General features: G+C 50.1%; 1 protein-coding gene across 2 annotated transcripts; it reads right to left on the bottom strand.

Annotated features, from left to right (window-relative positions):
- Nucleotides 1-1,189: 1,189 nt before the first annotated feature.
- Nucleotides 1,190-57,351, bottom strand: USP7 (ubiquitin specific peptidase 7). Of its 2 annotated transcripts, none has more exons than XM_081296891.1 (31): nt 56,969-57,351; nt 31,042-31,146; nt 25,615-25,813; nt 23,340-23,478; nt 22,589-22,677; nt 21,232-21,340; nt 20,224-20,354; nt 19,788-19,842; nt 18,766-18,846; nt 18,589-18,679; nt 16,073-16,155; nt 14,058-14,167; nt 12,653-12,809; nt 11,466-11,610; nt 10,822-10,952; nt 10,280-10,414; nt 9,723-9,824; nt 9,482-9,587; nt 8,594-8,686; nt 8,445-8,512; nt 7,719-7,819; nt 6,920-7,073; nt 6,103-6,170; nt 5,523-5,631; nt 5,352-5,429; nt 4,657-4,757; nt 3,748-3,847; nt 2,670-2,789; nt 2,462-2,533; nt 2,228-2,318; nt 1,190-1,796 (listed from the first exon to the last, which is right to left on the bottom strand). In XM_081296891.1, exons 1-31 carry the CDS (start codon nt 57,060-57,062, stop codon nt 1,690-1,692), a joined length of 3,324 nt encoding a protein of 1,107 aa, XP_081153017.1. In that variant the 5' UTR covers nt 57,063-57,351; the 3' UTR covers nt 1,190-1,689. The 2 variants fall into 2 exon arrangements, with proteins under 2 accessions (XP_081153017.1, XP_081153018.1); XM_081296892.1 differs by lacking the exon at nt 56,969-57,351 and adding an exon at nt 30,175-30,349.
- Between the last annotated feature and the right edge of the window lie 64,545 nt (nt 57,352-121,896).

Raw genomic sequence — 121,896 nt, 5'->3', positions numbered from 1 at the left:
ACAGTACCTCTGCGGGTTGGTTTCAGTTAGACTCCCAGCCAACACCCAAAGGCAAAACCTGGGGGTCCTAGGACAAGGACAGGCCCGAGAGGAAGCCAGGGAAGGACCAGGCTCTCCTGATGGGCCCCCAGGCCCGGATGGCGAGGCAGCCTGACTGAGCAGGAGGGCAGCGCTCACAGCAGAAACCAAGGAGAGATCCTCCAAGGCAACTGCCAAGAGACCAGGCACCGATGCCACGGACACAGGACGAAGGCCAGAGGCCAGCCCTGCCAGCCCTGCACCCGGCGGACGCCACCTCTCTCAGAGCCATTTCATTAAGTCTTTTATTTCTCAAACTTACTGTGACCAGTCAGAGGCAAGTCTCCCCTCCCCACCCCAGCCCTGGAACCAGGAGGAAACGCATCCCCATGGAACCTGTGCACAGCGAAAGGGCGTCCCAGGCAGCAGCGGGGAGGGCAGCAACCTTCCTCCACTTCCACGTCACTCACTGAATTTTTATAGAAAATTTTATTCAACATACAACATTTTCCAGCAAAAAGGCAATATACAGGAAGAGTTGGCGAACACTGCTGCTACAGAAACAAAGGTACTGGAAAAGGAGGGAAAGTAAGCGTGATCTGCCGATTCTATTTACTGCACTCGAAACTAGACACGCAGCTGGCATCAGCTCCATATGAAAAGGAAACGAGGCGGGGGCCGAAATGAACCACACAGTGAGTATGACACCAGGGACATCCACTTGTAGACTCACCCAACAAAAAGTGACCTCTCCCAGTGGCAAATTGTACATGTCCACTCATTAAATACACAATTTCATTTTTCCTTTGTTATTTTACCCTTTGTACACAGCCAGCAGCTTCCTAACCACCAGCAAGCGCGCCCTCTTGCTAAAGGCTCTCCTGTGGCTCTGGCCACCCGTTTCCACGGATGCTACTTGTGATCCTTTCACCTGCTCGTCCTGAGGAGCTGCGAGCTCACTAAGCTTGCTGAGGCAGCAGAGTGAACCTTCATTGTATTTAACGTGTCCAATTTAATAAAAAGACCCAAAACATCTGTCAGGATTGTATTCAGTGCACCCACCTGGCAAGTGGGCTGCAGAGCAGTGGCTGGCGGAGGTGAGATGAGCTTATTTAGAAGACCCCAGGCATCCGGAGGGGAGGAACCCGAGGAAGGGCCGACAATGCACACATGAAGGAAAGAGTGCTATTTATTAGGTTGTGAGTTTCTGTTTTGCCTTTACAGATGCACAAAAGGTCACTGAAAGTATAACTGAAGGAGTTAAGTCAGACGAGCCTGCAGACTGCCTGGCTGCAGGCTGTGGACAGGCCCCAGGCGGGCAGCCAGGCAGCCTGTGCCACCCAAACACAGCCTAGAGACCTTTTGCCAGTGACACGCGTCCTAGGAACCTCTTCTCCCCGTCACGCTGACAGTTCCTTGCATTCTGGTTACCATAAAATAACTCTCATTGGCATCCAAGCTTTATAAAAACACCTTCATTTTGCTCAAAAAGGGCAGTCAATAGATACAGAGAAGCCAAACTGAACAGCCTCAACAAAATAAAATTAACATCAGCAGCAAATCCTCTTGCTGGAGACTTCGGCTAGAGTACACGTGTACCAAAGTTCTACGGCTGTTAAAAAGGGGCACACACCCACGCGCTGTCCCGCCTTGAACACACTGGTAAAGAAGTCAGTTATGGATTTTAATGGCCTTTTCAAGGTAAGTGTAGCGACTCCTCTTTGGGGCTTTGTTGAAGTGGTCGAGCCCTAGCCAAGGCCGAGGGTGAGACATGTTACCTGGTGGGGAGAGAGAACACGTGAGACCCCAGAGCCCCTGGCTGTCCAACGTGGACCTCCTACCCACACGAGCCATCACTCCCACAGCTGCATGTGGGTGTCTCAGCGAAGCCGGGACCTTGAGCTGTGCTTGCCTGCCTGGAGCAAGGGCGCTCCACTTAGGGGCCGTGAGGGCTTCACTTCCGCAAGGCAGCCCTGGGAACTGCGGGTCAGGGCAACCAGCACCTGTCCCTCAGTCCTCAGCCAGCACTCAGCCGACGGGAAGGGCTGTGATCCTTAAGAGAGTCCAGGGGCCACCGGTTGTCACTCCCTGTTTCCCAAGGGGCCCCGACGTGGAGAGCGAAGAGCCGGCTGTCCACCTCCCCATCCGTGCCCACTGCCTCTCAGGAGTGCTCCCCTATGATGAACCCCTCCAGGGAGAGGGCTCTTACCAGGCTGTGGCTCAAAGTCTTTCAAATTCACTTCATACTCGTCTTCGTTAATGTACTGGTGTCGGCCCATCATCACAATTGCAAATTTAAACTAGAAGACAAAAACCAAGACTCCTCCATTATCTCTGCACACTGGCAAAGTTCCTATCTCTGGCATTACTGACTAAGCAGCGCCACTGGTCGCGGGGCTGGAGTGGGCGGCCCCTGCGCTCTCGCCAGGGCCCCAGAGCGCACCTTTTCAAACTCCTTTTCCTGGACGTCCAGCAGGCTCTGGATCCGCTTCATGACTTCTCGGAAGCGCTCGCCCTGGGAAGGCAAAGGACGGAGTGCTTCATGCTCACTCCCACCATCTCGGTGCCGCGCTGCGCTCACTGAGGCAGGAGCGCAGGTGAACGACACCTGTTCAGAAGCTTCCAGTTCTGACCTTCCCTCAAACTCTTACCTGGTGTATCCTCAGCAAAAACGGAATTCCAAATGTCCCAAACACCTCTTTGTGGAAGTGGGCCACTGTAATCAGCATCTCGTTTTCCTTATCTATGTCTACCTGGTCCAAAGGTATCTCCTGGGGACACATTCCAAACACAAAGAGTGTCCTAAGTGCAGTCGCTGCCGGCACGTGTTGCACTTAAATTCTAATGTGGCACTCCACCGGGCAGGCTAGAGCGCACTCCAGAGGGCCCCAAGGCCAGCGTATCAGAGGCTTGGCACTCCCCGGAGGTGACAGGACCTCTCAGTGTAGGGCCCACCTGGGAGGGCTCGTGTGTGCCTGTGGAGGGGACTGCAGAACCCTGGTCTCTTCTCTTCATTCCTCCACCTTGAGCTCCCTGCCAGACCCCAAAGCAACAGGGACCAGTTCATGAGGGGTGGAAGCCTCCAAGACTGTGAGCCACAATATACTTTTAAGATGAGCATTCCAGGTATTTTGTTAAAATGATGGAAAACTAAGTAGCGGAACCACATTTTTGCCAAAATACCACGATAAACCTTGCTAGAATGAGAGTGCCGAGTATTGTAGTTACCACAGGAAAACATTCAGCTTTCAATTCATGGCAACCCAACACTTTCTGCCTACATGCACTTGGGGTCCATATTAAACTTGGATTCTAAGCATAAATTCTGTAGGCTTCCACCAGAGTCCACACACAGAGGGAGGCAGCATGGTGGACCCAAGGGAGAACACAAGGGCCAGTGTTTAATGGGGACAGCGGTTCTGCTGGGGAAGATGGAAAAGTTCTGGAGCTAGACGGTGATGAAGGCTTCACGACAAAGTAAATATACTCGACTACACACTTAAAAATGATGGAAATGGCGAACTCTGTGTTGTATTTTCTCATAATGAATCTCTTCTGTAGTCTGGAAGAACCAAATTATCTCAGAAAGCACTTCAACAATTGGTACATGAACCAAACTAAGGTCCCCTGTATGACTCGCAGTGAGTGTCACAAGGGCAGTAGACACCCGCCCTGCCACACACTGTCCCAGGATCCAAATGCACTCTGCTGCCAAAAGGGGACAGTTACCTCTATTCGAAATGTTCGACTCGTTGCAGGAGATAAACATTCTAATAATTCATCTTCTTGATGCACACCAATAATTTTGTAGCTTACAATTTCTAGCAGCCTAAATGAAGAAAAAAAATGGGGCAAATAAATATATATGCACACATATGTATTCATGTCCTCAAACAAACAAAAACAAATCTGGCTGCTACCACAAACTGAATCCATGAAGCTACTGGAACACGCCTATCTTCTTCCTCTAGATTTACTTACTTATTTATAAAATAAAGGAACTGTACACATCAGAAGCAGGGCCTGCGAAGGGTTGAGGAGGTGGTCCCGAGTCCAGTCAATAAGCCTCTGGAGCTAGCCCATGGCCACACTTGGGCCCAGAGACAGGCTCATCAAGCCAACCTTCCCCACAACGAGGTCTGGGCAGGGAGGACCAGATACTTTCTCACTCTTCAGAAAGAAATAGTCTCTTCATTTATTAAAAACTTACAAAAGAAGGCATTGTGGAACTAAATAGCTCTAAAGGTCAGCTGTCCTTCAAGCTGACCAGAGGCAAAGTGGTAGGAGCAGGGCCCAACTCTCAGAAAACACTGATCGCCAAACTCAGCATCAGCCGACAATTCTAACACAAATATGAGGTTGTGTCTCAAATACAATCAGGAGTCACCTTTTCCAGGGTCAGTTGATCATTCAACTCAAACCAGACCTTTCCTGTGGTGGCTTTTCCACCTGAGCTCACCTTTGATTACAGTCATTAACATCAGAAAACAAAGAGCGGGAAATGGTTTAATAAAGTTATTCCAAACCTCCACTCAGCACCAGCTTCAGGAGGACGTGGCAGTGGGCTTTAAGGGGTTCAACCTGCACTGTTTGGGCTGGGAGCAGCCCTGCCCGGCTCCAACCTGGGGAAACACTCACCTAAGCCTCCCTGATGCTTTCTCACCCAGCTCCACGGCCTTCTTACATTCTTCTAACAGGTCCCGGACACAGCCATGCTTGTCTGGATATAGTGTTATTTCCTACGCGACCACAAGATGACACGGTCGCATTAGAGAAAACAGACTTTTGCTGCAGCAAATAAGAGGAACCCTGGCCGACTGGCTCAAGCACTCCGTGGGCCACCACTGTTCCCCTTAAACCCAGGGCCCCTGCTTGTGAAACCACGCACTGTGGGACCATCTGCCCATACCTGGGACCAAGCCAGTACTGACAGGAGGTTAGGAAATGCCACCTTGATGCAGAAAGCTTGCCATTTCCAGCACCACGGGAAGTGACCCTGGGAAGGGCCCCGGGAGAGTGGGACATGGTTCAGAGGGAAAAGCCAGGCCCACACCGTGGCTCTGGCCACATCAGTTCTCCAAGGGCCAGCAATGGGGTCTCCCTCCCCAACCCTGGGGGAGCTGAAGAAAGGAGGCGGCAGAGACAAAGTGTCCAGAAAAGGCCCCGAGTGCGGCAGGCTCAGGGCTGAGAGACCTGCGTGGGCAGCATGCAGGCTGCCTGAGTGGGGAGGACTGCGACGCACCGAGGGCCTCTCACACAGGCTAGCACTGAGGGAGGGTGTTCCTTTTGGGACCAACAGACAATAGGCAAATGCCAATAAAACAAAAACTCACCTCTTCCCTAAACTGGCTGTTTAACCATATACACTTAAAACTTCGTCTGTTCTCAAAGTCTGTGATTTTCATCTTAAGCTATGAAGAAAGAGACATGCATTTTAGATAGGCTTCCACAAAAGCCCACACCTTCCCCTCATCACCCAGAGGGACATTAATTTGGACTCATACCTGCTGATAGTAAAGTTTCTTAGGTTGTCTAGGCTTGAAGAATTGTAGAAGATCTCTTAAAGTACCTTCATAATTATGTCTAAGAGGATTACCTGGGCCATCCCTATAACTACACAAGAAAACAGCATATAAATAAATGAAGTGTTTATTGGCCTAAAACACAAGTCCTGAGTGAACACAGAAGCAAGCCCCTGGCCCCACACCTAGACATGAGGTCTGGGCCTGGCTCAGGGTTCAACTCAACACTCCCGTTTCCTAGACCTAAGTCCCTCTAGCTGTCACACTCAAATGTTGTCCTCAAAGGTGACAGCAATCAAAGCCTGACCACACGACCCCTGATGCAGCTGGACCAGTAGTGTACATGAAACACTCTGGCTTTCAATGAAGCCGTCAACTGCTTTGACATCTCCAAGTAACGTGGATGTAACATGAGTTGTGACAAGTGCAGACCTCAAGGGAGGTGAGAAATGGCATGTCAGGCAGAGTGGCCAACTACTAGCATGTCAGCTCCAAGATGCTTCGATGAGCTTTGGAAAGCACTTAGTAAAGAGAAATCCCCGCGTCGACGGGCACGGCTTACCCTTGAGACTTGAAAAACTGAAGCAGCATGGGGTCCGTGTTGAGCCTCTGTGCGACCGTCTTTGCTACCTGGAGACGGAGAGAGGCAGGCTTGTGTATGGGGCACAGCTCCTGGGCCTCGTATCTTGTGGGGTTAACTAAAGCCATGTGTTGTGAGCAGGCAAGGGGTCATGGCTGTGGAGTCCGCACTCCATGGCATAGGATGTGACAATTCGAGGCACACACACAATGGCCTGGATGGAATCAGCACAAGGGGCCGCTCCATCTCAGGTGCTGGTCATGTCTCTGTCACTGGATCCTGCGACTCCCATCTCATGGTTCTTTTTTTTTGGGGGGGGTGGGTATCAGGGATGGAACTCAGCCCCCCCACCCCCGTTTTTAAGAGACAGGGTTTTCTCACTGAGTTGCTTGGTGCCTCGCTTTTGCTGAGGCTGGCTTTGAACTTGAGATACTCCTGCCTCAGCCTCCAAAGCCACTGAGATTACAAAGTGTGCACCACCGTGCCTGGCTCACAGTTCTTACTTTTAATGATAAAGCTCATGTTTATTTTCTCACGATTAAACACTTGCCATGTTATATTAAGGCAAAGGGGCTACTGCAACTTCTCTCTCAAAACAAAATTATGCCAGAGAAGCTTTCCTGGGATAGACACGCAGACACGGTGGAGGACAGGGAAGCACAGGCCCAGCTCCCAAGAGCATCGGCCTAGGTCTAACATCACCCTTCCCAAACCACAGCCAGACAGCCTCCTCAACAGACTTGTGGAAAACAAACAGGTCTTTCTGGGTAGCATGTGGTGAGGAGCAGCTTTCTGACACCTGAAAATAGTTCATCCTGTTGGACAAGGTGACCACGAAGCCGGGGTCGTTGGGGATCGTCTTGTCGCAGAAGATGACGTCGACACGGTGGTAGAGGTCTCTGAAGTATTCTTTTGCAGTGGGCAATTCACTGTTATCATTTTCAGGGTCATCCCTGGGGAAAAGAAATGTTCAGAATGAATGGAGGCCCATGCAGTGCCCCTGTTGAGGGACCTCATTTGCTGGGCAGCAGTGATGCCCACAGACCCTCTCTGTGCAGGGTACTAGGAGTGCACCCGACTATATGTCACCAGTGCCACAGAAAAGGTGGCAGCCCCAGCAGGGCGCGGCTCAGGTTGCTCTGCACTCTTTAGGTTCACAGCAGAACCACACCCACAGCGCTGTTGGAGAGCAGAGCCCCACCCGACCAGAACTCGGCGGGGAGGCTTCTGTCTGCTGGGAAGCTGTTCCTGACTCAAGTACTGCAAACCAGACTGTGAGTCTGCTGCAGATAGGTCTGAATGAGTTACCTGAGCAGATACGGCCAAGGAATTCTGACTTCCAGTGCTGAGGGAAGAACAACTCTTCCCACCTGCTAACAGCTATCGACATTTTTAGGAAACAAAAGAGCTTTAAATGATGGCAATGTTCACTGCCCCTAACTCCAAAACCCAGAGGTGGCTAGCTACTGCCAACACTCAGATACTTGCAACAACTTATTGGCTCAGGTCCAAGTGCAAATGTGCCCTGGTTCTGGGACAAACCAGATTGCAGCTCCTGATGCTGGTGCAAAGGGATGGAACCATCAGGTGGTACGTACTTCTGAAACACTATGATATCACCATCCATTAGTTCATCAAGGGCTTTATCAAGAGACACGTCATAGTCCTGAATTCTCTCTGTTAAATTCGGTTTAACTTCCTATAGTAAAAGATATAAAAGTTTTATTACAAAATTTGTCTGCACATAATGTAAGTATTTTCTCTACACCCAATTCTGTTCACCATTTTTTTTTTAAAGACATGGATTCTCCTCATGTTGCCCAGGCTGGCCACAAACTTTTGGGTTTAGGTCATCCTCCTGCCTGTCTCCCAAGGAGCCAGAATGACTGTAGGCATGCACCACCACACCCAGCGCACCCACACTAAGTTGAAATGTCAATGGAAGCTGGGCATGGGTGGTGCCTGCCTGTAATCCCAGAAACTCTGGAATCATCCTGCCTCAGCCTCCCATTTTGACCAACCTAAGCAATCCAGCAAGACCCTGTCTCATGGGGATGTGGTTCAGTGACTCGGGGATCCTGGGGGTCAATTCCCAGAACAACAACAAAAAATGTTAATGGGAAAAACAAACCTACAGGTACCTAATAATCACTGATCCTGTAAGTTAAAACTAACAAATCTAAAAATGTGTAATTTCTGAATTCAAACTACCAGAGGCCTGGATTTAAAGGACCTTAAACAACAAACCAGGGGCTGGCAAAACACCACCCTCCCACCTCCAATGACGACTGTTACACTGACTATGAAAAACAAGTCATCCAAACCTCATAGAGGATAAGGCTAGTATCTTGGACAAATCCTGCTCTGTCACACATAACTGGAAGCAAGTCACCTAGGATAGAGGAAAAGCTTTAATTCACAGTTGAGATACACTGAGCAAATCCATGCAGAGGGCAGGTGCAGCAGGACTTACGTATTTTACAGGATATGGGTGTGTAGATATGCCCACAGTAATTCAAGCTCCGTGTTTTAGGATCATACATCTTCAAAAATAACATTACGTCATCTATAAGTTGATGAACGGGTTTGTTAGAATCTTAACACTCATTACAATGTTAACAACAAAAAAACAAAACAGCTGAGCTTAGGAGGTCGGTGACTGAAATGATAGCTTAATGTCCCCCTAAAAGTCAGTGTCAAGAGGCTGCTGATCCTATGGCAGCAGAGGTAGGCTCCAGATTTCACACCCTGAACTACTACTACCCCAGGCAGTAAAGATGGTTCTAAGGATGGCAAACTTGAAATCCCAAGTTGGACAGATGGGGATGCAGCTCAGAGGCAGACCACGTGCCTCACACGTGACAGGCCCCAAGTTCAATCCCCAGCAACAACAAAAACAAAAAAGAAATCCTGGCACTAACTTGCTGGGAGTATGTTAGCTGGGTCCCTGCCAGAAGTGGATCCGCACAGCAATAAAAACCTGGGACTTTACTGTGAGGGTCAGCATGCTCTTAGACGGGGGTGTGTTCCGTTCAGCTCTAGGTGCACACTCTGTGGTTGTTTCTACATGAAAACAGGCCAGGTGGCCCAGAGAATGAAATGTTGACTACCCGGCCCTGACAGACACCTGTGACCCCTGCCCAATGTGATCAGAGATGCACACGACTCAGGGACCCGGAGCAGGCACGGGGCAGGCCACTTCAGCATGGCTGCTCAAAGCCTTGAACACGGACTCAGTGAGCACCTGGGGCACTGACCAGCAGGTCTCTCTGCAAGGGGAGGCTCAGCCTCCGTGTTCAGCACGACCCAGGACCCCAACTCTCCTGTGCTATGTGCAGCCGGGCACTGCATGGGCACTTACGATCTTTATCAAACTTGGGCAAGGTTGCTCCACTGGCAGCCAACTCAGGATCCACTGTTTCCAGGAATATTGTCCAAGGGTTTTCGTTATCACTCAGTTCAATCATCTATTTCCAAAAGAGATGCTGGTTTTAGAAGATGTTAATGGCTTAGATGACAGAGTGAAAACTACACGGTGCGCACCGCCTGCAGAGGGGATGCCTCCTGCAGTGCCACAGACACCCAGCACCAACGATATTTACTGTTTTGTTGCCGTCTGCTTCATTATCTAACATTGCTGGTCGTTTTGTTCCATTACTCCTTGCTTGCATGGGCCACAATCGAATTTGATCTTGTGGAAATCCCTAGGGGAGAAAAATAAAAATAGATCAAAAGAACAACCATCACACACTTTTCAATTCTATACCAATTTAAAGCTTCTGTGTTTGGGGAGGGCTAATTATAACCCTTCCCCCATCTGAGCTGGACAGCTACACCTCCTTCCTCGGGCTCTCTAGCACTCCAGGGCAGAGGGCCCGTGGTTCCAAAATGCTGCTGCAGCTGGGGAGGAATGCCCACCCGCTCTGCCCATCGGCCAGTCCACTGCAAGACCCGTTCAGGGTAGAAACATGCTCCGAAATGCTGTGGAATTCCCTGCACTGGAGTCAAGAGCTCAGCATCTCCTTCCCTGGCTCCAACAGAAGCAGTGCCCAGGATGCTCTCCTCACTTCCACAGGCAGCCAATCTGTGCTAAGGGGCGGAGAAGGAGCATGCGCAGAGCAGGAAGTGCCAATGGAGGCGAGGGAAGGGGGTCACGCACCATGGTTTGGGAGAGGCTCTGAACAAACTCTGCCAGGGAGGAGTTCTTCAGAACCTTGAACACAGTGTACTTCACTTTTTCTTCATCGTACATGTCGTTTCCTTGGTGGCCACAGAACTGGTCCTCTGCAACTATCTGAAAACACACACACAGAACAGAGTTTACAGCTGACAGATAGCAGAGGAGTCCGGCGAGGCACATTCACACCACATGGGCTGAAAGCTAGGCTCATCCTCTGAAGGGACTTCTTCAGGAGACCAGAGGGAGGAGCACAACAGAACAGCAGAGCCTCTAGTTCATGGGTTGCTGTGGTGCTCTCCCTGAGCACCTGCAGTGGGCCCTGCAGCCCTGCCTCCTCCCCGGGAGGTCCTGTCTGACACACACACACACTGGCACTGCTGTATGTGGCCTCCATCCGGCTCACACCTAAGCCCTTACTGCTACGCTGGGTGGACATCCAATCCCTCAGTGCTGACCACCACCTGTGTCCAAGTCCCCCAAGGCCAGCTGTCTGTGGCAGGGCTCAGGGGGCAGAGGCTGACCTGCACTTGCATGTAGAGATGGGCCTCCTGCCGCTCCTTCCGCTTCTGAGCCTCGATCCTTTTCTCTTCCTGTAATCGTTCCACCAACTGCTGAGGAATGTCATGGTCTGTGACGGCTTGTAAAACTTCACCTGCAGGACAGATGCATCCTCTTTCACCTTGGTGCCACGGCCACTAGTAAAATGACCTATTACAGTGATATTACTGCTGGGCACGGTGGTCCACAACCGTAATACCAGCAACTCGGGAGTCTAGGGCAAGAGAGTTGCAAGTTCAATACCAGCCTCATCAACTTAGGCCCTAAGCAACTTTGCAAGATTCTGTCTTAAAATAAAAAGGGGCCTGGGGATGTGGCTCAGAGGTTAAGCACCCCTGGCTTCAATCCCTGGCATCAACATAAATAAATTTTTAAAAAGTAAAACTGTTTGGCACCACAGTCCACTTTACAATCTGCAGGCCCCATCCACTTGCTTTTGGATGGACTGAGGAAGGCAGAGTAAGTAGAAACAGGTTTGGATGGGCAACACAGCTTGGTCCACTGTATGTTGTTAACTTTTAATTGCATTCTGTTGGTGTAAAATACCAAGGCACGACTGTGTGGGTTCATCGTGGCTAAGAGCAGGACAAAGCCCAGCTGCACTCACTCAGCTTCGACTCTCTGATGTAGACCAGCATGTACGCGTTCGTGCAGTGTCGGACAGAGAGGTCATCATCGTGACCTCCGTAGTTGTGCTCGATGGCTTCCTCTTTAGTACACCTCGACACCACGTCGTCATCAAATTTACACCACTGGAAGGAAAGCAGCCAGACATCAGCAGAGACAAGGCGCCAGGACCGCCCTCACACGAGAGGCCCCGCTGGGTCAGAGCAGGCGTGGCCTGCCACACAGAGCAGCAGCGCTGCCATCTGCCTCTTTAATACTCCGTGGGAAATGCTGCCATTTCACCAGCTCCACTTCCTACTCGGGTTCAGTGACAGGTGCTAACAAATCTGGAGAATTAAACATACCTAATTCAGCTAGTTGACACTTGGTGCTATGATTGTACAGTTCAATGGGATATTTTACATTATCCCACGACACACTGCAACAAATTGATGACTTAAAAATAAGAAAAAAGCCAGGTGTGAGGGTGCACACCTGTTATCCCAGAGGCTACAGAGGCTGAGGCACAAGGACTGAGAATTCAAAGCCAGTCTCAGCAACTTAGCAAGGCTCTGAACAACTTAGCAAGACTATCTCTAAGTAAAATACAAAAAAGGGCCGGGGGTGTGACTCAGTGGTTGAGTGCCCCGAGGTTCAATCCCAGGTACAAAAGAAAAGAAAAAAGCCAGCACAGCTGTATGATAGTCATCTTCCCATCTCATGCCTCCAATAGAGCCACTTCAAAGTCAAAGGGACAGGAAAGGCACTCCACCCCTGATCCCTTGCTTGCTGGCCCTGTGGTCTTGGAGCTCTGATTCTGAAACCCTCATTTGCCAAATGCTAACAGACCTTCTGCCCTCCTGAGTGTTATGAAGAGGATGAGATGGAGGACAAGGGGCCCCCAATACACTAGCAACCTGTGAGCAGAACTAAGTAAGTGCCTCTCGGCTGTAAAGCACTCTGTAAAGCCCAGTGTCTGTTACTATCAGAGGAGCACCATCTCTGACCTACCACTCTACCTTTAAAGTACTGGCAAATGAAGGGACAGGAACATGGCACTGCACAGCAAGAAAACTGGACATCAAAGGCAGGGCAGGGATCCTTGACGGACGCGGTCAAGGAGCAGAGCAGAAGGGAGCACAGCATAGCTGAGTTTGCAGGGTCCTATCGCCTGGGCCCCACACTTACTTTGCCATCCCCTTTGGGGTTCAGATAAACCACATAATGTCCACCATGATTATCTCCACTGTGAACCAGGACAGCATGAAGAATATAATTTGCAGGATCTTTAGGATCATTTTTTTGCAAAAACTCATCAAGTGGTAATTGTTCCGGAAACTCAAATCTATTAAGAAAAATTTTTTAAAGAAATTAAACATTCGTTTATACATCTGAAGGGAAGGCGCTTTTGAAGTACTTCTGAGATAGCTTCCACTAATTAGAAAAATCTGTTCATTGTTATGTCAATATAAAGTTGTGGCTAGATTTGAGAAAAATGCCTAAAAAGCACTAGAATTTGAACTAGTTCAAATCCAAGGGCTCAACATAACATTCAGTGTTGGGATAGTCTACAGAGAACTTTCTAGGGTGTGGACAACCCTTCGGCATCAATCAGCAAGGCCAAGTTGCAGACCGCAGAGTTACTGCCACCTGAGAGATGGGCCAAGGCTGTGGCTGGGAGCGAAGATGGGAACAGACTCCTCTCGGCTGCCTTCTGCAGAAGCCCTGGCTCTTGCTGGCTTCACAGCATTAGATTCAGGTGGTCAAATCTTGTCACCAGTGGTGACAAAGTGCAGAAGAGCTGCAGGGAACCCAGGGGCTCCAACCCTTGGCTCTCACGCCCTCCGCCGGGGAGTGGCAGCCCTATGTTGCCAAGTGCCGAGTTCCTAATGATGCCGAAAATCTGGACATTTGTGTGAAATACCATAATTTTTAAAACACTAGACACAATTCTAATAAAAGTAAGGTGAGGATGGATTAAACCCCAATGTCTAGAGCCCACCAGGCAGCCCTCATCATAAGGCCATAGCAGGGTGAGCAAGTCGGGGGCAAAGCCTGGCAGAGCAAAGGGTCTACTTGTGGTGCCCTCAAGCCTGAAACGTGACTGACCATCCGCCAGCCTGTACACAGGTTGGTGCTCAGACCAACCAGGGTAAGAACATAGTATCCTAAAGCAAACCCAGGGGTGTGCATGAGCACTCTTGCATCTGATCTTAATCTGAAAACCCCCAACTTTAGCATTCTTGAAAATTCTAGTACATTCTAGAAGTTAACCGCTGAGATCACAAAATACTGCAAAACATACGAATCTGAGGTAACATTTATATTATGGGAAAAACCCAATTTATTAGAAAAGCTGGTGAAGTCAAACTCTAACAAACCGAAATAATTCCTAGACTGTCCTCATAGACTTCAACCTGCCCCAACAGGGGACTGGAGTTAGGGGAGGTGTCCATTGGGAACCAGCTTCTCCTACTGAGGTCATCCTGACCCTTACAGCTCTCCGGGGACCTGAGGGTGGAGAGGAGCAGAAGAGCCCTAGATGAGCTGCACACAGACCACAGCACCTCCACGCTCCGCCCGGGGGGATTACCTGTCATTGATCTTGATGTTTTGGTCCGTCTGAGGGTCATACATGAATCTCATCAGCTGTAGATGTAACACTGGTGGCAATGTTAGGAATTTCACACCTTTTTCTGCTTCCTGAACATTGAGAAGAAACACAAACTTAGTTCATCTCTTTTTTTCTTTTCAGTACTGGGACACTCAACCACTGAGCCACACCTCCTGGTCCTTGATTTTATTTTGATAGAGGTTCTCTCTCACTAAGTTTCTGAGGCTGGCCTTAAGCTTGTGATCCTCCTGCCTGAGCCTCCCAAGTCGCCAAGATTATAGGTGTGTGCCACCGCACCTGGCTCACCTCTAGTATTTCTTGAAGCAGTGAAAGTTAATACAATTTCAGCACAACTGAATGTGTCTAGGGACTCTGGATGGGCAAAGGCAGGAAAGTTACAGTGTCTCTGCCATTTAAATCACACCACACCAGCATTTGTGTGGGAGATTAAGTACTAAGTTGACGCCTAGCAAAGGGGAGGGGTTAAGTCAATTACATATGCAGCCATATTTAACTGGCATTAAACACGTCGGGAAAATTAAAGAAAAAACACTCCTTGGCAAATTAGAAAGTTGGTGATTACAGTTGTGTCCGACTGGGCATGTAGTGGAAGCTGAGACGAGAACAAGCACAGATGAGCATGGCTGCCACCACCAGCAAACAGCCTGTGTGCCCTGGATTCCCTCACCAGGTCCTGTCAGAACTCAGTCAGAGCCTACTGCTCAGTCCCACTAACCAGTACCCCTCTCCCCGGTGCCAGCCTCTGTGCTACTGGACACTCACATGCACCTCCATATTCTAGGTAGGGTCTCCTCTAGAGGGACATGTGACCTCTAGGCTCCTCTGGGCCTCCATCAGCCAGCTATCTATCCCTCATCAAAATAAGGCCTTGAGAACCTCAGCCATCGTGAGCACTTTTAAGTGCCTGATTCATGGGTGTACTTCCAATAAAGGCCAGAGACTTGGAGGAATTGGGGGAGCTCCACAAAACATACCTATTTGGCAACTTTCTTTAGTATGCCTGAGAATGCTTAGGAAGACATGGTACCTCTGCAAAGAAAAACCCAAATACCCAGGAACCGGGGCCTTACTACAGGACGACACTGAAGACAAAAACATCCTCTCCACCACTAGACAGGCCAAGCCTAGGACACACTGCTCACCTAGACCCCAAACCCCCAAGATCCCAGAGAGCAATTCTTGTGAGTGAACAGAAATGTTTCCTAGCACACTTGGATGAGAAAGCTCCAATTAAGAGCTGTAAAGAGACCTGATCTAACCCATGCCCTGGTTCCTCTAACCTAGCAGAATAGTGGGCACATTGCCCACTATAGAACAGGTACACTGGCACCATGAGCCATGCATTGACAGCTTGGTCAGCACAGGCCAATCTGCAAAGCTGAAATAAGAAATTGCTCGAGTCAATGAGTCCAGGTTAGGAGGCTGCAAAATCAGAACCTGGGCCACTGGGTTGCTGGATCGAGTAGACCAGCAACCACTGCCCAGGTCACCCCGTTAGACCATAGAATGGTCACTTGTTCAAGAGGCTCAGTGCTCCACCAGATGCCCAGAGTGTCCCCCGCTAGGGAATGCACCCCTGACCCTAGAAGCTGTAGCCCTCAACACTAACTACACTTAAAAAAAAAAAGTGTGACTAACTAAAAGGAATCAAGTAACCAACTAAGGAAACTTTATGCATGACCACAAAAAACTGAAGAAAAGCTCTAACAACGAACACAATAGACAAGAGAAAACTTCTTCCAACCCCATAGCAATTCTCCAACCTGCAGGGCAGCTGAGCTCGGCTTGGACACTGCTGTGCTTGAGATCCCTGCTACTGCCCACCCCGACCCTGACCCCTTGAACTCTGTCTGGAACTTCCTTGGCCTCTAAGCCCAGCACCGCACAGCAAGGCACAGGCAGGCTCTTCACTGGTGACTAAGCAGAGGACACAAGAAAGGCTGCAACAGGACACAAGTAGACACCCACGTTACCTGCAGGCCGTGCTCCCCGGCATCGTATTTATTGTCACCGTCTAGTTGTTCTACTGCCACATAATCCACAAATGACTCAAATACTTTAAAGAGAGAGAGAAATAGGTCAACCCATGTGATCACTGAGACTATCTGTAACAGAACCAACCCAGCGCAGATTATAAACATCAGTGCAACTAGAACATTCTGGAAACCAACTGTAGTAACGAGCACCCTCTGCTACATCTGTGCTGAGTTTGCCACACTGTCAGCTTCGCTGGCTCAAAGGACACTGAGGGACTCCTCAAGAGTGGCTCAAGTGGCAGCATTGCAGGGTCAAGGCCTATTAAAGGTACAGTTGAGGTTGCACACGGTGGAGGGGAGGGACAAAAATTGGGCAAGAGGCAGCGCGTCTAAAGGTGGTCAGTGGCATGGAGACGCAGAAACCTGGGGCTCAGCTGGACCTGCACAAGGTGGGGTCAGCCCGCTGGCCCAACACTCACCTGTTACAGGGGCTCACAGACAGAAAAAGCAACAGGACCAGGCAAGAGGACATCAAGAAAAGTGACGACAGACACAATGGGTGTCACTAAAACCAAGAAGTTTTGTTGAACAAATGGCAATAAGAGTGACAGGCCAGCAGCACGCTAGGGAAGGGCTTCTGCTCTGGTCTGAGGGCCACAGAGCTGGACCACGGTGGCACCAGCGGTTCACAGCTGGGGATGTCAGGCAGTGCTTCCCTCGGAAGAGGGACAGAAATCAGGCCCCAGGACAGCCAGCTCACTGTGGACGTCCCCCAGACTGCTGAGCAGGGAAGAGGAGGGAAGCTAGACAGAGGTCTGCATCCACTGGGCCCTGAGGACAGGCACGAGAACAGGAGGCGCGAAGCCAGTGGAATCCGAGGCAGAGCACTGCAGAGATGGGCTGGGAGAACCATCGGCGAATCGGGTGAGGACCTTATCAGAGGCCCCCAGGAAGACAAAGGTCAAGGGAGGACAGGCCTCTGAACTCATGATGAAGAAGTGCTCCCACCAGCCACAGTGGGGAACCTCCTGACTGTGGGAGACTCCCAGATCAACCCTCAACAGCACTTGCAATGCTCCCACCTAATAAGGCTTGAAAAAGGGGCTGGAGAGAAGGAGACCATTTACAAGCGACCTCATCGTCCTCAGCATGCCTGTCACCCAGGAAACGAAGCCCAAGTTTGCAGAGGCTGCAGCCGTAGTCCAGCTGAGAGCCAAAACCATCCTAGAGGAGGACAGCCAGAAACCAGGCGACCGACAACAGCAAGCGGGGACATCAGGACAGTCACAAACTGCAGCCCCTACCTTAAGGAAAGCAGAGGCAAGCACAGGTGGTGTGATCCAAATAAAACCTCTTGGATATGAAAATAATAACAGGATGAGATCAACAGCAGACAGGAAGACTGGGGAGGTGGAGGACAAGGCACTGTAGCTGACCCATGGAGTGAGCTGGGCAGCAGGAGGGGTGGGGAGCACAGAGCCTGTGCCAGCAGCCAAGATGCTTTCCAAATCCGATCCAAGACATTTAGTGAACACCAAGCTGCAGAACATGGAGAAACTTCACCAGAGCTCAGTGTGATTCATACCCAGGCAGCTTAAAACCTACGATAAAGGGAAAACCAAAAGCACTGGGCTTTTTTGAGAGACACTTTGACAGAGGGACGAAGGGTGACATAAGACCTCCTCGAAATGATGCACACAAGAGGACAGCAGAACACTGGAAGAAGGATGGCCGCCCAGCAGTCTGTGCCAGGGAGAGGAGGGCCTCGGGACACCTGGAGGAGGGACACCTGACAGGGAGCCAGAGAGCCCCACCCGAAGGGAAAGCCTCCGAACCTGTGAATGAAGACCTACGCAAAAGGACAGGACTCAAAACAGAAATAAGAACTGGGCAGCACATGAAAATAGATAAAGGACTCAATCAAGTCTCTTACCACGCCCTCAAAAGTAAGTCTCCCCCCTAAATCATTAAAAAGCATTTGAAAAAGAGACCATTACAGACCTTCAAGGAAACACGAACCACATATGACCCCACAGACCCAAGAAGAAATCCCATACCTGCTGAGAAGGCAGGCAGGGGAAGTGTCTGTCCTGCACCTAGCACCTCAACCGGAGAAACAGACTCCGGAAAAGAGTTTGTGGTACAACCCTAAAATGTAACACTATAAACAATGAAAATGATCAAGCGATCACTATTTACAACATGACTATCTCATAAATATAATGTTGGACCAAAGAAACCAGAAAAGGTGACATTGTGCTACATGATTCCCTTTAAATAATCATCTAGAACATGCAAAGTTATCCTGAGCTATTAGAAGCCCAGATGTTGGGGTGCTGGAGAGGGGAGCTGGGGACTGGGCTGGTCTGGGGCAGAGTTCAGGGTGTGTGTGTGGGGGGGGGGCTGTCCACCCATCGCACTGCACACTTTAAAAAAAACAAGGTGTGTAAACGAGACATTAAACCAAAATAGAAATAATCAAAAGCACATGCCTTTCTGCACATGACACTTACTGTTTTTCTTTCCTTTTATACTTAGCTGGATATCATAATAATCTTCTCTTCTGTCAGACCGATAGTCCACCTCTTTGCACTGGATATACGACTGCAGTAAGCAAAAGGGCGCCTCATTATCAGCCAAATCTGCACTGAAATTTTTAAAAACCATTCTTTAAGCTAAAGATCACATACCACCATTTTGCCTCGGAATAATTTTGGAATGGTGCCTTCCACACATGTGCCTTTCATCTTATTCTCCACATTATCAAGCAACTGAAAGAGAAGAGGTGAGTTTTCAAAATGATGTTCTCACTTCAGTAAGATACAGTAATTTAATACTCGGAAATGTCAATGGTCAAAGAAATTCTAGACTATTACGACCTTTGGCATGCAATTATCAAAAACATACAAAATCTTCCTTCTTGGTTGGATTTTTACAAAAATATCTACATGCAACAGTTGAGGTTAACCTTTTATACAGCCTTTGGAATGAATTAGTAATCTGTAGTGCCTTTAAAAGCATTTTTAATATTCATTTTACCTCTGTGGAAAAGCATGTAAATTGATCACTAAACTTAACTCGCAATGGTCCACACCAAGAGATTAATGAGTTGAGCCTGTCAACAGGATTGACTGGTTTGTCCATGGATATTTAATGAACTGGATTCAATCCAGCTAGTGCTGCAAAAAAGAAAACACACCTTGCCCAGCCAATCACCTTGAACATCCATGTTGTGTGTGTGTGTGTGTGTGTGTGTCTTATCACAACTGGAAGGATAAGGAGTCGCTAGTGCCTAATGAGGTTGGGGAGAAGTGACAGTGGGTGGAGATCTGCACCACTGAGAACGGGGTGCTCCAGGGTCTGGATGCCAGAGCAGCACCCAAGACACCAAGCGGCCGTGGTTGAGGACCACTACCACCACCCCAGCGTTCGGTCTGGCTCTCTGCTCATGTGTGTACACCAGTCTACCAAGTCAAAAGCCTGCGACTGTTTATACTCTAACTTCCCCTAACACCCTACCTCCAGAGAGCTAATCAAACAGCTCTCTCCAGCATTTAAAACGAGACAGATGCTTCCTTCTCATTCTAGCCTGGGTTTGTCCTGAACAAAGATGGGTGTTGTCTGAATGAGGTCTGAGGTTGTACTGGGTTAACTGCTCCTGACAGTGCTTCACAGTTAATGTAGGACTGTACAATTAGTGCTGGACACTTACCACTCGACAGAGCTCTTGAACATCGTGTTGCATGAAGCTATCTAAAGTTTCCCACCTTTCAAAGACAAAACAGACATCTATATTTGAAGTGAGCAAATTAAACAGCAACTTAGATTTTAAAACAACTGAATAATCAGCTGTTATTCTCCAGTTAATTTTTTTATGAAGATTATCTTGGAGGTTCTATAATTCAAAGACAGGAACATTTACACGTGTTTCAGCTTGGGTTGGGAAGCTGTGCTGCCAGGGAAGGTAGGGTTACAAGCAAGTGTACAGAAATTTGAAAGCTATAGATGTTGAAGATGAGACAAAATACAAAGATTAAAAGCACCAGCCTCCCTGGCGTAGGCCCACCCTGCGAGCTCTGCCCCCGGCTCAGACCCGCTCACCCGCCCCTCACCCAGCAAGGAGACCCGGGGCAGTCTCTGGTACATACCCAAATGACTTTGTTAGCTTTTTTGTTCCTACGGGCTTATCACTGTGCTGTAATTCATAGAATACTCTTTGTAAAGCTAAAGGGACGCTTTTAGAGGAATCGTCGCCCTCCGTTGGCATCATGTACACAGCCTGAAAGAATTGGTTCAGAATCAGAATTCTATTTCATAAAAGTATCAATTCTAATATCACAATGGGTGACTGCCAGGGTTTTTATCTATCCCCAAACAGGTGAGAGAGTCTGTGAAGTCATGAATGTCTTTAAGAGACAATCTAGGAAAACACAAGGTTAAAAAAAACAAGTTTTTTGTTTTGTTTTTGTTAATTACTTATGGCAGACCACACAATAAGACCCACATTCACTCCATATTTCTTAAAGTGATGTTTTAAATTTACCATTACTCATGAACAAAAGATTTGAAAAACTCTGGAATTACCCCACTTAGCTCTCTCCCAACAGAACCCCCCTGCCCCTGCCCAGCAGCATGTGGACAGGGGTGTGCAGACGAGGAGGAGGCTCATCAAACAGTCAACAACAGTGTCCGCCCGCAGCCGGACGGCTTCCGAGTTCCCAAGTCCTCAAAATTCACAGGAGTCCTCAAAATTCACCTACCATGCATTAGATCCCGAGTGTGGATTCTTACAATGTTTACAAAAACAAGATGCATCCCTAAAAAGTGAATATCAGACTAGAGCCAATAATCAACTCTATTTTGAAACAAAAACTTCAATTGTTGCCACTAATGGCTTTCCTGTTTAATTTTTATATTTGTTATTTCCAGCACAATTAAAGTTATAAAATTATGCTGTCAACCACCCAAGTTAGCTTAAGACAGCCGGTGTCTAGGCACAAGGGAATGACAAGCCCCAGCCCAGCCAGGGCTCCCTGTGGAGAGTGCAGAGGCCTGCAGCACACAGTGAGGGACAGGAACGTCTGCTGGGGACTCTGACCCTTGACACACCTGACAGAGTGGGTGAAAGGTGGGAGAGAGAAATACTATTAATTTACCTTTCGTAGTTGATTTGTGAAAAATAAAGTCTGCAGAAGGCTGTTCATGTAACAAGTCGCTCCCTGATTCTTTAAACCGACATAGCCCGTGTGCTTCTTTGAGTCCCACCTGAAAGACCAGGCAAGCTTGAGGGTGGCTGCGTGGAGGTGGCTGCGCTCTGCGACGCACGTGCGGCGGCTGGCTGGGTGTTGGTGACAGGCCCTGTCTGGGTGCCATGGCCTTTTCTCTACCACCTGGCGGAACAGGGTCCACACCTCTCCTCACCAGGCCCAGGGCACGAAGGACACTCAGCCTCAGTCCTTACACAGCTCCCCTTCAAAGGCCACCAGTTCATTTCTGTGACTGTGTCAATTCGATCCCAGAGTTCACATAGCATTGGTCACATCTGCTGACAGTTCATACACTGCTGTGTGTGTGCACCTGTGTCACTGGGGACTGTACCCAGGACACATGCTAGGCAGGTACACTGCCACTAAGCCATCCTCTGGCCCTTTAGAAATTTCCAGACAGGGTCTTGCTAAGTTGCCAAGGATGGCCTCAAACTCCAGAGCCTCTGAGCCCAAGGCAAGGCTGTTATTGGTCAAGATCAGTACTCAAAGACACTGAGAACACCCACATACTCCTTCCAATGTGCCTGCCTCGCAGAGTGTTTTATCCTGCACACCTTATACATGTCACATATATACTCGGCAAGATGGGAACGGCCCCAGCCCACCTTTCCCATAATGGGTCATGGATGAAGGAAACAGGCAGGAACTTACACAGAGCTGCTCCCCTCATTTTATTATTTTGGTGGCTGGCTAGGAAAGGTAGATTCTGAGGTATCTCACTCCACCCCGATGTCTGACAGGGAGCCAGAGAATGCCACCTGGGAGAGAGCAAGCCTCTCCCCTCCACCCCAATTCTCTCTGCACACACAGAAATTGCCCGGGAGCAGGATGGCTGTGGGACAGCAACGGTCCCAGCTGGAGCTTCCCACTCCCCATCACTTGAACTGTCAGCAGGGCCTGCTTCTCTCTGCCTTGCTCAAGGACCTCATGGCCAGGTTATCATGTCCCTGCCACCCTCGAAATAAAAGGCACAGCTCCTCTACAGTGGGTGTTTACATGCAGCCTTGGACTCCTCTACTAGACCCGTCTGCAAAGGTCTTCCAGATCTGAAGACATGGCTGTCTTGCTGACCACCATTACATTCCTAGTGCCCAGCAGTGAAGGGAAGGAACTGCCCAGTGAATCTGCAGGTGGTAAACGAGGCGTCTCTGTCGTGTGCTGAGGTGCAGAGGGGAGAACAACACATGCTATTGCTTCCTTCAGTTCAGCACAAAGGTATTTTTAACAGTACCCATTCAAAACTTACGCAACTCCATGGGGAGCATCCGCCTGCACAAAGACTTCAAAAGTGACTTTGTCATCATCTATAAATCCTTTCTCAGGATCAGTCACTTCCTATAAAAGATAAATAAGAATATCCAACTTTCATAAGAACACACAAATCGTCACTTCATTCCAAAAGGACAATATTCCTTGTGTCCTGTACTTAACAGATTAAAATACTACTTTTTTAACACCCCAATTTTGCTTCCAGTTTAAAAGTGCTTTGATTTGTTTTAAACAGTGGTCTGTGAACAAAACCTCAACAGCTTGGCTCTTCAGGAGCCATCCCAGAGGTACTAGGGCTCAGTGGCACAGCATGGATGAAGCCACAGCGTCCACCCGCTACAGCAGGACTTCAGAGGTTCTGGACTCAGGCTAGACAGTAACATTCAGCAGTAATGAGTTACTTAGAAGCAAGAACATTCCAAAAAACATTACACTGGTCACCACCTCTACTGAGCCAAAATGAACTAACTTGGAAAATCTAACAACTCCATACTAGCTCGACCGAGACAGGCCCACAGAGCAACATGTCTGGTGAAGGGACTTCCGCCCATCAGAAGGAGCCTCCAGGTGTGCTCAGGAGTGGAGACCTGAATGCAGACGGTGTGCAGCAGCTAAGGCCAGAAATCAAATAGATTCGAGCAAAAATTTCACTCGAAGATGCTACAGGAAGAAGTAAGAATTAATTAAAGCACTAGTGGAGAATTCAGACTAAATACTCTGTTACTTACACTCCAGGCCATAAAATTGGAAAATCCCCAATCGTTTTCCTTGTGGAAGAACAAATGGCTAATGCGGCGACTGAAGGACTTTTCGTCATCTCTGTAATTGATGATCTTCAGCACTGCCTGGGCGTGGCAAGACCATGACCTGTTCAGAGAGACAACCTGCGCCTCAGCTGAAGCTCAGCTGAGGCCTGCCATGCTTAGACACTAACCCAGCACAGGGAATGCCTTCTCTCGTTTGGGTGGGGAAAGGCTCGTTTACCTCTTAAAAGTGGGGAGGGCTTAAGGGTGTCCTTGTGGAGCCTGAAATGACTTAACTCATTTGTTTTTTAGTTCCTAAAATACTTGAAGCCAGTATTTTTAAACTGCTTCTACAAAATACAAGTTTCTGAACTTTACACAGTGGTCTTGGATTTTGTTAAAGCCTGTGACTGGTCTGGGGCACAGCTCAGCAGTAGAGCACTGCTGCATGCCAGGCCCTGGGTTCCTTCAGCTGACAAGATTAAAGAAACAAACAACAACAAAAAAAAAGATAATGACCTCTTAGTAGAGAATGATTATTTACAAAGAATAAAAATACACTGCACTGGAGTGGCTCAGTGGGGCTCAGTTCATGAGTTCATGGGTTCAGTTCCCAGCAATGAAAAATTGGGGGAAAAGAAAAGAGCATATGCCCACGTGTACATGTGGACCCATCAACAGGAGGCATCCCCAGCACCACTCCTGCGTGCTGCCTCCCCGTCCGCTCTCCGGCACACCTTCCCAGGTGCCAGGAAGGGCTGGTGCTCTGGCTGCCTGCTGGGCTGCACAGGGAGCTGCGCCAGCTCCCAGTTGTACAGGCCTGCCCAGGCAGCCAGGAACTCCGCGAGCAGGGACGGGGTCACAGTGATGGCCCACACATGGACTGAGGCGTGGAGCAGACCACAAAGGGGCTCAGGATCCAACGTTTAGAAAACAAAACGGTTCACCACCTTACAGCCACTAAAGAAAGGGCTCACCACTGAGTGGGGCTTTCTCTGTGAAAACTGCCGCTGATCTCTGAAATATGGACTTTTTAAAAATTTTATACTGGGGATTGAACCCAGGGGTACTTACCCACTGAGCCACATTCCCAATTCTTTAATTAAGAATAGGTATCACTACTAAGTTACCTAGGGTCTTGCTGAGCTGCTTAGGTCCTTGCTAAGTTGCTGAGGCTGGCTTTGAACTTGCAAGCCTCCTGCCTCAGCCTCCCCAGATACTGGGATTACAGGCGTGCGCCACTGCACCCAGCTATGATATGCTTTTTAAAGCAAATTGAAGGACAGTGCTGTTCAGATGGGAATTTCTGCTGCCTCAGGTTGCTTACAAGATATGAAGAGCTTAGTTCTTGAAACTACCATATAGGCCAAAAACTACAGACAAGAACAAGTCCAGCCCAAATCTCATTGGATCATATCATAATGCCAAAGAGAAGAAAAGCTTTAACCTATACACAGGCTCTGGCGCCTGCCAGGTAACACTCTATCACGAGCAGGCCCAGCCCAGCTGGGAAGGGAGAAAAGAGCTGTGCTCCCGGGGACATGCGAGTACAGCACAGGGAGTCAGTGCTCCCTGGGCCCAGGTCTGGGGGTGGAGCAAGACTGGGCCGATGAGGGCCGAGGAAGCAGCTTCCAGAGGACAAACCCGCACTCCCTTCAACAGACTGTCAGCAGCCTTTTGCTAAAAGTTTAACAGTTGACAGTTATTGATACCAAGGGGAGATTCGAAAAATTCTGAGATCAAATTAATGGGTAGGCAGTTTAGAATACTCATAAAAATGTGAAGCCTCTTATCTTCGTTTTCATGTAAACAGGACCACCAAGATTCCTCTCAGCCTAAGGCATTTTAGAACATAACTACTTAAGGTTTTAATGTATACTTTCTGAATAATCCACAGGATTAGCCTATCTATCTCTCAACGAAGGGGAGGCGTGGTCCTGAATGCAAGCTGCTCTCAGGCAGCTGCAGCAAGCACAGGGCAAAGCTCAGTGTCAGCTAGTCTGGATGGCCCAGATTCCACGGGCTGCAGATTTTAAACACACAAACTTCAGTTTTTATTTGCAAGTAAAAGATATACTTTTCTAGTTTGGAAAATACGTACCAGTGACTTTTAAAGAGAGAAGTGTTTAATTTAAAAGCAAAGGGCTGTGTGGAAGCAGCAAGGAAATTGGAAATGAAATCGAGGAAGGTTGATTGAATTTGGCTTCCAATAATGTAATAACTATTTGTGGATTTGTAGTTGCATCATTTAAACTCTTACGTGGAATCAGATTCAGCATTGCACTGGAGAAAGAATCCTACGCTTTTTTGGTGTGGTCTGTCTGGATAAAAGCGTGGCATCACCATAATCTTCCATGGCAGATTTCGCACAAAACACGGAGGGCTAAGGACCGACTCACTCAGTCTGCTGAAGCGCTCGACAGTGAACTGAAAGGTTGCCTCGGAGCGCCAACTGGTGTCTGCAAGAAAACACGCCATCAATCACGGAGCCCATGCATTAACTGCAAGCACTAGCACGCACTTGGCACGGACTGCTCTATGCAATCTCCATCTATCGACTAAACCCGAGAGCAAGGTTTCCATTTATCAGACAGCTAGGACTGAAAGGCGACCGCCTCTGTTGAGTGAATCCTTGCTACCTCAGAGGGCTAACCACACTCGCCTTCCCTCTTACTCAACAGTTCAGTGTGGCACATCGTGGTCTCCTACATCTTCATTCCCAAGCATCCCGGTCACTGAACGGGTGTGGAAAGACCTCGGAGGGAAGGGGCAAGATGACTACATAACTGACCAAGGACGGGGCTTATGGAGAGGCGTGGGCCTTAGGTGGAGTGTGGGACGTGGCTGGACACTGGCAAGTAAGGACCCGGGAGGGGTCGCCAGCGCCCTGCTGCGCAGCCCTGCTCCAGGGTCCAGTCGGCCTGACACTGCTTGGTTACCTCAGTGTCTGTGAAATGCTACCCTAGATCCCTATGGGATTAACTGTTAGGGTAAGAAAGTGGTGCTCTCCCTTCAACATGAACGGAGGCCATCATTAAATGTTAACAAGACTGACGACTCATTTAAGGACTTAAAATTCTGTTGAATATTCCACCTTTTACTGATCATCTGCATGCCACTGCAGGCCATAGGCCCATTCGCTGAGAAGAGTCTGGCAGTGTCTCACTGTTGGCTTCTCACACTACTCTGCGACTCTCATCCCATGGCCACTGCCAAGTCTGTTACTGACCAACACTCAGGAATAGAGTAACTGCTGCAAAAGGCCGAATGGCTACAGATGGCTCTGAATGCTTTCAGTTTCTGTGACTCTCGTTGTGGAGAGCAAACAGGTGGCTAATTGACAAGAACTGAGGGCGCACGCACCAAACAGGCCAGGCCGGAAGGCTCTTCCTGGCTCAGAACCAAATGCAACACCCCTGACCCCCAGGGGCACAAGGCACAAATAAGACTGTGGGCTTGGTGGGAAAGCATGTTACTAAGGCCCCACTGTCACCTGATCACCTCAGACCTCTGAAGGCCATCGTAATGGGACCCCGTGACCCATCAATCTTCAAACTGTACTCACGCAACTGAGTTCTCAGGATCAGCCACATCTCTGTTCACAGAAATTGCTGAAAGTTTGCAACTAACTGCATTTGTTCTTAAGAAAACATGTCCATCAGCCCTCACGAGAGCGTATTCTTTACCAAAGAAATAAAAGCCCAAAGTTTTGGTGACAGTTAGTACTTTTACCTTCTTCCCAGGTTCTGTGGCGCTGCTCTGCGTGTCCCTGCTCCAGGGCTTAGAGCAGGGGTACACTTCAGAAGAGCAGATCAAAGAGGGGGTTTCATCTAAGAGATGAATGACTGATTCCAGCCTGCACAAGTGGGGTGCTCCCCCGCCTCCTTTAGGAATAAGTCAGCGAAAAGGAAGAAGCTGGCTGGAGACGCTGATATCTTAAGTTGCAGAAGCCAATAAAATCAGACTGTCAGCAGGCCTGCTCTACAGACCCCTGGACCAACTGCCCCGAGAATCTGGAAACCACCACAGGACTTCTGGCCTCTCTGCTGGAAGGCTGTGCTGCTCTTCTAACTCATCTATTTTGTATAATTCAGCCTTGTAGTATTATATTCAATGTACACAAAATTCACACATGGTATAAATGCTTTTAAAAATTCTCCCACCCACACATTGAACTCCTGAATCATTTTATAATACTAAATAAACAGGTGAAACTCAGCATGATGCCAAGTCTACTAGATGCCGGGTGCTCCTCTGTGTCCCTCAGCCCAGCACTGCCAGGCAAAGGTGCTGAGACCACTTTATTATGTGACACGCTAGGTTTAACCCTCACACTAAAGGCACACTTCTAGAATAAATGTACGTTCACAAAACAGGCCAATGAGGAAGTTTAGCATGAAACCATGTGAATAAAAATGTTCAGAGCTGGGGATACATTTTAGTGGCAGAGCACTTGCTTAGCTTAGGAGTGGTCCTGGGTTCAACCTCTAGTGCTAAAAAGAAAGAAATGAAAAAGAAAAAAATCACCTCCCCAGCTCTAAACTCTGTGCTAACAGAATTAAAATTTATATTACATGCCAAACAAAAGAACAATGAAAATGAGACCCAGTCTTAAAACTCATCTGTACTGAAACAGCCAGCCAATCATTCCAGGAAGAATTGTGCGATGACTGACAGACACCTCTGCCTACCACAACGCTCCCTACATGGCATGGGAGCCACATGCTCCTTTTGCAACGTCATGTGAGTTTAAAAGGTAAACACACTGTGGACCACGAAGGACACCCCATACTCTGGGACTTAGTACTTCACTGGAACGAGACTGTCATATGCAGGACACCAATGACAGGTGCCCCCACCCTGTGCCCCTTTTCCTGTTGACAGAATGACAGAAACCTGCTAACAGCTGTCATCGCACAAGCCTGGCCAGACTCCTGAAGGACCCACTCCCCTCAGCCCTGCTGCCACCAGACAGTCCAAAGGCCCCACACTGCTCTTATCTTCTCCCAGCAGAGGCTGCGGGCCCAGCCTGGGCTCCACTGTGGGAAGCAGCGCACAGAAGACGGACACTGCAGAGATGCCCGAGCCAGACAGCTTCCCCCAAGTGGGCTCCCACAGTAATTGGGTCCAACCTCAATTCTTCACTTTAATACACGTCTTTATAAGTCTAGTTGAGCACCAAAAAATTACTTTTGTTTGTGAACCAAGGATTAATGTAGATTCCTCTAGTCCTAGCAGGCTGCATTGGCTCTCAAACATCTCCTGGTCATCTGAGGAAAACTGCTGCAAGGGGTGCTAAGGAGTGGAGCAGATGTGACTAGAAGTCAATTCTGATCATTGCTAGGTGCTCTGTGAACAGGATTTAAGTGACCTTTTTCTTCCTCAACTCTACTTGTCCCCCAGCTACCTGGGCCATCAGAAATCTCCCCAACCCCATACTGAGGACTGGACGCAGGGCTGTTTGCCCCTGACCTGCATCCCCAGCCCCAGCCATCCATCCATCCATCCTCCACTCTCCCTCTCGGGGTGGGGTAGTACTAGGGATTGAGCTCAGGGTTCCATGCACACCGGGCAAGCACTTCTACCACAGAGAAACACCCCCAGCCCTTTAAAAAAATATATTATTGTGAGACAGGTCTTGCTAGGTCAGCCTTGTGATCCTCCTGCCTGGCTGAGATAACAGGTGTGTAAAACTACACCTGGCTAGCTACTGAACTTCTTATATAAAAAATGCCCCTTAACAAGAGGGATCCTCTGCACTTCAGGTGGCTGCAAAAAAAAAAAAAAAAAAAAAATTCCTCTAGGGGCTGGGGATGTAGCTCAGCAGTAGGGCATTTGCCTAGTAAGCACAAGGCCCGTCTTAATCCCAAGCACCACAGAAGACAATAACCAAAACCCCTCTGGTCCAGTGTTTCCTAGAGTGTGGTTCCTAGTTTCACGTTTAAAGGAGTTTTGGGGAGAGAGTTTCTGAAGTCTAGTCTAGGGGATCATTAACAGGGCAGCAGTAGGGCACGGACACCTGAGTCGAGCTGCTGCAGAGACCCAAGTTCCTCTCCCAGGTTCTGAACACTCTCCACATCACACCTATACCCTGCAGAAGAGTGTTTCACAACACACATCGTGGCTAGAAAAATGTCGCCTCAACCAAGAGCTCTGCCGCCTAGGGCCAGAGCCCTCTCCCTCCCACACGGTGGCCTTTGGTGGACAGATCTTTCACCCCTGGGCCTTGAGAAAGCAACTGGAGTTCCAAACCAAGAAGATGTCACTGAAGACCACTCTACTTGCCCCCAACAGGAGCTTTTCCCCTTTCAGGTCCTATAATTTACATTATTTACTATTACAAATTCAGCAAAATCTGCCTCGAAAGTCAGGAGATTGTGCTACTCTAAGCACCAATCGCAGTGATCCTCCACGGGGCGCGCTAGGCCTAGAGATGTCCGGCAATGCCTAGACACTGTTGGTCATGGTGGCTGGAGGCAGGGAGATAGTGGCACCCTGCAGTGCACAGGATGCCCTTCTACCTGTGGCCTCCCAAACCCTCCCCCTAAAGGGGGAAGTGCTGTCACAAACTGTCCTGATGGGGCGGGGCCAGTTATGGCTCCACAAGTGACCCAGACTGCTCCCAAATGCACACCTGGCACCTCTGACCTGGCCACCTTCCCAAACACGCTCTCTGAATCACTCCTGGCATCTCTGGTGTCTGAGGTAAAACCACCAAAAGCCCAACAACCGAAGAGACCACACCCACACCGGCGCCCCTGTCTAGGTGGAAAGCGCACTCCACGGAACAAAGCAGCGGGTTCAGACCACGCCTCTTTACCTTCCTCAGATATTGCCTCAGCCAGCTGCCAGGGGGAAACCGCACTGTGAGAGAACTCTCAACTGCGGCTGCAGTTTCACATGGAGGCTGAACTTTTGGCAGGAGGTCTGAACGGCAGTCCTTCTGGTGGTGCAGCCCGTGCCTGATGGTTTCTTTCAACTGCCCCGTTACTCCCCTGGGAAGGACACAACCCTCATGAGGATTGATGGACACGCTTGTACAGAACATGGTTTCATATTACACTGCACGACTCCAGGGGCTGCATAAAGCACTGACTGGCTGCTTTCCTTCTCAGGATTTTGACCTCGCACATGTATAGGTCACACAATCTGATAAATTATAAGGATGAAACAGTCCCGAAAGAAAAAGTGACTCCCTAGACAACTGTCCATGCATGGACACATGCATATGCCTTTCTGCGCAGGGCAGCAGGCGGCCCAGTGCCTGGCTCTGACCTCACACCTCACAGGAGTGGGGAGGGCCCTGCCACAAACCCTAACAGTCACACTGCAGTGAGGATGCAGGAGGCCAATCCCAGTGGCTGGAAATGCCCTGCTACAGATGAAAAGGAGAGGAGAGGAGAGCGACTCGCCCTGAACACGGAGCGCTGGAGAACTGCAGGCACGGAGGCGCCCCCGCACACGCCTCCGCAGCTGGGCCTCCTGCCTGGGCTGGGGAGACCCGACTCACCTTGAGGTTTCGTAGGCAATCTTGAAATTCAAAACAAATACAGGATTCTACATTTCCCTCAGAACTAACCTCCTGAAAACTAGCTCCTCTTAAGAAACTCACAAGTGCTCAAGGAAAAAACATGGAGTCTGTTTGACAGTGTCCACCGCTGCAAGTAAGCAAGGCACGTGCACTTACCATCCTCCATGTCCTCCTCGGCATTGCTGTGCCCGTCACTCAGGGCCACATTCCCATTGATGACAGGGTTTTGAGTAATTCTTGGCGGGTCATCCGTATCTCCAGCTTTAACAAAAACAAAAAGTCCATGGGTTTTACCTTCACAGATTACATTAAGTATATTTATACTTTTGGTAACACCTAATAACTAAGTCTTAATGTACCATAATTAAAATCCATTCAGATTTAAATGACAATTATAAGTAACATGAATTTTGTTTTCAGATGCTAAGTAAAATTTGAACATGACACCCTGCAAAATAACCTGCTCCATTTACAATTATATTTATGCAATGACTTCATATGCACAAAATGTCAGTGTAAATTTATTTAACTCTTATTCTATAACGGCTAATAGGGTTCGATTTAAGAATCTGCGTGTAAGGTGGGAAGTCATGTGCAACAGGTTTCACACTAATAAAACTTCATCCTGCACACAGAAGCAGTGTGCAGCTCCGACTCTGAACCTGTGGACACGTGCTAGTCCTGCGTCGCCACACTGTCAGCCTCAAAGGGCCACTGGACAATCTCTGTATAATTATGTAGAGTCTGGAAAGTACTCAGATGCTGACAAAGTGTATTTGTTACTCTAAATTCTGGCTAAAACCTGACTTTAAAAACAAATGAAATTTTAGTAATGATTGGCAGACACGGTGAGCACACTCCACAGTTAAGGCACTCACTGTTAAACACTGGTCTCTCACTGACACAGGTCTGTGACTTAAAGCCAGAACAAACCACAGCAAAGTTCAGGCCTTTAGGAAACTAGACTTCCTATTTTAATTCACGGGTTGTTCCAGAACAGCTCTCTGGAACGAATGCTGACCCCATGCTGCCCACGGTACACTTTCCCCAACAGGAGGGACAGTCAACACCAGCAGGAAGTGGACTCCCACACCAGCCAGGCTAGGCTATGCCTTCGCCCGGGAACAGCAGGCAGGCGCTCCGCTTCAGCACCTCGGACAGTGCCCTTCCAGAGCCCCTCCAGCTCCCCTCAGGTTCTCAAATACTCCACTCTCAGAATACCAGGAAACAGGCTTTTGTACCCACATTTACACAGATGTTTAACTATTTCCACCCCTGCCCATGTTGAAAGTTTTGTTAAATACTGTGCATAAATTTGAATGTGTTAAAAGCTATTTCTAAAAACAACACACACTTTTAAACTGGTCCTTGACCTCTATGCCTTGACAGAAATGCTGGGGGTGGGGGGGGGTGACATTCCAGCTGATGGGGGGGTGGGCCTTTAGGGAAAAAAGGCAGTCAGGCGGGCCAAAAGACAGTTTTAGAGATCATCTTTGCTGTCTGAACTCTCCAGACAGAACACACTGGCCAAAAGGGGGGGGGAGGGGGAGTAAGGTTTTAGGTCAATGGCGGTGCTCCTCTAGAATATGCAGAATCACACACACAAAACCACGTACGCCAGATGTCTACTACCCCTATCTGTCCTCAAACTACACTGAATTACATAAAAATATTCATGGGGGAAATCCCTATGAGTGGCCAATTAAATCAGATACAACACATTCCACCAATGGCATGTTTTACAGCAAATTTGGTGGGGTTGTGTGTGTCTGTCTGTGTGTGATCGACTTTAATTTATTTTGAGACAGTCTCACTAAATTGCCTGGGATGGCTTTGAACTTGTGATCCTCCTGAGGCTCCATGATTTCAGGCATGTGCCACCATGCCCTGTGCAGCATTTTTTAAAAGATTTTTCATGTATCTATGTGGCAAATTCTCTTAAGTTTGGTTTAAAAAAATTAATATCCCAAGCAGTCTGTATCACATGCAACCTTTGTTATAAAGGAGAGAGCTGTGTTGGAACAGAAAAATCTCCCTTTACAAAATTCAAAACTGCTAATGGCCAAGTGCCTATGATCCCAATGACTTGGGAGGCTGAGGCAGATCGCAAGTTTGAGGCCAGTCATGGCAACATCGTGAGACTGTTTCAAAATAAAATAATAAGTGCTGGGGATGTAGCTCAGTCGTAGAGCATCCTGAGTTGAATTCCTAGTGTTGCAAAGGGGGGAAAAGTGTGTAAGGAGCTATAAACAAGAATCTCTTAACCAGAGACTCTTAGGAGGGTCTAGGGCAGCACAGCCCTCTCCACTGCACACTCGCTGTAGTGGACACACCATGACTCTCAAAGAGCTTCACCTGAAGTACACCTGGAATATACACTTTCTCAGTTCAACCAAAAGCAACTACTTTAAGACATGGTTCACTGCACACATGAAGAAACAGACAGATCATCAATCACCAAAACAGAAGAAGTAGAAAATGTGTAAGTGTCAGTGGTCTAAACTGAGGAAGATATGGAATTCTACATCAGCAATCCCCACCCCTCCAGGCACAGTGTGTGTAGAGGCTGGTGGCTGCACAACAGACAAAGGCCACTGGTTGGTCCACCAGGTTCCTGAGAAACAGGACCTGGCCCAGGAAGCTCCCAACCAACTGCCAAAACAACTCAAGTCTGTCACCAGGGGACAGAGTATCCAGTATTTTTTTAAAAGTTCTGCGGGAGGATTAAAACTGTAATTAAGCACAGTGAATCCCTGAGCCAGGAATAAATAATGAAAGCACCTGACAGTTGCCAAAAAACAAATAAATACATGAAAATTGTGCCAGGGGCTTCTAGAAATAGCCTCCACGACAAGGCTGTCCTCATTAACTGTCAAATACTAGGCGAAGAAGTGGCTTGTACATATACTTATCCCTACACGAAAGTGACTGCACTCCTGCGTTCCACATCCCACTTAGCTGGGATTCTGGAAGACGTTAATACTGATCTGGCCAAACATGAACCAAAGCACTCAATTTTTTTTTTTCTTTTTGGTACTGGGGATCAAACTCAGGGGTACTCAACCACCGAGCCACATTCCACATCCCCTGCCCATTTTTCTATTTTATTTAGAGACAGGGTCTCACTGAGTTGCTTGGCACCTTGCTTTTGCTGAGGCTTGCCTCAAACTTGCAATCCTCCTGCCTCAGCCTCCCAAGCTGCTGGGATTACAGGCATGTGACATGCCCAGCTGCAACACTCATTTCTTGACTTAATTATCATAAGTAGTTAAAAAAATGAGACATTTGGCAAAGAGTAATGATATGTAAAAATATCTGTTGGACAGTAAAACAATTACCATTCCAAAATACGCATCATACTCAGAAATATAACAGAGGGCAATTTTCACCACTCTAAGTATCAGAGGCACAACTTTATGTGTTTATTAAAAGGCACAAATACCTATTTTTAGAAACATGGCAGGCTGCTTTGGCTATTGTGCAGTCAGTCAGCGGCTCCTCCTCTTCCTGAGGATGCCCGCGCTTAAATTCCGCCTTCACCCGGGGCTTCCATTTGTGATGTCATAACAGAACTACCGTCCAGCAAGGAACTCTTGCCAATTGCTATGGAAATTGGGTGGCATTAATTTAGCATCTGAATCTCACCCCCCTGGACTGGATCAACAAGTCAGAGTCTGACTCGTTGGCCTGGACACTTTCTGTCACTTCCCCCAAATTCATAAAGCTCCTATAAAAGGCCCATCAAGCACCACCTGGAACCCCCGGCCTGTGAGAGTCCACAGATCAGCCAGGGGTGCCCTGCCTAGAGAGCCAGGGCTACCCCAGATCCACAGAGGGCTCCACTCAGACCCCAGGTTCTTCCCACAAGCAGTGACAACACCTGCAGAGACCAGAGCAAGTGGCGATTCACACTCCCCAGACTGGACAGGTCAATGGAGCCTTGAAAGTATCCCCTGCCCCTTGCCCTCAGTTCATCTCCAGGACAAAACCCCTCTGGGCTTCCTTCTGTCTGGCTCCCCTCTTCCCAGCTCCCAGCCCCCACTGAACTCGTTGAAGAACATTATCTAATACAGGCTACCAAAACTGCTGAGAAAACCAGTATCTTCCTGCCTGTAAAGTTCAAATCAATTCTACTTCCTGACTAGCAACCCCAAATACATTTCAAAAGAATAACTGAAAGATGCCAACGTGGGTTCTGGAAACCTGCAATCACCTTCTGGCCCAAGCCTGTGGTTCCCAGCCATGTCTCATGGCTCTGAGTGGAGCCTGTGGGCGGGGGAGGGGAGGTTCCTTCCACAGAGTGACTGCATAGAATCCCACCAGCCTGCCCGGCGTTCTGTTTCCTTCCCTTTCCTCTTCTTTTGAAGCATCCTACAAAAGTCTTGTCTTTAGATCCAGAAGCATCCCTACAACTCTGTCCATTCAGACAAGGCAGTACAGTCCAGGGACAGAAAGGAGACGCTGGGGGAGAGCTGCGAGATCCTAAAGACGCGCTGGATTTGCAATGAACAACCCGGGTGCTGTAACCTGTTAACAGTGGGGAAGACGAGGCTCAAGACAGGGAACTCTATACCAACTCTGCGACTTTTCCACAAATCTAAAAGTACTCCAAAATCAAGAGCTCATTTTAAAAGCAACCTGGAGGGCTGGGGATGTGGCTCAAGCGGTAGCGCGCTCGCCTGGCATGCGTGCGGCCCGGGTTTGATCCTCAGCACCACATACCAAAGATGTTGTGTCCGCAGAGAACTAAAAAATAAATATTAAAAAATTTTCTCTCTCTCTCTCTCCTCTCTCTTTAAAAAAAAAATTTAAAGAAAAATTTAAAAAAATAAAAGCAACCTGGAAGTCCTCAAGCCTGAGAAGCAAGGAAAATAAAAGATAAAACAAAATTTCGGCATCACACACCCCCAGAGCATGCCTTTTGAAAAGAATCAAAGGCATAAAAGAGTCTGGGAGCTGGAACACAAAGTCTCCCACACAGACACGGATGCCAGTGTCTAGAAGAGAACAGGACCTGCTGTGGAGAGGGTGCGTCGTCCACCCTGGGTGCGGCGGACAAGGTATACCGCAAAGGGTGAGGCAAACTTTCTTCCCTCCCTGGTAGGTTCGAGGGGCCACGATGACACACCACAATACACAACACGAATGCCTCAACTAGCCTAGTGCAGTGGCACACTGAATCCCAGCAACTCAGGAGGCTGTGGCAGGAGGATTGCCAACTTCAAGGGACGGAGGCTCAGCAACTGAAGCAGACCTTGTCCCAAAATAAAAATTTAAAGGCTGGGGTTGTAGCTGAGCAATAGAGCTCCCTTGGTCTCAATCCTCAGAACCAAAAGAACAATAACAACTACTACTGCTTCTCCTCACCGCGTGGAGCTCAGTGGAAGAGTGCTGGCTGGGCTCCATGCTCAGCACCGCAGAGAAACAAAAGAGAACCGCCTCTCAGGTAGAGCCCTTTGCACACATGCTCAAGGTAAACAAGTGGGGCACTTCTGACTGGTTCTAGCCTACAGCCCCAGGCTTGTAGTCCTGCTCCCCTCCCTTGGGGCTGCACCAGGTGCTTCTCCACTGAGCAGACATCCCCAGCCCTTTTCAAATCTTACCTTGAGACAGAGTCTGGCCTTGAACTTGCAACTTTCCTTCCTCAGCCTCAAGTGCCTGGGATTACAGACTATAACACCACGCCAGGTCATGTATATGCTTATTAAAAATGTTTATTGCCCAAACAGACTGTATACCTGAACATTATACTGAATGATATTAAACTCAAATAATTACTTAATATTATTCATTTTCACAAGTGGTTCTTTTTTTTTTTTTTAAAGAGAGTGAGAGAGAGGGGGGGACAGAGAGAGAGAGAGAGAGAGAGAGAGAGAGAGAGAGAGAGAGAATTTTAACATTTATTTATTTTTTCTTAGTTCTCGGTGGACACAACATCTTCGTTTGTATGTGGTGCTGAGGATCGAACCTGGGCCGCACGCAGGCTAGGCTACCGCTTGAGCCACATCCCCAGCCCCACAAGTGGTTTTCATAAAATTGAGAAATTGTGTTTCCTTTTCCTAGTTTCTCCTATAATACCATCTCGAAAAATCTATAGTACAAAAATCATAACCAGGACGGCGATGTTGCTGAGATACACCAAAAGCTATTCAGAATCCCCCATATGTACTTGTACTCATGTGTGCTTAGCTCTGTGCAATGTCAGTGCAGGTGTAGGTGTGTGGGTCAGCTGCCAGTCAAGACACCAAACAGGTCCAACACAAGGACACTAGGGATGCTCCTTTACCCACACCCCCATCTCTAGCAACCAACCTCTCTTGAATTGTGCCATTTCAAAAGTGTCATAAGTGACCTGCAGCCTGCAACAATGTGCTCCCCTTCATGGCTAAGCAGGAGTCCACGGCAGGGGTGTGCCCCTGTTTGACCACTGAGCTGCTGGCACCTGGGCTATTTCCAGTCTGGGGATATTGCAAACAGACCTCCTGTGAACCTTTCTGTGCAGGACCTGTATTCATAGTGATTTTTGCTATTTGATTTTAAAAGGGTGAGGTCCTCCCTGTCCTAACATCAAGGAAGGAACCACTCCCATATGCATGCACGGTGAGCGTGCTCTGCTCAGGGAGGAAAAAGCACTTCACTACTCATGCTGCACTCCTCAGCACCGCCCCGGCCAGGACAGCCACACACTGCACAGATATGCGTCATTTTTTTTTTAGTTGTTGATAGACCTTTATTGTATTTATTTATATGTGGTGCTGAGAATCAAACCCAGTGCCTCACACATGCCAGGCAAGTGCACTGCCGCTGAGCCACAGCGCCAGCCCCAGATATGCATGATTTTTAACAGCTCCAAAACACTGCCACAATTCCTTGACCCACCCCCCTGCCAGAAGACTACTTCTGACTTTTCATAACCCCACCTTTCCTGCCACTCCAATGCCACAACGGTGCCCCATGGATCTGTCCTACAGCTAGCTCCCTGAGCTTCCTACACCTTTATCACCAGGCCCCCTTTGGGCCCCAAGAGCCAGCCATGCTCTGTCCAATGGCAACATCAACAGCTGATATCCAAGAAGCAGAACAATCCCAAACAGCTGGGAACGTTGGGCTGCAGACCACCTTCCTGGCCAAGCTCACATGCCCTTTAAGAAAACTCTCAGTTCTTTTAGCTCCACCACATTCTGGTGGCCCAGTTCACACACACACAAAATATCCAAGACCTAAAACTCTTGAGCTCATGGGAAGAGCAAAGACCAGCTGGAAACCAAGCACGGGGCAGGAGGAGAACCGAGGACAGCTGAGGGGCTGGGTGCTACCACCAGGCTGTGTCTCGGGGAGGAACAACAGCAGGGGGTTCGCTGTGGGACCAGGTAATACAGGATGGGAGAAGTGGGAGAAGAGAGATCAATAAGTTCAAGGGCATTCACAGAAGCAGGGGCAGGGCCAACCACAAGGAGGCTGAGGTGCCACACTCCCAGAGACTCCTGAGAACTGCTTTCTAGCCACTGTCAGGGAGTGGGGAGAAGAGGGCTCTGGGTCCACTGCAGTCCCTGTGGGGTTCCCTGTGCAGAGACCGACACAACCTAGAGGGGATGAGCAGGTAAAGCTCTTAAAGGGACACGAGAAAGCCAGGCGCCCTGTACACTCCTGGGATTTCAGCCATGCAGGAGGATTTCAAATTAGAGCCCAGCCCAGGTAGCTTAATGAGATCCTGTCACAAAATAAATTTTAATTTATTTGTGAGTAAAATTTAGCGAGCGTGGCTAAAGGCCCTGTGTTCAATTAAAAAAAAAATGTGATAAGGTCAGGAATCACAGCTTAGAATTATCTCTTCTCCCGCCTCAAATGTAAAAATGCAACCTTCATTCCAAACTCAGCGGCTTGACACTCACCTCCCAACAACAGTGGGTGTAACACAAGAGCTGGTCAGGCAGCACTGCGCCTCCGGATGATCATGCTGCCCGTGGGCCAGGAGACCCACACATGGCCCTTCCGTTCCTGACTACATCTGTGAAGTCCCTTAGAAGCAGCCAACTCAGGAATACGGTTCTAAGTGGAAATTTTCACCTATGCTTCAAAAATCTTCATTGAAGATCATAACACATTATCATTACATGACCAAAGAGGTCACGCACTCAACCCCAACAGGTGCCCATGCTCTGTTTGCCTGCAATTATAGGAACAGGGACACTCCTCGGCCTAGTCCATTTCTTTTCCAGGCAGCAGAAGCACGAGAAGCAAAGACAAGCATTTCCAGCCACAGGTGGACCAGGCTCTAGGGTCCAGCAGGACTGAGAAAGACAAGTCCTCGTCTGACGGTGCTTACCACAAAGTGGGTGCCTATTTCACGGGGTGTACCTGCAATGGAGGGGAAAGTGTTCAGTGTCAGGACCACAGGGTTCAGGGCCACAGTGGGCAGACGTGTACCTTGGTCACGGGGAGGAGACATCTGGATGAAGCCCACAGGATGAATAGCGGCCAGGCAGGGGGCAGAGACTCTGGAGCAAAGCACAGGAAGGGCAGGAAAGCCGGCAGTGGGAAAAAGGGGACCTGGAAGGCAGGGCCACCGAGCCTCCGCAGAAGCCCATGACTGCCACCCCACCCCGCCTGCCCACACTGCCCTGGGCAGGCAGCAGGGTCTCCTACAAAGCTCCTCTGCTCTTCTGCCAGGGCCCTGGAGACCAGTGACTACCCTGCTCGTTCCCAGCCCACCACTTGTCATCTCTGTGTTGTTTAGAAATGGGCAACTCCGCACCCTATGAATTCTTCAGGCCACCTTATTAACAGTCAAAATGGCTTAATCGGCTCAACAATCCAAAGCATTACTAACAACTGTGAACCCGGTTATTTGGTTTCCATGATTCTCACGAAGCTGGTAAGAAACCAGCCTCTATGTGACAGTCCCATACTGCTGAACTACACTTCCTTTGAGGGCCCCTGCAGGCCAAGGCCAGTGCCCACCCAGCTTCAAAGGTGAAAAGCCTGAACACTGGAAGGAGACCCATTTGATTGAACCTTGACAGCTGCTCTATGTTCTGGAATAGTGCCGATTTAAATTAGGCACAGGAAAATAAAGCCCACAGAAGGCCACATATAATCTGTGTTCCTTAAATAAATAAAACGTTTGGGGTTTTCGGTTTGGCTTTATTAAGTAAAAGATCATCTGCTCCCCAGAGATCCTCCTCACCACCAGCCATGCCCAGCCAAGCTCTGTGGTTCTGAGGTGTGACGGGCACGAGGAGGACAAACCTGTGATCTCTGCACTTGCTCACACACTGTCTCTGCCACAGAAGAGACACAACGTGGGGCCTGGGCAAAAGAAGCACCAGCTTGTATGGCAGAGACGGCCTCAGAGAAGCAGCAGGACAACAGGTGTGCGCCAACTGTACGAGAAATACCCACAACACCAACTGGCCCCCAGAGTGACCTCTGGAACCGCACCCTTGCATGGACTGGGATGACATCTGCAGTGCCAGCGCTCCTCCACCACCGTGAGGTCTCCATGTTGTCTGGATGTTCTCAGTAAGTACCTGTCACCCTTATAAAAGCAAAAGCACACATACACACAGACCGAGTCAGGCCAGGAAAGCATACCCAGACCCCAGCAGGGGCGTGGCAGCCCATGGAAGTTGTACAAAGAGAGTAAAAGGGAGAGGACACACAGCTGAACTGGCCGTGGCCTGGAAGATGTGTTTACACCATGGCAAATGGCAGCATCTTCTCTCCCGTGCCTGCTTCCCTTAAGAAATATTCAAAAACATGGGCTAGTCTGGGGTTGGGGGCGAGCTCAGAGCCAGATAGGCTGTGATCATTAAAACTTTCAAAACCTGGGTGGCACACACCTGTAATCCTAATGGCCTGGGAGACTGAGGCAGGAGGATCACAAGTTTGAGGCCAGCCTCAGCAACTTGGTAAGGTCCTAAGAAACATAGCAAGATACCATGTTTCAAAATAAAAAAGAGCTGGGGATGTGGTTCAGTAGTTGAGTGCCCCTGGATTCAGTCCCTCCCTGGTACCAAAAAAAAAAAAAAAAAAAAACCACAACCAATTCCAAATAGGTTCTTTCATTTGAATAAAACCAAACAGGAACCTAAAACAGATTCTTTTTTTATACTAGCCCTACCCTTACCCACCTGAGACACAGACCAACCACGAAGCATGACTTACGCATACTCCCTGGAATCAACGACTGAAAAATAGTTTTCCAGGGAATAGCAAAGAAAATCTAGCTTTATCATTTAAAGAAAAAAAAAAAAGCACAGCATGTTGGGGGGTGCAGTTCCATCCATGAACCAGTGAAGGCCTCAACATGGGTGCGTGCTAGCCACACAGCACAGTACACAGCCACCCCAGAGAAGAGCCCTGCAGAAGACGACTGCTCAGGAAGGCAGGAAGGCTTGCCCTGGCAGGCACGCTCCCAGTGAGTCCACACACAGTCCATCCACTCCAGAGCTACACATGCAAACACAAATCTAGCCTAAAATCTGGGGCTTGGGGTGGTAGCACACACTTTTATGATCCCAACCACTGAGGTGGCCGGGGCAGAAGGAGCAGAGTGAAACCAGCCTCGGCAACTCACATCAGGACTGGAGAGGCAGCTCAGTGGCAAAGCAGCCCGAGGTGCAATCCCCAGCAATCCCTGGGTCAATCGCGGTATTGCAGAACAACAACGAAAAGCTCGCATTTCTAACCTCACTTTCACGGACGTTGAAAGAAACAGTAGGTGAAGGCAGCTGGAAAAAAGGAGCACAAATTGAGGTGTTCCATTCCCTGAGCTTGCGATTCACCATGAAGCATGAGGATCGAGATAGCCCTGGCTGGCAGGAGGGAACACCATGGCTCCAGGAAACCAAGTCCAGAACAGCCCCCAACAAATGGTTTGATTTTGACAACATGCAAATGCAATTCAATAGGAAAGGAACAGTCTCCTTAACCAATGGATAACCCTAGACAGGGACAACACACGAGCCTTGCCTTTGCAGCAATCAACTCATTATGAAATGTCAACTGTCAGACTTTTAGAAGGAAAGTTTCTGTGGAGGGGGCCAGGCATTCTTAGATATGATACCAAATACAAGAACACAAAAAGAAAACTTTGATAAAGTTTACTTCATTAAAACTAAGGTTGGGGCTGGGGATGTGGCTCAAGCTGTAGCGCGCTCGCCTGGCATGCGTGCGGCCCGGGTTCGATCCTCAGCACCACATACAAAAATGTTGTGTCCGCTGAAAACTAAAAATAAATAAATAAATATTTAAAAAAAATAAGGCTTTTACCACTCAAATTTTTAATGTGACAATTAGAATATAAATATTACTTTTTACCATCTTAAAAAAAAAAAAAAAAGCCCTAAGACTTTTGCTCCACAAAGACACTGTTAAGAGAATAAACAGATATGCAATAGGCTGGTAGAAAATATTTGCAAATCACACACCAGACAAACAACTTCATCTCAAATATTACATAAAAAAATCAAAATTCAATTGCAGGAAACCCATCTCAGAAGAACCAGTACAGCCTTGCATCATCGCTTACCAAGAACACAGTGATGGCAAGCATGCAGAGGGGTACTCACCTTCAGTGCACCCCAAACCCCACAGACCCTGCCACTGACTGCCATCCAGCCACTGGCCACTGTGCCCGCCGGCCAGCAACAGGCCCTCCTGAGCCTGCACTGTGCTGCCCAAGCCAACTGGATGCCAGCCCCTCCCTATGACACTAAGTGGTGACAAACTGTCAGGATGGGGTGCAGTCCCACCCATCTTCTTTTTTAGAATGCGTGTCCCATGGTGTCATCTCTGCACCAAACACAGACGCTGACTACATAACCAGCTCCCGTGGCTGTGCATAGAAAAATCCAGCCTATGAGAGCCTCCGGCCCCCTCAAGGGTTCTGCTGCTCCAGGAAACCCTCAGCTGACAGGAACACCCATCCACTAGGTACCACCCAGTCATTTTTGCAGCTTACTATCAAAGTATGGCCCAACTACAAGAAAGTTCAGATCCTTCTTAAAAACACTAAATGAAATCTATTACAGAAGATGCAATCATGAGAACGTCCACATCTTTCTGACCCACTATAAATCACTGTGAGGTTCGGCATAACATGAATCCAGGAACCACCACCACCGACACCCGGTGCCCGGGGGTGCTAGGGGCTGCACTAGAAGCCAGACGCCTAAGGCCTCATGCGTCAGGGCTCCATCCATGTGAAATGCCCAGCACAGGCAAAGCCAGACTCACAGGTCAGGGGCTGCCGAGGACTAGGAGAGATGGTGAGTGTCTGCTGGTGAGCTCAGGGCGTTTTTGCAATGATGAAAATGTCCTAAAATTGTGTTGACAGCTACACAATTGCCAAAATAATATAACCCACCAAGAGATGGGCACAATGGCACATGCCTATACTTCCAGCAGCAACTAAGGAGGGTAAGGCAGGAGGATTGCTAGCCTCAGCAACTTAGTGAGACCCAGTTCCAAAATAAAAAGGGATAGGGATGTAGCTCAGTGGTTATATGTCCCTGGGTTCAATCCCCAGTGCCTCCCTCCCCAAATACATAAAGCCTAAAACCTACCAATGGGTAGATTCTGAAGTGAATCACAGTACAATTTAGTTATTTTAAAAATAATGGTGATTGCTACTGTGTTTTACGAAAAAAGCACAGCACGTGTGAGGCCCGCCCTGAGTTTGATCTCCAGCACAGACAGAAAAGAACAGATCCAAATTGAACTCTTTATAACTGTTACCAGAGTGGGCGAAATTAAGATTAACAATGTTTAATTTAACAAAAGGAATCTAATTTATGACTGAAGCTGAAATATAAAAGTGTGGTGTGTCCAAGAGGAAGAACTACTCTTCAAGGCAAAGAAAGTGACCTGGGCCAGTCCCTGCACCCCTGGCATCAAGCCTACAGGGAAGCAATGGGAAGAATGAGAGTGCTGTGAGACGTGCCCAGGCTCATCTACAGAGCCCACTGTCCGCACCCTCGGCAGGCCTTCCTGCTCCCCACGCAGCCTCACCTTCCGACTTCCAGAACCCGTCTGTGTGCTCCTCTGGTGCTCCCCAGGCTCTGCTCTGCGTTATTCACATGACCTCTCTGCGCTCCATGCCTCAGGGGGATTACCAGGTGACCAGGTATGCACTCTGCTGAGTGGGTCTGGGTCTGTAATAATCTTCCTAGTTTATTTCAGACAAAAATGCTTGATTTTCTGTATTGTAGTCAATCCTGAGGAGGACAGAGTCCCCCAAAAGAGCTGAGGCCACACCAGCCCATGCCTGCGTCCACACGATGGTCCCAGACCTGAGATGCCCTGCAGCTGCGCTGGCTCAGCAAGCTCCATGTGAGTGGCCCACTCATTTGAAAAGTGAGAACTAATATCTTCCATTTTATTTGACTTAAAGGGCCACGTGTAGTTAGTGAGCACATGAAATATGGCTAGAGACTAAGAAACTACTTAATCCTAGCTACTATAGATTTAATCAGCCACATGGGGCTAGTGGCCATAATACTGGACAGTGAAGAACTAGAGATGCCTCAGCCCCTCATAGTCTTGGTTTCTACATCTGAAGTGCAGGGGCCACAACACAGCTCTGCTGTAAAAAAAACTCTATAATCCAGTACACTTTGACAGACACTCTAAAGTGTTATCTCAACAAAAATAAAAACCCTTTTGAAACACATTATAGGGCCTGCTGGTCAGGGAGGCACACACCTGTAATCTCAGTGACTCAGGAGGCTGAGGGCAGGAGGATTACAAGTTCTAGGCCAGCCGCAGCAACTTAGCAAGACCCTGTCTTAAAATAAAAAGGGCTGAGTATGTAGCTCAGTGGTAAAGTACTCTAATCCTAGCACCCCTGGGCTCAACTCCCAGTACTGCAAAAGGAAAGAAAAAAGACCCAGCTTTGTCAAAACAGAATTCTTCCTCTCCACATCCCAAGGTCACTCACAACCCAATTTGAGAATAAACCTGACCACATCTAACTCCCATCAGCAAATTTTACCTTTAGCTTTCAGCATTACGTTTCCCCCTGATACTGGGGTGCTTACAGGGACAAGAGACCTAAATAATCGCCGTGGCCCTGCCTGCCATTACCTGGGCACTTCTGAATTTGGAAGCCATGTTAATGGGTGCGGTGCATCCCAAAGTTTGAATCACCTCAAGAGTCACTTGCTTTCCTCCTGACTAGGACACCCAGAGTCATCTCCCCCACTGAGCCACATCCCCAGCCCTATTTTATTTAGAGAGAGGGTCTCACTGAGTTGCTTAGTGCCTTGCCGTTGCTGAGGCTGGCTTTGAACTTGCAATCCTCCTGCTTCAGCCTCCCGAGCCTCTGGGATTACAGGTGTGCACCACCTGAGCCAGCTTAGTGTCTCTCTTTTTTTTTTTTGAGAGAGAGAATTTTAATTTTTATTTTTTAGTTTTTGGCGGACACAACATCTTTGTTTGTATGTGGTGCTGAGAATCGAACCCAGGCTGCATGCATGCCAGGCGAGCGCGCTACCGCTTGAGCCACATCCCCAGCCCCAGCTTAGTCTCTTCATCCTATCTCCTCAACATAATCGAAGCACATGTTCTCTGGACATGCTGAAGCCAGAATTTGGGTGGCCCATCTTCTATTTTTGCATCAAAATCTCACACCTTCAACCTACTAAAATCACCCATCTGAGGCAATGTCCAGAAAAGAACCAGTGGTGTGCTGAAGAGCACGGGGGCCATTCAGAAAACAGCAAGGTGGCACAAGCCTGTGACTCCAGCAACCTGGGAGCTGGGGCAGGAGGCCTCCAAGTTCAAGGACACCCCTGGCAACTTAGTGAGATCCCGTCTCAAAGTAAAAATTTAAAAAATGGGCTAGGATCATTGTAGCTCAGAGACACACCACTCCTAGGTTCAATCCCAGTAATGTAAAGAGAAAAAAAAAAAAAGGTTACATTGATTTAATCTTTCTTGAATCAATGATTTACAGGCAGACTAAGTTCAAACCAAGAAAGGGTTTCTGGGCTGGAGATGTAGCTGAGTGGTAGAGCACCTGTCTACCATACGCTCAGCACTGGGTTCCTTCCCTAGCAATGCAAGGGGTGGTGGTAGGGATTCCGTATTTAAACTAGTCTTGCCATAGTCTGACTGCTACAGTTACTTTATACCTAAATAGTCTCTGCCCAAAGTTGTCTATCACAACTTTAAAACACTGTCAGGTAAAGAAGCTGAAAAGGGAATTATTTAATATATGCCACAATAGTAAATACCACATGGCTAGCTAGAAGTTAATGGTGCAAGGAGACTAGCCTTTGAAGCCACCTAATTTCTTTCAACCTCTGCCCAGTTAAGGAATCCTGAGGCTCTGGTACCTCTGACCCACTTTTCCTCCCACCTTGTAAAAGCTGCCCTCTTAAAAGATTCAGGTGATGGGGAGGACAACTACACAGCTGGGCAGGGCTTAAAAACAGTATATGGGCAGGGAGTGGGGCTCTGGGACGCAGCCAGGCCCCCGAGATCTGTGCAGGCTTGGAGAGGGCCCGGCAGCTCAGACACCAGTCTGCTCATGGGAAAGTGCAGACTGTGGGAAGGAAGAGCCCGGGTGGAGAGGCCTGGTCTTTGGATTAAAATGCCTCAGTGACCAACTCAGAATTTCTGTCTAGAGACTTGGGTACCTGAAATGCAGTACACCTGTTCCCCAGCTGGCCACACACAGGCCTATTCACATCAAACTCGTCCACACGCTCAGAGCTACACAGTCCAGGAGAGTTTGCTTTACAAAGCTCAGAATCTCATTAAAATGTTACTGAATACTTGACTCACAGTTGAAGTGATCTACCAATGGGTAATGTTTTGCCTGGTGCCCTCCTATGTCACCAAATTCCACCTGCTGTACTCCATGGGAGGCCTCAGCCTATTTTGGCAGAGAGCTACTTTCCCTACTCAAAGCATGGGGTGAACCACACAAGACAGTTCAGCCCAGGAAGTCCAACTGTAGCCTGCCTCGCGGCGTGTTTAAGAACTGCTACTTTCATGGCCAATGGTGTCTCCAGACAGAGATGGATGCCAAATGGCCGTGCCACCCACCCGGCCAAGCCCAGTAGGTCCTCAGACTTGCTCAGCATTCTGTTCGGTTCTGCTCCACAATGGGGACCATGCTGCATCCACCCTGGATCTGTGTGTGCAGCCCTGTCACGTGGCCTGGCACTGTGAACCCTTGGAGAGGGTCAACCTCGCCACACAGCAAGCTCTGCAGCCTTCTGAAGGTCGAGGCAGCACGTCCATCCAGCATTCCCATGCTCCTTGTGACCCACCACCTTAAAGCCTGCTGGTGTCCTCTGGCTGCTCTACCCAATTACCACAAACTTGGTGGCCACACATACACTTGCTCAGTTCTGGAGGTCAGAAGTCTGAAATGGGTCTCACTGAGCTAAAAGCAAGTTGTTGGCAGAGCCCTGTTCCTTGTGGAGGCCTCGGGGGCCATCCTTGCCTCCCTTCCCCAGCTTCCAGGGACTACTCACATCCCTCATTCACCCTTACACCTTCAAAGCCAGCAGAGGCTGGTCATCTTCTCACCCAGGTAACTGACACTGATTCCTGCCCCTCCCCTTCTTCTGCAGAGACCCTGGGGGCCCTGAGGATTATACTGGTCGTCTAGATAATGCATCATGATCTTGTATGGGGATCTGCAAAGGAATTCTGTCGCACAATAGAGCATGTCCAAAGGTCCTCGGACCAAGGTGCAGTCATCTCTAAGAGGGTGAGACCACCACTGCCTATTCCAGACCCTAAATCTCAGAGACTGGCAAGATCCCACACCTTTCCCATCTCTGAACACACCACCCTCTTCTGTCTCAGCTGTGTCACCTCTGGGAAGCCTCCCCAGACCATCCCTTCCAAGCAGGCCAGTCCTCTTTCCTCTTCGCCACAACTCTCCCTGTCAACCACTCCACACCACAGCCCCTCACTGGAGCCCTCCCTCACACCTCCTTTCCTCCAAGGTGGTCACGTGTGGGAGGGACGAAAACCCTGCACCCAGCACTGCACCTGCCAGTCAGCAAGAGTTTGATGGATGAACACCTGGCCAGGCTCTGTGGGCGCCAGGGCGCAGGCAGCACAAGCAGTCAGGGGCGAGCAGGACGGCACAGAAATGAAGGCCAATGCAGGCATGGGATGGAGGGGCAGAAAGGGGCCCTCGCAGTGCTACTTGACACAGTGGCTGCACAGATACCCCTCAGTGCCCAAACGGAAGTTAGGGGAGGCTTTAGAAATTTTGAGAAGTTTGCCCTCCCTGGCCATATCCAAGCATACATCTGGGGGCTTGTCTAAGGAGGAAGCTGGTATGTCTCGTCCCAAGAGGTAACTGCAGTCAGTCATGTGCAGCAGGCCCATGGCACGGCCTCCAAGATTTCAGGATTTGATGAACTATAACCCAACATAAATAAAATCCACCACAATCCATTTCTTCTTTTTTTCTTTCTTGGTAGTAGGGATTGAACCCAGGGGCACTTTATAGGACTGAGTCACACCCAGACAGTTTTTATTTTGGGACAGGTTCTTCCTTATTTGCTCAGGCTGACCTCAAACTTTCAATCCTCCTGCTTCAATCTCCACCATGCACCACCATGCCCAGTTCAGAATCTATTTATTCCAATAGAAGATAATTTAGCTATAAGTTCACCCAATAGTCTTTAAGCTGTCTACAGAGATGAAGCATTGCAAAAACACTTACTTTATCAACTAAACCACAGCCAGTCAGGTGTGGTGACACATGCCTATAATCCCAGGGACTTGGTAGGCCGAGACAGGATGATCACAAGTTTGAGGCCATCTTCAGCAACTTAACAAGGACCCTAAGCAAGTTAGTGAGGCCCTTTCTCAAAATATATATGTATATAGCTGGGGATATAGCTAAATGCTCCTGGGTTTAATCCTCACTAGCAAAAAAAACAAACCCCAAATTAAAGCACAGTGGATCATGCCTATAATCCCAGCAACTGAGGCTGAGACAGGAAGGAGGCTCACAGGTTTGAGGCCAGCCTCAGCAACTTAGTGAAATCCTGCCTCAAAAGATAAAAAAGGATTCGGGATGTGAGTGGTAAAAGCAATCCTGGGTTCAATCCCCAGTACCAAAAAGATAAATAAAAACTAAAGATGCATGCACACACTGCATTCAATGCATGCATGAAGGCTTCAATGTATGTAATTTCTTTTTTTTTTAAAGAGAATTTTTAATATTTATTATTTTTTTAAGTTTTCGGCAGACACAACATCTTTGTTTGTATGTGGTGCTGAGGATCGAACCCGGGCCACACGCATGCCAGGCGAGCGCGCTACCGCCTGAGCCACATCCCTAGCCCTATGTATGTAATTTCTATGCCCTGCAAAGTTCTGCTCCATCACTGGTGGAATGACAGTTACATGTCTATGATCTATACTTTATATTAACCCATCCTGTCCCGAGTTTAATTCTATAAACATGATAATTACTTAAGTTATGGCAAATGGTGCATTTGTTACTCAAGTTCTACCTGTTGCACATCTGGAACAATGGGAGAAAATGGGTTAATCACCTATACACACTTTCTACACATGCACAGTTTCTTCAATTCTTTTTCTCCAAAGTATTTTTGTTCTAAACATAATTGCTGAAATGTAATTCAGCAATTTATATCTGTGGAATTTATTAATAAACTGAGGCTTTCCACATTTTCAGTTCAGTTGTTGTCTGCACTGTAGTAAAGAAAAAACTTGATCCTTCATAAGAAACTTGAAAAGCCTTGCTCTACAGGGTTGTCATAAGAACCATCTGTGCACAAGTTCCTAATGCTTCTTACTCATTCTGCTTCTCCCGGACACACTGCATCTTCCCAGCATGAACTGTAAGCCAAGACTCCGAGCAGGTTGTTTAGGCCGGCACTAGCCAATAAAGCTCTGCTGATGTGGTGTTCTCGCTGTGCTGTCCAATGGGGTGGCCATACTACTGCTGAGCACTCGAAATATGGGTAGTCAAATGAATGTTCAAATACCAAACCGAAGACCTGTAATCCCAGATGCTCGAGGCAGGAGGATCACAAGTTTGAGGCCAGTCTCAGCAACTTAGACACAGCAAACCTATCCCCAAAAGGGAGGGGGCTCGAGATGTGGCTCATGCTACAGAGCCCCTGGGTTCAATCCATAGTACCAAAACAATAAATGTCAAATTACAATGTGGCTTGTGGCTACCGCAGTTGCATGGTGTGGAGTTAGACCCTTAAGAACCTTCTTATCCCCATACGCCCCGCCCCCTTGTCCCCAGTATAACAAGTGGTGCTGTGGACAAATGTAGGTTGAAACAGGAAAAGTCTCAGTGTGTGCTCCTCAATACCAGCAGCAGAACCTGGCAAGGGCAGGCAGACACTGCATCAGGAGCAGCAGCCCCTGGACCACCCCTGGCTCCCCAAGAGTGCATCAGGCTATTCAGAGGCTGGGACTCCAAGGAGGCTCCCTCTGAGGGCTTTCCCAAGTCCAGCACTCCAGCCCTGCTGCTCACCTTTAGTCCTTACAAGCACAAGACATGAGAATAGGGCTGAGAATCATTTAGGGACCATTCTAAGTGTCTTAGACTATAAAACAGCGGTAAGTATCCGAGAATGTTTTTAATTACTTCACACAGTTTGCTTGACTGAAGAGGTTCTCCTGAAACTGATAAAAACTAGCACCTGGAAGCAACACTTGAGTATTAACTACCTACTCTATCTAAAGGGAGGCGGGACTATGTAGGCTAGCCACAAGCAATTTAAAGGGTGTTAACGTGTGCTTGTTTAAAATGGCAACTGCATAGCCCATTAAGAGCTCTGAAATAATTTACTTCCCAAGTCACACTGACGGAACTGTTCTGGCGCTTCAAGGTCAATGGCCCACAGGCTGCTTCTAGGAGCTGGGGTGGCAAGGTTTGCTCATTCTGAACACTCAAGAGAAGTACCACCACTAGGCAACATCCCCTCCTCTCTTTCTGAAAATAGTGTGAATGGAGTGGCAGCAGAGGCAGCCAGGGGAAACCAGATCACCATTCAGATCCGGGGCTGCTCCCTGAGATGTGATCAACCCCACAGTCCAGCTCACCTTCCAAAGGCACATCCCACCCTCCAGACCAGGTGCCAGTCTGCCTGCAAGAGCCAGAGCCTCCCTGGCAGAATATCCTGAGGACTGACACGTAACACAGGACCTGCCCTCCCAGCAGCAATGTCACGAACCCTATTCGACAGCATGCAATCAAAACCTAGGGACCAGGGTCTGAATATTCTGTGGCAAGCAGGAAAATCACAAGGCACTGTCCTGATTTCACAGGAAAGCCTTCTCAGCTTTGAGTCCTGATGACCCAAAAAGAATGAAGGGCCACCGTTTTGAAGCTGGAACACCACATTCGCTCCCAGGTTTCAAGGATTTAGGATCAAATACTGTGCTCTCCTTAACAGGACCCTGAACATTTTACCACTAACTGCTCCGACAGGCAGCTGACCAGTCACTCTCTGGCCTTACCTGTTCCCCACTCCATGGGTTGGACAAGGTGGATGTCCATATTGCTTCTCAGAGTGGGTTCTCCCAGATGCCCCTCCTCCTTTCCCATTTTGGGTCCTTGCTACTCACTCCAGAGTGTCCATCATTAAGTTCTGGAAGTACCTTACTCTAGCCCAGCTTGGTGTATTTCCCTATGGAAAAAAAAACTTTCTAGCCAGGCACAGTGGACACATCTGTAATCCCACTGACTTGGGAGGCTGAGGCAGGAGGGCTGCAGGTTTGAGACCAGCTTAAAAAGGGTTGGGGACATGGCTCTGTGGTTAAGAACCCCCGGGTTAAATCCCCAGTATCAAAAAGAAATTTTCTGATTACTGTTTCCAATTCCCAAATAAAAAGCTTATATTTCTCATCCTCAGGAAGTAAACCTGCTTCTCTTCAAGAACTTCAATATACCTGACTTGTCATTAGCAAAGGCATATATTAAACTTACTAGAAAGATGGCAGAGCTGACATCCAGCCTCCACAGGACACTTAAATCCCTCCTTCCTCCAATTTCTTAAATCCACAATTAGTTCAGAACAAGTGCTGTAGGAAGCAGCTGACATCTACAGTTTGACTGTCATGGTACTTGTCAAGAAATACCTTGTTACAACCTTGTTCCCCAGAGTAGAGTTCCTTGGTCTTAGAAATCTAGCAGAAATACCTAGGCTACATATTATTCATCCCCAAAACTAGAAACAATAACAAAAATAATCTATAAAAATGCTCAGAAGAGCTGAGCATGGTGGCGCACACCTGGAACCCCCATCATCCCCACTACTCAGGAGGCTTAGGCCTGTGCAAGCAACTTACCAATATGAATCAAAAAGGAAAGGGCTGGGGGTGGAGCTCAGCGGCAGCAGAGCGCCCCGGGTTTGATCCCCCATACCACAGAAAACAAATCTAAAGAAAACTTCTGTAATTTACCAAGTTCTCTCAAAGTTCTTTTATAGTGGTGGAAAGGCTTTTCCTTCCAAAAGGATAAAAAAAAAAAAAAAGAAATGCCACTTGCATTAGAATACCAAAGCCACTCACATTAGAATACTAAACCTGAATGGGCAGCTGTCGCAGCGATACAGGTTTATGGCTTCAACGTGGGGCTCAAAAGGCCACCGGGCCAGCCTGCCGTCTCCTGCACTCCTGGTCAGCCTCAGAGGGCACTGGATGTGTTTCCTGAAGCAGTACCTCCCAAAAGGAGGAACGAAGAAGACAGGCACACAAATGGTAGCACCAAGGGCAGGGTGGCAAGGGGAGGGGGCCAAGGGCTCACCAGGCATGTGGCTGTGGTGACACTGCACCCAAATGGGGTCTGTGCCACTTCCCTAGGGTGTCTACTGTCTGCTGCAGAAGGAGGGCCACAGCCAGACCACACAGTGCAGGTGGGCCGGGCGTGGCCCAGGAGCGGGAGAGCCCCACTGTGCCACTTCCCACAGGTGGTCGGAGAGCAGCCCACTTCCACAGCTGTGAAGGGTTCAGGCAGGACTGAGGCAGAGGCTGGTAACAGGATGTAGGAATGGAGGCTCCTGATCTTTCTTCCCTGATACAACCCGCTTCAATCCACTGTCAGGGTCTAACACTAGCACAGGAATAAACCACAAGGGCCCAGTCACGTGGCACCCACATGCACCACATCTACTCAGTTAATTTTTCTCAAAATATTTTACCTTTAAATTTGAATCCTAATGAAGGCACATCAAACACAAAGATTCATGTCCAACACTGCTTTAGATGGAGGCAGACTCTGTTTTCTTCCCCACACACCAGAATACCATTAAAGTAGTGCTTTGTTTTGAGAGAGGGACTAGGGGTTGAACGCAGGGGTGCTCTACCACTCAGCTACATTCCCAGTCCCTTTTGAATTTTTTTATTGAGACAGGGTCTAAGTTGCTCAGGCTGGCCTGGAACTTGAGGTTCTCCTGCTTCAGCCACCCCAGTGGTTAGGATTACAGGCACATAGAACACTTTTGCATACCACCAATAATCAGCCTGCCCCACCTGTGGTGTCTCCCCCACATCACTTGTAACCCAAAACCGGAGTACAAGCCTTTAGCTGCAAAGCAAAGCAACACCACTTATTGAACATCTGTGCTCCAAACTTTGTGCCTGGCACATTTCACATGCTTAGGGACTTGGGTCTCACCATCTCTAGGCAGGTAGGGATGAATGACCTCCTTTTCAAAGATGTAGAAACTGCAACATCAAGATCTGAAGCAACACACATGAGGTCATACAGCAACTGAACAGCAAAACCCAGATTCCAACCCAGGCCTGGCTGGAGGTGTGGCTCAGGGAAGAGCACCTGTCTAGCTGGTGAGAAGATCCCATCCCTGTCACCATAACTGCTTTGCTATGAACAAGCTTACTGGTATCCTTCACTTGATTACAGAGGAGAAAATAACAATCAGAAAATCAGCACCTGAAAGAATCGAGAGAGTTGAAGCCTGCAGGAAATACTCTGGGACATCAAAACTCACTCACTCTAATGAGAGTGAGATGTTTTCAGGACTAGCCTAATAATTCCTCTGTACTGGGTTCTCAGATGATGTTTCTCTGTTTCTTCAGCAAGAATTCTTTCACCAACTGAAGTCAACTTTAGGAAGGTCATTATCTCTATGGCACTGCATTCATCTTGCTCTAGCACCATTTGAAAGTAATGCTGCCTCTCAGACACAGGTCAGACAAGTCTAGTCCATCTGGGTGGTGTACCAAGAACTCACTTTCTGCTCCCAGTCATGTTTCAGCAGAAGGTGAAACTTCACCTCCCCGCACAAGTGCAGAAGAAACCCCCCCACCCACCCTGACAAAAACACCAAAGGGAGCAACCTGCTCCTGATGGCAGCAAGACAAGTGTCAGCAAAAGTCAGGCACTATCCCACTGGTTCCCGCTCACCCAGGCCACCACACCAGGGAACGGAGATTTGATGACTCTGTTGGTCTACACAGTGGGCGTAAGGCCTGGAAAAACCTCCTGTGGCCTCAGCAGGGCATACACTTAGTGGGTCATCACCTCTCCAAGGACAGCACAGCAGTCCTATTCAGGTTACTCCTTGGGCCCTTGGGCTGTATGGCCCTCAAAGTTAGTAAACAAACTGCTAAGCAAATTCATCCCTGGCCAGAGCTCACACCACCTCCACAGCCCAGGTGCCTGACAACCTGAACCTTCCAAGTGGCTGCTTCAGGCCTTACAGGTAGCATGTGGTCCTAGCCCCATAAGATTGCCCCTCAACTCCCCCCCCCAAAAAAAAAAAAAACTTCTTCCTTATAACTTTACTAACTGCTCAACACGGGACATTTTAAAAATAACTCATCCAGAGCACTGTTGCTCTCCAGCGGATTCCCAAGGAGCATGCAGAGTTCAACCAGAAGCAAATGCAACCCCACAAAGGAAGGCAGGAGGAAAGCAAACTGACCCTGACCTATTGATAGGGTGGGGGGACGACAACCAACCAACCAAACCAGTCTCCCAGCCTCCTTCGAAACCACCCAGCCTTAGAGGGACAGCAGGAGGCTCCTCACTTAAGCCTTCCCTGCTGCAAGCTGGTCAGAGCCCTGATGGTCTCCAGCTGCTAGCTCTACAGGAAGAGATACCCAACAGGTGCGAGCCACTGGCTCAAATGGGATCCCATTCACAGCCTGGCACACGAAGCCTGGTTACTAGAGCTTGTAGTCACTAAATTCCACACTTCTGACATTTTAATAGAAACACTTTTTCACTTCTCCTGATCTTAAAGTACAATGTTAAGCTAGAGTCCCATCTGTGGAGAGGAAAGGCTGATGTGAATTACCTATGACATAGGCACCTTTTAAGCCACACAGCTGTGAGTGCTCACAAGGGACCATTTTTCCCATACAAATAAGGCCCTACAAGATGAGGGTCCTTCTGGATAATGAACTTTGGGTAGTAGCCTACTCAGAAGAAACTAGTTCCTAAAGTTGAAGGGGTGAGCAAAATTCAGACCTGAAATCTTTGTGCTCCAATTTGAGATTCTGGTAAATGTGCATGCACATCTTAGGAGTTACCTTTCCAATACAAACTGACACGAAAATCAAGCATCCTGATGAAAGAAAGCAGTCTTGAAAGCAGAAACACTCAGGGGAGACTAAACACCACCGCCAGCACTCTAGCCTTTCTAACAGAGCCTCTGAAACCGTGGACATGGACGTTTTCCCAGACACATGCTGCCCAGTGATGACCATGTTCATTCTCTCTCACTGGCGTCCAAGACACTTTAGGAGTTGGTAAGAGGACGCATGGGAAACTGACATGCTCAGCTATTGGCTTTTTTTTTTAATCGGACGCAACTGGCAAAGGAAACTGAAAAGCAAACCTTTCTGTTCCGTTTTAGTTGTGTTGCAAAGTCTATCACGAAAGAATACACAAAATTCTCTCCAAGGTATCCCTCCAGTCGTTTGGCTTAATCGAACATGCCAGACACTCTGCCAAGTGAAAGAGATAGCATGGTCTCTGGCATGGACTCAGCTCTCCTGTCCCCCACTACTGCCATTGATAAGTACCACTGGTGAGTGCCTTCTGCAGGCACCTCAGCCACTGTGTCCTCTGCAGCACAGCCAGCCAGCTTCTCAGTGGACATCCAGTTACCAGCAGCGAGTTATTGGCGGGGAAAACAGCAGTCACAGTTAAGTGTTGCCACCCCCCCAACCGGTGAGCAGAGAGGGCCACAGGGCAAAAACCGCTCCACCTCCACTTCCCTAAACCTCTCTTCAAGACTCAAGACCTCTCGCTGAAGGCAAAACTAGAACCCAGGCTTCATGCCCTGACCATCCAGATGCCACCCTCACGCTCCTGGGGACCCCTGCCACTCGGCTGTCCTCGGGGAGGTCAGGAAACAGGACTGCCCCCTCTGCCCTTTCAAGTACTGAGTCGCGAGAAAGAAAAGGTGCCATCCAGTGACCACCGAGTCGCAGACCCTCCCCTTCCTGTGCCTCTCACTGCGGCCCAGGACCAACCCCTTCCACATCTCCAAGTGCCTGCGCCTCGGGGACTCCGCCACATGGACAGACACCGAGTTACCTTCGGAGTCAGGTCTGATTCTGACGTAGGCGGCGCGGGTGGCGGGGCTTTCCTGCCGTTTCAGCACACACCTGGCCGGATGTCGAGGGCACCACCTACGGCCAGGTGCCAGCCTCCCGGGCCACGGGCCCCGGAGGCCCCGGGGGCCCTCCGGGGGCCCTCCGCGGGCCGCGACCATCTGCGCGCCCGGCAGGTGCCTTCCCCGTCAGGCGCGGCGCCGGGCAGAGCCGCCGCAGCCTCCGGGGCCTCTCGGAGCAGGTGCGGCGGGCCCCGCGCTCCGGGCTCCGGCCGGCGGCCGCCGCAGGCCCGGGCGGGGACGGCGGGCCCGAGCGAGCAGCCGCGGGAGCCCGGCGACCCCGCGCCCGACCCCGCGCCGCGGGCGCTTTGTGCCGGGTCCCGCCGCCCCGCCCGGGCCGCATGACGGTGCAGCGCGCCGGGCCGGGGCCGCCGGCCGGGCCTGCTTAAAGATGGCGAGCCGCGCGTGGCTCCCGCGGCCGCCGGCCACAATGGGCGCGCCGGCCCGCCCGCCGGCCCGGGCCTCACCTTCCATCTCCATGTCCTCGGGCTCGCTCAGCTGCTGCTCGCCCGCTTTCTGCTGCTGCTGCTGTTGCTGCTGCTGCTGCTGCTGGTGGTTCATGTCGGCCGCGGCCTGGGGCTGCGCGCCCGGCGGGCGGGCGGCGGCGAGCCGGGGCGGCGGCGGCGGCGGCGGCGGCGGGGCGGCCTCCTCCTCCTCCTCCCGCGCGTCGTCGGCGGCGGCGGCGGCGGCCCCGGGGCGGCCCGCGGCGGGCGGCGGCAGGGAGACGCGCACGTACTTGCTCGCGATTCGCCCAATCTCGGCGCCGAGGCGGGCGGGCGGCCGGCGGGCCGGGCCGGGCGGCCGGGTCGCTCGCTGCGGCCGCCGCCGCCGCCGCCGCCGCCGGGCCCGCCTCCCGCCGCCGGGGCCGAGTCCGGGGCCGGGGTGCCGCGGGCCGGCCGGGGGCGGAGGGCGGCCGGGCGGGGGCCGCGGAGTCAGCCCCGCCTCGGGCCGGGCGCAGCGGGCAGGCGGCGGGGGCCGCGGCGGGCCGGCGGGGCCCGGGGCCGGCGGGGGCGGCGGCGGCGGCGCGGGCGGGCGGCGGGCCGGCCGCGCTCGGGGCGCTGCGGCCTCGGCGTCCTCGGCGGCGGCGGGCGGCGGCGGGCTCCGGCGGCGGACGCGGCCCGGCGCTCGTCTCCGCTGGCTCTCAAAATGGCGGCGGCGTGAAATGTCACATCCGCATGGGGGGCGAGAGCGAGCCGAGAGCCGACAGCGGGCGGGAGCCGGAGGGCGGAGCGGCGCGGGAGGCGGAGCGGGAGGCGGAGCGGGCCCGGCCGGCCCGCCCGCGCCGCGCCCCCGCGCCGCGCCCCTCGGCGGGGCTGCCCCGGGCCCCCGCCCGCCCGGCCGGGATGGGGGCGGCGCCGGGGCCGCGGCCGGGCCTCCCCGCCCGCCCGCGCCGGAACCCGCGCTGCGGGGCGCGCGCGTGCCTCTCCCGCCGACGCAGGCCGGACCTCGGCGCCCGCGCCGCCGGCCGCGTCTCCCGCAGGCCCCCCGGGGCGGCCACCCGCTCGGCCCCTCCGCGCCCGCTGTGGGGAGGACAAAGGAGGGAGCAGGACGCCCCGCGGTCTCGGGGAGGACAGGAGAGGGCCCCGGCCGCCGTCCCCCAGACCCCGGCCTCCGCCACCCTTTGCTGGGTGGAACCAGGGAGGGAGCCCAGGGTGCCCACCACGGACCAGATCCCAGCCCTTTAGTCCACCTCTCCCCACGGGGCCTCGCTCAGTCGCGAAGGCTGGCCTCGAACTTGCGAATCCCGCTGCCTCAGACGCCCGCGTCGCGGGGCTGACAGGCGAGCGCGTCCCGCCCGGCTCTGTCCCTCCCTCAAAGGAACGTTGGTCCACCGCGGTGACGGGAACCCAAGTGCTCGGGAAACGGGGTTAAGGGGACGTGTGATGCGAGTGGGCTCCGCGGCCAAGCCCTTCCTGCACCTGGGCTTCCCTCCAGGACAGGTGAGCCGCAGGGTGCAGAGGCTGCCTCCGTGGCCCTGCAGAGTGGGAGGTGAGGCGGGATCCAAGTTTGAGGCCAACCTCAGCCATTCAGACCCTCAACGACTTAACAAGACCCTCCCTCAAAAAGAATGGGGCTGTAGCTCTGTGGTAAAATGGCCCTGGTTCAGTCCCCCAGTTTAAAAAATGATGATAATAAAGCTATTTCGCGGGAATTACCCTCTCCCCTGGATCACCCCATCTGAAAAGGTGTTCATTCGCACAAATGTAATAAACATTATTATCACAGATGCAGAAGAGGCCTCTCTAGCACTCCCCAGGCTTACAGGAGGACAGCAAGGAGGGTTCTGGGTCAGTTCCCCCAGCCCACCTCATCCTCTTGCCAGTTCAGAGGGGAATAGGAGGGTTAGAAAGGATGCCTTGGGGCTACAGCTCAGAGGTAGAGCACTTGCCTAGCTGTGTGAGGCCCTGGGTTAGATCCTCATCACCACATCTAAATTCATGAATAAAGGTCCATCAACAACTTAAAAAAATGAAATTAAAAGAAAATTTTTAAAAATGCCTTCCTTGCCTGCTGGCACATGAAGGTGATCCCAGTGGCGCGGGAGGCTGACACAGGTTCGTGAATTAAAACCAACCTAAGGGCTGGGGATGTGGCTCAAGCGGTAGCGCTCCCCTGGCATGCGTGCGGCCCGGGTTTGATCCTCAGCACCACATACCAACAAAGATGTTGTGTCCGCCGAGAACTAAAAAATAAAATATTAAAAATTCTCTCTCTCTCTCCCCTCTCTCACTCTCTCTTTAAAATAAAATAAAATAAAATAAAATAAAAACCAACCTAAGCAACTTACTGAAGTCCTAAGCAACTTAGGCCTGTCTCAAAAATTATATATATAAAAAGTGCTGGGGATGTGGTTCAGTGGTTAAGTGCCCCTGGGTTGAGTCCCCAGTACCCAAACAAATAAACAAGACAGGGGTTAGGTAATTTCCATTGAACATTCCTTATCCAAAATGTTGAGACCAGAAGTATTTTGGATTTTGGATTTCTTTTTGAATTTTGTATATATAAAGATATATCTTGTAAGTAGGTCTCAAATCTAACCATGAAATTCATATACATTTGTTTCATAAAAACCTGAAGGTGATTTTGTATAATATTTAGTGCACCTGTTTTGACTGCAACCAGTCAGGTATGGAATTTCACTTGTGCCACATGGGTACTCAAAAAGTTTGTCATTTTGGAGCATTTTAGACTTAGGATTTTCAATTAGAGATACTTAACCTGTACACCTGTGTAGAGTGAAACACTACTTGGTAATAAAAAAGAATGAGACACTACACTACTGAATGTCCTACATAACAATATAGATGGAACTTGGAATCATTATGCTCAAAGAAGATAGAAAAAAGATCCCATATTGTCTAACTCCAATTCTATGCAATGTCCAAAACAGGCAGATCAATTCATAGAGACAGAAAGTAGATTAGTGGTTGCCAGGGGTTAGGGTATTGGTGTGTGGGAGTGCCTGTCATTTCTTTGGTAGGTACAGGGCCTCTTTTTGGAGTGCTGAAAATGAGACACTACACTATTGGATTCTGGGGATGGCTGCACCGTTCTCTGAATATACCAAAAGCCATACAAGTGTACATTTTAAATAGGTGAATGGTATGCTACATGAATCATTTCTCAATAAAACTATTCTTTAGATAAAAGACGTGTTCCATCTGGGTGTGGTGGGGAAACACCTATAATCCGAGGGGTTTGGGAGGCTGAGGCAGGAGGATCACGAATTCAAGGCAAGCCTCAGCAACTTAGTGAGACCCTGTCTCAAAGAATTAAAAGGGCTAGGGATGCGACTCAGTCGTTAAGTGCCCTGGGTTCAATTCCCAGAGTTCCCAGAGGGCCAGTACCTTTAACTGTGCCGCCCTCCTGTGATTAAGTCATAGTGCTTAGCAAAAGGGTCATACTTGACCCTTTAAGAGTAGATTGTCTCTGGCTTGTGGCAAGATGGGTGGGGCCACATGAAAGGACCTGAGAGTGGCCTCTTTGGGGGAAAAGCCAAGAGCCAGCAGAACAGGGACCTCAGGACGACCCACACAAGGGCCTTCTTCCCCAGAGCTTCCAGTGGGAGCTCAGGCCTTGGCTGAGACCCGCTCCCACACTGAGAGCCCAGCTGAGCCCACTTGGATGTGATCTAAGAACTCTGAGGTCATAAATGGGAGTTTTAAGTGGCTGACCTTGTGGTGATGGATTCTGCAGCAATAGCAACAATGCACATGAACAACATCTGTCTCCTATCCTGGGAGCACTTTAGGGAGAGAAACTGACTCCTTCGCAGCTCTGTTCTTAGCACCTGGTACAAAGTAGATGCTCAGTGAGGACTTTCACCTGTTTGCCAAGACAGGAGCTGCGGGGGATGCTATGGCGGGAGGCAGGTGCCTGGGAGGCCTCTCATAGGTCAGTGCTTCCCATGTCTCCCTGCCTGGCCATACATACCCTGCAGATGGCAGGTGGTTGGTGGAAAGGTCATTCCCAGGCCACCACAGCTTCTAGAGAAGAGCACCAGCACCCTTGGAGGCCTAGCAGAGAGGCCAAGACTCAATTACTCTAGGGGGCTCTGACAGCCCCTTCTTTTCTCCCCGGATGGAAGTAAGCCTGCATTAGATCTAAGGCCCATTTGTACACAGAATGGGTGTGTGTGTGTGTGTGTGTGTAAGAACTCTGCAGAAGTGAGTCGGCCAAAATGCCTGTTTCCTCTGAGGTTTGATGCCAAGAAGCCTCCACAGGGCTTGGAGAGCCTCAGAGGGGAGGATGGCTGAAGACACATTCCTGATCACTGCCAATTTAAAAATTCATAACCTCTACCCTGCTTCGGAAACCTAAGGAGAGATGGAAAACCGGGGCGACAGGAACCACAGGAGAGGCTGGCATGTCATTAGGTGGAGGCAGGGAGGGGCCACCCTATCATTATTCTGTGAGCAAAACATATTTTGCTGCTCCTGAGGCCCACGCCATGACTTGGCATAAACAGTGGGTCGGTTTCTGTTCTTGAGAACCAAAACACTTATGTACCTGGAGACTCTGTCAGTCAGGGTCTGAAATAGTAACTGTCAGAGGAGAAATAGGATGAGCAGACCATTTTTTTCTTTTTCCCAAGAAATGCCAATGTCTAAATGACCCATCCCTAGAAGGAAGACCTAATCCCACGGCTCAAGGTTAGTTTAGAGTTGGGTTCAGGAGCTAAAGGACCCAGCCAAGGTCACTCAGCGGAAGACAGGGAGCTGGGAGAAGGGACTTTAAGATTCAGAGCCAGGTGATCTGGACCCCAGACAGGCTTCCCAGCACTTGAGCTTGAATAGCAACCTTTTTTTTTTTTTTAAAGAGAGAGTGGGGGGGAGAGAGAGAGAGAAAGAGTTTTTTTTTTTTTAATATCTATTTTTTAGTTCTCGGGGGACACAACATCTTTGTTGGTATGTGGTGCTGAGGATCGAACCCGGGCCGCACGCATGCCAGGCGAGCGCGCTACCGCTTGAGCCACATCCCCAGCCCCGAATAGCAACCTTTTTGAACAAGGTTCTTATCAGGGAAATGGGAAGGACAGTTTGGAGGTAAAATGGTAAAAACTTCCAGCACCTCAGTACTCAGGTGATGATGATGATGATTGGTACTAGGGCTGAACTCAGGGGCACTCGACAATGAGCCACTCAGAAGCCCCATTTTGTATGTTATTAGAGACAGGGTCTCACTGAGTTGCTTAGCGCCTTGCTTTTGCTGAGGCTGGCTTTGAACTCACGATCCTCCTGCCTCAGCCTCCTGAACTGCTGGAATTACAGGCATGCGCCACTACAGCCAGCTCAGAGGCCCCCTGCCAGTTCTGGACGCCAGAATCTACCCTGCTTTCACTGTTTATGGGTTGAATGCCTACTATGTGTAGAGGACTGTACTGCTTCTAGGGTGAATACCCAAAATGGCCATGGGTGGTGAATTTGAATGCAACCCCATGACCCACCTTCTCCCAGCTGTGTTTCTGTGGAATCGCGGCTCCTGGTCAGGCAGGAGTGTGTGTGCAGAGAGGTTGAGGTCATGTTATTTTTTAAAAAGAGCGCACAAAAATGCTTCAGTCACATGACCAGTTTGACTTAAATTTTCACAAAGTGACCAGGTGTCGTGGCACACACTGGTCATCTCAGCTGCTTGGGAGGCTGAGGCAGGAGGATCACTAGTTGTAGGCTAGACTCTGAGACTCTGCTTCAAAATTAAATAAAGGCTAGGAATGTAGCTCTGAGGTCTAGCACCCCTGGGTTCAATCCCCAGTCCCACAGGGGAAAAGAAAAACGTCAATCAATGGGAGGGGTGAGGTCAGGGGCAGCCCACAAAACCTCCTTCCCTCCTTTAAAAAATCACTTTAGGGTAAGAACATGGAAGAAGGGAGTATTCTCAGTTATGTGAATTTGGAAAAACTCTTAAGTGTTCAGATAAGTAACACTCAGAGCCAAGGACTCGCTGCTAATTTAATTCTTAGGACAATTCGAGGCCACAGGTGCTAAGATTCCATTTTAAGAATGAAACAATGAGGCACAATCGTAGGGTTAAGTAACTGGCTCAAGGTCAGACTCCCCATAAGAGGAGCCCCAATTTGAGCCCAAGCAGCCTGTCTCCACACACAGCAAATGAAAACGACTCATTGGAGCCCCCTTTGAGGCCCTCCACGATTGGAAACATGGACTGGGAACCCCATAAGTTTTGAACCAGGCTTTCAGGCACTGGGGATGCAGCTCAGTGATAAAGCAGGGCACAGCAGGCACCACACCCTGGGTTCCGTGCCCAGCATTGCAGGAAGGGGGGGGGGGGACATGTTCACAGTTTCTTCCTCCACGTTAACGGAAGACAGACCCAGGCCACTTTGTGCATGTTTTTTGGTAATGGGGATTGAGCCCAGGGGTGCTTTACCGCTGAGCTACATCCCCAGTTCTCTATTTTTTATTTTTAAACCGTCTCACTAAATTGCCCAGGCTGGCCTTGAACTTGAAATCCTCCTGCTTTGACCTCTTAAATCGCTGTTACCACAGGCCTGTGCCACTGTGCCTGGCTGGCAGGGCCCACGGGACAAACCCAGGGCCTCGTGCAGACTAGACAAGGCTCTGCCCTGAGCGACACCCCAGCCCTACCACTGAACTGTCATGCGGCCAATGCCACCCTAAAGATTGTCATGTCGCAGACTCTCTTCCCAGTTTTCTCAGCACAAATTGTAAAGCAATAAAGTAGCTGCCCAGAGAGCCAGGTAACAGGCTGTAGGCTGCTCACGTCTACCCCGCTGTCGACGGAGAACACCGTTCCAAGGGCTTTCTATGAATTCGCTCCTTTAATCCTCTCAACAAGACCAAGCGCCTGCAGCACCCCGTCCATAGCCATCACTAGGGCCACCCCACCTGATGGCTAAATGTCACCAATGGTCAATTTTGTCGTATTTTCCTATTGAAATAAAGAGCAAGGTAAGGACTTGAACCAGGGTTGGGACCTCTCCGCAGCCTCTGCCCTTGGTCACTATTTCATGCTTCCCATTTCCGCACAAAGCTTAAGTCTCCTTATCCCTGTGTTACAGAACAGGAAACTGAGGCAGGGCTAGGAAATGGGGTTCCAACCTGGCTCTGCCCATCAGGTCAGTGAGGTGACCCCGCCTGCCTCCACCCACACACAGCTCTGGCCTCCATGGTGACTGCAGGGTCCCCAGCCCTCCCCACCACACACACTATGGATAATTCTGTCAGGATCCATCGCGTGCCCTGTAGGGTGCCACCCTGTGTGCCAGCAGTACCCAGGGCTGTGAGAACCCAAACTGTCTCCCAGATGACCACTGTGCACTCAGTGACTCAACCTCCTTTTATGGCGCTGACGCTGAGTCAACCGCTGACCTGAAAAGCAAAGCTCTTTCAAAGATTTGAGAGTGAGGGTTGAGACTACCCATGTAGTCCCCACAAGCTCAGGGCTGGGCGTGCCCTCAGTGGAAGAGGGCTCCATCCCCAGCCCCGCACACCCGCACACAGCGGGAACCCATCATGCCCAGGCCAAGCAGCCAGTCACCGAAATACACGGCAGATCCCACTCATAGGAAACACCCAGTCTAGGTGGACCCACAGGGATGGGTGAGTGGTTGGTGGCAATTGTCTGGGACAACAGGGTAGCTGCTAATGCACGGGGTTGAAGAGGTTGAGGGAGGAAGGAAATGTCCTAAAATTGACCGAACTGATGGTTGGTGCAACCAACGGCCAGGGAACTGCACACGTAACACGGGTGGATTGTGTGCTAGGGAATTTTTTTTTTTTTTAAGTTTGAACTCTCCAGAGCTCTTTGTCACTGTTATTTTGGTTTGGGTTTTGGTACTGGGGATTGAAGCCAGGGGCGCTTGACCACTGAGCCACATCCTCAGTCCTTTGTTCTGTATCTCGAGACATTTTCTCGCTAAATTGCTGCGGCTGGTCTCTATTTTGCAATCCCCCTGCCTCAGCCTCCTGAGTCACTGGGATCATGGCTACCCCAGCGACTGCACCTGGCCCCTTTTAACAGGGAGCCACTGCAGGCTGAATTCCCCCCAAGCAGGCCTGTTACTATTTCAAAACTCACGTTCCCTAAGGGAACCCTCGGCCCGACTCTCACATAGTCGGGGTCTTCCTGGGCCACTCCGTGCCAATGCTTTTCTTACATGTTCAGTGGCTAATCATTCAAGAACCAGCCGTGACAATGGAGGGCAGGTGTCTGCCAGCTACCCCATCAGGTGGGGTGGCCCTAGTGATGGCTACGGACGGGGTGCTGCGGACGGGGTGCTGCGGGCTCTGGGTCCTGCCCACCTTCAGTTACAGGATCTGGGACCAACTCCCCTGGGGAATGTCAGGAATTCATTAGTTCTCTTCAGGGGGAAAAAAAGTCAGACTTTACCCATCTTTATTGCATATTGTATTGATGCAAATTTGCATTGAAAATGACAACCCTAGTCTGGGGGACTCCAAAGCCGGGCTCCTGTCCTGGCCTCCTGCATCTGCACCTCCCCCAGCCCTCCTGGGCCCGTCTCACCTGGGCTGGGAAAACATCAAACAACTACTCAAAAGGACGTGCCAAGGCTTTCACAAGCATTTGCAGGTGGACAAGGAGCAGAGCTCAGTGGGAAAACACTTGGCTAGCACATGGGAGGCCCTGGGTTCCATCCCTGGCCCTGGGGGAAAAAAAATATATATATATATATATGTATCATGCCTCCCTGAGCACCTCACCCAGGAATAATGAAACTCACATGAGATGGAGCAGAGACTGGCAAACGGCAGTTGGGAGGCCAAATTTGACTGGCCTATTTCCTGTTTTATACAGCCTCCTAGCGAAGAATAGTGTTTTTTTGTTTTTTGTTTTTTTTTTTACTTTTAAAATGGAATTTTAATTTTGAGTGGGTTATACCTTCACACAGTATAAATTCAAATTATCAAACAATTTATAATGAAGTTTCTTTTTAAATTTATTTTTAACTGATACATAAGCATAAAAACTGTACATATTATCACAAGTCTGTGATCCTAGCATCTCGGGAGGCTGAGGCAGGAGGATTGCAAGTCTGAGGCCAGCCTGGGCAACTCAGTGAGACACTGTCTCAAAAATTTTTAAAAAGTGGAGCTGGAGATATAGCTCAGTGGTAGAACAACCCTGGATGTAATCCCTAGTACTTCCCCCCAAAATGTGCATATTAAACTAAAATGTGTTAGAGAGGTAATGTGATGTTTTGGTTTTCATGTTTGTTTTCATTATAAAAATGGAGCTGGAGACGGAACCCAGAGCCTCAGGGACACTAGACAAGTACCCTACTATGAACTATCTCCCCAAAGCTAGTTTTTTCGTTTTTCAATGGTTTGGGGGGGAAAGGCAAAAGAATACAATTTCATAGCACATGAAAATTACACAAAATGATGCCAGGCCCGGTGGTGCATGCCTCAGATCCCAGTGCCGCCAGACGCTGAAACAAGAGGATTGCAAGTTTGAGGCCAGCCACAGCAACTTAGTGAGACCCTAAGCAATTAGATCCTTTCTCAATATAAAAAGTGGAAAAGGCTGGGGATATGGCTCAGTGGTTAAGCACCCCTGGGTTCAATCACTGACATCAAAAAAAAAAAAAGGAAAAGAAAATCATTCAAAATGACATTTCAGCGTCCATTCATAAGTTTGTTGGAGGATCACCAGTCCCTTTCACTGACTTGTCCGGCTGTAGAGTAGCGGTCAAGTGATTGCCATAGACTGGAGAGTCACCCAAATCTAAAATATTTACTATCTGGGTGTTTCTAGAAAAGGTATACGGGCCCCTGGTATAAACAATAAAATAGTACATTCTGTGTAAATATCAGCTACTATCTCTTTTCCCTTTTTTTTTTTTTAGAGAGAGAATTTTTAATATTTATTTTTTAGTTCTTGGCGGACACAACATCTTTGTTGGTATGTGGTGCTGAGGATCGAACCCGGGCCGCACGCATGCCAGGCGAGCGCGCTACCGCTTGAGCCACATCCCCAGCCCTCTTTTCCCTTTTTAAGGGCCTTCCTAATATACAATTCCTAATAAACAGCTCCCATATTTTTGAACTAGTGGATATTGATTTGTGAGAATGCATTTACTTTGGAGATTTTTTAAAGTTAGGGATGGGGTGAGGTCGGTCAGTGGTAAGACATGTGCTTACCATGCTTGAGGCCCTGGATTCAATTCCTAGCACAAAAAGAAAGGGGTGAAAAAATTCCCCAGGACAGATGGAGCAGAGCTCCTCTCCTTTTGCTCCTGGAGGTGAGATGGGACCCAGGGCCTTGGCAGGCCAGGCAAGGGCTCTGCCCCTGGGCCACATTCCCGCCTTTACCTCCATGCAACTGCTGTGGGAGCTGTTCAGGGATTGGTTTTCCAGAACACTCGGGGTCTTTGGAATGCTAGGCGAGGGCTCTGCCTCTGAGCTACACCTCTAGCCACCTTGGAGAGTTTTAAACCAGGAGTGATCTGATCAGATTTATACATTTAAAAATCTCTTTGCTAGGTGGAGGTTTGGCCTTAGAGGCAAGAAGATCAATTAACAGCCTTTGGCAACTAGGAAAGATAACAGAGGCATGAAGGCAAGGAAAGTAAGAGTAACCTGACTACCTAGGACTCTCTCCCCACATCGCCAAGGCACCCTTTCCTGGGTAATTCCTTCCAACTTTTTTTTTTCTTTGCTGTTCTGGGGAACCCAGACAGGCTTTACCACTGAGCTGCACCCCAAGCCCTTTTTATTTTTCGTATTGAGGCAGTGTCTCCTAAGTTGCTTAAAGCCTTGCTAAATTGCTGAGGCCAGCCTGGAATTTGTGATCCTCCTGCCTCAGTGGCGGGAGTTGCAGGGATTATAGGCATGCACCACCACACCCAGCTGGGACCTGTTTTTCACCACAATGCTGGGACCCAAAGTAGCCATTCTAGCCCAGCAATATGCAACCAGAATGATAATGTGAAAATTATATAATCTGTAACTTAATTTTTTTTGTGTGTGTGTGGTCATTCATTCTAAAATGTGAAAGGACAGTTCCAAAAGTGACTGTGCAGATCCACGCCTCCGGATCCTGCCAAGAGAATGGAAGTACGCCTGCCCAGAAACTTGTACATGAGATCTCACGGCGGCAGTGTGTATGGCAGCCCGGGAGGGGAGGCAGCCCGGGAGGGGAAGCAGCCCAAAGTCCATCAACCGATCAGTGGTAAAAAAAATGTGGCCCAGGGCTGGGGATGTGGCTCAAGCGGTAGCGCGCTCGACTGGCATGCGTGCGGCCCGGGTTCGATCCTCAGCACCACATACCAACAAAGATGTTGTGTCCGCCGAGAACTAAAAAATAAATATTAAAAATTCTCTCTCCCCTCTCTCACTCTCTCTTTAAAAAAAAACTATCACTTTCCAAGATTTAAAAAAAAAATGTGGCCTGTCCAATACTAAAACACTGTTCAAGCCATTAAAAGGAATGAAGTACTGAATTATGCTACAATATGAAACGTGAAAACGTTATGCTAATAAGCTAGAAACAAAGATCAGATTTCCTTTGTAGGAAATGCACAGAATAGGAAAATACACACAGCTCAGACTAAGGGTGGCCAGGGGCGGGTGGGGAAATGAGAAATAACCGCTCTTGGGTACAAGGCTTCTTTTTGGGGTGATGAAAATGTTCTAGAAGGGCTGGTGGTGTGGCTCAGTAGTAAAGCGCTTGCTTAGCTCGCCCAGCTGGGGACCTGGGTGCCTACCTGCCCTGCCGTCCCAGTGACCCAGGAGGCTGAGACAGAAAGATTACAGGTTCCAGGCCTGCCTGGGCAACCTAGCCAGACCCTGTGTCAAAGAATACAGAGGGCTGGGGACATAACTCCGTGCTAAAGCGCCCCTGGGTTCAATCCCCAGTACCCAACAAACAAACAAAAACATCACTTTATCATATATTGGACATTAACTTGTTCCTATTGCCACAGCCTTGGAGGGGGACTGTGAGGATTAACCAAGGGCCAGGAGTTTAGCACCCGGGGAGGGTCCTGGATATGGCACTAGATACAATGTAGCCGTTTCAGTGGTGGGCGCCTCTGCAGCCCAGTCTTGCTGGCTGGTCAAGGTTTCCCAGGGCTCCAGGTTTGGGAAATGAACAGGACTGTGGGACTAGCCAAGCAAAGCCACTGTGGGCCTCAGAAACCAGGCCTGGTACCTGACCTGGTCTGCACGGACCGAGAGGAGGGCCTCAGGGTCCCCGACCGCAAGCCCACATCCCCCTCTGCCCAAGCAACTCCTGAACAAGCCCCCTGCCAGTTTTCTCTCCTTGCCCAGGCTCATGCACATCCTTGTGGTCCTTCTGTCCTTTCCATTTGCCACTCTGCCCCGTCGGGCAACATCTCCCGTGGCCCTCCCCAGAGTGTGTCTCCTCTAAGCCATCCCTCCACGCAGCACCCAGTGCCACCCTAATCCTCTGAGGGCCTGGCTGGACCACACCTCCCGGTAGGCCTTTCCACCCACCTCTGACCTCAGGGCCCTTCCCAAGGGGCCCTGGGCCTCTTCCATTAACCTCAGTGACTCCAGCATTGATTGGGTCACCTTGCCAATCTCCTCTGCTGTCCCTTATATTTATTTCTCCTTCACTGGTTTGGTTGCATTTGGAAGCTATTTGCATAGAAGTCTGATTAAAGCATTGATGAGTTTACATGTTGTGTCTGCTGTACTTCTAAATTAGAGTCTTGTTGTTGTTTTTTTTTTTTTTAAATAAAAAGATCAATGATCCAAAGTACATATGGGGGATTTGGGAACAGAGGTAGGAAGGTCTCTGCTGCCTCCAGTTAATTCCTTCTGTCTTAAACACCTCCCACAAAAGGTTCCCAAAGCCATCAGGGAGTCATCTACACCTCAGTCACATAAATCTGAGTTTCTCGAATGAGGCAGGGTCCCCTCTGTGCATTCACTCCCTACCCCAGCACCCAACACAAAAAATGAGTTCAACATTTTAAAAGTTGATTTCAGCAGGGCGTGATGGCTCACGCCTATAATCCCAGCAACTCTAGAGGCTGTGGCAGAAGGATTGCAAGTTCAAGACCAGCCTCAGCAGATTAGCAAGGCCCTAAGGATTTAGCGAGAGTCCATCTCAAAATAAAAATCTTTTTTAAAATCTGGGGATACGGCTCAGTGGTTAAGTGACCCTGAGTTCAATCCTTGGTACAAAAAAATGGATTCCAAAGAAAGTCTGTCCTCACATTATTGGAATGTAGCCTCCACGTCTAGGAATTGCCCCAAACTTTGAATTCACAAGGATTGATGTTGCCTAAAGGAAGAAACGGATTGGCTGGTAGGTTTCTGGGTGGCGCCAGGAAGTCTTGTGAACTTTGGTGACCTGAAGTGTCAGACTTCAGCACCTTTGGGAATCAAATGAAATCCTAGGAGGGAAACTGAAAATTTTCACGGAGCTAAAACAAATGCCCAGTATTTTACAGTTACCTTAGGTCATTTCAGTGGGTGTGATGTCAGGCAACTGCCCCGACCTTGGAAAAGACTTGGGATACAGCGATCACCAAGGGCACATCAAGGACGGTCAGCTCCTCCTGGCCCCTCGGCTTTGGCAGTGTCAATCTCAACCTTTGGCAGTGTCAATGCTGAGAGGTCCCTTAACTATTCTTGTGAGAGCAGATCAAGGTCCCCCCTTCTTTGCTCCCCACCCACCTCTAAGAGCCCCTATCCCCACACCTAGTTAGTTGCTGGGAATTCCGTTTTCATCAATCCAATCTACTTCCAAGAATCACTGTGGAAGGCAAGAAAATGAGACCGATCCAACCGCCAAAGAAAGATGCAGCCAAAGGCTTCTGTGCAGAAGACGCACTTCCAACCTAAAACCCTCCAGAGAAGAGAGGGGCCACCCGGCCCAGCGGTCCTGAGGTGGCCAACCGCGACCGCCGCATCCCTTAGGAACCAGGGATAAAGTAGGAAGATAGGATTTTTAAAAACCTATGGTAAGCCGGCTGTGGTGGCTGAGGCAGGAGGGTTTCTGGAGCCCAGGAATTCAAGGCCAGCCCGGGCAACAGAGCAAAACCCTGGGTCAAACAAATAAAAAACTCTACCTTGTTTTTTGTTGTTGTTCGTCCAGGAGTAGTTGGCCAGGAGACACAGAGATTGGAAGCTGGTGCTGGGGACATGCGGGGGGAGCTCCTTCAGGAACCTGGGGAGAGGCTGAGAATTTCGTCTTCGGCTGGGTTTGGCGCTCTGCGCTAGCATGGTTCTCCCAGCTGTCCGGAGGGAGCGCCGAGAAGGCGAGGAGAACCTCATGAGTGTGAGTTCCCTGGGGTCTCGGAGACCCTCCTGAGACATCCAGGCAGTGCTAGCAAAGAAAGGAGAGCAATCAGGTCCCACCTCCCCATCCGACAGCCCTTATAGCCAGGCCCCCACCCCCACCCCCCTCCCCTCCCACCGGCTTAAAGGCTGGATCTCCAGTCTGGTATTTGTTTGCATAACTTCTCGGTTTACTTAAGGTGTGGTCCTGGAACAATAGGAGGACTTGGATGAAGTCCTTCCCAACCTCCACCGTTTTCAAAGTAGAGAGCAAGAACCCTTTCTGTCAAGATGCTCGCTCTCCAAATATTGGCTCTGACACTATTTGATGATTAAATGAACAAATAAATAGACCCACAGTCCATGCATAAAAAAAAAAATGCACACATTTCGCCCTGGTTGGATTTCTGCCATTTAGATGCTGTGAATTTCACCTTATGGATTCTTTTTTAAAATTATTTGTCCTTTTTTTTTTAGAGAGAGAATTTTTTAATACTTATTTTTTAGTTTTCAGTGGACACAACATCTTTATTTTATTTGTATGTGGTGCTGAGGATCGAACCCAGTGCCCTGCGCATGCCAGCCGAGCGCACTACTGCTTGAGCCACATCCCCAGCCCTCTTTTTTTTTTTTAAATTTTCTGTAGTTGTAGATGAACAGCATGCCTTTATTTTATTTATTTTTATGTGGTGCTGAGGATCGAACCCAGTGCCTCACCCATGCGAGGCAAGTGCTCTGCCACTGAGCTACATCCCAGCCCTCTGTGTTCTTTTTAGATATACGTGACAGTGGAGTGTATTTTGACATATTGCATGGAGTATAACTTCCCTTTTTTTTTTTTTTTTTGTACTGGAGATTGGACTCAGGGGCACTCGACCACTGAGCCCCACCCCCAGCCCTATTTTGCATCTTATTTAGAGACAGGGTCTCACTGCTTAGTGCATCGCTTTTGCTGAGTCTGGCTTTGATCCTCCTGCCTCAGCCTCCAGAGCTGCTGGGATGACAGGCAACCTCGCATTCTGTGGTGGCGCCTGATGTGGAGTGTCACTGGTCATGCATGAGAACAAAGGACAGTGACGATATCTGATTCATCCCGCTATCTTTCTGCTCCCTTCCCGTCATTTCCCCTTTGTCTAATCAACCTGACTTCTATTCTCCCTCCCCCACCTCGTGTGCTATTCTCCTTCAGGTTTCTCCCACAGCAGTGGTAGAGCACTGGCCTAGCCTGCCTGAGGCCCAGGGTTCAATCCCCAGCATCACAAAAAGAAAACAACAATAAAAGAGTTCTTAAAAATGGCACTTTCCTACATGTAAATTTTGTTGTTCAAGGTTGTTTTAAGGGCTGGGGATGTGGCTCAAGCGGTAGCGCGCTCACTTGGCATGCGTGCGGCCCGGGTTCGATCCTCAGCACCACATACCAACAAAGATGTTGTGTCCGCCGAGAACTAAAAAAAAAATATTAAAAAATTCTCTCTCTCCCTCTCTCTCTCATTCTCTCTTTAAAAAGAAAAAAAAAAGGTTGTTTTAAATAAGGTGTCTATAAAGTCACAAGGAACACTGCGCTAGCAAATACCTAACCGCCGCTCCTAGTGAGAACACAAGGTCAGGTTCCTCTGATCCTCTGGTCACGTTTTCATATAAGCAACACAACCCTGTTTTATGTGTGTTCCTGAGACCTTGTTTAATTATGTAATTGATGCACTAATATTAAACTCAGGGCCAATAGCAGGAGAACGAAAGCTTGTCTGACACCTGCATTTTCTTCTTTAGGCACATGGCAGCCTCTTTGTGCTTAGTAATACTAGACAGCACTTGAGCATGACAGTAGGGGGACGTTTTAAATAGTGAAATCACCAATGAAAAGCACACACACACACACACACACACACACACACAAAAACATAGCACTACGTAGATCTGAAAGGGATACTTGTTTACAGAATGAGAAATTTTAACTTTTTGCATGTGTCCATCGCCTGGTTTGACCTCAGCTGGAATCGTCTTTGTATCTGATACCTGACGTTCCCCACTACTCTCAATTTGTTCACAAATAATGTCAAAAGTGACACAAGTATTGACTTAGGGATTATGAATAAATTTTGGTGAATAGGCAAATTCACAAATAAAGAACACTCAGTTGATGCAGATTGACTACTCTATAACTCAATGAAAAAAAGACTTAAGAAAGCAGAAAGTCAACTGGACGAGATGGTGCATACCTGCCATCCCAGCCGTGTGGGAGGCTGAGGCAGGAGGGTCTCGAGTCCAAAACCAGCCTCAGCAACTTAGTGAGGTCCTAAGCAACTTAGTGAGACCCTGCCTCTAAATATAAAAAAGGGCTGGGGATGTGGCTCAGTGGTTAAGCGCCCCTGGGTTCACTCCCCAGTACCAAAAAAGAAAAAAAAATTACCATACAACACATTTTTAGGAATAAACAGGTCGGGTTGCCATCTCTCTCTCTCACCATCATTTTCCCCCTCTGCTGAGTGTGTGTCTCCAGTCCCTCCTGTAGGTTAAGACACTGCTGTATAAAACAAATGACAACTGAGCTGTGCCCCAGCTGTGCAAGCCCTGAGTTTGAGCCACAGCACTGCGGAAAAATAAAGTTGTCTCTTGGGGACAAGTGCGCTGTTCAAGTGTTAGCAGACATTTCCCTTCCTCCCTCTCTCTCCTCTGTTTCATTTTCTATGGTACTGGGGATTGAACCCAAGGGTGCTCTTCCACTGAGCTACACCCCCCAGCTTTAAAAAAAAAAAAAAAAAAAACAACTTTTTCTTATTTGTTCTAATTAATTTTATTCTTTATTTTGAGACAGGTTCTTGTCAAATTGCTGAGGCTGCCGTCAAACTTGTGATCCTCCTGAGTTGCTGGGATTATAGGTGTGCATCACCACACCCAACCAGATATCTTCTTAAATGGGGAAAACATGGACACAGGGTGCAAAGTAAAAATTCCAATGGAACAGGAAGAAAAGGACCCCCTTCCTCAAGTCCCAAGGCAGCCCAGAGTGGTGTAAAGCAGGCAGGTACCCTGATACAGAATGGGTCCTGGGCAAGCTACTTAACACCTTCTTTCATTTGGGGGGGGGGGTACCAGGGATTGACCTCAGGGGCACTCGACCACTGAGCCACATCCCCAGCTTTTTTTTGTATTTTATTGGAGACAAGTTGCTTAATGCCTTGCCATTGCTGAGGCTGGCTTTGAACTCAGGATCCTACTGCCTCAGCCTCCTGATCAAATGGGATTACAGGTGTGGGCCACCGCGCCCGGTTTAACACATTCTTTTGACGTGCAGGAGCTTGAACCCAAGGCCTCTCCCAGGACAATCTTGAGCGCTGCCACTAAGCCAAACCAGGAGGCCCCAAGCAGTAAATTTGAAGAGTTTTCAAAATTTACATAGGTTTTTTTTTTTTAATTTTGTGTTTTTAGTTGTCAATGGACCTTCATTTTACTTATCTCTATGCAATGCAGAGATTTGAACCCAGGGCCTCACACGTGCCAGGCAAGTGCTCTACCACTGAGCCCCAACTCCAGCCCCATAGGGTGCACTCTGGCTCCCACCTCTGACAGTTTTTTTGTTGTTGTTGTTGCTGTTGTTACCAGGGATTGAACCCAGGGGCGCTTAACCACTGAGACATGTCCCCAACCGTTTTTATATTTTATGCAGAGACAAGGTCTCACTGAATTGCTCAGGGCCTTGCTAATTTGCTGAGGCTAACTTGGATCCTCCTGCCTCAGCCTCCCGAGCTGCCTGGGGATCACAGGCGTGCACCGCCCACCGCGCCCAGCTTTCTAATAACCGTAGCAGCGCTGCTGGAGCAGATTGTGAAGCAGCCTTTCACAACTGGGACCCTTCTTGCAATGCTTCCTGAGGCTCTTCTGCTAAGACAGCCTGAGCCTCAGTGACTCTGTCCTTAGGGTGTGGGGCTTCTCTGCCTGGGAGTTCTCAGAAGGCGCGGAAGACCTGAGCGAGGCAACGTTTCGGGTTCCCACACGCCCGAGGGACACCAAGAGTGTGTGAGGTTGGGGGCCTGTGCCAGACCACAGCACCATTTTGCCCGATTCCTGGGCCACCCGGCTGTCTCTGGGGCCTGTCTTCCCTCTCCTGTTGCAGGGACACCCGTGTTTCTGTCCTCCCTGCCGCTCATTACATGGGGCTGCGGGGGTCCGAGGAAGCTGGGCCCAGGGAACCCCTCAGGAGGGACCAGCTTTCCTCCCTGAAGCTGGGCGTTGGCACAGGGGAGCGCTGTGTCTTTTAAAAACATACTTCTAGCCCAGCCCAGTGGTGCACACCTGTATGCCAGCAACCTGGGAGGCTGGGGCAGGAGGATTGCAAGTTTGAGGCCAGCCTGGACAACTCGTGAAGGATGTCGTTTAGGGGTAGAGTGCCCTGGATTCAACCCCCTGTGGCACAAACATAAACAAATAAGTAAAATCAAAATCCACTTCTCAGCTGGGAGTGCTGGTGCACAAAGGTCATCTCCGTAACTTGGAAGACGACGCGGGAGGATCACTTGAGCCTGGAAGTTCTAGGACTAGCTTGGGCCATAAAGTGAGGTCCTGTTTCAAAAAACCCCACAAACCCCCAAAGGGGCCGCATATACCTGAAATCCCAGTGATTTGGGAGGTTCAGGCAGGAGGAGATTTGGGAGGTTCAGGCAGGAGGAGACAAAGTTCAAGGTCAGCCGGCCCAACTTAGTGAGACTATCTCAAAATAAAGAAAATAAAAATTAAAAATAAAGGCTTGGGTGGTAGCTCAGTGGTAGAGCGCTCGCCTAGCACATGCGAGACCCTGGATTTGATCCTCAGCACCACATAAAAGTAAATAAATAAAATGAAAGATATTGTGTCCATCTATAACCAAAAGAAAAAAATTTAAATTAAAAGTTAAAAAAATAAAAAGGGCTGGGGATGTAGCTCAGTGGTAAGCGCCCCTAGGTTCAATCCCTGGTACAGTACAAGCCAACCAGCCGTACTTGCAAAACAGGACAAGAGTTTGTTACCAAGCATACATCTACCACACAATCAACCATTTTACCCCAAAATGTGACAACACAGAGCCAGCCGCACAGACTTGCCCGCGGATGTCTACGGCAGCATTGGACAACAGCCCTACAGGGAGAGCAACTGAATGTCCATCAGCAGGTGAGTGTGTATGTGGAGTGTGGCCCTTCCATGCTGTGGAATATTATTCAGCTGTAAAGAGGAACAAAATGCTACAACATGCTACAGCATCAAGAACCTCGAGTGTATCACAGTCAGGGAAAGAAGCCAGAGGCCAAAGGCCCCAAATCCTGCCGCTCCATCTCTACCAAGCAGCCACAGGAGGCAAATCCACAGAGACAGAAAGTGGATTAGTGGTTGCCCAGGGCTGGGGAGAAACAGGATCAGCTGTAAATAGACACAGGATCATCACAGAGTGATGGCAAGGCTCTAAAATTAGATGCCAAGGGCAGTTGGACAGACTTACCAAAACCACCCAGTTCTGCACTTATTGTGGGTTAATTTGTGATATATAAATTATATCTTAGTAAAGATTAAAAAAAAAAAAACTCTTCAAATATTGATCTGCAAAAATCTGCAGAGGAAACCGTTAGTGAAATGCGTAGCAGCCTAAGCAATCGCAGCTTAAGAGGAGATTTGCCAGGGCTGGGGTCGTGGCTTGTGGTGGAGGGCAAGCCTGGACTTGTGAGGCCCTGGGTCCCGCCCTCAACACCAAACAAAAATAAACACACAGGGGCTGGGGATGTGGCTCAAGCGGCAGAGCGCTCGCCTGGCATGCGTGCGGCCCGGGTTCGATCCTCAGCACCGCATACCAACAAAGATGTTGTGTCCGCCGAGAACTAAAAAATAAATATTAAAAAAATAAATAAAAAAAAAATAAACACACAAAGCAAAGGTATTGTGTCCTTCTACAACTAAAGAAAAAAAACAGTGATTCACGAGCCCCAAACACGGCGGTTCCCCATAAAACCTCGGGCCTGCCCAGGTCCTCTGCTGGCAGGCTCACCTCCAGATCTTGTTCCGGAAACATCCTTTGCCTCCAACCTCCCTTGATGAGACACCCTGGTCATTTTCAGGGTCTTGACTTCTGCGCTCTCTCTCTCTCTCTCTCTCTGTGCTGAGGATTGAACCCAGGACCTCACACATGCCAGGCAAACTGTGAGCTACACCCCCACCCGTTTTTAAAAACTGATCTTGAAGGGCTGGGGCTGTAGCTCAGTGGCAGAGCGCTTGCCTAGCATGTGTGAGACACTCCTTCAATCCTCAGCACCACATAAACATAATAAAATAAAGGTATTCTGTCCATCTACGACTACAAAAAAAAGAAACTTATTTTGAAGCCAGGGGGGTGGTGCTCATCTGTCATCCCAGGGGCTGGCTAGGGGGACAGAGGAAGGAGGCTCAGGAGTTCAAAGCCAGCCTAGGCAACAGCCAGGCCCTAAGTAACTCAGGGAGACCCTGTCTCTAAATAGAATATAAAAAGAAAAAGGGGCTGGGGATGTGGCTTAGTGACCCAGCACCCCTGGCTTCAATCTCCAGTATCAAAACCAAATAAAACTTATCTTGAGGCAGGGTCTGTTTGAGTGGCTGAGGCTGACCTTGAACTTGGCCATCCTCCCAAGTCACTGGTATTACAGGCAGGTGCCCTAGGGCCTGGTTCAAGGTCTGTCCATTCTGAAGTCTTCCCAGTGACCTCCATCACTGCCCACACAGGGCCTCCACTTCCCATCTGTCGCTCTGTCCTAAACGCATCCGAGAAGAACGAGTTCTCAGACGTGCAGGACGTCACAGCGATACAGAATTGCACACTCAACAGCTTGTTAATAGTACAGATCTCACGTTGAGTGTCCGTTTTTTTTCTTTTTCTTTTTTGGTACCAGAGATTGAACCTGGGGGTGCTCTATAACTGAACCACATCCCCAGCCCTTTTTTAAATTTTTTTTTTTTAAAGAGAGAGTGAGAGAGGAGAGAGAGAGAGAGAATTTTTAATATTTTATTTTTTAGTTCTCGGCGGACACACATCTTTGTTGGTATGTGGTGCTGAGGATCGAACCCGGGCCACACGCATGCCAGGCGAGCGCGCTACCACTTGAGCCACATCCCCAGCCCCTAAAATTTTTTTTTATAATTTTTTTTTTTTTTTTAGTTTTCGGCGGACACAACATCTTTATTGGTATGTGGTGCTGAGGATCGAACCCTGGCCACACGCATACCAGGCGAGCGCGCTACTGCTTGAGCCACATCCCCAGCCCTTATTTTTAAAATTTTGAGACAGGGTTTTTCTAAGTTGCTGAGGCTGGTCTTGAACTTGCTATCCTCCTGCCTCAGCCTCTGGAGTTGCTGGGATTACAGGTGTGCACCACCGTACTCAGCATGTGAAGTGTTCTTACAACAGAAACAAAACAAGACAAACAAGGGGATCATGAATCCTTTGGGTAGTGATAGGTTTATCACCTCAATGCAGGTTGGCAGGCAGTCCTAGGGACTGAACCCAGAGGCACTCTAAAGCTGAACCACATCCTCGGCTGTTTCTATTTATTTATTTATTTATTTTTGAGACAGGGTCTTGCTAAATGGCTTAGGGCCTTGCGAAATTGCTGAGGCTGGCCTCAAACTTGCAGTCCTCCTGCCTCAGCCTCCTGGGTCACCAGGATTACAGGCCACCACCACCTTGCTTGGCTCATGCCACTTTCAGCTTTCTATCTCAGGCTCTAAAAAAGTCCAAGACATGAGCTCAAAAGCTGTGCACAGGATCAAGGAAGGAGGGAGGGAGGGGTGGGAAGAGGAGAACCGTACTCATGTGAAATCATTTCACTCATTCACTCCCTCGACCAACACTTGCTGGGACCTAGAGTGAGCCTGGCCTTGCACTAGGCACAGGGGACACACAGTGAACAAAACAAGTCCAGTGCCACCTGCAGCCGTGAGAGCTTCCACTAGTGATGTGACTTCGGAGGTCTCCTCCCCGTCCAGGAGTCTCCCTCTCCCTCAGCATGTCATTTCGTCATTTCGACTGCGGGTGCCCCAGCAGGAGGTTCATGGAGGAACCCCTCACTTGCTGGTGGAAGAGACAGACGGTGAACGTGCCCTTCCGTAAGTGGCAGGAAGAAAAGCGAGGCAGGCCGAGGGAGAGGGCACACGGGGCTCTTCCAGTGACGTGTCTGGGCTTCTGTGACACCCACCCAGCCACCACCCCACCCCCCGCCTCTCTGGGGCAGGGGGGATGCTGAACCACGGAGGTGGACGGGCAGTGGGGTGAAACAGGACGGTGAGCTGTCAGAGTCACAGCGGGCTGGCCGGCAGGGAGCCCGTGTCCCCAGGAAGGTGCCCTTGGATTGTGACGTGGCATCACAAACTGGGGACTGAGTCACAACACCTCCATCCAGAATGTCCAGGGTAATGAGGGTGACAATCTGCTCAGATGTTGAAGGTCCATCCTCCATCCTCCCCTGCAGTCCCAGGAGGGCAAGGAGAGCCTGTCACCATCTCCCTGCGGACTGCCACACAGCAGGGGCTCACAGACAGGGCCGCGGGCAGGGAGCACTCGCGGGGTGTGGGCCAGAGGTGCTCTCACCTTAGAAGCCACATGGGATCTGGCTCCCAAAGATGGGACCCAGGGGCCCTCAGGAGGGGCAGATGCAGCCTGTTCCCCTCCTCCCTCCAGGTGCCCACCGCCCACGGCGCATCCAGAGGAGCTGGGAGAGCCTGTGTGGAAAGGGTGAATGAGTGTGTGACTGTGTGCGCGCGCGACCCAGGGGACATCTCCGCAGGACTCTGGGCAGACGCTCTGCTCTTGGCATCTTAACCACCAGCTGGTCCTCCCTCCCTTTGGAGGGCAGGAGTGGGGTCTCTGGGGACTTTTCCCTCTTCCCTCTTCTTTTAGGACTTGTAGAATGCAAAGGTTAAACATTTTAAAAACATAATCACAAAAGTGACAACAGTCAGGCGCGGTGGTGACATCCATAATCCTAGCGGCTCCGGAGGCTGAGGCGGGAGGATGGCACTTTGGTGGTCAGTCTCAGGAACTTAGTGAGGCCCTAAGCAACTTAAGGAAACCCTGTCTCAAAAAGGGCTGGGGCTGTCGTTGGGAGGCAGAGCCCCCCTGGGTTCACCCCCCAGCACTGAAATAAAGACGTGACAACAACAAACTCCCACCAGAGAGAGTTTTTCTAGGCACCACCTCCCGGGGGTTTGCTCTGGTCATTCTAGCTCCCTTCATTGCAGATGGTCTGCCCGCCCTGGTGGTGCCGCCGGCAGAGGGACAGCAGGTAGAGACCTGGGCAAACGCTGGGGGTCTTCAGCGGTGCTCAGAATGAGGCCAGCCTCCCTCTTTCTCCCTGCCTCCCTGTCTTTGCATCCTCTCTCCCACGTTTCTTTGAGGACGTGACATCTTCATCGAGCCATGCCAAAGAGGCAGAGGCTCCTGCCCAGGAAGGGGAGGCCGGGGGTGCAGAGTGCGGCTCAGCCGTGGGGCACCTGCTGAGCACCTGTGAACCCTGGGCTCCACCCCCAGTTCAAAACGGGAGGCCCAGAGGCCACTCTGGCTGCCTCCTAAGCTGGGAAGGACTAGGGTGGGCTCTCGGCGGCTGGGATCAGGCCTCGGGCTGCGGGCACTAGAAAGGCTCCTCATCCCCACCCCCGCTGCCTGGGTGGACTAACCTGTTCCGGTCCTTATCAACTTCAGGAGCCTCCACAGCGGGCTCCACCACACCCCACCACACCCGGAGATTCCCAGGTCTCCACAGCCTGGCGCTCTCCCCCACCCAAGTCCTGGGCTCGTCTGAACGTGGCCTCCACAGCCCCTCCTGCTCCCCCCCATTCTTGAGGGGGGTCCGTGCCTGTTTATTGAGCGCCTACTAGATACCAGGCTGGGTCCTGGGTGCTGGGCCATCAGGGGAGGGAAGTTTCATTCTAGGGGGAGAGAGAAGCCGGGAAGTGAAATACCGGGGCTCCTGGGCCAGGGGAGCAGGAGGTGAAGGGTACGGAGGCTCCCTGGCTTCAGGGCTAATGGCCTGTGGGTTTCGCCAGGCGGGACAGGGTCCAGATGGAGAGGGTGGGGCCCGGGTGTGAGGGGAGGAGGGGTCTCCTGGGAGAGGGGCTGCTAGGGGAAGGCAGCTGGGGGCCAGGGAGGAGCACGCTTTCTCCAGATAGCGAACCAGGTTGGAGTTCCCTGGCCTCCAGCTCAGGCTTTACCTCCCGCCAAGCTTGGGCCTCCCACAGGCTAACTGCCAGGTTGAGCCCCGCCATCCTCTCCGACCCCAGCTGCCACCACCTCCCCTTTCCTTTCCTACCAACCCTAGGCCACAGGGCCTTTGCACAGGGGGTCTCCCACATCAGAATACCCTTCCCTCCCCACCTTCCTTCAGGGACTTCTACTATCTCTCAGTTGGTACCTTCCTCCAGGACGTGTCCCTGCTTCCCTCAGGAGGCGTCAACCCCTGGTCACCCTCTCTCCCAGGCCCGTCCTCCCCAGCATGCGTTCAGAGTGAGTGTTTAGTGAGTGTGCCTCAGGCCTGTGGCGTGGCACGTAGTAGGGGCACGACCTGGGTTCATGGCATGGGAGAAGCAAAGGACAAGTGGATGATGTGTGCAGGTCGTATGTCCCCAGGACCCCTGGTTAGGACCACTTTGGGTGCTGGGACCAAGCCCTGGCTCCGCCACTCCCAGCTCTGACCCATGGTCCCTGAGCCCCAGCGCCTCCATTCGCAGCTCCGTCACAGGGGCTCTGACCTTACTGCATTTGTGGGGTTTTAAAAAAGTATTTTATGAGCTGTTGATGGACCTTTATTTATATGTGGTGCCTCACACATGCTCGGCAAGCGCTCCTCCACTGAGCCCCAGCCCCGGCCCTGCATTGGTGGGTCCTATTTGTTTTTTGCAGTCCTAGGGATGGAACCCAGGGCCTCACACATGCCACCACTGAGCGATATCACAACCCTCCCCCTTTTTTTTTTTTTTTTTTTAGAGAATTTTTTAAATATTTATTTATTTTTTAGTTCTCGGGGGACACAACATCTTTGTTGGTATGTGGTGCTGAGGATCGAACTCGGGCCGCACGCATGCCAGGCGAGCGCGCTACCGCTTGAGCCACATCCCCAGCCCCCTCCCCCTTTTTTTTAATGGTGCTGGGGATTGAACCCAGGGCCTTGTGCATGCCTGGCAAGCGCTCTACCAACTGAGCCATATCTCCAGCCCCGCCTTTTATTTTTTTTTTTTATTTTTTGAAATAAATAATATTTATTTATTTATTTTATCGGTGGACACAACATCTTTGTTGGTATGTGGTGCTGAGGATCGAACCCGGGCCGCACGCATGCCAGGCGAGCGCGCTACCGCTTGAGCCACATCCACAGCCCCCCCCCCCCTTTTATTTTTAATTTTGAAAAAGGTCTCACTGAGTTGCTCAGACTGGTCTCAAACTCCAGAGGCCTCAGCCTCCCGAGTCACTGGAATTACAAGTGTGCACCGCTGCACCTGGAGTATTTTATTATCATGGTTTTCCATCTTACTGTGCTTAGCTTATCAATTAAACTATCAGTTATGGACAGGAAATAACACACAATAGAGAGGCTTCAGGCATCCCCTGAGGTTCTTAAACCATTTCCCAGAAATGCAGAAAAGGGGGCACTACCCTAAACATAATATAAAGTCTACCATTTTCTTTTGTAGTGAGGGGGATACAACCCAGGGCCTCATGCATGTTAAGAAGTGTGCTCCCACTGAGCACATTTGTCATTTGTCATTTTTAAGTGTCACTCGGAGGCCTTCAGTACATCCTAACGTGCACTCATGGCTCCTGAATCCATTCAGAACCTCTTGAGCTTCAGGAAGAGCACCTCATGGGCTTGAGCGTTCAGTTCAGGCCAGGGTGTGAGAAGCACTGGGAAAGGAACTCGGTGCCATTAGCGCTTTCAACAAGGGCACCAATCAACGCTTGTTCAGCCGCCGCCCCGACATGTGCCCATGACTATGTCCCTCCAGCCCAGGGAGGCGCAGGCTCCATGTCCCTGCTCCACAGCGAACACGAGGCAGAGCCAGTCTCTCCACCTCCGCCCAGGAGCAGCCAGAGCTGCGGGTCCCCTCCAGGCGCAGGAGGGGTGGGGAGGCCAGGCGTGAGCTTCCCAGGGGACACCGGATCAGCGTCCCACTCTTGCCAGCTGCCACTGGTAGATGGCCCAAACCTTCGCTCCCAGGAAGCAGGGCGACCGCGGTCAGCATCGGCTTCCTCTGCCGCCTTCACTTTGGTGCCCGGCTTCTGCTACCCAGCTGTCCCCTTGTTAGGCTGGTGGCAGGTCCTGGAGGTTCCAAGTGGCCTTTCTCAGGGCCGGTGACCAGCTGTAACTAAACCACCAGTGCCCATGGAATCCGGCCATGGCAGCTGGAGCCCGTGGACAGACCCAGCTCCAGCCTTGGCCCCGCGTCTACGTTACACAGAGAAGCCGGCCGGGCAGCCGGGTCCCCTGGGAGGAACGGGCAGGCAAGCCCTGTGCCCTGCCCGCCTCTGCCCAGCTGCTCCGGACATCCCGAGCATGGACTGTCACTTCCTTTTCCCTGTTGAGGTTCTAGGAAACAGCTTCAGTAGTTAGCAAGTGCAAGAATCCCTGGTTTGTTTTTTTTTTTTTTTTTTTTTTTTTTTAACTGGGGATGGAACCCAGAGGCGCTTAACCACCAAGCCACATCCCCAGCCCTTTTTATTTTTTATTTTAAGTCAGGGTCTCACTAAGTTGCTTAGTGCCTCACTAAGTTGCTGAGGCTGGCCTGGAACTAGCGATCCTCCTGCCTCAGCCTCCAGAGCCCAGAGATTACAGGTGTGTGTCACCAAGCTGGCCCTGGGGACTGTTTAAACATGGAGAGTCCCCAGCCCCACCTCTGGACAGGCCACCAGCCCACTCCGACCACCCTGCCCCAAAGTGACTCCGAGAAAGGCAATGCTGGATGCCCTTTGAGCCACCCTAGAAATACAGTATGGTGTTTAGTTAATTAACTAATTGTTTATTTTGGTAGGCTGGTGGCAGGTCACGGAGCCTACCAATGGCCTTTTTCTCCAGGCCTGCAATGGATGGAACCCAGGGGTGCTCGACCATTGAGCAGACACAGACCTTTTTATTTTTTGAGACAGGACCTCAGTTGTCCAGGCTGGCCTCAAACTTGCAATCCTCCTGCCTCAGCCTCCTGAGTAGGCTGGGATTCCAAGCACTCAACTTTTTTCTTTATTTTTTTTTTTTCCCAGTGCCGGGGCTGGAACCCAAGATCTCACGCATAGCAGGCATTGCTCTACCACTGAGTTACATCCCCAACCTGCCATTTTCATTTCAAATGGGGATAGCTAGAGTGGTGCACCAATGGTTTCTCTCTGTGCATGTGCCTTTGTGACAGTTAATGGGATCACCTGGGTCCAGAGAATAATCTTAATTCCCTATCGCTCCTATTGAGATCATAGCAAAAGCAAGAGCAAACATTTACTCGGGGCCTACTAGGCAAATGCGGCGTGACGCTCGAATCCGCATTTGCCTGTTTACCTTTGCAATACTCCCAGGAGACGGTGCTCTGAGGATTATCCCCGTTTTTTTCAGAGGAGGACACAGAACACCCCTTCCTCAGTCACCTCAGCCAGCGAGCAGCAGGGCTGAGACTAGGACTCTGGACTGTGTGATCACCTAACCCCCAGGCTGTGGCATTTCAGTGACCAGACACCCTGAGCAGTGACAGGTTCCCCTGCAGGATGTCCCCAGGAAGGTGCTTCCCAGGGCAGAGAGTTGGAACCTCCTGTGTCTTCTTCCCCAGACATGAGAGTGACCTTGACCAGATGCATATATATATATATATTTTTTTTGCACTGGGGATTGAACCCAGGGGTGCTTTACCACTGAGCTATATCCCCAGCCCTGGTTACCCTTTTTATTGACTTATTCATTTAATTTTGAGATTGCATCTTGCTAAGCTGCTTAGGGGCTCACTAAATTGCTGAGGCTGGCCTTGAACTTGCAGTCCTCCTGCCTCAGCCTCCCTGAGTTGCTAGGATTATAGGCACCTGGGGTTCAACTGTGACTATTTGAAGGGAACAAGAACAACAAAGGCATCTATTGGGAGGAGATGAAGAGATCAGAGGATTCAAAGGGAAAACAGAACAACCTCGACTTCCAGCTAGGGACAGGAGAGGCCTTGGGCTCTAGACGGCAGGCCTTAACAGGCTTTCGGGGCCATTCATTGCAAGAGGTGTCCATCCAGCCCCAGCACGGCCTCATCTTTTGGCACCTTGATTGACAGCCCCATTCAAGCTGCAAGGAACTGGAAAAGAGCAGATTCTTACAGGAAATTAGAGGGGGCTTTTGGGCTCAATGAGTCCAGAGAACATTTTAATTCTGGGTGCTGTTAACCCATCACACAGCTTTGTGCTACCCCTTGGGTGGAGGCGGCCCTGAGCCTGGGTTCCCGACTTGACAGCAGACAAGGGCCTGGGTTCACTTCCGGGCGCCTCCTTGCTCTGAGCCCTAGTGTGGTGTGAAACGTGATCATCATGGTCACCCTGCACCCTGTGCCAGGCGGCAGACAGCAAGGCAGAGGGAAAGTCATCGCGGGTCTAGGACTAGGCTGTCCTTGGAGGGGTACAGGGAGTGGAGGAAGTAGGTGGAAGAAAGAAAGAATGAATGGACCTGGGAGAGAAACAGCCAAGAGCCTTTTAAAATGCACACCTGGGCCGCTTCCTGGGCCCCCCTGAGGGCTCCGAGAGACGCCTGGCATTCTTAGAGGACCCCCTCCTGCTTGCCCACTGCAGTTGAAATTCCTGCTCAGCAGACACAGCAGCTGGCCGGGGAAGCCTCCCTCTCCCAGACCTTTGCCAAGCACCCGGGGAGGGGACATTCGGGTTATAGTTTGCAGAGGGGCTGGCCACGGGCAGCGGTGGTGCGGGTGTCCCTGGAAGGAGTGAGGAAAAGCGACGTTTGGTCCTTCTGCAGTTGGTGGATGAGAATATACCCACCTCCACTCCCCTAACCGGAGCTATTCTAGGAAAGCAGCTCTGGCGGCAGAGCCGCTCCCACGGGGAGACGGCTCTGTGGGTGTATTAAAAGAAATCCCTTTGATGAGCCCTAAAAGTGTCCTGCTAGACAGCTTGAGTCCCCGCGGCCAATCCCTATCAGAGTCACGGTCACGGTGGCAGCTTCTCCCTGCTCCATGGAACACCTGGAGTAGGTGTGGGGTAGGATTGCTTTATGTCAGGTCCGGGATTTTGTGAGACTGATCAATATGTGCTGCAAACACAGCGCAAGTTTGCATAAATCAAAATGTCAGTTCTCTGGGTCACAGTGCCCTCTGTGATAACAAGCCAGGGATGGGGGAGTGGTGGCAGTCCCTTGCTGGGACAGGCTGTGCAGCTGACAGATGCACATCGCCATCTCCCTTCCTCCCGGCTCCCCTGGGAGAGCTGTGGTCCGGTGCTCTCCCCAGACCCAGGCTTCCCAGGGAACTCCGGGGCCCCCCCGCTCAGCAGGGTGACTCGCAGCTAGACATGTGACCCGTGCTGGCCAATCAGAATCTCTTCCAGGATTGACAGATAGTTGCTAGGAGGGAAAAGTTCTCTTTCCAAGGGGGCGGCTGGAACTGGGTGCCCGCAGTCATCAGAAGCCATTGCGTCTGCTCTGTGCAGAGGACATCCATGGAAAATAAAGGAATGAAGCCAGGCAGCAGCGGGAGAGAGAAAATCAGCTTGGGGAAGTGTTCTTATCCACTCCTCAAGTTCCCGGTGACTTTACCATGAATTCCTCTCAGGGAAAGATCTTTGGGTTTGCACCCAGATGGCGGGTGGGGGCTCTGGCTTATGAGATTTTGTAGTAGCCCTACTTAAGGGGGAAAAGAATTAAAATTTAAAAATTGCTAGGAAGCCAGCAGCAAGCTGGATTTGATCCAAGAGAGCTGTGGTTTGCTGGTCTAACGCAGCCAAGGGGGGCACCGGGCTGATAAACACCTGCACCATGCAGCAAAAGTTGCTGGGGCTCCCTCTTGGGAACAAGTTAGGACCCCAACCCTCAAGTTTCTGGACGCTTCCGCCAGGTTGCCTCCACTTGCAAGTTAAAGACCAATCCTCTCTATTTCTTTTTTTCTGGATGTAATATCAAATCACGTTCAAACCCTGCGTCCTGCCTGCTGAGTCTCTGCGTCTGTCTACGAGGTACCGGTGGCTGGCAAATGGTTAAGCATATCTATATACTCTCTAAGAGGTACCGGTGGCTGGCAAATGGTTAAGCATATCTATATACTCTCTCTCTAACTGCACTTATATATAAAAAAAAAAAAAAGTCAGTCCCACTGGTACTCTCTGTTCCCACCATTGGAAACCAATTTAGCAGTTCACGCTCTCAATTCAGCTCCTACCAACAACACAGATAAGCTTAATAATAGGTGTGAGCCCTGTGCTAAGGGCTTTAAAGAAGGTTTCTTATTTAATCTTCTTGATAACCCAGGGAAGCAGTGTAGGGGACACGGCTGATTGCCTAGTTGGCATCCACACTGGATTTTCTTAAAGACACCAAACCAAACTCCTGCACGGAACCCAAGAGTGGGAGGGGAGCCTACCCCACCCCAGCTCCAGGGGTGGTTTCTGATTGGTCTAGACCAGATCATCCGGTTTCTCTTTCTGGGATTGGTTGAGGAATCCAGTTGTAAGCCACTCAGCTCTAGGCCTTCCCAAGTGAAAGGGTTTTCTGTTTAAGGCAGGGCTGAGAAGCTGGGAGTGTTCGGGTGGTGCATTCCTGTAATTCCAGCCGCTCTGGAGGCTGAGGCAGGAGGATGGCAAGTTCTTGGCCAGGCTCAGCAATTTAGTGAGGCCTTAAGCAACTTAGTGAGACTCTGTCTCAAAATAATAGATAAAAAGGACTGGGGGTGTGGCTCAGTGGTTAAGGGCCCCTGGGTTCAATCCTTGGTACAAAGAAAAAAAAAAAAAAGGGAGAGGGAGGGGGTTTGAGACCCAAATTGGACCAATTAGATTGAAAGAAGGGAACTTTACTCCAGGTTCAGGGGAGGACATGCTTTTCCTCACTAGATATGAGCGAAAGTCACGCAGACTCAAGTTCCACAAGAAACTGGGGTCCCCCGTGACTTCTGGTAAGTTCTTTCTTCGTCTTCACTTTGTCTTGATCTTCTTCATATTTGTCTTTGTCTTTTTTTTTCCTTTTTCAGGGTGCAGGGTCAGTCCTTCCTGAAGGGCCACATTCTTCCTGGACTTTTTGTTACGTACAATGATACCCTCTCTTATGATCCCAATCAGATTCTGTTCCCCAAAACCAACAACATCTGGTGGATATGTGGCGGAAGCGTGGCAGATAGGTGGCCTCCGTCGTTTTACATTTTCAAAAGCCGATCTCCGGTGGGTTATGTAACCTAAGTGAGTCACCGAGCTAGGAAGTGGCAGAGCGGGATCTCCTGTGTCTATGCCAATGCCATGAGCCACACCAAGACAGGGCTAGCGGGGAGCATCCGTGCCCACAGCTCCCGTTCTGCAAGACCACCTGCTTCCTGGCTGCCTTGAGGCCAGCAGCCTTCCTGCACCATGCCCTTGTGCCATGATGGCTCCCAAGTGATGCAGCCAGCCAACTATGGACTGAACCCTCTGAAGTCCTATGATGCTCTCCACTCAAATGTAGCCACTAGAGACGGTCACCAAGGCTGACTCTATACTGGTTCCAGGCCCCTGAACCTCTAGCATTGTGAGTTAAATAAACATTTTTTTTCCTGTATAAAGTACCTAACCTCAGGTATTCCATATTAGTAATGGAAAACGGATTCATAAATACATGTTTTAAAGTATGCTAATTTCCTGAGTACAAGAAAACAAAGTTTTATCAATTTCAAAAATAATAATGGTAGTTGCTGTGTTGACTACATGTCAGGCACTGTTCTTAATGATTCTCCTGCACTCATTTGTTTGTTAGTTTGTTTGTGGTCACCTGAATAGTCAGGGAACGTTCACCTATTTTATTTAGGTTTTCATTTTTTCAAATTCCAGCCAGAAGCTAAATATAATTAGAAATTGGTAAGCATTAGGTTTACTCCTAAGGAGTAGGATCATTCAGATTTACTCCAATAAAAGAATAAAAGTATCCTGCATTCATTCTTTTTTTTTGTTCTAGGGATTGAACCCAGGGGTGCTTAACCACTGAGCCATATCCCCAGACCTTTTTTATATTGTATTTAGAGACAGGGTCTTGCTAAATTGCTGAAGCTGGCTTTGAACTTGAGATCCTCCTGCTTCAGTCTCTGGAGCCATTGGGATTACATGCGTGAGCCAAGAATGCATTCATTCTTGATTTTTTTTTTTTTTTTTTTTTTTTGGTGGTGCTAGGGGTAGAACCCAAGGCCTCATCCCTACTAGGCAAACACTCCCACTAGGCTATCCCCAGCCTGCTTTCATTCCTTTAAGGAGTTACTGGGATCTCTATTTGATGGCTGAGGAAACAGGCACAGAGGTCTAAGTGGCCCATCCAACGTCACACAGCTAATCAGGTTCCAGTGGTAAGTGCTTTTATTCTGTATGTTGCACAGAGAAATGCACCGACTTCCCGGGTTGACCCGAGAACCTGCCTGCGGCGAACCCCACGCCCCCTCGTTCAGGCTGCTCCACTTACTGCTGGACCCAGCCTGGCTTTTACAGGCATCGGAAACTGCAGACCTGGGGAGTCTGGACCTCCCACCGGGGGTGGGGGTCAGCAGGGAGGTGAAAAATGGTAGCTGTGGGGCTGGGAAGGTAGCTCAGGGGGGAGATTCTTGCCGACAGTGTGCGAGGACCCGGGTTTGGTCCTGAGAAATGACCAAAAACAGGTGGCCAGGATGGCTGTGTGTCCACTCACTTCCTGGTTGTTCTCGGTGGCTAACTTTGCAGTTAGCTTTTGTCTCTGCAGTGCCACCCACTTCCTTATGCTGCGACTTCAGATGAGTTACACACTGGGAACATTCCCTCCCATTCTGGAGCTCAGCAAGTCCAGCTGGGAACAGGTTTGGCTCTTACTGGTTTCTTCCTGCACACCATCATTTTAGGAGGGGAGAACCGTTCCCAGTCTACAGCCCAGGCCCCTTGCCGAACCACCCCTCCCACAAGAGCCCCTGAAGTACGTTCTATTGTTACCATCCACCCTTTAGGCGGAGGCTCAGAGAGAGGAAGTAATTTGTACAAGGTCACACAGCAGACCCAAACCCAGCAGGGATTTGAACCTAGAGATTCTGACTCCTCACTCACCATGGCTCTGGCATTACAATGACTATGGGGGAGAAAGGAAATTCCTAGGAATCCAGAGAGCTTTCACAGTATTAGATAAAGCTGGGCGTGGTGGTGCACCCTTGTAACCCCAGCGACTCCACTCTGGAGGCTGAGACAGGAGGATCACAAAACCCAGGCCAGCCTCAGCAACTTAGTGAGACCCTGTCCCCAAATAAAAAGTAAAAAGAGTACGGCTCAGAAGTATAGGGCCCCTGGGTTCAATCCCTGGTACCGGAAAAAAAAAAAAAAATCAGATAAAGCCTGCCTGTGCCCTACTGGGCCGATTCTCTGCTGGATTCCGTTGGGGGACACGCACCATATTCACACCTGATCCTTCCCGCCTTGGTCCTCTGCACTCAGCCTAATTTCCTCAACTTAAAATGTGTCTTTGCAGGGCCGTGGCTGTGGCTCAGTGTAGAGCACTTGCCTCGCGTGTGAGGGTTGGATCCTCAGCACCACATATAAACACATAAACTAAAGGTCCATCCACAACCAAAACAACACCCCAAAGAAAAAACATGCTCTTTGCAGCCTTTCCCCTTGTTTCCTCTCGTCCTTCACGCCCCAGTCCCTGTGCAGTACTGTCCAACCAAAGTCCCAGGCCACTTGTGGCCACTGAGCATCAGGATGGGTGCCAGTCTGGAATGTGCTACAAACATCAAATGATCACTGGGCTTGGAAGGGACAAGGACAGAATAAGCCCCCACTCCCATTTTTACTATTGATGATTAGTGGAAATGAGAGTATTCGGCTCCTATTGCTGGGCTGGGGTGTAGCTCAGTGCCCGCCTGGTATGTGCAGGGTCCTGGGTTCAATCCTCAGCACATCTCCCACCCCCCGAAATATATAGATCAACATTTTCACCTATTTCTTACGGCTTTGTAAAAATGGTTCCTAGAAAACATTGAATTATATACGTACATTATAGAAACGCAAATTGCATGTATGCTTCACAAACGTGAACTCGCCTCTACTGTTTCTTTTGGACGGTGCATTTTAGAGCTTTAGCTTAAATGCCCCCTGGTCGCTGAAGCCGCCCTGGATCTCCCTGACTTAGGAGTTGTGACTGCAGGTGTCTGTCTCTGACTTCTAAAGGTCTCAAAAAGTGGTGTCAGATGTGAAAGTGTTGGACAGGGGGGTGGCTGGTGGGTGGGTGGTGCTTTTGCCTAGCACACGGGAGGCCCTGGGTTCAGTCCCCAGCGCTGCCAAGGAATGGAAGTGTCTGGAAGGGGTCAGCGGGGGCTGGTGGGAGCTCCCAGACTCCTCCACCTTGTGGCTCAGGTGTCAGTGCGAGGTTCTCCCCACGCTCATGAAGCGTGCTCCAGAGCCGTGAGTGGCACACGCCTGTGGTCCCAGCTGCTCAGGAGGCTGAGGCAGGAGGATCCTTGAGCCCAGGGGCTCCAGCCAATTAGGGCAGCATAAAGAGACTCCAACTCTTAAAAAAAGTGTGCTCCAGGGTTCTCCTTTGAGCTGGGCCAGCACCACCCCTCTCTAAGGATGCTTAACTGTCGTGCACACACCCTCGGTCCCATTGGCTGAGGCTGGTCACATGGGCACACCGGCTGCAAGGGAGCCTGGGAAATGCTGCACTGCCAGGTGCCCAGGTGCAGATGTATGGTGTTAGCACAAAGAAGACGTTGAGGTCAAGATCGGCGTCCACTTCCTGCAGGCGGTCTCCTCTGGGTTTCCGAGTGGCCTCACAACCTGCCGTCATTATTGACTTCTCTGTTTCTTTGGGAAACCCTCCTTCTTTGAACCTAAGTTCAGAGAGGGCAAGGACTCATGAGCTTGGCTTCTGTCCTCCACAGCGGATGCACAACTGAGGCTCGTGGTCAGTGTTTGTTGAGTGAAGCTAGGTTTGTTAAAACCCAGTCACTCCCAGCAGAGCCAGCCTGCGGGAGCTGGGCGAGGTCCCCACACTGCGCTCAGCATCAAGTCGAGCTGTGCAATGGGAGAGCTCTCCAGGTGACTGCTGGTGGGGGAGGCAGGGAGCTGGCGTGCCCCTAACTGCCTTTTAATACCCAACTGGAAGATGTGCCGGGAGGACTGTTCCAGAGAGAACCGATTCCACGTTGCATCCTTAGGAACTTTCATCAATCTTAGAGACTTCTTAGAATGTTCCCTGGAATTGTGAAAACCTCCCAAGACTCCAAGCGCTGCTGCCAAATTCATCTCCCTAAGTGCCACTTAGCTCCTTTCCAGAAACTTCCTGGCGTTGAGTGATCAAATCCAAAGCCCCTAGACCGTCATTCAAGGCCTTCGATTCACATGAGCTACAGCACCCACAGGACACAGCTGTGGCCTCCCGGAGACCTGGGATCCAGCCCTGCCTCCCCTCTTCCTAGCTGAGTGGTCCTGGGACAGTCCCTCCCCTGCTCCTACCTCCAGTGTCTGTCTGAAGACTGCAGACACATCCTCAACCTGAAACTGTGGAGTTCAGAAGGCTCCAGACTCTGAAAACAGCATCACAGCACAGGTACAAAATTCCACACCTGACCTCATGGGATGGGTTGCAGTCAGAATCCAGGGGAGCTGGGCCTGGTGGTGCAGACCTGTAATCCCAGCAGCTCAGGAGGCTGAGGCAGGAGGATCCAGAGTTCAAAGCCAGCCTCAGCAATAGCGAGGCGCCAAGCAGCTCAGTGGGACCCTGTCTCTAAATAAAATACAAAATAGGGCTGGGGAGTGGCTCAGTGGTTGTGTGCCCCTGAGTTCAATCCCTGGTACCAAAAAATCCAGAAACAAACAAACAGAAATACCCGGGTGCACCCGGTTATGTGCATAAGGCATACATGAGACACAAATGAATTTTGTGTTTAGATCCCCAAGCTATCTCATTATGTATATGCAAATATCCTACAACCTATGCACCCCAAAGCCCATGTCTAAAACAGTCTGGTCCTGAGCATCTCGGATGAAGGACCCTGGATCTGTCATAGTACCCACCTCATGGGGGCTGCAGGTGACAAAGATGTCATGGTCGACCAAGTGGTCTTTGTCACAGAGCTGGGGGTGCAATGAGCTCTTGCCCCTGTTGTATTATTACTTTGGGGTATATTTGACCTTCCATCCCAGGGTGGGGGTGTCCTAATGAGGAGAGGCCCTGTTCTTCCCAATAACAGCAAGGACAGTGACAATGAATGGTCACATCACACCTGGGGCCTGTTCTGTGCCAGGTACTGTCAGGGGCACGAATGGCTTTCGTGGTGGGCTCTATCTCCGTAAAAAATAGGTCTTGTGACTGCACAGGTATAGAGACACACGAAGGCTGGGGCTGGGGCTCAGTGGGTCCTCAACACCACGTAAAAATAAATAGAGGTTAAAAAAATCATACACGAGTCAGGCTGGATTTTTTTTTTTCTTTTTTTAGTGCTGGGGATGGAACCCAGGCCTCACAGGTACCAGGCAAGTGCTCTACTACCAAGCTGCACCCCAGGCCCATTTTTTCTTCTGATATTAAAATATATCCCCGGTCCCCTACAGGGGTCAGGGGACTACAGATGTCAGTGCCGTGTCCTTGTGCCTCATGGAGAACTGGGCCCTGGATCTTGGCCTCAGCACAGTCCCCTTTGACTGCCGTGACAGTCCGCTCAGCAAGGCCAGGATGGCACACACTGGTGTCCGGGATTCACGCGGGAAGATGTGGCAGAGTTTTAACTTTACATAATTCACCACCAAGCCTGATCCAACTTGGCACATTTTTCTTCAATTTCCAAAGACACACAGTAGCAGGAACCATCAAAAGAAAACGTATGCATTCCTCAGACTGAGGAACTTTTGATATTACATAATTTTTTTCCATTTGCAGAACTGGGAATTGAACCCAGGGCCTCGTGCCTGATAAACACACTCTCCAACCACTGAACTACATCCCCAGTCCCCCAAACTGTGTGATTCTTGATACATTTAAGTTTGGGGGGGGGAAAGGATTCCCGATTATTTCACACTGACCGATCTAGGTCGGAGCGTCTCATTACCGTCTGGTGCACTGGGCTATTTCAAATGCACCAATTCAAAGTGCGCGGTAGTATGAGGCCCATTTGGTAACCAAGGCCACAGAGGTTTCCAGAAAGGTGGCCCAGGATCTCAGCCGACTCTTGGAGGCAGGGTGTGCATCCTTCTCCCTCCCAGGGGAGCCCTCTCTGATCCTCACCCTTCCCAGAGACCTCTGCGCTGCCTTTCCTGACCCCCCACCCCGGGGAGGTGGGGGGGTCTGCCCCCCTCTCAGGTCCTTCAGCATTTTCCTGCTTCTTCCTCTTGTGTAGACCACCCACGTCCTATCCCTGACACGTGCGTGAAGAATAAAATAGCGGTTGACATTTTTGGAAGGCTCAGCATTCATAAACAACCACCCTGTGAAACAGGGACTATAATTACCCTTCACTTTGCAGATGAGGGAACCATGTAGCACAGAGGGGTTGAGAGGTTGGTCCCTAATCACACAGGTAGGAAGTAGCAGAGCTGGAATTAACCACAGATCACCCAGCTCCAGAAGACTGTGCCCTTAACCATTATGCTTGCTCCCTTATAAACTGTAGAGTGCAGGGCTGGGCTGGGGCTCAGGGGTGGAACGCTTGCCCAGCACGGGTGAGGCCCTGGGTTCGATCCTCAGCACCACCTTAGAATAATTAAGTGAAACAAAGATCATTCGTCCATCTACAATTAAAACAATATTTTAAATAATGGCAGTGTGTAGGTGACTTTTATAAATCATCTATTATAAAAGTGTTTCAGGGCTGGGGATGTGGCTCAAGCGGTAGCGCGCTCGCCTGGCATGCGTGCGGCCCGGGTTCGATCCTCAGCACCACATACCAACAAAGATGTTGTGTCCGCCGAGAACTAAAAAATAAATATTAAAAAACTCTCTCTCTCTCTCTCTTTAAAAAAAAAAATAAATAAAATAAAAGTGTTTCAATTCCAAGTGAAAAGCATCCCTCTCCTAGGTTGCTGTAGTACGTGCACACACGCCCACAACGTGAGAGTCTGAGTCCCACCAAGAGGGAATCGGTACAGCAACTACAACAAGAAAAGTTTAATATACAGAATTCTTACTTGCAGGAGCCCTCCCACCCCGGGTTGAGCTCCAGACCTTGTTGGTGAGGCCGCAGAACTTTCTGGAACTTGCTGGAAGTCCACTCTCTAGGGTGCCAGAGGCTCTCTACTGTAAAGTCTGTGAGGAGGGCGGGAGGGGCATGGGGTGGCTGCTGGGTGCTGCTGGCCGTGGTGCACATCAGGAGCCTGGCACAGGAGTCCCTGGACGCCCCAGAGGGGCTGGACCTGGGAGAGCCACGTGTTTCAGGAGCAGGTGCTGCAGACAGGAGCCCAGAGGAGCTGACAGCCCTTCCGCTATGAAATGACCCAAGGAGGGTGTGGTTGGCCACTGGTGCTGGAGGAACCGGTGCAGGAAAAGCCAGGCCCACTCCAAGAGTCCGCCAGGAGAGCACAAGGAACCAGGAAGCCAGACCCTCTCTGCAGCGCCCCCTACTGACAAGGCTTCAGTGACAGTAGGAAAACTGTTTAAAGGGCCCAGATCCATTTTCACAGAGCAGGTAAAAAAGGGTGAATTTTGAGCTGAGAAGCAATTTGTCGATCACTGGCACACATCCTGTTCATTGGGATATTTCTGGCTGTGACAGACACTCAATTCAAGCTCTATTTGTTTGTTTATTTATTTGTTTTTTGGTACGGGGGATTGAACCCAGGCACGCTGAACCACTGAGCTGCATCCCCAGCCTTTTTAATTTTTTTCTTTTGAGACAGGATCTTGCCAAGTTGGTTACAATGTTGCTAAGTTGCTGAGGCTGGCCTCCAACTCGCCATCCTCCTGCCTCAGTCTCCAAGGTGCTGGGGTCACAGGCCTGTCCAAACTCACATTCAGAGATGGTGTGTGTGTGTGTGGGAGTGTACAGACTCCAGTGACCCCCACGGATCACTTAATTGCAAATGGTAAAGCATGCTGTCATGGTGGATAACACTGAAAGATGCTTCATAAATAAATGACCGAATGTGATACCACCAATGACAGGAAAAAAAAACCCTGCCTTCATTCACCTTCTGACGGTGAGGTGCAGGTAGGACACCTGTCACTCACTTATGATGTTTTCTCACCAACACATGTTAACCAGCCGAGCCAGCAGCCACACGTGAAAACTCAGTGACTGGGGGCTGAGGCAGGAGGACTGCAAGTTGGAGGCCAGCCTCCGTCACTTTGTGAGAATCTGCTGGGGCTCAACAATGGCACACTTGCCTGGCATGTGTGAGGCACTGTGTCTGATTCTCAGCACTGCATATAAATAAATAGATAGATAAATAAAGATCTATTAACAACTAAAAATATTTAAAAGAAGAAAAGAAAAAAGACTGGGGAGTAGTTTGGTGGTAGAGCATTCCTGGATTCAGTCCCGGGTACTAAAAAAAAAAAAAAAAGTTTAACTAGACTCCTATCAAGAGGAAATAATTGATAATTGCACAAATGCAAAATTGAAGATGTTCTGCAAAATAGGTCTGAGGGTGCCGCTCAGCAGCAGAGAACTTGCCAGCGTGACTGAGGCCCTGAGTTGGATCCCCAGGGGAAAAACACGTCCTACAGAATGACTGTCTGGGCTTCGCAGTCAGTGTCCTGAAAGGCAGGGGGACGCTGGGGAACCGTGCTGGGTCAGAGGAGACTGACGGGAACTGACAACCTGGTGCGGTGCCGGGAGAATCCTGAATCGGAGCCAAGGCGGTCATCGTAGGACAATAGGGACATATCTGAAAATATCATGGCACACCAGGCGTAATCTCAGGTGGCTGAGGCAGGAGGATCACAAGTTCAAGGGCAGCCTCAGCAATTGAGTGAGGCCCTAAGAATCTCAGCGAGACCCTGTCTCAAAAAATAAAAAGGGCTGGGGATGTGGCTCAGCGGTAAAGCACCCCTGGGTTCAATCCAGTACTAAAAAAAAGTAGGATGCTTAATGCTCTATTTGTTAAGTATGATAACGGATTTGTAGTTCGGTGGGGTCATATCCGTGTTCTTAGGAAATAACATCAAAGTTCTTAGGTGTGCAGGGTTATGATGAGGAAGGAACTCGATGATGTGAGCCAGCCACACGTCCACGCAGAGTGATGTAAGGGTCTGGCGAAACGTCGGAGAAGGAGAGACCACACGAGACTAGCTCCATGCAATGGCAAGGGGGATTTATTAGGGATCCATTCCAGCGCGCTGGGGCTCTGTGCTCACTCAGGAAGATAGAACAGCCCAGAGCCCAGAGCAGAGGTCAAGCAGAGCTTAAGTACACTTTTTGGGGAGGGTGGGGGGCTCAGAACAAATCATCATGAGGCGCGGGAAAATTGAACAACAACTCTGATACATGATTAGTCCATTCATTGGCGGGAACAGGCTGGGCAGGGGTGATTGGTCACTTCTAAACTGGGTACACATTCAAACTGATTGGTTCGGGCCCTGTGACAAACTGCACAGGGCCCTAGGCTGAATGGCCAGTAGGGCGTTGTCTTAACTATCTCAGGAATCTGGGTGTAACAGAGGAATTTAATAATACCTAATCTTTTACATTTTAATTCAAGCTTTCCAGCTTAGAAACTTTACCCTTTCACACAGAAACACGTAATGCACGGTGAGATGAGTGGATGGACAGACAGATGGAGAAGTGGAGAGGGGAGGAGGAGAACTGAGAGCCAGTACGTAGCTCCAGGCCTGGGTAGAGGGAATCTGTCTCCAGGTCTCATCTCTGTCCCTTTCAGTCCGCATCTGGGTGGCGAGATGACTGCCAGCCGCTGTAAGGTCACCTCGACAGAGTGATGGACAGCATGGCTTTCCCACTGCCCAAGGAAGTCCCAGGGCTGGTGCTCCTGGCTGGACCATGCCTTCTCCCCTGAACCTGCTCGGGCCAGAAGGACGGGATTCCCCGATGGGAGACCTGGGTCTGTGCCCTCCCAGGACTCTGGGATGGAATCAGCCACACAAAACCCACGTGAGCGAAGAATGGGGGACTGAATGGGGGGGGGGGTGTGACCAGAAGAGACACATGGTGCCGCAGTCTGGCTGGGCACAGAATCACGAGCCACCACACACCTTGTAGATTCAAACAGCAACTCTTTATTCCCGAACTCACACCGGCCCTCTACACACGTTCTGGGGAAATCCAAGTTCTGCCGCCAAATTCACATACTCCACCAGGCTTAGAATCCCAAATACTTTCTGAATCCCACGAGAACTCAACGGGAACTCAAGGATCGGGCGTGCCTGAGGCAGCAGGATACACCCTATTCCAGGCAGGGTACACCTTAAACCTGGAACTGCCCTAAACCCAAGGACGGGATACTCCCTAAAACCTGATCCGCTCTAAACCCGCATCCGCCCTAGTCCTTGAGCAAGGTCACCTTACTCAAGCATACATGCCATGTCACAGCGAATGTCCAAGGCAAGTCCATTTCCACGAGTCCTTCCTCTAAGCAACATGGGGTACGCTGGCAAGGAAATTTCGATGCGTCATTCCTACTTGACAATGGCTCTCAGCAACATGGGGTGCTGGCCAGGTGAAAATGACATGTTTGTACACATATTTAAACACGGGCTTAGCTGGCATGGGGGCACCCACCTGCGATCTCAGTGACTCTGGAATATGAAATAGGAGGATCACAAGTTCAAAGCCAGCCTCAGCAACTTAGCCAGGCCCTAAGAAATTGAGCAAGACACTATCTCAAAAAATAAGAAGGGCTGAGGATGTGGCTGGCTCGGTGGTTAAGCACCCCTGGGTTCCATCCCAGTCCTCCCCCACCAAAGAGTAGGAAAAGGAAAGGAACTAAATCAATATTTCATAGACATCTGATGAAACAGTCAGGGTTTCGTTTTGGTTCGTGCAGTGCCGGGGATGGAACCCAGGGCCATGCTTACTAAGCGCGTTCTCTACCTCGGAGCTCCATCCCCAGCCCTTTGACTTTTACTTTAAGCCTTGAACTTGCAATCCTCCTGCCTCAGCTGTGCGCCACCTTGCCCAGCTCCAAGTTCAGATTTGGAGAGGGCTGCAGAGTCTTCCTGAGTGTGGCTGCTCCACCTGTTTTTCTTTTCTGGTGCTGGGATTGACCACCGAGCCCCATACCCAGCCCTGTTTTGTATTTTATTCAGAGACAGGGTCTCACCGAGTTGCTTAGTGACTTGCTTTTGCTGAGGCTGGTTTTGAACTCACGTTCCTCCTGCCTCAGCCTCCGGAGCCGCTGCGTTGCGATGCCGGGGGTACGCCACTGAGCCCGGCTTGCGCGTTTGTGTTTTTGTACTCTCTAGCCCCTGGCTTGCGGTTCAATGTTTGTGGGATGAACAAAACCAAAGGCAGTGTTTGTTTAAGAGTTTGAGGAACAATTTTCCTGAAGCATTGATTCCCAGTAAATCTAATCTCTACAAATGAGAAGACATGTAGTAGTCGGTGCAATGCCTTTTCTCCGACCTGTGGTAGGTGGACAGAACATGGGCTCCTATAGGTGTTCCTGTCCGAATCTAGAGCCTATGGATACACTCTGTGACGTGGCGGGGTGGGGCGAAGGTTGCAGAGGGATGTCAGATGGCTACTCAGCTGACCAGAAGTGGGGAGACGGTGCTGGATTATCCAAGGTGCTCCGGGTAGTAGCCAGGGTCCTTCTGAGAGGAGACGGGAGGACCAAAGAGAAGGAGAGGGAGGAAGGAAGAGCCTGAGGAGGGCGTGCTGTGGGGGACACTGGGCAGAGCCGCAGCCCTGCTGCACCTGATTCCGCCCCAGCCAGACCCGCTTGGACTTCTGAGCTCAGAACGGTAGGAAAACCGTGTGCGTGGTTTTAAGCCACTCTGTTTGCGGTGCTTTGTCACAACAGTCTTAGGACACGGCCACACCTTCTCTGGTGTCTGTTCGCTAACCTAGGTCCCCTGTCAGCCACATGTCTGGCATCTGCTCACTGGAGTCTCTACCCACATGGAGTCTGGCCATCTGGGACTTAACAATGGACAGTGACCGACATGATGGTGACATGGTGCAAGCGTTAAGAGGACTAGGCAGATCCACGAGCACTTTAGGGAGTCCCCAGGTGCAGTGTACACGGCTTGACGCTTGTGCTAAAGGGGTCATATGGAGAGACAAGACCCTGAGGCGGGTTGGTTAGGGAGAGAGACTCGGCCTTTCCAGCCTCCCGTGAAACTTCCAGATGACTCCAGCCCATCAGACTGCGACAGCATGAGAAACCCCAAGCAAGATCAGCAAGAGAACAGGTCAGGTGAGCTGAGTCCACCTGCAGAACCGGAGGGAGAACATAATTACTAAAAACCACAGCACGTAATAGTGAATTTGTTCTGCAGCCATGTCAACCAAACCTCGGTCTAATTGCAGCTACCATGAGTTGAGGGCCCTCTGGGGTGGCAGCTGGGGAACCACCAGGCCAGGCCGTTCAAATCAGGCTTGGACCCAAATATCACCCTGCCATTTTCAAGACGAAGAAACTGAGGCCCTGAGAGGGGCAGTAACTAGACCCGCAGGTGGTCAGGGAGCTGGGTTCAAAGCCAGGTCCGTCGGACTCAGCCCAGGCCCTTAGCACTCCCAGGGCCTCGAGTCCTTCTTGTGGCCTCTGTTGGTCCCACAGTGGCCGGGCCACCACTGAGCACCCCATGTGGCTCACAGCTGGGTTCTTTCCGGTTTCCTTCTCCGGTGCTTGAGGTTCATGGGGAAGCAGGATGGCTTTCACAGTAAATGAAAACCTAAACGTGCCCAGGGAGCGCGGCCCGATCCATTACAGTGTCATTCTAGCCTGTAACCTACCTGACACAGCCAGGCTGCTGGGGAGGGACTGGGAAGGTCCCGAGCTATGCCAGGGGGTTAAGGCTCAGAGTGTTCCTCTGGGCCAACTGGGACTGCCACCCTGTGCATGCGCCCCACCCGGCTGGCGGCTGAGATGCCAATGGGTGCGCAGAGGTGGAGCATCTACCTGCAGTCCTGTGTCCCCAAGCCAGGCAGGGCGGGCCTTCCTGCTCAAACACGTGCCACAGGGCAGAATCCTGACACCCGCCCCCCTGCCAGGAGGCCACGAGTCTGCCCCTACTCACGGTCCTTGCACCCTCTAGTGGCCACGGGGGGAAGAGCACCTGGGCGAAGATGGGGGTCATGGTACTGTCAGACCCTGGCACCTCCCAGGTGAACCTCCAGAACTCAGGACGTAGACTGCCCCCGTCATGTCCTTCTGAAGAACCACCGCGCTGAGCAAACACAGGTGTCTAAGTGCCTGAGTCCCGGCTGCTCCAGAGGCTAGGGTGGGAGGATCGCTTGAGCCCAGAGTTCAAGTCCTGCCTGGCAGCAACATAGGGAGGCCCCGACTCCCACAAAACAACAGCAAAAGGCCACAGAACCCCCCACAACAATAACAAAATACTGAAAAGACCACTCGGTGTCTGTGACCTTCATAAACAGAGATGCCACATCAGGTGTCTGTCTGTCTGTTTTCTGGTCCTGGGGATTGAACCCCCGGGGCACTTAGTCCCTGAGCCACATCCCCAGCACCCCCCCTTTTTTAAAAAATTTTAATTTTGAGCGAGGGTTTCAGTAAGTTTCTGAGGGTCTCTCTTCCTCCTGCCTCAGCTTCCTGAGTGGCTGAGATGTACAGGTGTCACCACTGCGCCTGACCTGTGCAGCTCTAAAAGGAATCTTTTCTCATTTTTTTTTTAAACTATAGAATTGAAAATAGTTTCTAAATAGTTTCACGAGTTAAAAAAATAATCGTCAGCTGTTAGGAAATCTTTTCATGACTTTCCCTTCATGTGATGGACCAGCTGAGTCTAGGCATGCACTTCAGAGAGTCAGAGAATGTTCTGTAAAATTGAGTTTGTGCATTTAGGAGGAAGAGGGTCCAATTCCCCCCCCCCCCCCCCCGTCCTAGGGATTGAACCCAGGGGCACTTAGCCACTGAGCCACATCCCCAGAACCTTTCTTTTTTCTTTTCTTTTCTTTTCCTTTTCTTTTCTTTTTTTTTTTTTTTTTTTTTTTTTTTTTTTTTTTGAGACAGGGTCTTGCTAAGTTTCTGAGATTGGCTTTGAACTTGTGATCCTTCTGCCTCAGCCTCCCAAGTTGCTGGGATTCAGGTGTGCACCACTGCACCTGGTGGGTCTATCATTTTTATCAGGTGCTAGGAGGATGCCCAGGCTCCAAACCCTTGTAAGCTTAAGCATCTATGAAAACACTTGTTTCTAGGCTGGGCCCTGCCACTCTCCTAATGTAGCCCTTGGGTACCTCTGGCCACCATCCAACAGTAAAAACAGAAGCCCCCTGCCTTCCACTGCTGCCTTACTGTTGAGGGCCACAGCCAAGTGGGGATGACGCATGGCATTTTTGCCAGAAGTAGTGGTTGAGAGGTGACGCCAGCGAGCCATGAAGATGATGACTTTTGAGTTTTCCTGGAGTTCCCCTTGAGTTCCGGTTGAGCTCTCGCAGGGATTCCAGAACAGTTCGAATTGGTTGGGGAAGTGCCAGAGGAGGGATTTCCTGTTGGTGGTTCCTGGAGGAGCCGCGTGGCGTTCGGGAGAGTTCCCGGGGAGCGTGTGCAGAGTGTGCTGGTGGAGTTCAGAAATAAAGTTTGTTCCTGCTTCAGTGGCTCGTGATTTGTGCCCAGCCAGACTGCGGTACCTTACCTGGGGAGGGAAGAGACCACTGCTGTGGCCCCAACCCTCCACCTAAGGGGCACAATACCATAGAACGTTCCTTCTTGCTCATTGTCCGTGGGGTGCTCCTGGAGTACAGTCAGCTCCCACAGAATTACTCGGGGCCAGGCTCAGGTATGTCCACACCCCTGGAAAGCAGGGAGAGAGCACGGGCCCCAACATTGGAAGGCCTCCGGAGCTCGGTTTATGAGTATTGTTCATGGCTTCCCTTCATAATCCACCAGCCCAACCCCAGTCCCCAGGCCACCGTGGCCATAAAGGCAGCCAGGAAATGCAGTCCAGCCCAAGGGTAAGCGGCCAGCCAGTCTCTGCGGCTCCTGGCTGGCTCCTGCCGTCTCCTCCAGGCCGCCTGCTCTGGCCCAGCCCCTGCCTCAACCTGCCCCTGACGTGGAAACGTGAACATTCTTCCAACTCTAGCATCATTCACCTCACCACGGAACTTTGTTACGGAGCAGATTCCAACTCAGGAGGTTTGGGGCAGGGCCCAGGACACTGCCTCTCTTTCTTTCTTTCCTCATGAGGTTGCCCAGGCTGGTCTTCAACTCACAGGCTCAAGTGACCCTCCAGCTCGGCCTCCTGAGTTGCTGGGAGCCCAGGTGTAGCCGCCACACCTGCCGTGGATTCTGCATGTCTAGGATGCACCAGGTCTTTGCTACTCAGAATTCTTCCTGACCGTGGTGGAACATTTGGTTTGAGGCCCTAAAATGAAATAACAGAAGGTTCAGGTTGTTTTGCACAGTTCCTCTGGGAGTCAAAACACAAAATGGACGTAAGCACGTCGTCAAAATCACCTTTGAAAACCTTTACTCACCTGCAAACACCAGGTGGAATGGCTGATGTGCCTTTGATGGTTCATGGAAAGAAGTGCAAGTCTTTAGATGTTGCTTTTCTTCTTGTTTCTCAGTGCTGGGGATTAAACTCATTAAATCTTACAGGGAGGCAGGCGCTTGCACGGTCACTGTGCCACATCCTCACCCTCCAAGGCGATTGTTGTTGTTTTGCTTTGGTGCTGGGGATGGGGGTCAAAATCAGCCTCATGTAAGCGAGGCAGGAGCTCTGCCTCTGAGCTCTGTCCCCAGTCCCATCTTTAGACTCTTGACTCACGCTCAGAGAAGGGAAAACTCGCCCAGCTCACCCTGACTCACAGGCATCGAGTGAAAAGGCAGGCGAAATTCTCTGCGCTCCTTCAATGGTCCATCCTCTCTCTTCTCTCAGGAGAGTTGGTTTGTGTACATGAAAGGCATAAACGACACAACTCACTTTGACATTGCTTGCTTCGCATTTGCGCCTGCGCTGAGAAGCGTCTGTAAGGGTACACACCAAAATGTCAGCAGAGGATACGGGACTCAAAAACTGGAGGCAAACCTCGGACATCCTAATCACTTGAATTTGTGACTTTGAGGAAGTCCTACTTTGTAATTAGAAATTTTCTATTTTAAGCATGGACCCGATGCTCTTGAATATTTGAGGAAAACATAATTTCTTAAAATGACTTCAAGATATTTGAAGGGTCAAGTTGGGGTGGGTGACTGAAGCAATTGCCTGGTTACAGGACAGGGTTTTTCCTTCCTTCCTTCCTTCCTTAGGATGGCATCTCACTACACTGCTCAGGCTGGTGACAACTCAAGGGCTCCAGTGACCCTCCTACCTTAGCCTCCAGGGTAGCTGGGACTGCAGATGTACATCAGCGTGCCTGGCTGGTTTACCCATTTGAGAAGTGAGGAGTGAAAATAGCTTCTACCTCACAGGACTGTGCTGAGGATTAAGTGAGTCAGTACACAAAGCTCTTAAAGTGGCTGCCACCTCCAACGGTGTCAAATCGTGTCACCTATTAATAGTTCTAAGAGCTATTCTAGCAGTTTCTCCAGGTAGGTACCTGACTGCCTGCACCAGAGCCCCCAGGGAAGGAGGAAGTTAGAAAATGCTGATCTTTGCGTTGTACCCAGATCTCCTGAATCCAGATTTCTAGAAGTGTGGCCAGGTGCTCGCATTTTAACAATCTCTCTGGGGGACATTGGCAGTGGAGAACTACTGATCAAGGATAGCACTTGCTTTGAAAGTGGCTCATTTATCACCCGGGACAATATATATCAAACCCACTGCAAAACCTTTTTCTTTTCTTTTGTTTTATTTCTTTCTCTTTTCCTTCCTTCCTTCCTTCCTTCCTTCCTTCCTTCCTTCCTTTTTTCTTTTCTTTCTTTCTTTCTTTCTTTCTTTCTTACTGGGGATTGAATCCAGTGCCCCCTGCATGGTAAGTACCCACACTACCACTAATGCACACCCCCAGCCCTGAGAATGTCCTCCGGGCCCCTTCCAGGGACCAAGGGGACCCCTTCTACCCTAATGACACTCCTGATGGCTTGCATTCAGAAGCGGGGAGCTGCCCTTGTCCTGTGGCTTTTCCAGGGCCCCATAAATACTAGGTCCTAGCATATGAAATCCCTCTTATGCAGCTATCTGGGGTCCATGGAAACTCAATACCATGTGGTTGAGCCTAAATTTCAACCATTCACATAATAGAGTATTCAGTTCCCCAGAAGGATCAACAGAGATGCCTTCCTAAAATACAGTGACTCAAAGCAAGCCCAAAACTGGTTAAAAAAAAAAAAAGTCACTTCACTTAAAGGTAAGATGGGACAAGGCTCTAGGAGCCAAGGAGGAGGCTACTCATGCATCGGAGAGTCATTGAGTTTATTCTGGAATCCCAGGAATCTGGGATGCAGAGGGAAGGAGAGGGTAGGTTCTTTGCCATCAGATCGCAGGAGGAAGCACAGAGGGAAGCCAGATGCTATTCTCAGCCTGAACCTAGGAGGAAGGGTGTAGGGGGTGTGCCATCACCCCTGAATCTCAGGTCCCAGGAAATCACATTTGTCTTTGAGCCCAGCACAACAAAAGGCGATTGTTAGGGGGATGACTGCTTGCATTTTTACAAGCCACTAATTTGATACAAGGTGAAAATCAAAGCATACTCCCATGAGAGTGTGAGCAGCAGTCAGCTGGGAAAGGAAAGGGAAATCTGCTTGCTGCGCTTGACCTCAAGGACACTTGTCATTTTCCTTACACCTTTTCTTTTCCCCAGTTGCTGGAGATTGAACCCAACACATGCTAGGCAAGCAACCTACCACTCACCGAACCAAGTCCAGCCCATTTTTTTTTTTAAACACAGAGAGAGAGAGAGAGAGAGAGGGAATTTTTTAATATTTATTTTTTAGTTCTCGGCAGACACAACATCTTTGTTTGTATGTGGTGCTGAGGATCCAACACGGGCCGCACACATGCCAGGCGAGCGCGCTACCGCTTGAGCCACATCCCTAGTCCCCAGCCCATTTTTGTGTTACACTATATTTTATTTATTTATTTATTTATTTATTTATTTATTTATTTATTTTTAAAGAGAGAGTGAAAGAGGAGAGAGAGAGAGAGAGAATTTTTAATATTTATTTTTTAGTTCTCAGCGGACACAACATCTTTGTTGGTATGTGGTGCTGAGGATCGAACCCGGGCCGCACGCATGCCAAGTGAGCGAGCTACCGCTTGAGCCACCTCCCCAGCCCTACACTATATTTTAAATTTTTAAAAAATATATAAATTTTATTTTTTATTTGAGACAGGGACTTGTTAAGTTGCTTAGGGTCTAGATAAGTTGCTGATGCTGGCCTTGAACTTGAATCAGTCCTCCTGCCTCAGCCTCCCACGCCCACAGATGGGGTTACAGGCAAGCACCACCCACCACCCCTAGCTCTGTTATGCTTTAATTTTTCAAATGAATATCTCCTTTATTTTCACAACTTTAAGATATACACAAACAACAAAGAAACCTCAAAAGCACCAGGGATAGATAAAAATCGATTTCCCGCAGGTTTCTCAAGCTAACACTAGGCCTTGGGAGCCTTGTTTTAAGAGGGCCCGGGTTTGGGATTCACAGGGCCCTTCGCCCCGGCTCTGATGCTAGTTCCCTCCCAGCAGCCCGGCTCTCCAATGAGGGTGGGTAACAGGGAGGGGTGATCTCCCCGAGGGCACTTGGGTGTGCTTGATGACATTCTTGTGTGTCACCACGAGGGGGAGGGTGGCAGGATGCTCCTAGCCCCGGCTGGCAGAGGCTGGAGATGCTGCTCCGCATCCTACCGGCACAGGTGGGCCCAGCCCCCGAGAATTACCTGGACCAGAACTCAACCACGGCAGGGTCCAGAAACCGGGTCTAGACGAACCAGCTGTCCCACGCTGCAAGCTGAGGGCCCCTCGGTCCCGCCTCCGTGGGGATCGGAGGACACAGGCCTCTGCCCTTGTCTACGGAGATGTCACCCACTTCCTGAGTTCTTCTAGTCGGGAAGGTGACCGCCCTGGGCACAGCCAGGGTTGGCCGCAGGGACAGCTACATCGCTACGCATAACGAGCCACCCACCCGAGCTGGGGGCCTTGTGAGCTGGAGTGTGGAGGTCAGATGGGGAGGACGGGGAGGGCGATGCAGAGTCGGTGGAGGACGGCCGCCAGCACCTGGGGACACCAGGAAGGGAGAAGGAGCCGAGGTTTTTTGCGCCGCGCCACCTCCTCCAGCGACCTTTTCCCCTGGCGGAGGGGGGGCGGTGCGGGCTGTGTCTCAATCAGTTGGCTCCTCCCCTGTCCCCTGCGGCGCCCATCGGACTCCAGGCTGGCCAGTGAGCGCTCTCCTTCCACCGCGAGGCGGGAAGGTCCCTTCCCATTAGGATGAGGCTCACTTAGAATGCTCCAGGAAACCAGAATGAGAAGGGAGGGAAACAGAGAGGGGGTATGGAAAGTGAGAGATGGATCGAGGCCAGAGCAAAGACAAGCCGGGGGAAGGCACCCAGCATTATGGTGCTGGATCCAGCCAAGCCTGAAGCCTTGGAGAGCCTTGGACTTTCTAATTATGTCTACCCATCATTTCCCTTTGTAGCTTAAGCCCCTTCTTTGATACGGAAACATTTGTAGCTAATACAGAAATGAGCCACTGCCGCCAGTTTAAGGGTACCTTCACTGTAGGGTAAAATGTTTCCTGCCCTGAGCCACCGTGACCTCCTTTCGCCTCAAATCCCGGTAACATTCTCCTGCAAGCGGTGGTCTGGGATTTGAGAGGCCGGGGTCCTTCCGTGAGTGAGAAGGCCGCAGGTGGAGGGGCGGTGGGCAGCGGGATCAGACGGTGATGAAGCAGGCTGCGTCCCATAAACCCGAAGTTGGAGGCCAGAGTCCAGCCACCGGGAGCCCCTGACTTGGATGTTGCGGGGACAGGTGGTGTGCCCAACGGGGAGTCAGCCTTGGGGCTACCTGCGTCCCCTAGGCACACGGGAAGCCAGATTTTTCCTCCCCCTCGCGGATCGCCTCCCCTCCCCTGCAGCTCAAGGCCGGCTGGGGGCGACCGCGGAGGAGTGGGCTCCATCTGCGCCACGCCAGCCGCCGCCCGCGGAGCCCAGCTGGTGGGAGGAGGCTGGACCACTGTGGGAGCCGGGAGTGGGAGCTGGCTGGGAGGAGGAGGCCCTGGAGGGAGTGGAGCGCAGTGGGAAAGAAAAGGAAAGGAAATCAGCGGGTGATAAGGTTCTCCTTTTCTGGCACAGGGGATGCCGAGGCCTGGGGATATCATCAGGTTTAGGTGAGGAATCAGGGAGCTGTTCTGCTTTGCATTCGGCAAGACCTACTTCTCCATCCCCTTTGACGATCTTCTGAGGCTGCACTGAGAGATATGGTGAGCGGGGCTTTGTGGTGCGCACCTGTAAATCCAGCGACTCCGGAGGCTGAGGCAGGAGGATTGCAAGCTTGAGGCCAGCCTCAGCAACTTAGTGAGACCCTAAGCAACTTAGCGAGACTCTGCTTCAAAATAATAATAATAAAAAAAATTAAAAGAGCTGGGGATGTGGCTCAGTGGCAGAGCACCCTTGGATTTCATCCCCAGTATCTCCCTCCTTCTCTCTCTCTCTCTCTCTCTCTCTCACACACACACACACACACACACACACACACGTACACACACACTACACACACTCACAAATCATAGTCCAAAATCTGGGGAGAGCCTGAAACCCCATGAGAATTGTTCTGGGCATTTTCTTCTTGAACGTGTAGCCACCGTTTCTTTTGGCTCAGAAATAATCACTGCACATAGCCGTGTGATAGAGCCGCCCAGGCCGGCCCAGGAGAGCTCGCTGATTGTTCCATTTTCAGAAATTCTGTAGTGTTATTCATAACAGCCAAAGAGTGGAAATAACACTAGTGCTTATAGACTAGTGAGTGCATGAAAACACAGCCTATCCACACAATGGAGTATTCTTTGGTCATAAAAAGGAACGAAGTGCCGATGCATGCTACACCACAGTGGAGCCTTGGAAATGTTGAAGTGAGAGAAGCCAGACAAAGGCCACATCCCTTCTGCTTCCATTGATGTGACATGTCCAGAATAGGCGAATCCAGAGACTGAAAGTAGATGCAGAGTAGTGCCCACCTGCAGTCCCAGACACTTGGGAGGTGAGGGCAGGACCACTCAACTCACCAGGTCAAGATCTGCCTGGCTGATAACAAGACCCCATCTCAAAACAAAGCAAAAATAGGGCTGGGGATGTGGGTCAAGCGGTAGCGCGCTCGCCTGGCATGCATGCGGCCCGGGTTCGATCCTCAGCACCACATTAAAAATTCTCTCTCTCTCTCTCTCTCTCTCTCTCTCTCTCTCTCTCTCCCCCCTCTCTCTTTAAAAAAAAAAAAAAGCAAAAATAAAAAGTGAATTAGTGGTTGCCAGGTGCCCACGGGAGCAAGGCATGGGAAGCAACAGCTGATGGATACAGAGTTTCTTTTTTGGGGTGATAAAAATGTTCTGAAGTTAGGTAGGTGCATACACTAAAAACCCATTGAATTAAACACTTTAAAAGAGTGGATTTAAACTGAGCCTGGTGGCACCCACCTGTAATCCCAGTGACTCAGGAGCCTGAGGCAGGAGGGTGGCAATTCAAGGCCAGCCTCAGCAATTTAGCAAGGCCCTAAGCAACTTAGTGAGAGCTGCCTCAAAATAAAAAGGGCTGGAGATGTGGCTCGATGGTAGAGCACCTCTGGATTGATCCCCAGTACAAGAAAGGGATAAATAAATCAAACCAAAGTGAGAGAAAATGTGTATTGGGTACATTTAAAATGTGTATCACGCTTGTGATCATTACTTGGTGAATAATACCCAAAATTGAGGCGATCTTCTTGCAGGATTCAAAGTCTATTATCCAAGTCAGCAAAGAAGTCACTCAGGTTGACAAATAAACAAAGTTCCAATGCACATCTTCATTATTTCACTTTCGCCTTACTCGTTAATATAAAATTAAATATCAGCCAACATTTGTGCAGACCATTCTGGGAAGGCCAGGTATAAATAAGGCCAGCGTACCTTGGGTAGTGAGGTGTTTGCAGGCCAATGATCCTGGGTGCAAAAACTCGCCCTGCAATTTTATTTGCAGGATGATCTTGAAAAACTCCCTTTGAGCCTTGGCAGACCACTATCCTCGAATGTGTGAGGCCCTAAGTTCAATCCCAGCACCGGGAAGCAAAATCAGACTCGTTGAGCTCTCTAGAACTCCCTTTACTGTACAATGAGGTCTATGATATTGCCTCGCAGAACCGATAATATCTAATATTTTTTAATGAGTCCTATTGTATGCTTAGTGTGATAAGCATTATATTTTTTTTTAAAGAGAGAGAGAGAGGAGAGAGAGAGAGAGAGAGAGAGAGAATTTTTAATATTTATTTTCTAGTTCTCGGTGGACACAACATCTTTGTTGGTATGTGGTGCTGAGGATTGAACCCGGGCCGCACGCATGCCAGGCGAGCGCGCTACCGCTTGAGCCACATCCCCAGCCCAGTGATAAGCATTATATATAAGATATACACACATATAAAAATATATTAATATCTCAGAGTTCTCAATCATCTTAGGAATGATGTTTTCATTAACCCTACTTCAGGAAGAGAAGGCCCAGACATTTGGACTCCTAGGCTACTTGTATCAACCTGAGAAGCTAATTCCTGGGTCCATTGCTACGGTATAGAGGCCACAGACTCAGGAGCCCACAAATACCACTGAAGGAGTTCATTCAGGCTCACGTCTTCTTGAGCGGTCACTGAGATGGCCCAAACCCACACCCCACCGTGCTCCGTGGTTGTGTGATGGACCTGGAGTCTGTCTAACACCAAAGAGTCTCTGTCACTGGCCCCCACGGGTTGCCATGGAGACGCCCCATCCTGGTACCTGTGGCTTCTGGGGTGACAGGATTCTCTGCGGCCTCTACATTCTGCTCAGGCCTCCAAGAAGCCTGCCATCACCCTTAGCTCTGCCCCTTCCCTTTGGAGAGCCTTTCCTGACCTGTTTGCTGAGGCTGGAAGGACGCGTGGTCCTTTCACTTGGAAGCACCGTCCACCTGGTGCCGGCAGCACCCTGCATTCCACTCAGGAGTGCCCCCGGGACCCAGCACCCCGCTCCAAGGCCCAAGCTCTCTCTGCTCTCCTGAGGCTCCTCACACACCAGCCCTGAGGGAGAACCCTCCCGACCCTGTAGGGAGCCCGCCTTTTGTTTGCCTTTGGGGCATGGAGGAGTGTGTGCTGAGTCTCTTCCCTGTCCCTGCCCCAGTCCCTCACTCCAGATGCCAGCATTGTCCCGGGTTCCCTCTGTCCTTCCAGAGAGGACTTGTGCATATCCTAGCAACTAGTTCCATAGATTCTCTCCCTTCCCACACACACACTGCTTTTACATTTTCTCAAGAAAAGTTCCCAAATGTGCCCAAGGAGAAAGAACAGCTTGATGACCCCACCCTGGGCACCGTCATCTGGCTTCAGACACTGTCAATCCAGGGCTTCTCGGGCCGTGTCTCTTCTCCACTCCTTTTCTGCTCTCAGCAGGTGAATTTGAAGCACCTCCCAGCCCATGTTGTTATTTCAAACATAAACACTTCAGAATGGACCTGGAGCACATTATGGTTGGTCACTGTATCATCACAGAGAACCCCTTGAGCAGTGTGTCTCAGTCTGTTGGTGCTGCTATAACAAAATACCACAGACGGATTAGCTTTTGGACAATGGAAATGTGTTTCCTCACAGTTCCGGTGGCTATGAAGGCTCAGATCAAGGCACCAGCAGGGTTGGTGTCTGATGAAGGCCTATTCCTCATAGATGGCACCATCTAGGTGTCCTTCCATGGCAGAAGGGATGGAAGGTCAAAAGGGGGACTAGTGGTATGTCTTCACGCAGTGGAAGAGATGAAGGGCCTCAGCAAGTTCCCTCCAGCCCCCCCCCTTTTTTTCCTTTTTAGAGAGAGAGATAGAGAGAATTTTTAATATTTATTTTTTAGTTCTCAGCGGACACAACATCTTTGTTGGTATGTGGTGCTGAGGATCGAACCCGGGCCGCACGCATGCCAGGCGAGCGCACTACCGCTTGAGCCACATCCCCAGCCCTCCCTCCAGCCCCTTTACAGGCTTCAGTCCATTGGTGACAGCAGAGAAGTCCCCATCCTCTTCATACTACTGCAATGGGAATTAAGTTTCCACCTGAATTCAGGAAGGTACACTTTCAAATGATGGCACGGTCATTCTTTTTTTTTTTTTTTTTTTTTTGGTACTCGGAATTGAGCGCAGGGGCTCTCAACCCCTGAGCCACATCCCCAGCTACAGCCCCCTTTATTTTCCATTTTGAGACAGAGTCTTGCTTAGTTGTTTAGGGTCTCACTAAGTTGCTGAGGCCGGCCCAGAACTTGCAATCCTCCTGCCTCAGCCTCCAAAGTCACTGGGGATTACAGGCGTGCGCCACTGTGCCTGCTCTCTGCCTTCATTGTGGAGATGAGCACACAAATCTTCACACATGACAAGATTTCATAGATTGTCACACCCACACCCACAGACACACTCACACAAGATGCACGTACAAATGTGCCGGGAATGAGGCTTATGCCTTGTGAATAGTGTGGTTCCCTGGTTAACTTCCTGGTTTTTATACTGGACTGAATTAATGTGAGACATTTTTATTAGGAGAAGCCTGGCAAAATGTTCACAGGCACTCTCTGAACTGTTTTTGCGAGCTCTTGCAATTCTAAACTTATTTCAAAATAAAGCATTTATTAAGAATGGGGATCAGGGGCTGAAGAGCTACTCTGGGCACGGGACTTTTTTCCCCCCACATTTTTAATTGGTGTATTATGCTTGCACGTAGAGATGGGGTTTATTGTTATATGTTTGTACGTGCACACAATATAGCAATATAATTTGCCAAGTATTTTCCCTTCCCATTCTCTCCTCCCTCCTGGGACATGGTAGTTTTGAAATAAGAAAAACCAAAACAAAACAAAATAAAAACACCCAACCTGGGCTGGGGCTGTAGCTCAGTGGTAGAGCACTTGCCTTGACTGCGTGAGGCACTGGTTTGATCCTCAGCACCACATAAAGATAGATAAATAAAATAAAGATATTGTGTCCATCTACAACTGGAAAAATATTTAATCCACCCCCCCAAAAAAAAATCCAACCCTTCAATTCTCTGTCCCCTGCAGCCTTCAGACACAAGTTCAAGTTCAAAGCCTTTAGGATGGCATTCAAGGCCCTTCCTGGATCTGACTACGTTTCCTAGATCCTTCAGGGTCTGGAACACACAGTTAATGTGTGTCATCAGTAGACCCCTGGGGACCACGTGATGAAAAGGCTGTTAAGGGGCTGGGGTGACCTCAATGGCAGGGCACTTGCCCAGCCGGTGAGAGCCCTGGGTTTCATCCCCAGCACTGCAAAACGAGAGAGTCCAGTCATTCAAGGTCTACGGGAGAGCAAGGCTGAGTCATGAAGACAACCCACAGACCCAAAGCTCCCTTCTCATGCAGATATTTTATAACCCACTTTACTGCACTGAAAGAAAATTCACGGATACTGTAGCCTCTCTCCACCATACAATTTATAAATTCCATATAATGCTCTGACTGTATTTATAAAAAACAAAATAAAAAGAAAGCAATCTATAATAAGACAGCATCCATTCCTGCAAGTAAATGCACAGGCATGACTGTTCACGAAGACTTAAGCAGTCAGGGCAAGGTGTGGCGGCGCTCGCCCGTTATCCCAGCAACTCTGGGGCAGAGGCAGGAGGCTGACTCAGCAACTAAGTTAGGAAGACCCTGTCTCAAAATATAAAGTCAAAAGGGCTGAGGCTGGGGATGTGGCTCAGTGGTAGAGTGCTTGTCTAGCATGCATGAGGCCCTAGGGATGTGGCTCAGATGTTTGAGCACTCCTGGGTTCAAAAAAGAAAGAAAAATAAAGAAACAGTAGTCGTATATACAAATACAGACTGGTAGGGTATGTTGGGTATATTTGGGGATATAAGTTTCCAAAATGGTTCATGGCTTTTATGATTATAAAATTCCAAACAAAACAGCATGATCTTCCGAGAACCTGTGTGGTAATTAACTTCCTGAAACATTCCATGATTAACCAAATAGTGCAAAGAGCACTTTGTGATTATACACAAAACTGATGTTGGCGTAAAGATTCCCCCCACCCCCACTGCCATTGGCTTTATGAATGTTCAGTGGGATATTTAGAAATCATGGCACACGCTTGTAATCCCAGCGGCCAGGAAGGCTGAGGCAGGAGGATCACAAGTTCAAGGACAGCCTCAGCCACTTATCGAGGCCCTGTTTCAAAACAAACAAAAATAAATAAATAAAAAGGGCTGGGGATGTAGCTCAGTGGTTAAGCATCTCTGAATTCAATCCCTGGTGTGTGTGTGTGTGTGTGTGTGTGTGTGTGTGTGTGTGTGTGTATATATATTTTTTTTTAAATCATGTAGTGGACATGGGATGCATCTTAATCTTGTGGCACTGTCCCTTGCATTTCCGGATACTAAGCACCCTGGTCAGTGGACGCTCAGTGCCAATAACTTCTCAGTAATCATGGAAACAAAAAGGACCCTTGGATTTCCCAAAAGTTCCCCTGGGCAATGGTGACTGAGCTGTCCAGTATGGGAGCCAAGAGCCATGTGTGGCTACTCAGCACTTGAAGTGTGACCAGTCCCTAAGTTCAGAGGTGCCATTGACGTCACATACACACTGTATTTCAAGACTTGATACGGGGGAGGAAAAAAAGGACATGAAGCATCTCGTTAGTAGCCTCTCCAATACCAAGTGTTTGTGGGAATGGTAACATGGTGGCTCTGTGTGTCAAATGACACAGCAGAGATGGTTTAGACTGTTTCACTTTCCAGAGACGCAGCTGCTGGAGAGCTTTGCTGGCACATCTGGTGCAGGCCTGATTTCTGAAGGGCAATCCCGCCTGGACCTGCTTGGAGGGTGTGCACCCCGCGTTGTGTATCCACTCACCCACCCATGGACATTCACCTTTTGGCCACCATGAATGGCAAAGCCGTGAATATCCAGTTTGAGTATTCGTCTAGTACCAGTTTTCTGTTCTTTTGAGTGATGCTCCCTCCCACGAGTGTCATTGCTGGGTCGTGTAGGGACTCCATGGAGGGAGCCGATTTCTCCACATCCTCAGCCACACTTGCAGTGGTTCATCTTTTAAAATCAGAGCCATCTTAGCGGGCTTGGGGTGGGGCCTCGCCGGGGTTTTGATTTGCGTTCCCCAGTGACTGAGAGTGCTGTACCCACAGCTAGAAGTCCAAGTCCCTTCTGGAACCCAAGTCTCTGTCTTCCACAAAGAGACGTGGAGAGTCTCCAAGGTGCCCAGGTCCCCATTCCATCCCACTTCCTGTGTCCTCCCTGAGGAGGGACAGGTCTGAGGTTTCCTCCGCCTCAGGTCCACCTTGGCCCTCAGCTCTGCTCTTCCCAGCCACTCTGCGGCCTGCTGGAGAGCCGGAGGTCTCAGAGGAGCTGGTGGACTTGTGGGAAGAGGTTGGGAGATGCTTCCACCAGGGGGAGAGGAGAGGAAGGAGAGTTTGGAGGTGGGTCTCCAGGATCCCGAGACCCTTCCAGTTCTGTCAGGGAGCTGACTCAGGAAGGGAAGCCAGACTGGGTTTCAGAGCACGCTGGGGGGGTGCTGGGCAGCTCTGGGGAGTGGGCTCTGAACAGGGTCCTGCCCCTATCCGTGGTGATGGTGTTGATCAATGGCACTCCGTGTGGTTAGCTGCCAGGCAGAGAGTGGAGCTGCCTTCTGCAGAGAACCCTCCCAGCTCAGGACCCAGGTCTGACCCCTGAGGGACACGGGTCTCCACAGCAGCATGGCATCCCCACGCTGTAGGATGCACATGCAGGACCATTCACAAAGGGGACCCTGCAAGCCAGGATGGGGTGGGGACAGGGTATTTTGAGTGCATCCGGAGAACACAGAGTCACCCCTGAAGGGGCTCTTCTGGGGAGGGCAGTTGGTCAGTCGTCAATTTACTGGGAAGGTCAGGCTGGCTGCAGTACTGAGAGCAGACAGCAGGGGGTGCCAGGAGGGCGAGGAGGGAAGGGAGGAGGATGGCCACAGAGTCCCTAGGAGCCCAGGTCCCAGGCTGGAGAAGAGAGGGAGACACCTGTGCATTGTTCTGTGCTGAGGAGCGTGGAGGGTGAGGGGACTCTGCGGCAATTCCTTGTTGTGGCACGAAGAGATAAAACAGCCAAACCCCAGACAAATCCGCCTTGTGTTTTAACCCAGGCCTGTCCGCTGAATGGGATGCCCCGTTCCCTGGAAAACGTGCCCCACAGATGGCTACCACGGGTAGTGTTTCCCAGTGGGCAACACGTGTCCTTGTAAGGTCGTGAAACTGACTCGGGTTAATTCCCTTTTCTGAACTTCAGCTTCTCCATCTGTAAAATGGGATCATAAGAATGCAAGTCTGTGAGGCTGGCGCCGTGGCACACACCTGTAATCCTAGCGACTTGGGAGGCTGAGGTGGGAGGATCGCAAGCTTGAGGCCACGTGGGCAACCTAGGGAGGGCCTGCCTCCAAATAGAATAAAGAGGGTTGGTGAGGTAGCTCCCTGGTAAAATGCTCCTGGGTTCAATCCCCAGGACCAAAAATAAATAAGTGAGCAAATAAAAAGTTTTTAAAAGTCTGTGAGGTTGGGGGATTCACACATAAAACGTGCCCAGTGTGGAGCACAGTGCCCTCCCTGAGCGTGGACTTTTCTCTGTGCATTTACCAACCCATGTAGGCATGCATAAAAAGCCTCTGCAGTCCCTCCAGGAAGGTCATCCTTCTTTCCTTGGTGTGTCCTAGACATCCACTGAAGCTGAGGTGCCTCGGTTTCTAGGGTGCGCCTCACAGTCTGACTGTGTCCCCCACATCCGGCGTGGCTCACGTGGGTTCAAGTTGCCTTTCACGCATCTGTTGCCTGCTTGAGCACCTGTCACGTCGGTCGGTCGTATCGGGGACACAGACTCTTAAAGAGGCCGTGACGATGAGATGTACTGAGGGCAACAGGGGACAGTGGAGGGCACGAGGAGAACGGGGAGCGGATCTGCTACCTGCCAGGGGAAAGCGGGGGAGGCTTCCCGAGGGGGCAGAGAGGCCTGGGCTGGATCCTGAGAGAAGAAGAAAAGTGACAAATGGGAGAAAGTGAGATGTAGTGGGAGGAGCAGAGTGGCCGGGCCGGGGACACGCATGCCCAGGATGCAGAGTGCAGAGGAGGGACACAGCCGTCACTTTCTCCTTATTGAAAATCCACGCCTGTGGCATGTGTGAATTTTGCTCAAGTCCCCTGTGCCACGTCTTGGTTTGTTTCCTGCCGCTAGACAAAATGCCACAGTCAGGGCGATTGTACAGAGAACAGGAGTTCATTTCTCCTGCTTCCAGAGGTGGGGAAACCCAAGAGCAAGGTGCTGGCACCTGGTGTCTGGTGAGGGCCGTCTTGCCGCACACGATAAGGCAGAAGGGGGCAAATGACTGTCCTGTCCTCACGCGGAAGAAGGGCAGAAGAGAGGGGGTCCACACCTGCAAGCCTTCCTCCTGTTCAGGAGGGCGGATCCCTCAGGGGCTGAGACCTCCCACCGGGCCCCACCCCAGTGCTGCCGTCCAGGGACAAATCTCAACATGTTTTAATTTTGTTAAATATTTTTATTGGTTGCATTATCATTATACGTAAGGATGGGGCTCATTGTTATGTATTTGTTATATAATGGGTCCTTATGGTTCCCTAGTGTCTCCCCGTCCCCTTCCCCCCCTTGGTCCCTTTCCTCTGCTCTACTCCTCTCCCTTCAACGTTCATCAACGTGAGTTTCAAAGGCAACAAAAAAATCATTCAAGCCGTAGCATGCAAAAATAAGCAGATAAAAAAAATCATCCTGCTCCTACTCCCCAGAGACAAGTGCTAATGTTGGATACAGTGAGCCCGCTCCAGATTTTTTTCCCCCTCTACAAAATGAGTTGGATGTACCATGTATTTTTTTCTGTTCCCAAAGTGATAATTAGATTATACACAAGATTTTACTTGTCTTATTTGCACACCATCAGATATTCTGTGATGGTGGTCAGCAAGCTTTTTCAAGAAAGGGCCAGAGAGTGAATGCATTTGGCTTGGCAGGTTACACGGTCTCTGGAGCCACTATACCAGGCGCCCTTGCCCCGTGAAAGCAGCCACAGACCATGTGTGCTTGAGACAGTAGCTGTGTTCCAATACACATTTATTTATGGTGCCTTAAATTGGAATTTCAGATGGCGTCCACATGTCTTCTCATTTTCCAGCCATTTAAGAATGTAAGAAGCATTCTTAGCTTACAGACTAGAAAAAGAGGTGGTCTGCAGCCTGCGGTCTGCCAACCCCTGTGTTACAACGTTTATTCTGGCCGCATGGTATTGCCTGGCAAAGATGCACCATTGTTTATGTAAATAGTTCAGTTTTTTAAAAAGTTTTATTTTTGGTACTAGGGGTTGAACCCAGGGTACTAGGTACAACCACTTTTTTTTTTTTTTTTTTGGTACTAGGGATTGAGCCACATCCCCAGCCCTTTTTATTTTATAAGTTGCTGAGGCTGGTCTCCAACTTGCCATCCTCCCGCCTCAGCCTCCAGTGGCTGGGATTGATTATAGGCATGTGCCACCCCACCTGGCGATACTCTGCTTTTGATAGATCATTTGAATGGCTCCGATATTCTGCATTTCTAAGTGCTGGGACCAAAAGCACCTTTGTGGTTAAATCTTTGGGTATATCTTGACTGTTCCTTAGGAGACAGAGAGCCCTGCATGAGGAATTGCTGGTTCCAAGAGTAAATACAGTTTCGCATGTTTAGATCCCATCATCCAAATGCGGGTCTAGAACAGGAGTCATAGGACTTTCTGGCTTCGGATGACAGGGTGGAGCTGATGTAGGACAGGAACATGGAGCCTAGAACTTGTTGGGGTTCCCGGGTCCCCTGAGCACCCTCCTGTCTCTCAGCGTCCTCCCGAGGGCCAGCAGTTGCCCCACCGTCTGGGTGGGCTCCACTCGTTTGGGGAGGGAGGCCTCTTCATGTCCAGCGCAGGTAGACAGCGGCCGCAGGGGTGTGGCTTCAACATCAGTCCCGTTCTCAAATATCCCAGCCACTAGGGCTCAGAGGTGTTCCGAGGTCTGTCCAGTTGCGTCGCTGTGCATGATGACATGCTGGGACACAAACCAGCGCTAGGGCCAAAGCGCCTTCTCTGATCCGCCTGCTCAGGGAAGAATCTCTTTCCACCCCCTCATTCAGTGACAGTCTTACAAGAAGGGGAAGTTATGTCCAGAACAGTCGTCCCACCAGGCGCGGTGGTGCACGCCTGGAACCCCAGAGGCTCGGGAGGCTGAGGCAGGAGGATCACAAGTTCAAAACCAGACTCAGCAACCTAGTGAGGCCCTAAGCAACTCAGTGAGACCCTGTCTCTAAATAAAATATTTAAAAGCACAGGGGGTGGAGATCAGTGGTTAAGTATCCCTGGGTTCAGTCCTCAGTATCAAAAAAATGAGTGAATAAATAAATGAACAAATATATATTAGATATGGGGAGGGAGATGCTAAATAACTTACCTGAAGTTGGAGAGTTCAGAAATGAGAGTGAAGGGAGATTTGAACCAATTGTTGTCCCAGGCACCCCCACCCCCACGCTCAGGTCCCACACTCCCCAGCCAACGGCTGTACCCAGGTGGCTCTGGAGCAGCTCCCACAGCTCCCAGGCTGCAGGGAGAGGTACCTGGTCTGGGCCTCACCTGTCCCCGCAGCGTTCCCATCTCACGTTTGGGAGAAAGAACTGAAGATGGAGTTTGGGGATTCATCCTGCCTCCACGGTTCCAGTGGGTGTGGGACACAGGGCTTCCTTCTGTTACTACTTGTGCTTGAACCCAGGGGCCCGCACGTCCTGGGCAGGCGCTCTCGCTGAGCCACATCCCAGCCCTTTCTATTTTACTTGCTCCTTCATCCTTCCTTGGTTTTGCAGCCCTGGGGCACTTTACTACTAAGTTTTGACCTCAGTCCTTTATTGTATTTTGAGACAGGATCAGGCTAAGAGGCCCAGGCTGGCCTTGAACTTGCAATCATCCTGTGTGTACCTGACTGTGTCAGGCAGAGAATTGCAAATCTGAGCTAGCCTCCTCAACTTAGTAAGGCCCTAAGCAACTTAGTGAGATGCTGTCTCAAAATACAATTCAAAACAGGCTGGGGATGCGGCTCAGTGGTAAATTGCCCCTGGGTTCAGCCCCAGTATATAACCCTACCCTACACACACACACACACACACACACTCACACACACACTCAAAAGGCCAGGCACTGGGCTGGGGTGTAGCTCAGTGGCAAAGCATCTTTGTATTTGCAAAGCCCTGGGTCCCTCCCCCAGTTCCAAAAAAAAAAAAAAAAAAAAAAAAAAGAAAAGAAAAAAAAAAAAAGGCCAGGCATTGTGGTGCAGGCCTGTAATCCCAGCAGCTTGGGAGGCTGAGGCAGGAGGATCTCAAATTCAAGATCTCAACTTATTGAGGCCCTAAGCAACTTAGCGACACCCTGTCTCAAAATAAAAAGGGGTGCTGGGGCTGTAGCTTAGCGCTTGCCTAGCACACATGAGGCACTAAGATTCGATCCTCCCATAAAAGTAAATAGATAAAATAAAGGTATTGTGTCCATCTACATCTAACAATATATTTTTTAAGAAAAATAAAAAAATTTAAAAAGGGCTGGGGATGTGGATCTGCGGTAAAGTCCCTCTGGGTTAAATCCCCAGAACCTCCCCCACCAAAACAAGAAAAAAAAGTCTCCAAGGATCTTCGGGCTTGGCAATGTCTTCTCTGTGCCTGAGGATCCCCTCCAAAATAACAGAGCTCACCCCTGCCCGCTTCAGATGCACCCTGGAGCTTCTGGGTGCAGCAGAGGCACAGTCACCTCTTCACCTTCAGGACCAAGTTCAGCTCTCTCCTGGGCGAGTGCACCACTAGGTCTCATTGCACGGTGGAAGAGCAACAAGAAACAACACACACACACAACACAGAAAACACACACACAACACACACACAACACACACACTCACACACAACACACACACACTCACACACAACACACACACACAAAACACACACACAACACACACAACACACACACAACACACACACACTCACACACAACACACACACAAAACACAACACAACACACACAACACACACACAACACAGAAAACACACACACCACACACAACACAGAAAACACACACACAACACACACAACACAGAAAACACACACACAACACACACACCACACACACAACACACACACAACACACTCACAACACACACACAACACACACACTCACACACAACACACACACAACACACACACAACACACACAACA

Source organism: Spermophilus citellus (assembly GCF_964194105.1).
Source record: "Spermophilus citellus genome assembly, chromosome: 6".
Lineage (NCBI taxonomy): Eukaryota > Metazoa > Chordata > Mammalia > Rodentia > Sciuridae > Spermophilus > Spermophilus citellus.
This window is presented reverse-complemented; position numbering and strand designations above follow the sequence as displayed.

What these genes read in the sequence shown, in the direction of transcription:
- USP7 (XM_081296891.1), bottom strand. Translation starts at nt 57,062, where the DNA reads ATGAACCACCAGCAGCAGCAGCAGCAGCAACAGCAGCAGCAGCAGAAA. An exon ending in TATTCCGAGGCAAAATGGTG is followed by an intron (nt 18,680 to 18,765) that starts GTATGTGATCTT and finishes TGCTTACTGCAG; the next exon opens with TCGTATATCCAGTGCAAAGA. An exon ending in GTCGAACATTTCGAATAGAG is followed by an intron (nt 2,790 to 3,747) that starts GTAACTGTCCCC and finishes ATGTGTCCCCAG; the next exon opens with GAGATACCTTTGGACCAGGT.